General features: G+C 40.9%; 1 protein-coding gene across 1 annotated transcript; it reads left to right on the forward strand.

The window, feature by feature from the left end:
• Positions 1–24754: 24754 nt before the first annotated feature.
• On the forward strand, positions 24755–106040 carry LOC126251901 (putative sodium-coupled neutral amino acid transporter 10). Its single transcript, XM_049952625.1, has 13 exons — positions 24755–24884; positions 24967–25084; positions 26726–26899; positions 36929–37035; positions 50323–50444; positions 53060–53208; positions 53951–54087; positions 55080–55292; positions 73190–73355; positions 78701–79044; positions 94145–94447; positions 98955–99525; positions 104650–106040. The coding sequence occupies exons 1-13, from the start codon at positions 24798–24800 to the stop codon at positions 105441–105443; spliced, it is 3285 nt and encodes a 1094-aa protein (XP_049808582.1). The 5' UTR covers positions 24755–24797; the 3' UTR covers positions 105444–106040.
• The last annotated feature ends 38139 nt before the right edge of the window (positions 106041–144179 follow it).

Consider the following 144179-nt stretch of genomic DNA (forward strand, 5'->3'; position numbering starts at 1 on the left):
ATCCGCCAGGCCTCAATCTCCGCTAATTTCTAGTTGCCGCCACTCATACCTCACCTGTCTCTCAACAACTTCTTTGCCTCTACTCTTCCACCTCGACTGACATCTCTGCCCAAACTCTTTGTCTTTAAATATGTCTGCTTGTGTCTGTATGTGTGGATGGATATGTGTGTGTGTGCGAGTGTATACCTGTCCTTTTTTCCCCCTAAGGTAAGTCTTTCCGCTCCCGGGATTGGAATGACTCCTTACCCTCTCCCTTAAAACCCACATCCTTTCGTCTTTCCCTCTCCTTCCCTCTTTCCTGATGAGGCAACAGTTTGTTGCGAAAGCTTGAATTTTGTGTGTATATTTGTGTTTGTTTGTGTGTCTATCGACCTGCCAGTGCTTTTGTTTGGTAAGTCTCATCATCTTTCTTTATATATATATATATATATATATATATATATATATATATATATATATATATATATATATATATATATATAAAAGTGCATTTGAAAAAAAAATTACAGGATATTGTAGCTCATGTCCTCAAATCAGCATAGTTTAAAAAAGCATCGCCCTATTCTCACATGATATACTACAGACTATGAGTGAAGGGCAACAGACAGATATCAATATTTCTAGATTCACACATAGAATAAGTTCACATATATGTGAGTGGCGCAAAGACTTCTTAAACAATAGAACCCAGTATGTTGTTCTCAATGGCAAGTGTTCATCAGAGACAAGGGCATCATCAGAAGTGCCCCAGGGAAGTGCGATATGACTGCTGTTGTTCTGTATGTACATAAATGATTTGGCAGACAGGATGGGCAGCAATCTACGGTTGTTTGCTCATTATGTTGTGATGTATAGTAAGATGTCGAAGTTGAGTGACTGTAGGAACATACAAGACAACTTAAGACAAAATTTCCAGTTGTTATGATGAATATCAGCTAGCTCTAAATGTGGAAAAACCTGAGTTAATGTGGAAGAGTGTGTAGAACAAACTGTAATGTTCGGATATAGCATTACTACTGTCCTGCTTGACACAGTCAAGTCATTTAAATATCTGAGTGTAATGTTTCAAAGTGATATGAAATGGAACGAGCATGTGACTACTGTTGTAGGGAAGGCGAATGTTGGACTTCAGTTTATTGGAAAGAATTTTAGGAAAGAGTGGTTCACCTGTAAAGGAGACCACATATAGGAAGCTGGTGCGACCTATTCTTGAGTACTGCTCGAGTGTTTGAGATCCTTACCAGGTCAGATTGCAGGAAGACATTGAAGCAATTCAGAGGCGGGCTGCTATATTTGTTACTGATAGATTTGAACAACACGTAAGTGTTACAGAGATGCTTCAAGTACTCTGATGGGAATCCTGAAGGGAAGGCAATGTTTTTCTGGAAACACTATTGAGAAAATTTAGAGATTCCCGTTTTGAAACTGACTGCCAAACGATTCAACTGCCGACAACATACATTGTATGAAAGTGCCAAGAAGATAAGATATGAGAAATTATTTCCCTTGTTCTACCTGCAAGTGGAACAGGAAAGAAAATGACTAGTAGTGGTACAGGATACCATCTACCATGCACTGTATGGTGACTTGCAGAGTACATATGTAGATGTACATGGAGATGTAGATACACCTGTTGACTATTTTCCACATAATCACAATGCCGTTCAATGAATATAGTAAGCTGTGCCATAAGCTTTGTAACACCATAATCGATAGTGAGTAGTTTATACAGTGTAATTTATTATGTGAAGTGTAAAGTGTTTACTCTTTACTGCTTAATGTCTTTGCATTACTGTAAGGAAGTGGAGTTTAGCGAAATATGTTTTGTAGAATTATAACTGTGTGCTTAAATAATGGAATTTTATTAACTATGTTTGTTTATGTATGAAAATCTGCAATATAAAAACTGGTTCATACGTAGGGATTTTGTATTGTATAATATAAAAGACATAGTGATTCCCCTCTGCTACAGAAGAGGTGTGGCGCGAGCTAGAAGGTGGAATTGGCGCTCAATCTGGGTGGTAAGCGAGAGAGCACAGTAGGCAGTCAGTAGCCAGCAGCTGATCAGTCAAGAGCGCAGGTGCCGAGTGAGGCGTTCAGTATCTAATTTGAGATGGAATGACTTCGGGTGTAATTGTGGCTGTAAAATGGTGCTCTCACATTGGAAATGGCTCTACAAATAATATTCACATCACCAAGAAGAACTAAAGAGAGCATATTACTGCCAAAGGGGTGGTAAGCGAGAGAGTACAGTAGGCAGTCAGTAGCCAGCAGCTGATCAGTCAACAGCGCAGGTGCCGAGCGAGGCATTCAGTATCTAATTTGAGATGGAATGTCCTCGGGTGTAATTGTGACTGTAAAATGGTGCTCTCGCATTGGAAATGACTCTATAAAAATGATATTCACGTCACCCAGAAGAACTAAAGAGAGCATATTACTGCCAAAGTAGAGACCAGGTAGCCGTCACGTGCTTGCCACCACTTCATCAGATTCGAGAGGTTAGAACTGTATAACAGTATGAACCAGAGTGTTTGTGGGATTTAATTTGCAATAATAATTCAAATACTGCTGAACTTTGTGTTCGAACCATGAATTTACTCCTTTCATTATACTTAACAGGGTCCTCTCCTGAAAAATTACTAAACACCGAGTATCCTGTGTGTGAAAACTGATAATAATCTGTGTTATTTGCTTATGCCTAATTTTTGAATGCAAAAATATATAAATGTGGATAATCAGATTGTTGGTATCATTAAAATCACGAGAGACACTTACTGATGAATTTATAAAAATCTCCAAAGTGTTTTGATTTCCTTCTATCTTATAAATATCAAAGTTTTAATGTTCAATGGTATAAAAGCTGTCAGTGAAAATCACTTGCTTCCCAAGTGATGTTATAAAGCATTTCGTTTTGATGCTATTTGAAGCTGAACTTTTACTTGAAGTCATTTCTGAAGTTGTAGAGAGTCTTGTCTTTGCAAATAATGTTAAAACTTTGCAAGGTAAATGATCTTAAGTGGGGCAGTAATTCAGCTTTTATCACAATGCAAAATATTTCTATAAAGTGTGTATAGTTTGCTTATATAAAGAAGGGACAGTTTGTGGCACCCAATTTCATTCTTTTATATCAGGAGAAAGAAAACTGGCGTTCTACGGATAGGAGCGTGGAATGTCAGGTCCCTTAATCAGGCAGGTAGGTTAGAAAATTTGAAAAGGGAAATGGATAGGTTAAAGTTAGATATAGTGGGAATTAGTGAAGTTCGGTGACAGGAGGAACAAGACTTCTGGTCAGGTGACTACAGGGTTATAAACACAAAGTCAAATAGGGGTAATGCAGGAGTAGGTTTAATAATGAATAGGAAAATAGGAATGCGGGTAAGCTACTACAAACAGCTTAGTGAACGCATTATTGTGGCCAAGATAGATACGAAGCCCACACCTACTACAGTAGTACAAGTTTATATGCCAACTAGCTCTGCAGATGACGAAGAAATTGAAGAAATGTATGATGAAATAAAAGAAATTATTCAGATAGTGAAGGGAGACGAAAATTTAATAGTCATGGGTGACTGGAATTCGAGTGTAGGAAAAGGGAGAGAAGGAAACGTAGTAGGTGAATATGGATTGGGGCTAAGAAATGACAGACGAAGCCGCCTGGTAGAATTTTGCACAGAGCACAACTTAATCATAGCTAACACTTGGTTTAAGAATCATGATAGAATGTTGTATACATGGAAGAACCCTGGAGATACTAAAAGGTATCAGATAGATTATATAATGGTAAGACAGAGATTTAGGAACCAGGTTTTAAATTGTAAGACATTTCCAGGGGCAGATGTGGACTCTGACCACAATCTATTGGTTATGACCTGTAGATTAAAACTGAAGAAACTGTAAAAAGGTGGGAATTTAAGGAGATGGGACCTGGATAAACTGAAAGAACCAGAGGTTGTACAGAGTTTCAGGGAGAGCATAAGGGAACAATTGACAGGAATGGGGGAAAGAAATACAGTAGAAGAAGAATGGGTAGCTTTGAGGGATGAAGTAGTGAAGGCAGCAGAGGATCAAGTAGGTAAAAAGACGAGGGCTAGTAGAAATCCTTGGGTAACTGAAGAAATATTGAATTTAATTGATGAAAGGAGAAAATATAAAAATGCAGTAAATGAAGCAGGCAAAAAGGAATACAAACGTCTCAAAAATGAGATCGACAGGAAGTGCAAAATGGCTAAGCAGGGATGGCTAGAGGACAAATGTAAGGATGTAGAAGCTTATCTCACTAGGGGTAAGATAGATACTGCCTACAGGAAAATTAAAGAGACCTTTGGAGATAAGAGAACCACTTGTATGAACATCAAGAGCTCAGATGGAAACCCAGTTCTAAGCAAAGAAGGGAAAGCAGAAAGGTGGAAGGAGTATATAGAGGGTCTATACAAGGGTGATGTACTTGAGGACAATATTATGGAAATGGAAGAGGATGTAGATGAAGATGAAATGGGAGATACGATACTGCGTGAAGAGTTTGACAGAGCACTGAAAGACCTGAGTCGAAACAAGGCCCCCGGAGTAGACAACATTCCATCGGAACTACTGACGGCATTGGGAGAGCCAGTCCTGACAAAACTCTACCATCTGGTGAGCAAGATGTATGAAACAGGCAAAATACCCTCAGACTTCAAGAAGAATATAATAATTCCAATCCCAAAGAAAGCAGGTGTTGACAGATGTGAGAATTACCGAACAATCAGTTTAATAAGCCACAGCTGCAAAATACTAACACGAATTCTTTACAGACGAATGGAAAAACTGTTAGAAGCCGACCTCGGGGAAGATCAGTTTGGATTCCGTAGAAATACTGGAACACGTGAGGCAATACTGACCTTACGACTTATCTTAGAAGGAAGATTAAGGAAAGGCAAACCTACGTTTCTAGCATTTGTAGACTTAGAGAAAGCTTTTGACAATGTTGACTGAAATACTCTCTTTCAAATTCTAAAGGTGGCAGGGGTAAAATACAGGGAGCGAAAGGCTATTTACAATTTGTACAGAAACCAGATGGCCGTTATAAGAGTCGAGGGACATGAAAGGGAAGCAGTGGTTGGGAAGGGAGTAAAACAGGGTTGTAGCCTCTCCCCGATGTTATTCAATCTGTATATTGAGCAAGCAGTAAAGGAAACAAAAGAAAAATTCGGAGTAGGTATTAAAATCCATGGAGAAGAAATAAAAACTTTGAGGTTCGCCGATGACATTGTAATTCTGTCAGAGACAGCAAAGGACTTGGAAGAGCAGTTGAACGGAATGGACAGTGTCTTGAAAGGAAGATATAAGATGAACATCAACAAAAGCAAAACGAGGATAATGGAATGTAGTCGAATTAAATCGGGTGATGTTGAGGGTATTAGATTAGGAAATGAGACACTTAAAGTAGTAAAGGAGTTTTGCTATTTGGGGAGCAAAATAACTGATGATGGTCGAAGTAGAGAGGATATAAAATGTAGACTGGCAATGGCAAGGAAAGCGTTTCTGAAGAAGAGAAATTTGTTAACATCGAGTATAGATTTAAGTGCCAGGAAGTCATTTCTGGAAGTATTTGTATGGAGTGTAGCCATGTATGGAAGTGAAACATGGAAGGTAAATAGTTTGGACAAGAAGAGAATAGAAGCTTTCGAAATGTGGTGCTACAGAAGAATGCTGAAGATTAGATGGGTAGATCACATAACTAATGAGGAGGTACTGAATAGGATTGGGGAGAAGAGGAGTTTGTGGCACAACTTGACCAGAAGAAGGGATCGGTTGGTAGGACATGTTCTGAGGCATCAAGGGATCACCAATTTAGTATTGGAGGGCAGCGTGGAGGGTAAAAATCGTAGGGGGAGACCAAGAGATGAATACACTAAGCAGATTCAGAAGGATGTAGGTTGCAGTAGGTACTGGGAGATGAAGAAGCTTGCACAGGATAGAGTAGCATGGAGAGCTGCATCAAACCAGTCTCAGTACTGAAGACCACAACAACAACAACATATCAGGAAGAAAACAAACTGAATAGTTGTTTTCTAGCTAAAGAAATTAGAAGTGATTGTTTAAAAGAGTATATATGTGTTAGTCAAACTTTAATTCTTACCAGATGCCACTTAGTCTTGTGTATGCCCTAGGGAACAATTTATGTGCCAAATTAGTGAAAGGTACAAGTGAAATTGTGGTTAACAGGGATAACGTCACTTTTCCATTTCTGTGATTGCTTAACTATGCTGTTGATATCTACTGCTACCCACTGTGTAGTTCATCTGGTTATTGTAGGAGTTCATTGCACTTGATTAAGAAAGGATTCATGAATGTTACTTTTGCAAGCGTAAAGCTAGATTCATTAAAAATAATGTTTCCACATTATTATGCCTAATTAGACTGGCGACAGTTTTATATTTATTTACCGGAATTCTGTTACTGTAAAACTTACAAAATTTTAGTCTTTCTGTTGTCTACCAACTGCTACTATTATGAACTTCATGTTTGATTCCCTCTGTCTGTTAGGTAACACACAGTCAAACTTTTAAAATTCCTTCCAGAGGGTAATACATACTGTGCGTTTAAGTCATATTAAGGTAAATTGCAGTGGCAGTGTTATACTTGGCTTCCTTGTGACAAGCTTTTAAGTTCCATTGTTTGGAAACAGTGTAGCACACGCAAGTGAACGCCAGTAATAGTGTTATAGCTTCTTTATGCCCTCCTCAATGAACTTTCCTGGCAGCTGCTTCCTCCATTTTTGAACCTCCTTCAGCACCTGCTTGTTGGCTGAAAATTTAATTTCATTTGTATGCCTTCAGGAAGGTGAAAAGATGATAATCTGAAGGTGCAAAGTCATAGGAATATGGGGCTGGATCAAAACATCCCACCCAAATGATTCCAAGAGCAACTTGGTAGCTACGGCTGTGTGATGACAGTCGTTGTTGTCCACTAAGCACACTCCCCTCATCAGTATTCCCATCCTTTCGTTTTGAATGCTGCTTTTGAGTTTTTTTAAGGGTATCACATCATTACTGTGCATTGATGGCCTGCCCCTGAGGCAGAAACTCGACCAAACTGATGTCTTTTTGGTCACAAACCACTGTGGCCCTGATTTTTTTGCCCAAATCGGTGGCTTTGAATTTTTTAGCAGGTGGGGAACTGGTATGATGACTGTTTTATTGCCTCGGCTGTGTAATGAGCTGCCGACATTTCATCTCCAGTCACAACACAGCTCAGAAAATCCTCACTTTCCAATTCAAGTCGCTCAGGAAATGCACTGGCGCTACCGACTTGAGTTTTCTTGTGCTGCTCGGTCAGCTGTTTCGGAACCCATCTTGTGCATAGTTTCCAGTTAAACAGCATTTCTGTTAGTGTCTCATACAAAAGAGTTCTGGAGAATTGTGTAAACATCACAGAAATTTCACCCAATGTTAAACAACAATTTTCACAAACAGTTTCCTTTTTTTTTCGCATCAGTCAAAATGGAATGTCTTTCACTCCTCTCTTCATCATGAATATTTGTTCTACCTCCACTAAACTCAATACACCATTTAAACACACTCATTCTGTTTGTAGCACATTCAATGTAAACTTTTTTGATTCATGAAACAATGTTGGCAAGCATTACTCCTTACACAGGAAGGAAGTGGATCACAGCATGTGGCTCACACATCACAAGATTTCTCACTGACATCTTTCACACAACTGGACCCAACATGAGTTTACTTACTATTGCTCCTGTACTGTTTGCTCAGGTCATAGAAACCGCCTCTAACACTAGTGTCGCCAACAATAAAAACCACATCCCATTATGGTCACAGTATACTTACTTTCTTAACATGCCTCATATACTTAAATACACCAAATTTGATGCATTCAAAATCACAACCATATTTAACGTGCTGATCAGCATTGGTACAAACAAACTGGAAAATTCATGAAATGAATTAAATGCACTGCGATAAAATGAATGAAGATGAAATCAATGAAGACACAATATCCTGGTCTGGCATAAATGTTCATGTGTCACTACAAATTCATGCTGAAATTAAGTTTTCAGTTTCACAGGGGAGACTGGATGAGGTAATATTATATGAAAAAAGTTTTTCTACAATCTTTTAAGTATTGCAGTTATTTCATGAAGATACAGCACCATTTTGTACAACCGCAATGCACTAGTTTCTGACAGAGAGATTTGCAAATTACAGCTGTAGCTGTGATATCCTGCTGAGAACTCTAGTTTTAAGTTAGCTTGGGACAACATTTTTATGCTACAAGAAAAGCATTCTTTTGGCATTAAAAGTGTCTAACATGCTTCTAAACAAAACCAGCACCAGACATAACACATTTCTACATTATGAAACTGTTTTAGCTAGAGACCAAACAATGTCACGTGTGTTGGTAAGCACGTTAAAACTGAATATAGTCTAGAAACTCAATGGGAGTGGCTTCCGCCTAAAGCCAATCCTCATCAGATGATTGTACAGTTCTTCTGTTCTAAAAGATACAAATGGTGGTGAGGGCACAGTTCTTTTTTTTTTTTTTTTTGCAGTGAATGACAATGAACTTGGACTAAAATACTATTTCCATTGGAATAATTGAAGCAAACTGAGGAAAGTATTCATTGGAATTTTACAGTCACATTCCATTCATGCAAGATTTTGTGTTGCTATCACATTATATTATTTTCTGTACATTCTTATTCCTGTTTTCCTATTTTTTGTTACAGGCAAGCCAAGGGCCACCTGTAAGCTGCTAATATATCTTTATGCCTTCTCCTATATTCCTTTAATTCTGTTCACTTTTTTGTCTCCTCTCTTCTGCTGACCGTTTTCTTCGCTACCTTCCTGGAACTGTTTTATCTCAGAACTCTTCCACTTCTTAACTTTATTGCCATTTCTATTATAAAACACATAAAAGACTTGTAAGCTATTTGCTGCTGCCTTAACAATATTTTAGCACAAGTTGAATATTATTACAATAGCCTTCCTAAAAAGTAACTTTCAAATATTTTTGTTCTCGTCCACATTATCTAAAATTCTTCTTATTCTTGGCCTACCTGTGGTGAGTATTCTTCTAGCACTGTCTTGATGAATCTGTTTATTTTATTTATTTATTTGTCGTTCAACCATTTGGCACAACAATATAGCACACATTTAATACATAACAGAAATAGCATATGCATGAGAGGTTTGTTCAAAAAATTTCAGAACTTCGCACACATTTTCCTAGGCTTACCATTTATTCGTTGAACATGGTCTCCTTCGAAATACTCTCCTCCACAAATGACACACATCATGTGAAGCGGCATCTGCGGATTTTCTTTTATCTCGTTTATCGTTGCAAATCTTTGTCCTTTCAAAGGAACTTTCAACTTTAGAAATTAAAAAAAGTTCCATACAGGCCAGGTCTGGAGAGTACGGAGGATGAGGCACACAGTGATTTCGTTTTTTGTGCAATAGTCGTGCACCAATGTGTGGGTGCGTTATTGTGATGCAAGAGCCGTGAATTGTCTTGTCACATTTCAGGTTCTGGCACTGCAACACGACCCAATAGTACCAGCAATTACCAGTTTGTCCCTGTGGTATGAATTCATGATGAACAAATCCTTCAAAGCCAAAGAAAATTATCAGCATGGCTTTGACATTTGACCTGATGTGACAAGCTTTTCTTGGTCTTGGAAAACCTTTCCCAACCCATTGTGAATGCTGAACCTTGGTTTCACCACCATAACTGTAGACCCATGTCTCATCACCAGTTATGATTCTCTTAAGGAACATCTCGTTCTCATTTGCGGGATCCAAAAGCTCTTCACAGACTGCAAGGCAAAGGTCTTTCTCGTCTTGACTCACGAGCCATGGGATGAACCTGACAGTAACACGATGCATTCCAAGATGCTGTGTCAGGATTTCATGACATAACTCAACTGAAATGTTACATTCTCCTGCAATATCTCAGACAGTCCATCTTCAATTGGCACACGCAGTTCCATTGATGTTCCTGTTACGAGCATTGTCGGTACATGTTGAAGGGCATCCTGAAGAATAATCTTAGCTTTTGTCTGGCCATTTTTAAAGCATATGAACCATTCGTAACATCGAGTATGGTATAAGCACTCAACACTGTTGGCTTCCTGCATCATTTGGTGTGTGTCTGTACAGGTTTCCTCGAGTTTCATGCAAAATTTAATGCAGACACATTGCTCCTCTAACTCTGCAATCTCAAAATTCGCAAACTGTGTGATACAATATTCTACTCAAAACAGCACTGAACAGTAACTAAGAGGCATACAACAATGAAACTTATGGTAGTTACACATTAAACACAGGTGTGTGCAGGGATGCCAACCACATTTTGCTCCAACACACCATTGGCACAAAATTATGAATGTTCTGGAATGTTTCGAACAGACATCGTACATATACATATACAAAATAGGATATGATTAGGTGAAGGTAGGGTAGGATGTACTTAATTGCTTTGCTACAATGTTAGGTTCTTTTTTTCCTTCTAGTTTCACCATTCTACACTGACACAGCATTTAACTACTTACATATGTTGTAGATCATTTCCCTCTCTAACATCCCAAAGACCTCATCTTTTTGTCGAGCCCAGTTTTCACACATATGTGTTAGATCTGGTTGTATAAGTAACATAGGTGCACATTTGGGTTTGCTGGTAGGTATTTCTGCTTTTAAAGGTTTTTGGCAGGGTGTAATACATTTTATTTGCATTGTGGATTTAAATTTTAGTTCCATCTTTTACATTACTTACTGTGTTGAACAGACTTGCAGTAGTTTATTAACCCAATATACACTGAAGAGCCAAAGAAACTGGTACAGCTGCCTAATACTGTGTAGGGCCCCTGCGAGGATGCAGAAGTGCCACAACACAACATGGCATGGACTCTGCTAATGTCTGAAGTGCTGGAGGGAATTGACACCATGAATCCTGTAGGGCTGTCCATAAATCTGTAAGAGTACGAGGAGGTGGAGATCTCTTCTGAACAGCATGTTGGAAAGCAACCCAATATGCTCAATACTGTTCATGTCTGGGGATTTTGGTGGACAGTGGAACTGTTTGCACTCAGAAGAATGTTCCTGGAGACATTCTATAGCAATTCTGGATGTGTGGGGTGTCACACTGTCCTGCTGTAACTGGCCAGGTCTATCGGAATGCACAATGGACATGAATGGATGCAGGTGATCAGACAGCTTGCTTATGTAAGTGTCACCTATCAGAGTTGTATCTAGATGTATCAGGGGTCCCATATCACTCCAACTGCATGTGCCCCAAACCATTACAGAGTCTCCACCAGCTTGAGCAGTCCCCTGCTGACATGCAGGTTCCATGAATTCATGAGGTTGTCTTCACACCTGTACACGTCCATCTGCTTGATACAATTTGAAACAAGACTTGTACGATCAGGCAACGTATTTCCAGTCATCAACAGTTCAGTGTCAGTGTTGACAGGCCCAGGCAAGATGCAAAGCTTTGTGTCATGCAGTCATCAAGGGTACACGAGAGGGCCTTTGATTCTGAAAGCCCATATTGATGATGTTTCGTTGAATGGTTCGCACGCTGACACTTGTTGATGGTCCAGCACTGATATCTGCAGCAATTTGTGGAAGGGTTACACTTCTGTCACATTGAATAATTCTCTTCAGTCGTCATTGGTCCCATTCTTGCAGGGTCTTTTTCTGGCCACAGCGATGTCGGAGATGTGATGCTTTACTGGATTCCTGATATTCATGATACACTTGTAGAATGGTTGTACGGGAAAATCCCCACTTGATCACTACCTTGCAAATGGTGTGTCCCATCGCTCATGTGCCGACTATAACACCACGTTCAAACTCACTTAAATCTTGATAACCTGCCACTGCAGCAGCAGTAAGTGATCTAACAACTATGCCAGACACTTGTCTTATACAGGAGTTACCAACCACAGCGTCACATTCTGCCCGTTTACATATCTGTGTATTTGAGTATTCTTGCCTATACCAGTTTCTTTGGTGCTTCAGTGTAAGATATCTTTATTTTTATTTAGAACACTGTGAAGTTAAGATTTATTAATAGAATAGAAAAATGTAAGAATTTTTACAAGGGATTCAGATCCCAAATCATGACAATGTGAATAACACCAAGTGACTGTAACATGGGAGATACAATGTTTGTCAATGTTCTTTCTCATAAAATGGACAAAGGAAGAAACAGTAGGGCACTTAACTTGCTTATATATTCACCAGACATGAATTTTAATATCAGACAGGGATGTTTACCCTGTGAACTGTGCTTCACTCATTCCATGTTAACCAATGACAAGACTTGATTTATTAGTGACAAACTAAGCAAGCATGACAAACAGTGCACATCATGGCTACTGATTCCAGTTCAGATCACTCTGTGCCCTTGCTACTTTATTCATGAGTCATTCAATACTGACAGATTATTTGTGATCATGTCAAATTACATGTACAGTGTGGATGGAGGATCTCTCCTCCCCCTTACCCCCCCCCCCCAACTTAAACAAAATTTCGTCTCAAAGCTATCAGAGTTTTCCATCTTGTTTAAGTTCCAATTGATGACTCAGTGCCTCTAGTACAAAGGACATTCAAAAAGTTTTGCACAGTCTCTAATTTTTTTTATTTTTTGCAGCAGGAGAATGTGAACATACTTGGAACATTTAGCTATAAATTGGTATACAAAAGTATTTTCTTTTATTCACAGGTGAGCCACAATGGGCCATGAAGTGGATGTCAGGTTGCGACAATGGTCAATGATGGAGTTCCTCTTCAAGACTGGCGATGTTTTGATGGCATCATTACTCAGGATGAAACATGGTTGTTTTTGTCCAAACCTGAGAGCAAAACCCAATCCATGGAGTGGCGTCATCCAGGTTCCCCTCGGAAGAAGAAATGAAGACTTTCATGAACAGCAAGCCGAAAGGTGATGGCCTCCTCCTTCTAGGATCAGTGTGGTGTCATTTTCATTGACTTTTTGGAATCTGGCTCTACAATTAACCAGGACCATTACTGTTTGTCACTGGACAAGCTGCAACGTGCCATTAAGACCCACAGACCACAGATTCAGGGTCAGCTCATCAGACTACACCGTGACAATGCCAAACCCCATCCTCTCTACAGTCCGGACTTGGCTCCATCTGATTTTTACCTCTTTGGTCGTCTGAAGGCCCACCTGTGTGGTAAAACATTTGATTGTGAGAAAGACCTTATTTCCTGTGTCAAGCGATACTGTAAAAGTCAATACCCAGGATTTTACCAAAGTGCATTTACATCATGGAAAGAACTTTGGGCCAGATGCATCACAGCTGATGGAGGCTACATTGAGTGGGCTCAATGTATAGTTAAATGTTCTAAGTATGTTCACAAAAAATTTCATTCTCCTTCTGCAAAAAACAAAAAATTAGAGACGACTGTACAAAACTTTTTGAACACTCTTTGTATCATGTGAGTTGTAATTTTTACTCATAAACTATTTATACTGTGATACCTACAGGTTTCTGCAATAAGCATTAGGTGCAAGGATCGAGGTTTCAACTATGTACAAACTGGTAAAGGACTGTAACATGCAACAACGTGGGCAGTGTGGGTGTAAATCAACCTATAATGGCAGCAGAACTCCTTTTTAATTTCCTGTTTCTAGGATGGTGTTGGTGTTTACATGCAAGCTGTATGGATGTGGATGTACAAGCTATGCAAACGATGAGAAAATGAGTTATTTCAAGAATTAAATGTCATATTGCAATTTGTAAGTTAATGTGGTCTTTGGAGTGTCCCTCTAAATAACTTCCCAACATCAACAGTGTCATGGAAAGAGTCTAAAAAGACAATTCGTAATTTGTGTGCACCGCAATTACAGAGATCGTTAATATTTTCTTTGGCACAATAATATTGCTAATAATCAACTGACTATGATAAGGAAGAGAGTGATAGCTGCAAATGGAGAATGATTTGCCTTCTCAATCACAACTGTTAGATTAATTTCTGTAAACCTCGGATGTTAAGATACAGGTAAAAAATATGTACCAGTATTCATTACTGCAATAAATAAATTATTTAAAAATAAATCAAATTTATCTACGATGTTTGGAAACATATCTTGAATTTATGTTGTAAAAGCAGCCACCTAAAAAAAAATGGGGGTATGATGCATGCTACATAATACAATACGTGCATCAAGTAAGACTAAATGTGGTTTGATGTTTTCAAAATGTATCAGAGAATAGAAGTATGCCATGGATGATACATGAGGGTGGTTCAGTAAGTATCTGTATTAGGAATGAAGATGCAATTTCCTTCAACAACAAATTATTTTTCAACACACTCCCATTTTACAGATATATATTTTCCCAAACCCCGATCACTTTTAACCTCCAGAATGAGATTTTCACTCTGCAGCGGAGTGTGCGCTGATATGAAACTTCCTGGCAGATTAAAACTGTGTGCCCGACCGAGACTCGAACTCGGGACCTTTGCCTTTCGCGGGCAAGTGCTCTACCATCTGAGCTACCGAGATAGATAAGGATGCTTCGCAACTTTCAACAGAGTAATGAAACTAACAATACTCCATAGAAAACAACGAAGTACACCTACAGCTTCCCATAGTGCCCCAGAGAGCACCCCAGAGATGAGTGAGACAGAAGACATCCCAGAGTGCCCCAGTGGGCTAAAACACTAAGAAGAATCGCTTCTCGGCTTTTGGCAAGATCAATGTGTAGTAGTGTATAGATAAATATATGCAGTTGCCTCGAGTTACATTATATGCAGCAGCCTCGTAATATAAAAGAACTACATATACACGAAACAAGGAGTAGCTGCCTGCAAGTACTGATAAGATGCGCGCCATACATCACACTTCCTGCTCTTAATGAGAGACTCGCTGGGCGCGGCAGGAAGTAGCGCAGCGATAAACCGCAATGGCGGCGCCGGAAGTCGAGCAATTCTGCGGATCGCGCTTAGTTAGAACTATAGCGCGATCCGCCGAGCCCTAGCAGCAGCCAGGCGAAGCTCGTTCAAGGTCACCCGCCTTGCGTAGTTGCAGCGGCTAAGTGAAGACAGCCATGCTTCGGTAGCTCAGATGGTAGAGCACTTGCCCGCGAAAGGCAAAGGTCCCGAGCTCGAGTCTCGGTCGGGCACACAGTTTTAATCTGCCAGGAAGTTTCACTTTGAACCTCGTTCCCTTAAAGAAACAGGAAATTTCAAGGGCTTTAGAATAGACTTATGGTTTGACAACGACCACATTGTTAATGTTTGGAATCAGTCAAATTTCATGAGAATAAGGTCAGGGGAATAGGGGGTAGCAACAGCAGTTCGTAATGCAACACCTCCAAATGACTGTACTGGCATGAAATCGTGCTGAAGCAGCACTTCCTTCATCACCAAATGGCGCCATCACCAAATGGAGCCATTTAACTTCAGTTTCCTGTTGAAGCAGTACAGCACTTCCTGTGATCATTTACCTTAATAAGAGCCTCTGAGTATGAAGGCATTTGTATAGTAAATCTACAGGAAATAAATTATGGAGTCTGCCACACTTCTATTACTGTGCCTACCACTGGCATTAAGAAATATCCAGGCAAACCCACGTAATTAATACACAGAGGCATTTGCAAATGCTACCATTCTATGTATTACAAAACAGGATGAGGCCATCTACAGGGAAAAATGTCTGCAACAGAAAAACATGCAAAAAATTAGTGCAGATAAATATATGGTTGTGAATTTTGTAAAATGTACATATAAAAAGGTAAGAGATTGGAATGCACATTACAGAGACTGAATCAGAAGCAACATCATGATGGTGCTAGGGAAAGTAAGACAACTAAATTCAACAACAAAATTAGTAAACACATTAATGATTCATTGCTTAAAGTGAGAAACATTTAAAATTTCCCAAAAACTTTGGGATTTTTCACGCTAAAACTGTTTCCTATATCTTGAATTCACATGCACAGAGTTTACTGTCTCATGATCATTATTTGAATTTTAAAATAAATCCAAGCATAAAATAATAGCAGTAGCAATAATAATAATAACAATAACAGTAATCTAATTCAGAGTCTCGCATCTATAACTACACCCATACTCTGTAAACCACTGTGAAATGCACAATGGGCGGTACTTTCCACTGTCTCACTTAACAGTGCTTCTTCCCATTCCATTCACATGTGGAGAGCAGGAAGAATGACAACTTAAATGATGTCATTGTGCATGTTGCAAGTAGTCTAGTGCAGTTTTCACAGCCCTCACAGGTGTGATCCATAGTAGGTTACGATGTATTTCTAGATTCTTCATTTAATGGTGGTCCTTGAAACACTTTAAGTAGGCTTTGTGTCTACCAGTTCAAGTTTTTCAAAAATCTCCGTGACATTCTCACATGGGTCAAACAAACCTGTGACTGTATGTGTTGTTTTTCTTTTTATACATTCTACATCCCTTGATAGTCCTATTCGGCATGGGTCTTACATATGTGACCAGTACAGAATTTTCAAATGGCTTTAAAAATCATGATTTTATAACACACCAGTGAAGGTGAAATGCCATGAGTTCTAATAGTTTAATAACTTGTTTGTTAATGTGAAGCTAGAAACTAGCATGATTTTCAGCCAAAAAAGAATCTGACTACATACTGTATCAGTACAGTTTTTTTCTTTTCTCAAAATGTACTGACTGATAAAAATTGAAGTCCTGTCAGAAACAATTAAATCAGTGAAAACATATTTAAACTGAGAATGAAATGTTTCTGCAATTTCCCTTCATCTGTATTCTTCTTCTTCTTTTTTAAAACAGGAATTAATCATATCAAAATTAAGTGAGTCACAGATCATGAGGCCGCTTTGACCTTAGGAGGAGAATGGTAACCCTAGTTTTGGCTTTACACACACAGGGATATATATATAACTAAATCAGTGATCAAGCACTATCTTAATCAGGCAAGCTTGTGGAAACTCTTGATAAAGCGCCAACTCCAAAATAATTTACCAATGAAGATTTAGGACAATAATCTCTCCCTCTTCCTCCCTCCTTGTTCCATCACTCTCACTCTCTCTCTGTCCACACAGGCCTCCAAGGCCCAACGGAACCAACCGGCTGCTGTGTCATCCTCAGTCGATAGGCATTACTCGAATAAGATATGCTCTTCCGGCTGTTGTCAGTCTTTGTGACTAGAGCTGCTACTTCTCAATAAAGTAGTTCCTCATTTGGCCTCACATGGTCTGGGTGCACACCACTTAACAGCGCTTGACAGACCGCGGTGGCCACCCACAGAAAAGCAAGCTCGGCCTGACAGCACTTAACTTCGTGTGATCTGATGGGAACTGGGGTTACCACTGCGGCAAGGCCGTTGGCCAGGGCAACAATGGTAAACCTACATTGCGATGGCTGGACGGTGTGATTAGCTGTGCACCTTTCAGATACTAGTTCAATGTCTGAACCATGGCCTGCTTTAACTTGGCCAATATGCTGTGGAAGAACCTCTTAGCTACACAGGGATCACCAACTCAATTAGAGAAGTAAGGAAGATTACTGCTTAAAGTCAAGTTTTGTGAGGAGGACATTAGAGGTTGAGCACAAGTTCAGATTCGACAATGATGAGGCAATAAACCTTCCACAGCCATTTAGACAGATCCATCCCAGAATGTGTTGTAGGGCTTAGGTAAACCAGGGGAACTCTAAATCTGGATGGCTAGATAGGGATTTGACCACTGCTCTTCCCAAATGTGAACCCATTATGTCACCCAGTGCCCCACTTGGTAACATTCAATGAAATTGTGGTTGTGTACGTGATCAGCCAAAGGAGCAAAATAATTTGTTCAGCTGTTGGGAGTTCTGAATTCTGATTTTCATAATTCATCTACTAATTACAGTTGTACTTCTGTTTCCTATGATATGAGGTACAAATGTTTGAAACTGATACACATTAAAGCCCACAGACAGTGTGCCACAGCAGATCTGATGAATTCTCTGTTAAATTGCATTCAGCATTAATAAACCTGTTTGCGTTAAATTCTACATTTGCTCTCCATGTCCTAGCATTTATTCTGTCATACATGGTCAAAAGTTTTCGTGATTGGGAATATTTATTTAATTTAACTTTGTGGTTTGTCATCACAGCCTTCACTTAAACTAAGGACAGGAGGTCCTGTGCACCATCAGTCTGTGAATCATGTAAACTTTGTTTTGTGTTTTGTCATATTTTTAACTGGTTGTTTATTGTATTTTCTGTAGCAGTGATGTAGGACTAGCTCAACATTTGCCTAAACATGCATACAAAACTGCCTAGAAGCCACATTCCAGCCGGTCAGTGGTCAATACTAGCCGCCATCAATCCGCTGCACACGTTCTCATGCAGGATTGGTTCACCTCCCTGTCTGGCAAGCTGATGCTGCACATTAAACTACACAAACAGGTTTCTAAAGCTGCTAAGAAACTAGAGAGATTAAAACCAAGTTTTTAATGTGTGCGAGAGAACCAACAGAGAAGCTTCTAGCTGCTGGTAAGCAGGAACAAATAAAGCAGCAAAACACTGCATGGAATTAAAAGTATACCACACCATTATCAATAAATGTCATATGACTCACGTATCAAACTACAGGAGTATTCCATTGGCATCAGTTTATTGTAAAATTGTGATGCAAATTTTGTGCTTTAATATTAGTAAGCTTACTTTTTCAGCAGCATTTACAATAGCTCTCACAAGACCATTCCATTGATCCTCAACACCAATAATTCCTTGCAACATCACTCTATCTTTTGTGACATATGCTTCCAAAATAGGGCGAATTTATGCTTCCTTCCAACTTGTATAGTTTCGAACATTTCAGCTGCTTTGTCTTTAACTTCAACGGGAACTTCATTATTACTAATTTAGGGTTGCTATCAATGTCAACACCCAGTTAGCTTTTGCAATGTTGAACTTCATTTCTAAATCTTTATTTTATCAAAATGACATCTCGTATCTTTCCACATCCCCTGGCATCTTCCATGTACTTTCCTTCTCAAGAAATTCTCAAAAATCGGGTTTGCAATGACTAATGTGTATTCAGCAAAAAATTCTGTTAACCTTCCTCCCCTCTCATATCCCTATCAAGACATAGTTTTCTTCACAAAAATTACATCCATACAAAAACTAAATAAACAATAAAAAACTATAGATTCACCAAGGTTCTACAGTTTGATCATTAAACACGTTTCTGTTTGTGTAGGTGTTCATCAAGAAGTCATTTACTCGAATGGTCGGGTGCCTCTTGCCAAACTTCAATAGTGACACTACTAATAATAAATCACACCACATTGAACCATGCAAAGGGGGTGGGTGGTTAAATATTTTATTCATTTATTTATCCATCTGTAGACAATAAATATTGTATGGATGTTGTCCAAAAGTTCATGTAAATTTATGGGAAACAATTTGAGCAAAAGGAGCATACAATTTTTTATGTTAAGTAGTACAAAGAATAATACATACAAAATTGTACAAAAAAATGTACAAAGAATAATACTTAGTCTTACAAGGGTAATCCCAAAAGTAACGTCTCCTATTTTTTTTATAAGTACATAGACCTGTTTATTTCTACAATGGTTTACATCAGTTTACAGCTTGAACATTTAGCTATTTTTCGACATAATCACCATTTCTTTCAATGCATTTTTGTAGATGCTGTGGCAGTTTTTGTATGCCATGCTGTAGAGAAAGTCGTGAACCTTTTCTTTCACCTCGTTGTCAGAGCTGAATTGCTTTCTGGCCAAACGTTCTTTTAACTCAGGGAACAGGTGATAGTCACTGGGCGCCAAGTCAGGAGGACTATAGGGTGGGGAAGGGGGGGGGAGGGGGGGAGGTGATTATGTTCCACTGAAACTGTTGCAGGAGATCAACGGTTTGCCGAGCAATGTATGGGCGAGAAGCGTTGTCATGGAGAATGTGTACGCCCTTGCTCAACATTCCTCTTCTCTGGTTCTGAATTGTCTGTTTGAGATTTTTCAGAGTCTCACAGTACCTGTCAGCATTAATTGTGGTCCCAGTACCCTTGCGTTCAAAAACCGAATAACTGCGCGCAATTCGCACTTGGCGGTAACATCCAACGGGAGCTCCATTCTCAATAGCTGCCAAGCCAAGACTGAGCGCCTCAGCACGGCATGCACATATTTACATACAGCGCATGAAGTACTCTTCGTAACAGTGTGACCAACTGCCACACAAACACTGTCCCGTACTTATAAAAAAATAGGAGACCTTACTTTTGAGATTACCCTCATACAAGACACAGTAATACAACTTTTTATACATGTATACTAACAGTATTGTAACTGCATAGTCTGTTTGCCCTAAGGCTTTACTTTTGTCTTCCCTAAACAGGAAGCCCTTATATTCACTACAACATTTCAGTACAGATTTTACCACACTCAGCAGCTGTCCATAAGATATATAAAATTAAGAGAAACTTTGAGGGATGAAAGACAGTGTTTTCAGTTTTGCCTTAATATAAACATTATCAGAATTATTTATTGGTCTAAATAGTCATTTACTGAGTAAAAACACTGTTCAAGTAGAAGTTCTTTAAATTCTACTTTAAATTTGTTTTCATCTTCTAGCTTTATGATGTTGGCTGGCAGTAAGTTGTAGAGTTTTGTACCAATGTGGCTCACATGCCTTTGTTTGTGTGTGCTTTTTGTTCGCTGAGTATGGAGTGCTGTTCTATTTCGAGTATTGTAGTTATGCAAGTTGGCATTTGTCTGAAAATCAGCAAGGTGGGCCCTAACAAATGAAACACGTTTATGGTATTTTTAAAATGTTAAGCTTTTTGAATAAGGGTTTGCATTGTTTCTGTGGATGACTGTGTGTTATTATTTGTATAGCCCTCTTCTGTAACAGAAAGATTTGTTTTAGATGGCAAGTGGTGGAACCCCAAAATATTATTCTGTAGGTTGCAAGAGACTGAAGATAGCCAAAATCTGTCATCCTGGCATCCTCTGCAGTACAAACATTTGCAATAATTTTAAGAGCAGAACAGGCGGAGTTAAGTTTGTGCACAAGTTTCATTACATGGTCATTAAAATTAAGATTTTCATCTACATGAATCCCCAGAAATTTTGTTGATGCCACTCTGTCTATAGCCTTGTCAACCAACAACAGATTAAGATTTACATTTTGACATATTTTTTCCCAAACTGCATATAATTTGTTTTATTTGCATTTAATGTCAACAGGTTTGCACTGAACCAAGTGTGGACATTCATTATTACTTGATCAGTAGTTGTTTGCAGCATTTGCTTTGGTGCACCTCTTATCTGTGAACAGTATGGCCTTTGCTGCTCCATCTGAGGTGTGAAAGTCATTTACATAGACAAGGGACAAGGATCAATAGGGGACCTAGAATACTGCCTTGTGGCACTCCTATTCCACCTTTTTTTTATCTGATACTAAATTTATTTTGTGTTTGGAGTAATCTGGCATCAGTCCTACAATCTGTGTTCTGTTTTGTAGATATGCTTCAAACCACTTTTTCCCTGCCCCAAGAATACCTAATGCTTCCAGTTTTTCTAAAAGAATGCCATGATTGACAATGCTTTGGAGGGATTTAAATTTATTCCTACCATGCTCTTGTATTTTTCTAGATTTTTGATTATTTCTTCAGTGTAGCACATTAGTACTGTTTCTGTGGCCGATAGTTTTCTAACTTATGCTTGTTGCCGTTTTTGAATAATGGCTTCACTTTTGACATTTCCACCTTTCCAGAAACACTCCTTCACTAAATGATAAGATGGCTATGTATGCCACGGCCCTTGTGATTTGTGCAGCTGTCATTGTTATGATATAAACAGGCACCTCATCTACTCCTGCTGACATTTTAGGTTTCAAGCTTTTTATTACTTTGAACACTTCATGTTCATCCATTGGATCTATCCTCATGCTACGAGCAGCTTTTGGAAATTGAGTTTTTTTTTTTTTTTTTCAACCTTAATGAAGTTGTTGCATTTATGAAATAATTGTTGATGTAATTTGGCAAATCTTGTTTTCTAATATTGACATTTTCTGTGTTTCTGAGAATGATATCCTGGTCTTCACATCTCTTTCCTGTTTCAGTCTTCACAATACCCCATTGGCTTTTGGTTTGTTATAAGACTGTCTTATTAAGTTGTCATTACTTATAAATTTTGCCTTGGCAATTACTTTTCAATATACCCTCTTGTAATTCTTTACATTTTCTATGAACTGTGGATCTGTAGAAGTATTCAATTTTTAATTTACTTTAGAGTTCCACAAGAAGTTTTGATTCCAGCTGTGATCCAAGCACTTGGCTTTTTATTGTGACGTGATTCTTGACAGCTTCTTTGGAATGAACATTTAAAAATATCCCATGAAAATTGAAGAAAAAGTGTTATATGCATCATTCGTATTTGTTAGGGATAGCACTTCCCCCCAGGACTCACTAGTTAGGATATTTGTAAATTCTACACAGTTTTCAGAGGAAAATTTTCTTTTATACATGAAGTACACTTTTTTCCTTGCAGTGGCACTGAAGGAATTTTGAGGATAAGGGCATTATGGTCTGATAATCCCAAATCAGTATTTGTTACTTCTACTTCTGTGGATCGTACATTTGAAAATATATTACCGATAAGACTGCGTGTATTATAGGTTATTCTTGTGGGTTTGTATATGTGTGGAAACATTGAAACTACATAACAGATTTAGGAACTGATTTTAGCCTACTTTCATTCGTAAGATTTATGCTGAAATCCCCACAGACAACTACAGTGGCTCTTTTAAAATAAAGAATGTTAAGCAGTGTTTCTAATACATCAATGAATAAGGCTGTATCCCCATTAGGTAGACTGTATATTGCTAAGACTATGAGTTTTCCCTGTATGTCATACAACTGTATAGCTGCTGCTTCAAAATGATTTTCCACACTCAATGATTCAGCTTCACACACTCTTTTGTACCTGATACTTGATTTGATGAAGATACATACACCTCCGTTTTTGGCATTTTTTCTACAATACTGACTTGCTAATGTGTATGGATGAATGTTAATGATACTTAGTTCAAAACTTCTGCACCAATGCTCCATGATGTACATGGAATCAATGTTTCCACCGTTCATTGCTACCTCACATTCTAGTGATTTATTTCTAAAAAATGGTTCAAATGGCTCTGAGCACTATGGGACTTAACATCTATGGTCATCAGTCCCCTAGAACTTAGAACTACTTAAACCTAACTAACCTAAGGACATCACACAACACCCAGCCATCACGAGGCAGAGAAAATCCCTGACCCCGCCGGGAATCGAACCCGGGCGTGGGAAGCGAGAACGCTACCGCACGACCACGAGATGCGGGCAATTTATTTCTAAGGCACTGAATATTCAGGCTTAAAATATGCAGGTGACTAGGGTGAGAACTTGTTACAGTGTTTTTACTACCATGGTGGATGGCTTAACAAGGTAACAATTAATTTTCTCGAGCCTTTTACTGAATCTACCAGTAATCTAATCTGCATATACAGCAGACATTTCTCAGGTTGACATCAAAAAGATATTATAACAATTTGGTAGAGGTACACGCACCTAATGCGAAAACTACTGGTTGGTAAACGACAGCAAAATATAGCTTCCGTCAATACAGTAACAATAGTACTTTAATCCAACTTTAAACCTTCAAAAATTCTAAATCATCTCTGGTCACAGCAAAGTTCAAAACACTAAAAATGGCAAAAAAAAAAAAAAATCAATAAAATGTGTGTGCCCTGTTACATTTTGGTATAAGCACATATTCTGATTTGATGTGAATTTAATTGATCCCAGAAATCCCGTTGTGATAATTACAATTTGTATAAATATTGCAATACGCATACCACGGGGGGGGGGGGGGGGGGTGCAAATTACGTCAGTATAATCAAATAAATCAGCTAATAACTAGTTGATTCAAGAAAACATTTACTGATCAATATTCTACAAAGCGAATATGCGACAATATATACACGTTCGGTATATTACCTGAACTGTTGGTGTGTTTCCATTGTCAAGAGTGATGTACACATAACCTATAGATACATTGAATTTTCGCCGAATTTTATTGACTCAAATAATAAATAAAAAATTACGCGCAATAACAACGAAGTTGTCATTACTGACAGGATTTGTCAGTTAATATGTACGATAATGATAATATAAACCGTTTCACACCTACCGATTAAAGCTAAACCGGTACGTTTTTTGTTTATCGCTTTAAATTGTGCAAATGATTGCAACTCCCGGACATACTCACAGCTGCCAACGCTGTAGACACAATATGCACCAAATTCAAGCCACTCATCGGTTGAAACAAAATACGAATGGTAACTTGTTGCAGACAGCTTAATGAAATTGTCATGGCAACGGATGGGGTTAATGCGAGACGGGGTGGCGTGGAGCTCGGGTTAACAGTAGTAAGATGCCAGTTAACGTATATTTGTTTATGCATTTGTTGGTACTCCGACCACAACACAACGAAATGACAGAGTAGCAGAACGTGTTGTGACCTTCTTCGTATTGTATTGCTTGCAATTTGTGATGTGGCAACGTTTTTGTATACTTTTTTCCCAGTGCATTATGTGAAACCATAAGTGAGGCCGGCTGGTCATTGTAACTGTGATATTCCAAATAGAAGTTTGAATGAGAACTGTACACATAACCCCCAAGCTGTCAAAAATCGTGCTTGTGCGCATCTACGAGGAAGTTTATTGTTAAAGTTGTATTAAGTAGTTGTGGGATTCTCAAAAAGATATTAAAAATGACTTCCAGTATGGGCATAACGATGACGCTAGCCAACAGTATTATTGGCGTTAGTGTCCTAGCAATGCCTTTCTGTTTCAAACAGGTGAGACATTTAATCAGTTTGTGGAAAACTATTACCGCCCAAAATGAAAAATGAAATAAAATGGCAATTCTTTTCTTTGCAGTGCGGAATAATATTGTCAATAGTTATGCTTCTGCTAAGTAGTATGCTGTCACGTTACGCTTGTCACTACCTCCTTAAAGCAGCAATAATGGCCAGGAGGAGGAACTTCGAATTTTTAGGTAAGTATGCCTATATGTTCCACCCATACCTTAAATTAATATATCGTGTTGATTGCTAGTTGACTGCTAGTCTCGTGTCTCCTAAGTGAAACACAATAAATGTAATGTTCTCATCATAGACTGGATTGTAAACTGTAATCTTCATCCCTTTCTGTGACAGCGTTTATTCCTCAAGTCATTCCGTGTAAGCTTATCCGTTTGCTTATTTAAGGTTCATGAAACCTGAATTCATGCCTTCTAGAGCAGTGGATTGCCCCTGTCAGGAATGGTGGATGCCCCAGTGCTGTTCTGACTTGTACCATTATCTGATTGAACACAAAGCAATATCCTTTTGCTAGGAGCTGTCAGTGACATTGTTTGTTTTGTCTTTACTACAAGCTATAGATAAATTGAAAAATTGTTTCTCATGCAAAATGGAGGAGATAACTGGTGATATTGTAAGCCCCATCCCAGAAATGACGTACTGTTTATAAAAAATTACGAGTTGGGTTATTTGTTGATAAAGAGAGCTTACATCCGTTATGGGTAATAATGTCTAACAAAGTATCATGTGCCATAGACAAACAGGATTATGCTTAAAACCCCAGAATAAAATATTGGACTATATTACTAGAAGACTGAAATGAAAGAAAGCGTGTAAGCTGAATTTGATTATTCCAGGTTCATTGTAGAAAAAACAATTTTACTTTTTCCGAAAAATGTCACACACTTTGTTTTAAAACGACATCTCTGTCTTCCACATCAGTTTAATCCATTACTGGTAGTATGCAAATGTGTCAGTGTAGCTGCTATTTCAGATTAATTGATATGAAATTTGTCATGGTCACAATGTTCTATGCTCAACAACCTGCTTTAATATCATTTGTTACATGTATTTCAACAAAATCTTAAAATAATTCCAATAAAATCTCTCTCCTTTATGCAGTTGCAATACTTTAAACTTCACAATATATTAGTAGGGAATTAATCTTCACCAAAATGGAAATATTGTATGACACTTGCTACTCTAGTGATACGAGTATCATATATCTAACACTATATGCACAGTGCTGACTCTCCTCTTACAATGCTAATATGTGCTGAACTCCAAAGCTTGTGTTGTCATTCCACAAAACATCAATGTCCAAGACTCGCATCAGCTGAGCGGCTGCCATTGGAGAAAGAAAAGGTACATCAGCCTGCTACAGTTAAGTGTGAGTGTATGTGGTGTGCTTACAGTGTGATGGGACACATCCAGTAAGAAGTAAATTACCATGCAGACATCTGCTGTGTGATCCTATGTGGCACCTCTATATCTGTTTGATTGTTTCATCAGTTATTACACTTTATACATATGACAAACTCATGAAGGTCTTCTATCAAGTACACTGTTTTAGGTCATGTACAAATTAAATCAGCATACTTTTGCACTGTCTTTTTTTTAATAACCCCGTATATAAATGAACCTGAGTGAATATGACATGATATATGTTCTATTATCTGAGTTACTTTAATTTTTGCTTGGGGGAAAAAAGTCACTGATAGCTATGGTTTTATCAGTAAATAATAAACTAGTTTTACGTATGTTATGACATTATGTTTCTTCACTATTTTTTCAACGTCGCCAAAATATATCTGTTCTTTGACATGGACTTTTTTCAGCCTTCCACGCATATGGACCCACAGGAAAATTTTTGGTTGAGCTCTGCATTATAGGTTTTCTGATGGGCACATGTATTGCTTTCTTTGTGGTGGTTGGTGACTTGGGACCTGCAATTGTTGCAAAGACACTAGGAGTTGATGACTCATCCAGACTGAGGTCCTCTGTTCTTGTTGGTAAGTAATCACACCTCAAAAGACAAATTAACATTAATTACTTTGTGTCATAGCAGAGCTTACAGCCCACATATTCTGAACAATTCTGCATTATATACGAGAAAATTTCTTTTGTTTGTCTGTTCAGATGGCATAACTTTGCTTCAGTGTGATGATTTGCTTCACTTTACACACTTAACTATTCTACATCTACATAGTTACTCCGCAAGCCCCATATGGTGTGTGACAGCGGATACCCTGTACCACTACTTGTCATTTCCTTTCCTGTTCCACACACAAATAGAGCGGGAGAAAAATGACTGTCTGCATGCCTCTGTATGAGCCAAAATTTCTTGTTATCTTATCTTTGTGGTCTTTATGCGTGACGTATGTTGGCGGTACTAGATTTGTTCATCAGTCAGCTTCAAACATTGGTTTTCTAAATTTTATCAGTAATGTTTCTTGAAAACATCGCCTCCCCTCTAGGGATTCCCATTTGAATTCTCGAAGCATCTCTGTAACACTTAGATGTCATTTGAACCTATCAGTAACAAATCTAGCAGCCTGCCTTTGGATTGCTTTGATGTCTTCCTTCAGTCCCACTGGGTCCATTATGGACTATCAGTAACAAATCTAGCTTTGCGAACTAAAACTGTCAATTAAAGTGTGTGTGTGTGTGTGTGTGTGTGTGTGTGTGTGTGTGTGTGTGTCAGTCACAAAGTTTTTACTCTACTTCTATGCATCATGAGCACAATATTGTTTGACTGCTGTAGAGTGAGAACAACATATGATTTTCCACGTCAGAATGCAGCATATGGCTCTTCTTGCATTTGTGAGTTGTACCCTAACCTTTAGGTTTCCTCACAAGCTGGTGCAAATAATTGCTGACACATGCTACTAGAAACACCTATGTTAAAGATGCTTCCCACCTAGTGGTGGTGGTGGTTGTGGTTCAACCATAAAAATGTATTGGTTGTCATCGTCATTTTTAAGACAGGTTTCATGGTGATCACCACACCAAACTAGCATGTACATGAAACTTCTAAAGAAACAGAGACTACTGCATAATAGGTGTAAAACAAAGTCCACAGCTATAGATAGAAAGATGCCGAGTGAAACACATTTTGCTGTCAAGAGAGCGATGCGTGATGCCTTCAATGACTACTGTAGCACAATGTTGTCAAGTGACCTTTCACAGAACCCAAAGAAACTCTGGTCTTATATAAAGACTGTTAGCGGCACCAAAATTAGTTTCCAGTCCCTAATGAATGAGACAGAAACTGAAACTGAAGGTAGCAATGCAAAAGCTGAAATGTTTAACTCTGTTTCAATGTTCCTTTGCGAAGGAAAAGGCAGGAGAATGCCCCAATTTAATCCTCATACTGCTGAAAAGATGAATGAAATAAGTGTTAGTGTCAGCGGTGTTGAGAAACAGCTGAAATCATTAAAACAAAGTTCCGGGCCCCAATGTAATCCCTGTCAGATTCTTTACTGAATTTGCAGCTAAGTTAGCCCCTCTTCTAACTATAATCTATCGTAGATCCCTCAAACAAAAACCATGCCCAGTTCTTGGAAAAAGGCACAGATCACACCTGTCTACAAGAAGGGTGTGTGTGTGTGTGTGTGTGTATTGTATTGTATTGTGTAACAAACCGGAGACCTAGAAACGACAGAGAGGCTTCATCCTGCTGTAGCCCTCAGTGGTTCACAAGCCCCCAGTGAACCGCCGTGGGAATTTCTCATACAGACGAATGGTATCCCAAATGTTTGCGTGGTAGAGTAATAATGGTGTACGCATACATGGAGACAGTGTTTGCGTGGCAATCACCGACATAGTGTAGCTGAGATGGAATAAGGGGAACCAGGCTGCATTCGCCAAGGTAGATGGAAAACCACCTTAAAAACCATCCACAGGCTGGCCGACACACCGGACCTCGAACCTAATCCACTGGGCAGATTCGTGCCGGGTACCGGCATGCCTTCCCACTCAGGAAGCAGCATGTTAGACCGTGTGGCTAGCTGGGCAGGCTTACAAGTAGGGTAGTAGAAGTGATCCACAAAACATCGATTTGCTGTAGAATCTTAGAGCATATTATGAGCTCAAACATAATGAGGTATCTTGAACAGAATGACCTCAATGCCAACCAGCTGGGATTTTGAAAACATTGATCATCTGAAAGCAAACTCGCAGTTTTCTCACATGACGCACTGAAAGCTTTGGATCAACGTAATCAGATAGATGCTGTATTCTTGATTTCCGAAAAGCATTTAAAACAGTACCACACCTATACACATTGTCAAAAGTATGATCATATGAGATATCAAGTGAAATTTGTGACTAGATTGAGGACTTTTTGGTACGGAGGACACAACACGTTATCTGGAATGGAGAATCATCATCAGATGTAGAAGTAACCTCGGGTGTGCCCCAGGCAAGTGTGTTGGGACCCTTGCTGTTCATTTTGTTAATGACCTTGCAGACAATGCATGGTGCGTGATTCAGTTATTATTTATAATGAAGTAATATCTGAAAGAAGCCACATAAATATTCAGTCAGATCTTGATAAGATTTCAAAGTGGTGTAAAGATTGGCAACTTGCTTTAAATGTTCAGAAATATAACATTTTGCACTTCACAAAACAAAAAAAACCCTAGTGTCCTATGACTGTAATATCAATGAGTCACTGTTGAAATCGTCCAATTCATACAAATACATGGGTGTAACACTTTGTAGGGATATGAAATGGAATGATCACGTAGGTTCAGTTGTGAGTGAAGCAGGTGGTAGACTTCGGTTTATTGGTAGAACACAGGGGAATCGCAGTCAATATACAAAGGAGATTCTTACAAATTACGCATTCAACTGGTTCTAGAATATTGTTCGAGTGTGTGGGGTCCATATCAGATAGGACTAACAGGGGATATTGAATATGTAAAAAGAAGGGCGGCACGAATGGTCACAGACTGGTTTAATCCATGGGAGAGTGTCACAGAGATACTGGAGGAATTGAACTGGAAGACTCTTTAAGGCAGACATAAACTATCCCAAGAAAGTCTGTTAATGTTCAAAGTTTTAAGAACTGGTTTTAAATGATTACTGTAGGAATACATACAACCTCCTTCGTATTGCTCACATAGTGATCAGGAAGGTAAGAAAAGAATAATTACTGCACACACACACACACACAGGCATTCAAACAATCATTCTTCCCGTGCTCCCTATGTGAATGGAACAGGAAGAAATCCTAGTAACTGGTACAATGGGATGTATCTTCTGCCATGGCCCTCATGGTGGTTTGCAGAGTATAGGTGTAGATGTTTCCTAATATATGAGTATGTACAACATGTTTCAAAGTCTTTGCATGAAACATCAAGGAGTGATAGATCGTGTCATCGGGAACATGACAAAATATTTGCTGACGATTCCTGGTGAAACTGAGCAGCCCCTGTCTCACACACACACACACACACACACACACACACACACATTCTTTCTTCAAAATGCCATTCATTTCATTCAGTGGATCTCCAAGTTCGTTGCCGTCTCTGACAGAATTAAAAATTTCGTGCCAAACCTAAGTATTTATTTTTTCTCCATGAACTTGAACTTGTTTTTGAAATTTATTCTTTAATCCCTTTACTGCTTGCTCATTGTATATGTTAGATGACATGGGTTTGGGCTACATGTCTATCACTCCATACTCAAGCACTACCACTTTTTCATGTCCTTTGACTCGTGCAAATACAGTTTGATTTTTGTACAAATTGTAAATAATCTTTTTCTGCCTGTATTTTATCCTTGGTAATATTGTAACCCAAAGAGTGTATTCCAGTTAGGAATACCAAAATCTTTAACATAATCTACAAATGCTATAATTGTGGGTTCAACTTTTTCTCTGCCTATATTTCAATGTAGTCTAAGTGATATTGCTTCATATATTCTTACATTTCCCTGGAGCTGAAGCTGATCTTCCCTCGTTGTTCTTCTGTAGATAATTCAGTTTACCATTTTACACCCATGAATTACTAAACTAAAGGTTTGTTAACATACCTGCCTTTTTTGGTATTGGGGTTAAGACATTTTTCTTGTAATTGGAGGATACTTTGCGTTTCATTTCACATATAGCTTGCATACTGGGTGGAAGAGTTTTGCACTGTTTGATTGTCCAAAGGATAATAATAATTCTGAAGGAATAATGTCTTCTCCAGGTTCAACTTACACCATTTATTGTTTTGTGAAATTCTCCCATGCGTTTCATTTTCTCTTTCCATAATGTTATCATAAAGTGTCTTTCCTCTGTTTATCTGTCCTGTATATTCCCTCCATGCTTCAGCCTTATCTTGCTTGCTTTGTACTGGCTGCGCTAAATCTGGAACATGACTTCCATTGAGTCAAGCTTACCTCCTGCTTTGCAGAATGGTGCACTTGATGTATCAAATCTTATAGGAAATTCCAGCATATTGCTGGATCCAGAAGTGGAATGATTATAACATAGCAAACCTTGAAAACTATGATAAGCTGTGATTGGGACTGTATCAGCACTCCATTTGAGATTATGCACCTCCTTTATAAGCAACAGCTTTGATTCTGTAAGCAGTGGTAATGCAGAGCAGTTTCCTCCATTTGAAGTGCCTAGTAGGTGGCTGAGTGTTGTGACTCGCCGATCTTTCAAAGTGCCGCCGCGCAGTTACGCGCGTCCTCTACATGTGGCGCTGTCTGCCAGCCATGCAGCAGCAGCGCCACCTAAGCAGCCAGCCAGCCAGCGGCCGCTAGACTTGGACTCAGTTATGATTTGACTGTTAAAGTGTGCACACATCTTACTCTGTTTACGTGATCTGTGACTTTCATGTATTGTGTCTTCCTTGAAATATATTTGTGAAGACAGGTGAGCTGACTGTCTTTATGGAGGAAAAGGTGTCAACTAGGAGTTCGAGTTGCAGTCACATTGAAACACTTTGACTTGCAGTCGTATTGAAACAACATGGATTGTGGTCTGCAGGTGTTCTTTTACAGAATAATAATGCATGGCCGCATATGGCTGGTGCATCACTTTCAGACCTGGTGTTTGAGGGTCATATATACCCACCACACACACTTTATCTTTACCTTGAGCTGTTTCCAAATGTTTGGAACACTCTGAGAAACATTGGGTGATCAACATGTTGCCATGTTTTTCACCGAGAAAGTGCATTACATTTGTAAATTAAATGACATGTTCCGCATCATAGCCAGAGGTCAGAGTTGTGGTCCATGAAACTCACAAATAATTATGGTATGCTATTGTAATCCAAGTCACTGGGAAACTATTTCTGGGAGATAACTGTAGATTACCTACAGCTTGTCACTTTGTGAATTCTAGAGTGTTTGTAGTATCTTCATCATGCCTTGAAGCAGCCTTGATGGTGGTGAGATGAATCGAGGCAAGCGGTTGTTGAAAAGATGCAAGAAGACGAATTAGCAAGAAAACAAACCAGAAACAGAGTCCTGAAATGATACTACCAAACTAACAGCAGTGACTAATTTTACTATATGTTCTTAAACTCTACAGTTTATTTATTTAAAATGCTAGACATAATGTTTCGTCAAGTAGTTATCCATGTTGTTGATGGAAACTTATTTGGGCATTAATGTGTTAGTTAGTTACGAATTATTTAAGAATAAAGGAGGCTTTCGGAATGAACTTCCTGTTTTCAAACTTGTAGGAAAAGCGCACACACACACACACACACACACACACACACACACACACACACACACGTGTCTCCCTACATTGTGCTCAGTCAACTGCCAGCTCTTTCCTGGCCCACTGTGAGTGTAGCGGGGGTGCAGGCTGGGGTGGGGCAATGGATGGAGAGAGGCAGGAGGCAAGGAAGGGGTAGGGGGAGAAGTGTCTAGCAGCTCCAGGGAGAGTGGGGAGCTGTCTGTGGGCTAGCTTGGGCTGCAGGTAGAGGGGGCAGGTGGCAGACGGCTGGGCATGTGATTTCACAGACTAAGGTAGCAGCACACAGCTGACATGAATTGGGCAGGGATACTGGGGCAAAGGATGGTGCGCGTGCGCGCTCACACACACACACACACACACACACACACACACACACACACACACACTATTTGGGGGGGGGGCAGTGTTTTATCATAGGTTTAGGTCAGGGAGGTTATGGGAGTGAAGGCTGTGCTGTAAGGATAGGTCCCATCTGTGCAGCTCAGAAAAGCTGATGGTGGGCCAAGAAAAAGAGCTAGCAGTTGACTGAGCACAATGTGGGGAAACAAGTATGTGCATCTAAGTGTGTTTCATTCTGAAAGTTAGCAATGCTCTGTACTTTTTGTTTGTCTACATACCGACAATGCAACACTAGTGTCTTTCTGTGAGTCGTCTCTTTTATTTTTAAATAATTCATAATTCTCAACCAGAACTTTCTGTACATTATTATACCACCTAGTGGCTCACTTCCATCCAAATCTCATGTTGTCCATCCTTCATTACTGTCTCCTTTATTTAGGTGCCTTCTATTGTCTGTCCATTTCTTTCTCTTACATTTCTTCGCTCTTGTCATTATGACACACTCTGTAACTGCCACAATACAAGTGGTTACACATGGCTTTCGTTACACCCTGCAGTTACGGTTGTGTCCATTATGACAGCCACGCACACAACCCATTACGACAGCCACGCACACAACTCCACGTGCCATGTGACTCTCGATAACAGCATTACACAGTTCTAGCAACACAAAATCCTTCCCCTTCTCACATATTGCTCCCAGTCTGCCTGTCCTTGTTTTCTTTTTATGTCTTATATATTTATCTGCATCAGTTCAGAAAAGTTTCCCTACCCCTAGCCAAAACCATGTCCCATATCCTGTTCCTTAAATGCTGCCTGAATCATGCAATACCTTCCCCCCCCCCCCCCCCCCCCCCCCCCCGGTCAATTGCCTAACCATAAAAATCCCTAATTCTGGATTGCACCTCTCTTTCCATTATGACCTTCAGCTTTTCAGATTCCGCCAGCCCCATTTCCTCACAAACCTGATTCTACAAAAACACATCTCCATAGCACAGCCATCCCTGAACCACCTCCACTCCATCCGCAAAATATTGTTACCATGCAATCCCCACTACATATACTTCATCACCCAAATTGCAATCCTGACACTCCAACATCTACAAGAACATTCTAAACACCACCTCCACATGTTATTCACTCTGTTGAAATCCTACTCCCACCTTGGGACACCATCATCCAACCCCAGGTGTTCCTCCTCATCAACCCCTCACAGCACCGAGACCCTGCCTAGCTGACCTTTTCAACTTACCACATCCTCCAAAGCCATCTACCAACACTCCGCAAAATCCAGAACCCAAACAATCCCAGAACATTGTTGTTAACCTCTCCACCAAAATCTTCAGCCCCACGACAGTTTCATTTCCATCCAAAGGCCGCACATTTAGCCCTACTCGCAGATTTAACCAAGCTGGACTTAATGAAAGACCTACACCTCTTTGCCACCAACCCCTCCAACTAAAGCCAATCTAATCCTAACACTGAACTCTTCCTGTCCGAACTCTTACTACCATCCAACTGTGACCCTCCCATACTTCTTCAGAACCATCCCCTGCTCACCTTCCAGGAATTCTTGATTTCCAACCTGGCCATCCTTCCCCAGGTCTCTCCCCAACAACAACAACCTATCAGCAGAAGAAAGGACTGCCTTACACAACATAAAAATGGATCCTGACCTTATCATCCTCCCGGCAGACAAAGGTTCCACCACTGTTGTAATGAACTGAAGGGATTACCCGGCTGAGGGGTTGTTCGACACCTCCACCTACAAGCTCTGCCAAAGTGACCCCCTCCCAGGAGTCCAACATAACCTCCGATACCTGCTGAAATCGTTAGGTACTTCCCAGAGCCTGAATCTATCTCCCTACTCACCCCAACAACAGCCCACACACCCATTTTGTACATGCTCCCCAAAATCCACAAACCTAACGATCCTGGGTGCCCCATCGTGGCTGGTTACTGTGCCCGCATTGAAAGAATTTCGTCCCTTGTTGACCAACATCTGCAATCAATTGTCCAGACCTTGCCTCTGCCATTAAAGATACCAACCACCTGCACTGGCTCCCCAACATCGCCACACCCTTACCTTCTCGGTTCCTACACATCACTCTTCATGCAACCTCCTTATACACCAACATCCCTCACCTCTCCCAATGCCCTGCAGATTCCAAACGCACCACTTCATTCCTCATGTACCTAACCAACTACATCCTAACCCATAACTACTTCACCTCTGAAGCGAAGGTATACAAACAAGCTCGTGGCACAGCCATGGCCGCCCACATGGCACCCTCCTACGCCAACCTCTTCATGGGCCACGTGAAGAAAACATTCCTAGCTTCCCCAAACCCCTGGTCTGCTTCAGGTTTATTGATGACATCTTCATAATCTGGACCCAAGGCCAGAACATCTTATCCTGATTCCTCCACAATCTCAACACTTTCTCTCCCATTCATTTCACCTGGTCCTCGTCCACCTATCGTGCCACTTTCCTAGATGTCGATCTACTCTCACATGGCTCCATCCACATTTCGGTCCACATCAAACCCACCGATCACCAACAGTACCTGCACTTTGATAACTGCCACCACTTCAACCCCCTCCTGTACAGTCTGGCCACCTGTGGAAGACGCATCTGCAGTGATGAGAGCTCCCTCGGCCAGTATGCTGAAAGCCTCACAAAAGCCTTTGCAGACAGACAATACCCTCCAGATCTAATATACAAACACATCTCCCATGCCATATCCCCACACACCTGATCTTCACATCCATCCCAAGAACCAACCACAAAGAAGTGCCTCCCCCTTGTCACCCAATACAACCTGGGAGTGAAAATACTGAACCACATCCTTCATCAGGGCTTTGACTATCTATCACCATGCCCTGAAATGATAGACATCCTACCCAAGTTACTTCTAGCCCCTTGCAGAGTGGTGTTCTGCCACCCACACAATCCCCACAACATCCTAGTCCATCCCTTTGCCATTCCCACTCCCAGTCCCATGCCACAGCGATCATAGGCTTCTGGAAGACCCAGATGCAAGACCTGTCCAATCCACCCACCCAGTACCATCTACTCCAGTTATGTCACAACCTTATCCTGCCCCATCAGACCCCAGGCCACCTGTGAAAGCAGCCATGTTATATACCAGCTCTGCTGCAACTACTGGACATTGTTTTACATTGGTATGACAACCAACCAGCTGTCAACTAGAATGAATGGCCACTGCTAAACTGTTGCCAAAAACTAGGTGGATCATCTGGTGGCCCAACATGCAGTAGAGCACAACATGTGAGACTTCAATGGCTGCTTCAAAACCCATGCCATCTGGATCCTCCCGACCACCACCAGCTTTTCTGTTCTGCACAGATGGGAACTATCATCACACCATATCTTTCGCTGCCGCAACCTCCCTGGCCTAAACCTAAGGTAACTTGCTATCTACCCCCTCTACCTGCAACCCTAGCTAGCCCACAGACAGCTCCCCAATTCCCCCGAGCTGCTAGGTACTCCCCCCCCCCCTTACCCCATCCCTGCCTCTCTCCATCCCACACCCCACCCCACCCTGCACCCCCACCTCATGCCAGTACACTCCTCATGGGCCAGGAAAGAGCTGGCAGCTGACTGAGCTCAATGTAGGAAGACGTGTGTGTGTGTGTGTGTGTGTGTGTGTGTGTGTGTGTGTGTTTTCCCTACAAGCTTGAAAGAGGAAGTTCATTCCAAAACGTAGCAAAGCTCTGTACCTTTTGTTTGTGTACCTATCAACGACACAGTGCTTCTGCCTTTCAGTGAGTTGTCTCCTTTATTATTCAATAATTCATAATTCTCAACCAGAACTTTCCATACATTATTAGTTAGTTAGTAATATACAGTATGTTGGTGCATGTTATCATATTTATGATTCAGGTACTCCACTTTACAGTCAAGCATGCTGTCATCAGCTCAGTCTACTGAAAACAGTTTGTATCTTTATGCTTCTGTGCCCAGGTCTGGCTCTCTTTGTGGTGCTGCCTCTTGGACTGCTAAGAAACGTTGATAGTCTTTCAGCTATTTCCATGGCAACAATTGGGTTTTATGTATGTTTGGTTTTGAAGGTGAGTGACTTGCACAATAAGGTATGGTAATGTTAAGTAATGATCAAATCACATATGTTTTACCGTCTTGAAATTTCATCCAAGTAATTTATCTTAATGTGTTAACTGAATAGCCTTATTGAATATACAGTAAGGTACATCCTCATTTTACTATGCTTAATTCAGTTATCCATGTTGTTGTTGTGTTGGTGGCCTTCAGTCCAAACACTGGTTTGATGCAGTTCTCCATGCTACTCTATCCTGTGCAAGCCTCTTTGTCTCCGAGTAACTACTGCAACTTCCATCCTTCTGAATCTGCTTACTGTATTCATCTCTTGCTCTCCCTCTGCAGTTTTTACCCCCCTACACTTCCCTCCAATACCAAGTTGGTGATCCCTTGGTGCATCCTATCACCCATCTTTCAGTCCAGTTGTGCCATAAATTTCTTTTCTCCACAGCTCTCTTCAGTACCTCCTCATTCATTGCATGATCTACCGATCTAATCTTCAGCATTCTTCTGTAGCACCACACTTCAAAAACTTCTGTTCTCTTCTTGTCTAAACGCTTTATCGTCCATGTTTCAGGTTGCTACACTTCAGACAAATTCCTTCAGAAAAAACTTCCTAACAATTAAATCTATACTTGTTGTTAATAAATTTCTTTTCTAAGGAAACACCCATCTTGCCATTGTCAATCTACAGTTTATATTATCTCTACTTTTTGCAACACCAGTTATTGTGCTGCCCAAATAGCAAAACTCATATACTATGATGTTAAGTGTCTCGTTTCCTTGTCAGATGTCCTCAGCATCACCTGATTTAATTCAAATACATTCCATTGTCCTTGTTTTGCTTTTATTGGTGTTCATCTTATATCCTTCTTTCAAGACACTGCCCATTCTGTTCAGCTGCTCTTCCAAGTCCTTTGCTGTCTCTGACAGAATTACAGTGTTATCAGCAAACCTCAATGTTTTTATTTCTTCTCCCTGGATTTTAATCCCTACTCCAAAGTTTCTTTTATTACCTTCACTGCTTCCTCATTATACAAATTGAATAACAATGGGGATAGGCTTCAACCCTGTCTCAATCCCTCCTCAACTACTACTTCCCTTTTGTGTCCATCGACTTTTATAATAGCCATCTGATTTCTGTATAAATTGTAAATAAGCTTTCCTGTGTTTCGCACCTGCCACCTTCAGAATATGAAAGAAAGTATTCCTGTCAACATTGTCAAAAGACTTCTCTAAGTCTACAAATGCTAGAAACGTAGGTTTACCTTTCCTTAACCTATCTTCTACGATAAGTCATACGACAGTATTGCCTCGTGTGCTCCTACATTTCTACGGAATACAAACTGATCTTCCCTAAAGTCGGCTTCTACCAGTTTTTCTATTCGTCTGTAAAGAATTTGTGTTAGCATTTTTCAACCATTAGTTATGAAACTGATAATTCAGTAATTTTCACACTTGTCAGCACCTACTTTCTTTGGAATTATTACATTCTTCTTGAATTCTAAGGTTATTTCGCCCGTCTCATAAATCTTGTTCAACAGATGGAAGAGTTTTAGGCTATCAGTAGTTCTAATGGAATGTTGTCTACTCCTGGGGCTTTGTTTCGACTTAGGTCTTTCAGTGCTCTGTCAAATTCTTCATGCAATGTCATATCTCCTATTTCATCTTCATCTACAACCTCTTCCATTTGGATAATATTGCCCTCAAGTACCTTGCCCTTCTGTAGACTCTTTCCATGTTTCACCTTTCCCATCTTTGCTTAGGGCTGGTTTTCCATCTGAGCTCTTGATATTCATTCAGGTGATTATCTTTTCTCCAAAGGTCTCTTTAATTATACTATAGACAGCATCTGTCTTACCCCTTGTGATATATGATTCTACATCCTTACATTTTTCCTCTAGCCATTCCAGCTTAGCCATTTTGCACTTCCTGTCGAACTCATTTTTGAGACATTTGTACTCCTTTTCACCTGCTTCATTTACTACACTTTTATATTTTCTCTGTTCATCAATAAAATTCAATATCTTTTGTGTTGCCCAAGGATTTCCACTAGCCCTCGTCCTTTTACAGGGTGTATACGACCCGGGTCAACCGGGAGATCCGGGAAAAACCCGGGAATTTTTTCATCCAGGAGAAAACCGGGAAAAACCCGGGAATTTTTTAGAATTCCGGGAATTTTTCATTGTTTTAGTTTTTGGTTACATTTTTGTAACTTTGACTAGTAAGAACCAATACTCTAACAAAGAATATTACTGTATCTCGCTACTGCAGCAATAAAACATGAACGAGAGAAAAAGGAAAATAAAACTTAAGTTGCAAAGGAAATGCGCCATATACAGGAACAAAACACAGTGCTCATACAAGCGTCTGCCAACATCAAAATGTGTCAAGGCTTTAGGTAGACTATTGAATGTTTTATAACAACAAATTGCCTCCGATGAGCGTGACGTCACAACTGTTTACATTAGATTCCTTTGAGCGGTTGTGGGCGAGTTTATGCACACGTGCAGTTGAGTCGCGTATGAGTAGTACCTTCTCCCGCTTCTGGCTACAGAAGTGTGGCAGTTAGCTGTATAAGCAATAGCAGCAAGCAGCCAGATGCTATCCGGAAATATTTTACTGGTGCACCTAAGCTGGCAGATTCAGTTATGCGCAACAGCCCCGAAACTAAGGAGCGGTGGCAAACCGGGGTAACTATATGTCCCGGGCGGCAGTTTCAGGGGGGGGGCACCAAATTCATATTATTGAGGAGAAAGACCCCTTGTTTCACAAAGCGCCTAGCATCCAGCGCACGTTGGCCTATCGATTACTCATCTCATATGATTTTGAACGCATCCCTGTTAGTTTTTGAACTTTTTTGATCAAATTCTAAGTTGATTTCTGAAAGAATCGTAAATTAATTTTTGAATGCGTGCATAGTGTAGCCTACCTGATGTCTCTGCCAGGGGAATCCCTGTCGCATCTAGAAAAATACTTTCCTGCAGACAAAAGGGGGGCGGCTCTATACGAGCTGAGCGAAAAAAGCCGGAAGGGTGAATGACAGTCGCTGCTTATGTGGTTGACTGGGTTTGCAAATCATCAGCGTTGTTATAATTACTAGCAAATTCCATAGATTCAAGCTACCAAAGAGGAAATAAACGACTAACAGGAACAACAGGCAACTAAGATTATGTGTTGTCTTCTCCATGTATCCAAGAAAATGAAATTTTGACAGAAAATTTTTGGCCAGGCGGGTACACTACAGTCCCCGGTTAGCAGCTGCTAAAGTTCTATTCTGGGAGCAGCGCGGAAAACGCGTTGTACGAGCACTTAATAACGCCTAACCGGAGAACAAATGCGGGATAACTAAACCGGTGATTGTGGCAGGGTTAGTGAAGTTAACCAGGGAATAAATTTTGACACTGGCAGCAGTAGCTACAGAAATAGTGATGACAAGATTGTTTGTTAGACCGAGGAAGGAGAAGAAATGGAGACTGTCACACATTATGGAAGTATATTACGATTCCAAATTTATATAAAAAATTACGTACCGTAACACTACTTTTCGATACCATGCTTCAGAAGCTAGAGTGTATGAATGAAATGTGAAATTATTTCCTAACATAAAACTTTTTGCTTGTAGTAGGGCTAATGGGCTTTTGATATTGGTACTTCGTGAATTATATTCTGTCGTGTTATAAAAATGACCATTTGAGCCAAAACAGTCTCGTTTATTTGGTGTGTGTAACAACTGCTGCAATATTAGGCAGGCCTATTTTGTTTTATCTACCAGACAGTGACAAAATACACGTAATCAGATCGAGAAACCACACCAGTCTTGGGTACTATTTGTACTAACAGCTTTTCTGGTATTAGACAATGACATTTCGTTTTTTCATGTAGCAAAACGTTGACGAACTTTCATGGCATAATAGATTCTTTCCCAGAAAGGAAAGTACGGCATATATAGCTGTGGCAAGATTTGAGAGAAAAAAAAGCTAGGACTTAAGGATTGTAGAAATGTATACTGTCTTGCTTGTCTCTTGTCTTTACTCGTTTTATGTATCCTATATATAATTTTATGTCACACAGAACATTAGCTAATAGGCAGTAAAGACTGCAAATTTTCTGAAGAGTTCTTGTTCTCGCGGTTACAAATAATCCTATCCACTATTAATTGCGAGATTTTTTTTAAGCGGGGCAGGATGTCAAACCGGCCGACTGGGAGCAGGAGAGGCACCACAGGACATTTTAATTTCCACTGGCCTGAATATAGTGTGATGGCATCCATTATAAATCTTACACGTTTCAATTCCACAGAGCGAAATACAGAGAAGTGCGATGGAAGAATGCTGTGTGAAGAGGCGTGGTACTGCACTTCGGCACACTTAAGACCAAATAACATGTCTGACGTTGCCTCGATCATATGTTTTATGTATCAGACACTTCAGAAAGACGTGCACTACAATATGAAGATATTTTCGAAAAGTCGATTTTTTAAATTTTTGGCGTCCTCAAACGTTCGAGGGATGGGGAGCACCACTATCTAATATTGGCCCGGTTCGGAAATATCGTATATCCGGACCTGATGCACAGAGCAGTCTAAGTTGTAGTGGGGAGGTGGTAGCCTCCTCGTGACCCGGTTTACGTTAAGTGATTTTGCTGTTTCTTCTTCGTTTATTGCTCTCACGTCAAATGAAAACAAAACGGATTTCTGTGCTCGGGAGCTATCAAGTGAATTAAAATACATACTCATAATTACGGAAGGCTAATATAAGTTATTAGCTTCAGATTTTATTTTGTTTTTACCTTTCTGACAGTCAAGCGTTAATCGCCTTGCAGAACAATGAAGTTATCTTTGTCGGTTTGTTAAAGAAATTTGACTTTTATTAATCTTTTCTGCGGAGGCAGTCAATTTATTTGAAACGAAGTGTTTAATTCCACACTACTGCCTAGTTTCAACTGTTCGCAACATTTAAAGTTCACGTTTTCATCGTCTAGCACGTATGGCATTATGCCATAATAAAGACGGTTCTAGGCGCTAAAGTCTGGAACCGCGAGACCGCAATGGTCGCAGGTTCGAATCCTGCCTCGGGCATGGATGTGTGTGATATCCTTAGGTTAGTTAGGTTTAAGTAGTTCTAATTTCTAGGGGACTGATGACCTCAGAAGTTAAATCCCATAGTGCTCAGAGCCATTTGAACCATAATAAAGAACCAAACATGAGATAATGCGGTACTGTACATCTGAATCTGGACATACGAATGTGCACTTTAAGCCGAATTATGCATTTTAGTCGGGTTCACAAAATTCCCATGCTCTTGGAGTATCCTCTAATGTCTTGTTTCTTTTATGACATAATGTAAGATGTTTTAATGTTTTACACGTACGAACGTACGGACTTCCTGCGTCATCGTAGCTGCGCAACCACGGCAACGCCTTTCATCTGACGCAACTGCTGAAACAAATCTATTTCTAACAGGTCACGGGAAAATATTCCGAATGGTTGTTTGAAAAGTGTTACTTTCAAGTAAAGTAAATTTCCTTTTACACAAGATGAACTCTGTGCGCGAAAGTCTGATGAATTTCTTAAATCACAGAGCGTTTGACTCTAATTCAAATCTTTGAGAACGACCATTTAGAATATTTTCGAGCCCAGAAGATCAGACATTTATGTCGTTGTTAAAAAATTTACTGGCACATTTCTGTGATGTATCTTAAAGTGTAACACGCGCAAAAAAGATCAACATTACGTGTGAAAGCCTAGCTTCTCTTGCAGCTTATTAATCTTAGAGGCCAATATTGTAGGGTACGTGAAAGCTATTCTTTTAGCAACACTACGTGTATTAATTTAAACCGTTACCTTTCCCTATTTGTGTGTTCGCGCTACTTAACAGTGATTTTGCTATTGGCTGACTACATCACGTGTCCTATGCTCTGAATATTCGCTGTCATCGGCTGGCGAGATCGCTTGACATGAGCTACGACTGGCTTACAAAAGCGCATCGCAATCTCGATCTGAACCTTTCGGAAAGTAACATGCGGTGTTTGGTGGAATTCGAATTTATACTTTCGTAATACGAAATATGCAGTGTACATGTTGCTGCACATCAGACGTCTTTCCAAAACGTGTTTTTTGCTCCTGAGTTAAGTTTTCTAAAGTTCCGGGAAATTCTACGACGGTGTATAAAGCCACAACCATTGAAAGGATTGATAAGTTTTACAGTTCCGAGGAAAAGTATACTGTTACTTAACACGGAAAAAGAGTATTTACATCCGGGAGTTAGTGTATTTTTAACCGGGAAATCCGGGAAAAATCCGGGAATTTTTTTTACTCGTCCACGTATACACCCTGTTTTACCTACTTGATCCTATGCTGTCTTTACTGTTTCATCTCTCAAAGCTACCTGTTCTTCTTCTACTGTATTCCTTTTCCGTTTTCTTGTCAATTGTTCCCTAATGTTCCCTCGGAGACTCTCTACAACCTCTGGTTCTTTCAGTTTATCCAGGTTCCATCTCCTTAAATTCCTTCCTATCTTTTTGCAGTTTCTTCAGTTTTAATCTACAGTTCATAACCAATAAATTGAGGTCAGAGTCCACTTCTGCCCCTGGAAATGTCTTACAATTTAAAACCTGGTTCCTAAATCTCTGTCTTACCAGTATATAACCAGTCTGAAACCTTCTGGGGTCTCCAGGTCTCTTCCATGTATACAGCCTTCCTTCACGATTCTTAAACCAAGTGTTAGCTATGATGAGGTTATGCTCTGTGCAAAATTCTACTTTCATTCATTACCCCCAGTCCATATTCACCTACTACTTTTCCTTCTCTTCCTTTTCCTGCAATCGAATTCCAGTCCTCCATTACTGTTAAATTTTTGTGTGCCTTAACTGTCAGAATAATTTCTTTTATCTCACCATACATTTCTTCAGTCTCTTCATCATCTGCGGAGCTAATTGGAATATAAACTTGTACTACTGTGGTAGGCATCGGCTTTCTGTCTGTTTTGACTACAGTAATGCGTTCACCATTCTGTTTGTAGTAGCTTATCTGTGTTCCTATTTTTTTATTCATTATTAAACCTACTCCTGAATTACCCTTATTTGATTTTGTATTTATAACCCTGTATTCATCTGACTGGAAGTCTTGTTCCTCCTGCCACCAAACTTCACTAATTCCCACTATATCTAGCTTTCACTTATCCATTTCCCTTTTTAAATTTTCTAATCCACCTGCTTGATTAAGGGATCTGACATTCCACACTCCGATCTGTAGAACACCAGTTTGTTTCTCCTGATAATGATGCCCTGCTGAGTAGTCCCTGGCTGGAGATCCAATTGGGGGACTATTTTACCTTGGGAATATTTTACCCAAGAGGACACTATCATCATTTAACCTTACAGTAAAGCTGCATGCCCTCAGGAGAAATTACAGCTGTAGTTTCCCCTTGCTTTGAGCCATTTGCAGTACCAGCACAGCAGGGCTGTTTTGGTTGATGTTACAAGACCAGTTCAATAAGTCATACAGACCGTTGCCCCTGCAACTACTGAAAAAACTGCTACCTATCTTCAGGAACCACACGTTTGTCTGGCCTCTCAACAGATACCCCTCAGTTGTAGTTGCACCTACGGTATGGCTATCTATATCGCTGAGGCACGCAAGCTTCCCCACCAATGCCAAGGTTCATGGAGTGAGGTTGGGGGCAGTTATCCATAGAATGCTCTAATAAGATGGAGGCAGTAATCCTATGCTTTAACCAACCATGCTGTGTGCAGAGCAGCTTTATGTGTTGATAGGTGGAGAGGAAAGCAGGTTTGTATTGAAAATGACTTGGCATGTGATTTCAAGAAGACCCTTAAGTGCTGAGATGAGTCTTGGTGAGCTTTTGAATTACAGCACTGTTTACAATATTGCTGCAGAGGATTTCAGCTGTGTGAAGAAAAACCTTAATTGCTTGCCTTTTCAAAGCTGAACTTCTTGTTCTTGTTTTCTGCCGAGAATGGGGTGGAGAGAGGCAACTGTACAGGAAGTCTAGACCATTGTCCATTGCCTGTATTGTATGTCTTGTGGCAGTGTAAACTAATAGTGTGGCAAAATAGAACTATTACTTCCATTATACTGAAGCTCTTCTAGTGAATTGTTGTTGTTGTGGTCTTCAGTTCTGAGACTGGTTTGATACACAGCTCTCCATGCTACTCTATCCTGTGCAAGCTTCTTCATCTCCCAGTACTTACTGCAACCTACATCCTTCTGAATCTGTTTCGTGTATTCATCTCTTGGTCTCCCTCTACGATTTTTACCCTCCACGCTGCCCTCCAATACTAAGCTGGTGATCCCTTGATGCCTCAGAACATGTCCTACCAACCGATCCCTTCTTCTAGTTAAGTTGTGCCACAAACTTCTCTTCTCCCCAATCCTATTCAATACCTCCTCATTAGTTATGTAATCTACCCATCTAATCTCCAGCATTCTTCTGTAGCACCACATTTCGAAAGCTTCTATTCTCTTCTTGTCCAAACTAGTTATCGTCCATGTTTCACTTCCATACATGGCTACACTCCATACAAATACTTTCAGAAATGACTTCCTGACACTTAAATCAATACTGGATGTAAACAAATTCCTCTTCTTCAGAAATGCTTTCCTTGCCATTGCCAGTCTACATTTGATATCCTCTCTACTTCGACCATCATCAGTTATTTTGCTTCCCAAATAGCAAAAGTCCTTTACTACCTTAAGTGTCTCATTTCCTAATCTAATTCCCTCAGCATCAACAAAAGTAGCCTCCTATGTGTAATGGCAAATTTCTTAATTGGGTAGGCTAGCTAGAAGACTCAATAATAAGGGAAGTGGCTAAGTGGAAGTTAGGTATCGTGAGAATAGTGGTGGCATGGGGACAGGGCTTCTGGTGCGGGGGTAACACAGTAGCAGGTCTGATAATGAATTAGAAAAAAGGAGTGCGAATAAGCTACTCTGAACAGCATAGTGAACACTTTATTGTAGTCAAGATAGACATGAAGCCAACACCAACCACAGTAGTGCAAGTTTATATGCCAACCAGGTGTGTGGGTGATCAAGAAATTGAAAGAATGTGTGACGAGATGAAGGAAATTATACAGATAGTTAAGGGAGACGAAAATCTAATCATGATGGGGGACTGGAATTCGATAGTAGGAAAAGGAAGAGAAGGAAAAAATTTAGGTGAATATGGACAGGGGAAAGGAATGAAAGTGGAACCCATGGGTTAGAATTTTGCACAGAACATAATTTAATCATTGATAACACTGGGTTCAAGAATCATGTAAGAAGGTTGCACACGCGGAAGAGATCTAAAGACATTGGAAGGTTTTGGATTGATTTTACAGTGTTAAGGCAGAGATTTTGAAACCAGATTTTAAACTGTAAGACATTTCCAGGAACAGACGCAGACTCTGACCATAAATTATTGGTTTTGAAATATAAGTTAAAACTTAAGAAATTGCAGAAAGGTAGGAAATTAATGAAATCAGACCTGGATAAGTTAAAAGAACAGAGGTTATTGAGAGTTTCAGAGGGAGCACTAGGCAACATTTGACTGAAACAGAAGAAAATCTAGCAGAATATGAATGGGTAAAGTTGAGAAATGAAATATGAAGGCAGCAGTGGATCAAATGCGTAACAACACAAGACATAGTAGAAATCATCGCATAACATAGGAGATAATGAATGTATTTGATGAAAGGAGATAGTATGAAAATGTAGCAAGTGAAGCAGGTGAAGGGGAATACAGATGTCTAAAAAACGAGATCGATGAAAGAGCAAAAAGGCTAAACGGGAATCGCTAGAGGAGAATCCAAGGCTGTAAAAGTATTCATAACTAGAGTAAAGGTAGACAACGCCTATAGGAACACTTGAGAAGCCTGTGGAGAAAAGAGCAGCAGCTTAAGTAATATCAAGAGCTCAGATGGCAAACCAGTACTGAGCAAAGAAGGGAAACCTGAAATGTGGAAGGAATGTATAGAAGGGCAATATAAGGGAAATGAAGTTGAAGGCAGTATTATAGAATGGGAGAGGAAGTGGGTGAAGATGATATGGAAGATATGATACTGTGAACAGAATTTGAGAGAGCACTGAAAACTGTTGTCCCTTTGAGTTAAAAATGCCTGCAGGCTTCAGCACTGATGCCTCCCATCCTGTTTCTCAATGAATACTGTGGAGGAATTTGTTTCATATGCAATGGAGAGATCCATGTTTCCTCCTTCCCACAGAAAGTCTGCAGAGGATGAAAAGCCACCAACAGCAGCCCATGAAGGGCACCCAAAGTGTTATCTGCTAAGATGAATCACATTCCTGTCTGTATGTGAATGATCAGGGGCTCACATTCATTGTAAATCTCACCAAGCTACCTGGAGGGGGCTGCAAACAAAGAGTGGTGTCACACAGAAGTGAATGTGTTGACATGTACATTGAAACAGAACAGCTACAACATGATGCTTTGTAAAAAAGTTTTCTCATGCTTCCAGTATGAACTGTACAATGACTTGCTGAGGATTTATGTAGCCAGCTGCTGTGCTGTGCATGGAGGAAGGTACATCATACCAAGAGTAGCCACTCTCTGCTCTATCCTGTATGTAGTTTTAGCAAGGGAAAAATATCTATATACTGCATTCAGGTAATGATTACGTAGTAAGAAGGTTCCTTTGTGTGACATTTTATGCAAATAGAAAATTTGTTGCACTGTTTATCTTGTATCACTGTCACTGTTTTGTAAATTTACTCGTTTGGTTTGTGTGACAGTGTTTAAAAATTTCTGTTTAAGTTCTCTGAGCATCTCTGTTACACCTGTATATTGCTGATGTGTTTTGATCCTGAATTCGTTCATATGCTGTCATACCTGTTTGCTGCGGACTAGAAAGGCTAGAGTAGTGCTCTGTAATTTTCCTCACTAATGTCATGTATGAAGTTTTGTTTACAGATGTGGCTCGTTTTCCCAGGAGGCTTCCTTCAAATCTGTGTCTTCTGTTTGCTTTACCTACTACTGATTTTACATGTTCTTTCTGCTTCGTACCACTTCATTTAATCATTTCAAAATGTTTAAACAATATGATAGATTCCCGAAATTTACCACTAATTTAGCAGTTGGTTACTATCAAGTTTGTTCTATTGTTTATGGACCATAACTTGCATTTTTCCACATTAAAAACAGCTGCTGTTTAATATGAAGTAAAAAAGCTGTTTATGTTCTGTATAATCATCCAGTGATAACACTCTTCAGTAGAAAGCAGCATCATTACTGAAAAATCTGTGAGTACAACTGCCACTGTCTTATAAACCATGTATGTAGATTCAGTGCATTACTGGACTTTTTACACTTAAGTAGTGCTCACTTAGGTTGCTGTTGGAGATGATGCAGTGAGAAGATATAGGACTTGTATTTGATAGGATGGCAGTTAAAATCCCCATCCAGCCACTCTGATTTGGTATTCTCCAGTTTCCCTAGATTGCTTAAGGCAAATATCAAATGGTCCCGTTAAAAGTGCATGGTCAGTTTCCTTTTCTAATCCAAGCTTGTACTTGAACTCAAAAAACTCCATTGTCAACACGACGTTAAACTCCATCCTTGCTTTTTAATTCTATTTTTAGTTCCTTTGATTGTTGGCCATCTACACTGCCTGACAAAAAAGTAAAGGACCCAGAAGGGGAGGAGAAAACAAAAGGAATTTCACAGTTTAAGAGAGTATGTGACATTATTTCAGTGATTACAAAATCGGGTCAAATTAACAAAGAACTTGGCAGTATGAGCCCACTTACTAGTATGATGTTGCACCCCCTCTGGCCTGGATGCATCAACTGATTTGTTTGGGAAGCATCTCATAAAGCTGTTGTTTCCTCTTCGGAGGCAAGCTTGACCACAACTGTAACTGGATGTTGACATCCTGGATACTGACGCTGCAGCAGAGTTATGCACAAGCTGGTCCCACACATATTCTTTTGGGGACAGATATGGGGATTGTGCTGGCCATGGGATTACCTCAACATCATGCAGACAGTTCAAAAATGGCACCATGAAAGACAGCATATTAGGATGTCCATTACTTGCCATTGTACTTTCAGAGTTCCCTGTGTCACTACCCGCCATGAAGTTAAACCCAATGACTCCCCATACCATGACACCAGGAGTAAAATTGTTGTGTCCCTCCTAAATGTTGGAAGAGTGAGACATCTCCCCAGGTTGCTGCCACACCTGCTGACGATGGTCATCCAGGATAGTACAGAACTGCAATTAATTGAAAACAGTGTGACGCTATTAATAAGCAGTCTGTGCTTCCTGGTCACAGCACTGCTCCAAATGCAGCTGGCGTGTTGCAGTGTTAATGGCAGCCTATGCATCGGACAGTAATTTCTTAGTCTGACTGTTTCTTGTGTCCAACCAATGGTGCAGAATGACACAGAATGTATCAGGGAATCCAATAGCAGGTGCAGATGTGAAGTGGTTACGATGTGCTCGGTGCACAGTGTGGCAATCCTCCCTTGTGGTGGTCAGACGTGGTTGACTGGAACGTAGATGAGAAGTGTGCCTGCCCTCATGTTCCCATTAGCCACTGTTACATCCAAACACTTTCCAAATCTGAATATTGAATATTGCATGATTCAACAAGCCAGCCAAATGGAGACCCACAATGAGGCCTCTTTCAAACTTGTGTCAGTTGCTAAGAAGTGCTGTCTCACACGAGTATGTGGCATTTCCATGTCCTTCACAGTGATCACTGAATATCTGATGCTGTTCATGCCACTTATAAACCCCTCCAGGCCTGGTAACAACACTAAACACAAATAACGCTAATGAACTCTTGTGCTTGTCTGCCAGTCCTGGTGGACTGCAAATCATTTACTTACCGGCCGATGGTGCATATATGTATGAAGTTACAGTGACATCAGATAATGTCTTCTCGTTGCTTCACTTTCTCTGTCAGGCAGTGTAGCAGAAACTACTGTATTCAGTTAGTCTTAAGGTTTTTCAAGCTATTTATGTATCTACTGTCTTACTTTAGATGTTCACGTCTTTTTTATCAGCCAACAGTATGGTATTGTGTGAGATGCCTTTCGGAATTCCCTCAAGGACTGAATAAAGGTGTACACCTAAGTCTGTTGTTTGCTAGATAGGATATGTGAAAGAAGTTGTGTGAAATGAATCCTTGCTGAGTCTTTCAGAGAACCATATTTTCCTATTGGTCTGTCAAATTTGCCCTTCCATTATATTATGTATGCAATTACTGTAACTTATGCTCAGTGTTTACTACCTGTAGTTACCTATTACTTAGCCACTTAATTGTTACTATAGGTTGTTGTTGAAGCACTGCCTCACTTGTTGGCTGGAGACTGGATGGAGAAAGTCCATCTCTGGCGGCCATCTGGGATCATGCAGTGCATTCCTATATTCTCCATGGCACTGTCCTGCCAAACGTGAGTGAGTTGACTTTGTATCCATATTTAAAAATCTTGCTGTGTTCTGTTTCTTAGATCATTTGCAGTCAAACAGTTGCGCATATTGTGTTCTTATAAAAGCTTCAAAAATATTGCATGAAAAACTTGTAGAACTCTTGAAGTCCTGAATTAAATTTGATATTCCTCAATTAATATTATCTTTAGTGTTCTTTTGTTGAAAGGATGGAGTGGGGAGGTTGTGTACAGTTAAGTTTATACCTCAGCTCTGGAGCATCTTCTGGGATTCCTATCAATATAATGTGCCTACCATTGTAACAGCCACATCTGCAGTCTATTCTCACAAGGGAAACTCCCTGTTGCACCTCTATGGGATTTAGTGGCAAGAGAGCCCAGTGGACAGCCTGCCAAAAACTGAACTCAGATCAAGCATGGCAACAGGAAGAAGGTGTACTGGACTGTGAACAAAAAAGCAAAATAGAAACAGTGAACTGTCCAAGAACTACAAGTGCACTGTAGAGCAGCCTGAAACAGCAATGGCGTCTTGGTTAAGTGGTCACGGTGTTGGACTGCGAAGCGGCGAGCCATGTTCGAACCTTCCTCTTGCCAGTTCTTTCTTCTTTTTTCTCCACTGTTTGCTGTATTCAGATTTTTGGTTAGCTGTGTTCAGACCTCCCTCGTGCCATTTTTTTTATTTTTTAATTTTTTATATATATTCAGATTGGTGTCTGTGTCAAGGTGCAACATCAGTTTGCAACAGTGAGGTGTAAGGTAGGAACCTATAATGACAGTTGATTCTGCACAACTACCCTATCACAGCCGAAAGGAAGTGGATTTCAAATGGGAACCACAAACATTTGATGACGCTAGGCGACAAGCCAACCAAACCCTTCTCTGGAAAACGCATCTGGTGTGTCATACATGGCATTAGTGACAGTCCGTGTGTCGTATGATAGGAATCTCGTATCACTGCATCTAATTTGTATGACTGGTAAGTGAGTGAGATATGACTTCTTGCCCAATTTAGATGTTTGTATGAATGTGATCACGCCCACATAAGCTGGAACAAATGAATGCAACAGTTTCACAATCACACAGTTTCTGTGTCAAAACATATGTTTTTAACGTTTTTGAAGGTGCATTCCATTTTGGAAGTTTTGACTCTTGATTTCCTTTGTTGTAATGGAGTTCACACCCATGTATTTGTTTTTTTTTTTTCCCCCGTTTCTGTGACATGTCTAGGTGGTATCTCACCTGCTCTCCCTATTTATCACATTTACTTGTTATGGTAAACTATTCTTACCATATGGCTCATATATTAGTGTACAGTATAACACTGCCAAGACTACAGAAAGGGAACAAATGTTTCAGGGACCGGACAGACAGTTCGTAATGTTATGAGGAAAAAAAAATTAAAAAAATTAATGAATAAAAACCACGAGTGAGTTTTGAAAACAACTCGTCCAGTTTACAGTCCAACATCATAACCACTTAACCAAGACACAACTGATGTTCAATTTCTGTCGATATTGCACTTCTTAAGTGCACAGGGCCATCTTACCACTAAATATGAGGGGGTACAAATGGGGAGTTCCCCTTGTAAGTAAAACAGGCACCAGCTGAAATGGTTGAGGAAATAGGATCTACATTTACATCTCTGTTACATAGTTTTGCCTTATGATATGTGACAGAGACTACTTACTGTATCCTATCATTTACTTCCTCTCGTGTTATGTTCACAAATGGTCTGCATGAAGATTAACCGTCAGATAAAAATCCATGTGAACTCGGGCATCTCTGATTGCACCATCATGACCATTATGTGTCTGTAGGGGAAAGTAGCATGTTGCTTGATACTTTTTGGTGTGTACATTCTTCAGCTTTTAACAATAAATCTCTCCCTGATGCACAACACCAACCTCGTAGCATCAGTCACTAGAGTTTGATGAGCACCTTCTGCAGTGCTGAGACAGTGTAGCTGTATTTTTGTTAGTCTGTTAGCTCTAAAGGACGACACTGTCTGAAAACTTGGTGACAATTTAAATCATGGTTATGGGCGTGTCGACAGCTCGTTGCCTCAACCATATGATGAATGGTTACCATTACTCCTTCCTTTATTTTTATTCCTGTCTGATTAGTCGGCTAATTTTTAGTAATTACTTTCTAACTACTTTAACGACTCTTGCTTCATACCTTTATCTGACTTTTAAACAAGTTCTTACTCTGAACCAAAAGCTACTTCATGTTCCTGCTTTAAAGTCCAGTCTTTCATTCTTGTAGCATGGTTTGTGGGAGTTTGTTTTTAATGTTATATGTATTTCTTCCCAAGTTGTCCCCTTTCATGCAGTCAGGTATTGATTAAATAAGTGAAACAACAATAAAAATAGCAGACAAGGCAGTATTTGTATCATAATGCTGATGTGGAGATAGAATATAGGATGCACTTGTAGTGTTTCAAACTATCAATAAGTATGCTTAATTCCCCTACTTAACATAGATGAAACATTTTAAAAGCCTTAAATAACATTTTCACATGGTTTCTGCAAAATAACTTAAGTTTACCTCAGAGTTGTTTGTTTATTTTGTTATACATCACTCAACTACTCACTAAAGAAATATTTGCCTTTCACTTACAGGCAACTATTTGAAATTTATGAATCTCTTTATAATGCTTCACTGGACCGCATGAATGATGTTATAAAGGCTGCCATCAATATGTGCACCGGAGTCTACATTTGTGTTGGCTTCTTTGGATATGTTGCATTTTGTACCCAGAATTTTACAGGTGAGTTTGTGAGATTATTTTTTTTTATTTTTTTGACCATTTGTAAATTTGTGGTTCTGCTGAGTATTACAGACATTGTGAATGTTTATGATGTGGAAAGAGACAAAGCTACTCACCAAGTGGCAGCAGTTGGAAACTTACAGAAAGACATAAAGTTGCTATCTTTTGGAATCAGGAAACTATTATTTTAGCAGTAGAGAAGAAGGAGTTGGAGGGAGAAAGACTGGTGAGGCTTAAGGATATAAGAAATGTCACAGGATTAAGTCACCCATGACCCCGAGTCAGAGGAGGATTACCACAGAGGATAGGAGAGAAACATTTATTTATTGTTCCCCTTCAGCTTGTCCAGTAAGTTTAACTTGACCTACCAGCTCTTGGAAACTTTTTTTAACTTTTGCTATATACTTAAGCCTTACCAGTCTGTTTTCTTCTAACCATTTTCGTCTCTTTGGCCTGATAAAGGAGCTGCTGATCGCAAAAGCTGGAGTTTTATGCCTCTCTACATGTTTTAATCTGCTATCAGTTCATGAATAGGTTTTTCTCTATCCATATTATAAATATTTAGAACCAACAGACTGTTTACAAAGGAATTCTGTTTGTAATGTTTTCTACTCATGTGCGATTAATTTCAAAACCTTAAAACTTTTTAAAATGCCCATTTTAACTGAATGAAGGTCCTAGCTTTAATGTTATTTTTCATAAGTTATGTACATTTAAGAATTTTTTTATCCTTTTCTTACAGGTAACATACTTATGAGTTTTGCACCTACGACTTCAAGTGAGATTTTCAAATTGGGATTTGTCCTGTCAGTGGCTGTAAGCTTCCCACTTGTCATCTTTCCTTGCCGTGCCAGCCTCTACTCTTTACTGTTTCGCAGGGTTAGTATTTGTATAATTAATGTATGAAAATCAGATGTTTTTCAATACTGTGCAGTAACATTGCAGTAGCTTCTCGTAATCTGCAGTATGTTATAACCTTATAGCCTTCCTCCCTACCCCTCTTTTTTCCTCCCTCCCTCCCTTTCCGTCCCTCTCCTCCTCCCACCACTCTGTAGTCCTTTTTTCAAATTCTAAATATTGAATTGTTTTGAGAAACTTCCTGTGTAATGTATACCATCTATATGTTACTGAATGAAAGGGTATATTTAATGAAATCATCAGCACATTGTGAATATGTAATAAAAATCACACTGAAATTAATGTACATCTTATACAAGAATTGATAGTTTGCATATATATTTAGGAGGTATGGTGTAGAATATATCTATAAAATAGCCAACTATTGCTACTGATTGAAAATACACTTTAAAATGTGCCAGACATTGTCTTGTATTAGGATTTAAAGTATTGATACATGTTGAAGGAAATTTTTAAGATTTGCACAATGCATTCAGATATATGTTTTTCGTGATTTCTCTTAATCACCTCATAGGAATGTGGGATTGGTTCCCTTAAATGATTTATAGCTGATTTCCTTTCCTATCTTTATTCCACTTTGCTAGTGCTGTCATCTGTAAAAGCCATGATATCAATAGGAGTGTGAGCTCTTAACATTCCTCCCTTTGACATTCATATATCTGTTTGCAACTCACCACAGGTATACAACATTTCTTTAAATTTTTTGTTCTCATGTTTTGTAAAACATGTGTTCATTCCTCTTCTTTTCTTGTATGTGTTGTTTATTGTATTATGAAAGTTATGGAAACTATGGGGCAAGTGTATAGTTACTGTTACATCAATATTAATTGTTGATATTGGCTATTTTAAGTGTGGAGGAAACAAAGTAATGTTATTTTCACTTAATAATGCTCTTTCATGTTGTGTAATACTCTTGTAATTTCACTATTTTGTAGGCCATAGTATACCATGAGGGTGCTAGCAGTCATATTCCAGAAAATCGATTCAAATGGATCACAATTTTTCTAGTCGGTGCGTCACTTGGTGTTGGACTTCTTATCCCTAACATAGAACTTGTGTTGGGACTTGTTGGATCAACAATAGGTGTTCTCATCTGCGTGATCTTTCCTGCTGCTGCCTTCATCAGAGTTTCACCAAAGGCTTCCAGTGAAAGACTTGCAGCACAGGTATGTTAATACCAACAAAATTTGATTATGCACACAAAATGCTATTACTTACATATTACCACTTGTCTTCAGAATAATAATAATGACAGAAGTGAAGCTGTAAGGGTGGGTTGTGAGCCATGCCTGAATGGCTCAGATGTTAAAATGTTTGCCCATGAAAGCCAAAAAAATATTTCCATATAGCGCTTTACAGTATTCGGAAACCTGTAGTAACTTTCTTTCACTAAAAAGTTTCTTCTTTCTTTTTTTTTTTTCCTCATGTGATAATCATCACTGCTTTATGTCTTGTAATGATATAATGATGAATATGTCCATTATGCTATTTTCAAACAATATTATGAAAAGGAAAGTTGCCACTCACCATCTAGCGGAGATGCTGAGTCGCAGATAGGCACAACAAAAAGATTGTCATAAATAAAGCTTTCAGCCTATAAGGCCTTCATCAAAAATAGAAGACAGACAGACAGACAGACAGACAGACAGACACACACACACACACACACACACACACACACACACACACACACACACAGAAGTGCGTGTGTGCACGCACATGCACACACTCACGCATACGCAACCCACACTTTCGTAACTGCAGCCTCAGTCAACTGTAGCTGCACTGCCACTGTGTGCCAGTCTCTTGTGTGTGTGTGTGTGTGTGTGTGTGTGTGTGTGCGCGTGCGTGCACGTGTGTGTGGTCTATTTTTGACGAAGGCCTTCTCTACCCAGCAGTTCCTACCCCTGTAACCGACCCCGCTGCAAAACCTGCCCCATGCATCCCCCCACAACCACCTACTCCAGCCCCACTACTGGTAAAACATACACAATTCAAGGCAGGGCCACGTGTGAAACTACACATGTCATTTATCAACTGACATGCCTGCACTGCACAGCCTTTTACATCGGTATGACAACAACTAAACTGGCTGAGCGCACGAACGGACACAGACGAACTGTCCGCCTAGGAGATGTCCAATACCCAGTAGCGGACCATGCCCTCCAACATAATTCTAGGGACCTAGGAACCTGCTACACTGTATGTGCCATTTGGCTTCTCCCACCCAACACCAGTCCCTCTGAACTGCGGAGATGGGAACTTGCACTCCAACACATCCTTTCATCCCGCCATCCCCCTGGACTGAACCTACGTTAAACAACCTCACTCCCATTTACTCTTCAATCTTCTCCTCTTTCCCTTTTCTCTTTAGCCATTCACACATCTTTTCATCCTACATAGTTGTGTTTATCTTTATACTATATACCTCTGTACTTCTGTATGCATCCTCTTTGGTTTGAAGCTGGCACAGTACTTACAGTAGAATATCTTTGGCTTCCCTCTGACAACCATGCCTCCATCCTTGCTACCCTCCCTGTTTTCATTTCCCTGTTGCTTCATAACCTGGGTTGTGAGTAACTGAATCTACTTTCCCTTCTTCCCTTTCTTTCCCCTCTCACCTCCCTGATGAAGGAACATTTGTTCCGAAAGCTAGGAACGTAAATTTTCGGTTCTGTTTTTTGTATATCTATCGGCTGTACTGAGCTGAGGTAAGTACTGGCCAGCCCCTCTATCTCTTTGTTAGTATTTGTTTCACATCTTTATATGAGATTTTCCATTAATCATTGAGTACCATGTACCTGTGATATCAGTACTAAAGGTACCTGAAGTACTATCCTCATCTGTGGATCCTGTCTCTGCTGCAGGAAGTATAGAATCTGTCTTTATTCATCCATTTGACTGTGAGTACCATTTCAGTGGTAGGCCTAGGTGCCCTGAATAGGGTGGATTGGGAGTAGGGAGGATTCGGGGTATTATACTGATCTCCTTAACCAAGTTTGAGGTGCTCTCTTTAAGTGAAACTGAGACAGTGGGACTCACTTCACCTGTTCTGTCTGATGTCAAGAGGAGACAAACGCAAAAGGGTAAGGGTCTATTAATCATCGGCAGTTCGGACGAACAATGGTATCCCTTATGGAAATGGCAGCAAGAGACAGGAAAGGAAACTTAAGTGCACTCAGTGTGTATGCTTGGGGGCCTCATTCAACATGTTGAAAAGGCTGTTCTGGCAGCCATTGAGGGAACAGGGTGCAACCAGCTGCAGATTGTGGCACACATTGGAACAAATGATGCCTGCCGTCTGGTCTCTGAGGTCATTCTTGGGTCATTCCAGCAACTGGCGGAGAAGGTTGAGAAGCCCAACTTTCTGCATGGAGATTTAATGAAGCTCACAGTTTGCAGCATTACACCCAGAACTTGTCATGGCTTCTTGTTTCTGAGTCGAGGGGAAGGACTGAATCAGAGACTGCGAAGGTTCTGTGTCAATCTAGGCTGTGACTTCCTGGAGTTGCACCGTAGGGTTGAGAATGGTAGGGTCACCACAAATGGGTCAGGTGTGCAGTACACATCGGAGGCTGCTACTTAGGTAACTGACTGTGTGTGAGGTGCATACAAGGTTTTTTAGATTAGGGGACTCTGCATCCAATCCAGATAACAATAGTTGTAGGAAACACAGAAATATCAGTGTAAAATAGAAAGAAATGCTTCCAAGAGGTGAGAGTATTAAACCCTTATTGGTTAACTGCCAAAGCATTTGCAATGAAGTACCAGAGTTCAAAATGCTCCAGAAATGCAGTGAAGCTCACATAACCCAAAGCACAGGAAGCTTGTTGAAACCTGACATTGATAGCAGTGAGATTTTTGGGGAAAATTTAACTATATTGAAAGGATATGCTAATAGGAAACAGAGGTGGTGTATTTGTTTCAGTAGACGAGACACTCAAATCCGATGAGAAAGAAATTGAAGCTGCAAGTGAGATTGTTTGGGCAATACCCAGTATCAGGTGTGACATAAAATAATAACTGGAGCCTTCTATCGCCCATCAGACTCTTCTCCTGATGTGACCAAAAAGAAAACCTCAGTTCACTCCTTATAAGTTTCCCAATCATACTGTAATCATTGGTGGAGACTTAAATCATCCAGAAATCAATTGTGGAAATTGAAGTTCTATTAGCGGTGGGCAGTCAATATGTAAAGACTGTTAGTGGCACCAAAGTTGGTGTCTAATCCCTAGGAAATGGCAGGAACTGAAATTGAGGGTAGCAAAGCAAAAGCTGAAATGCTTAAACCTATTTTAAAATAATCCCTACTAGGGAAAATTTAGGAGAACTGTCCCAATTTAATCCTTGTACCACTGGAAACATGAGTGAAATAAGTGTTGGTGTAGTTGAAGCTCCAGCACCCCATGCAGGGTGTGTACGGGAACAAGGAAAAAAAATCCCCGATTTTTCCCGGATATCCCATTTAAAAAATATGCTTTTTCCCAGGTGAAAATACACTTTTTCTGTGATGAGTGACAGTAGGTTTTCCATAGATTTTCCCTCGGAATGGTAAAACTTATCAATCCTTTGAATGGTTAACATTTTATACACTCGTGTAGAACTTCCCGGAAAAAAAGAGAAAAGACAGGGGAGAGAAGTTTTGGAAAGACTTTTAATGAAAAAAAAAGAAGAGAAGTTTTGGAAAGACCTTTGATTTGCAGCAACATATATGCTGCATATTTTCGTATTACGAAAGCATAAATTCGAATTGCACCAAACACAGCGCGTTAGTTTTCGGAGCATTGAAACCATGATTGCGATGTCCTTTTGTAATTCAATCGTATCTCATGCCATGTGATCTCGCCAACCTATGACAGCAGATATTCAGAACATAGAACATGTGTTATAGTCAGCCAATAGCAAGATCACTGGTTATGTAGCATGAACACACAAAGAGGAAAAGTTAACGGTTTACATTAATATACGTAGTATAGCTACAAGAAAAGCTAAGCTTTCACATATAATATTGGTCTCTAAGATTAACAAGTTGCAATGGAAGCTAAGCTTTCACTTGTAATATTGATCTTTTTTTGTGTCTGGTCTTCTGGGCTCGAAATTCTTGTAAGTGGCTGGTCCTCAAAGTGTTCAGTTTTAAACGCTCTGTGATTTAGAAATTCATCCTACTTTCCCACACGTAACGTAATTCATATTTCGTGAAAAGAAATTTATTTTGAAAGTAATGCTTTTTGAACCACCATTCACAATACTATCTGGAGATGGTTAGAAATAGGTTTGATTTAGTAGTTGCCATAAAGCGCCAGAAAACGGGCATTATTGTACGTGTGCAGCTGTAGTGGTGTAGGAAACCCACATTTTCATATGTATAAAGCACTAAGAGAGCTTACATTACACCATAAAAGAAACAGGGCATCAGAGGATACTCCGTAGAGCATTGGAATTTCTTAAACCATACTAAAATGCATAATTCGACTTGAAGTGCACATCGGTTTTTTCCAGATTCACAATGAAGTAGGTCTCATCTGATATCAAGCTGTTCAGTGTGATTTTTTGGATGTAAATTTTCTTGGAGTACCAGTACTGTACGATCTCATTTTTGGTTCTTTATTATGGCATAATGCCATATATGGCATAATGCAACTCAGGCAACTCTGCGCATGCGCGAATCTGACAGCTAGGGCGCACGAGAAAAATTTTTCTCGTTTGCATCTGGCTGCTTGCTGCTACTGCCGATACAGCTAACAGCCACACTTCACGTAGTGGGAAGTGGGAGAAGGTACTGCTCATACACGAGTCAGTTGCGCATGTGCATGAGCCCGCTGGCAACTGACCAAACGAACCTAATGTGAACAGTTGTGATGTCACGCTCATAGCAAGCAGTTTATTGTCTTCACCCTACAGCCTTTGACATATTTTTGCTATTTGCAGACGCTTGTGCGTGCACGGTAATGGTGCATTTCCTTTGCTGATAAAGTTTTTTTTTTTTTTTTTTTTTTTTTTTTTCCTCTCGTTTATATTTTATTGGTGCATTATCATTCTCCAGTAGCAGGATATAGTAACATTCTTTGCTAGAGAATCAGTTCTTACCAGTCAAAATTACAAAAATTTAACTGAAAGCTAAAACAATGAAAAATTCTCGGAATTCCGAAAAATTCCTGGGTTTTTCCCGGTTTTCTCCCGAATGAAAAAAATTCCAGTTTTTTCCCGGATTTCCTGCTTGTCCTGGGTCGTATACACCCTGCAATGGAATCCCTGTCATATTCTACACTGAATTTGTGGCTGTGTTAGCCCCTATTCAAACTATAATCTGTCACAGATCCCTCGAACAAGAAACCTTGTCCAGTAGTTGGAAGAAAGCACAGATCACACTCATTTGCAAGAAGAGTAACAGAAGTGACCCACAAAACTACTGTCCAGTATCCTTGACATCGATTTGTTGTAGAATCTTAGAAAAAATTCTGAGCTTAAACATAATGAGGCATCTCGAACAGAATGACCTTCTCCATGACAACTAACATGAATTCCAAAAACATCTGTGTAAAATCCAGCTCACACTTTCCTCGCATTATGTACTGAAAGTTTTGGATCGAGGCAGTCATATAGATGCAGTAGCTATTTATTTTTGAAAAGCATTTGACTCAGTACCACACCTACGCTTATTGTTAAAAGTGTAAGGGGCATTCAGAAAGAAATGAGCCGGACTCTGGAATGTGCAAACCGATGACAGGAGGGTAATATCATGGCTTGTGTAATGAGGTGTGGTTCTGACTAGAGCGTGGAAGTTCACAGCTCGTCACCAGAGGGCACGTGTGCATGTCACGTGACTATACAGAGCTAGCAACAACGTGCATCAATCGTCCAACGCTGCCAGTTGCATTGCGAACAGTGGCACGGAGGCGTCAACAGAAGAGCAAAGAGGTGTTGTTCGTTTTCTGACACCGGAAGGAGTAGGAAGAACAGACATTCATTGACAAATGTTACAAGAGTACAGTGAACACTGCATGTCCCTTGCAAGGGTCAAGGCGTGGCACAAGTGCTTCAGGGAAGGATGGGTGTCATTAGTCGATGATGCACGGTCTGGAGCACCACACTTCCTTACCGATGACATTTGACCTCCATCTCTCAAAATTTTTCCGAAGAGCGAGCCGATTGGGGAAGGGCGCTTTACTTGGTGCATTGTGTCCATCTTGCGATCAGACCTTTCGCCAGCTTATTCATCGTTGCATTGCAGTCCTGCCCACTCTCCATCTCTTGGGCATGACTACGTTCCTGTGTGCAGATTACACCTTGCACTGTGCGGTGCCTCTTTCTGCACTGACGGCGACCATGGACCACATGTTACCTAACATCCAGCACGGTAGCCAGTCCGTTGTGGTGGGGCCGCCATGTACCCTGTTGGTTGTAGCCCCCTGACAACACAGGGATCGCTCTACTGATGCCTGCGCCGTTAACTCCCCACGTATGCCAAGGAGTAGATGCCTATCCTCCTGGGGTATCGGGACTCCCGGCAACGGCAATCCTGCCAAGTGGCTCTTGCTGCGGCTGGGTGGCGCCTGTGGTGAGGGCCCTTGGTCGGAGTAGGTGGCATCAGGGCGGATGACCTGCAATGAAGCGTGGTACATCGTCTCTCGCTGGTGGCCAGCCGCCAGCAGTCTCTAAGCGTTCTCGGGCTCAGTTTAATGCTCAGAAGTACGATCCAAAAACGTTCCCCTCCCTGGCCACACCGTGGGAGGAACGTAACTCTCAGGATGGCAGTAGCAGTTATTCGCCCCGATTCTTAGTTTCGGCCATATGTCTTCCCGCTGCACTTCCAGCCTCACATGTCGAGATTGCGGACGCCCACCACATCCCAATACTCCATGTGCCCCGCCTCCCATCTGTGTCAACTGCAGGGAGCACCATTCACCTTGCTTGCCAGACTGCAGAATCTTCCAGAAAGAGCGTAAAATCATGGAATATAAGATCCTGGAGCGACTGACCTATACTGAGGCCAAAAGGAAATACGACCGACTCCATCCTGTGAGAATGACATCTTCCTACGCCGCTGCTACAACACCTGTGCTAGCCCCATCAGTTTCTCGAATTCCGGCCGGATCGACGAGTAGTACAATTCCTCCTGCCCCCTCGCCAGTGGGGGGCTCTACCCACCGGGTTGCTCCTGCGCCACCTACCTCAGAAGCAACACCATCCCACCCATTGGGGACGTCTGTCCCTGCTTCTAAGCCAGAGAAGTGTCCAACTTCTTCGGCTTCTCACGCTCGCAAGTGTTCCCTTGGGTACCTCCCTTCCCAGGTTTCCACCAGCGGGAAGGCTGACGACCGACAGTGGCGTAAGTGCCCACAATCAGCTGGTCGTAGGACTTCGCAATCCTCCTCCGTCCCGGAGACTGAATCGGTGAAGCCCTCCCAGCCAATGAAACCCAAGGAGCAGTGTGAGAAGCCCAAGAAGAAGAGCTCTAAGTCCAATTAACTCGCAGTGGCAGCCACCCCACCGCAACCTTCCAGCTCTGTGTCTGAGGACGAGGTGGAGATTCTGGCGTCTGCTGAGGACCTCGATCTTGCCAGTCCCTCAGACAACATGGATAGCACTAGCACAGGTGCTCAATCGGAGGCAGCAGGTGGCCCAGTGGCGTAATCTGCCTTCCCAGTCCCGTCACGCCTTTCTCAGACATGGACAATATCATCCTCCAGTGGAACTGCAGCGGTTTCTTCCACCATCTAGCTGAGCTCCGACAACTTATCAGCCTTCACCCTATCTTCTGCATTGCTCTTCAGGAAACTTGGTTTCCAGCAATGCGAACCCCCGACCTCCGTGGCTATCGGGGTTATTATAAGAACCGGGCAGCTTATGAAAGGGTGACTGTTGGCTTCTGCATCTATGTCCTTGACTCTCTTCACAGCGAGTCTGTCCCTCTACACACACCTATAGAGGCTGTCGCAGTTCAGGTGTGGACGCCACAGGCTGTTACTGTCTGCAGTCTTTACCTTCCACCGGATGGTGATGTTGCGCAGCATGTCCTGGCTGCACTGATAGCCCAATTGCCGCCACCTTTCTTGTTACTGGGCGACTTCAACGCCCATAACCCTCTGTGGGGTGGGTCAGTGGCTACAGGTCGAGGCGCCACCATTGAGCATTTATTGGCACAGCTCGATCTTTCGATTTTAAATGATGGTGCCTTCACACACTTCAGTGTGGCGCATGGTACGTACTCCGCTATCGACCTTTCGATCTGCAGCCCTAGCCTCTTACCATCTGTCCAATGGAGAGTGTATGACGACCTGTGTGGTAGTGACCACTTTCCGATCTTTCTGTCACTGCCACAGCGTCACTCTTTTGGGCGTCCTAGCAGATGGGCTATGAATAAGGCTGACTGGGACCTGTTCTCCTCCACTGCCGCAGCTGAGCCCCTCTCTAATGATGATATTGATGCGGTAGTTCAATCAGTCACCACCAGCAACGTTACTGCCGCAGAATCCATTCCGTGTTCTTCTGGGTCCCCTCGGCGGCGGACTGTGGCTCGGTGGTCGCCTGAGATCGCTGAAGCAATTAAAGATCGCCGGCGGGTGCTCCAGCGTCACAAGCGACATCCCTCCATAGAACACCTTATCGCATTCAAACGGCTGCGTGCGCGAGCCCGCCTCCTTATCCGCCAACGCAAGCAGGAGTGCTGGGAGCGGTATGTGTCCACCATTGGCCTCCATGTCACTCCATCACAGGTCTGGGCCAAGATTAGACGCATCTATGGCTATCGGACCCCTGTCAGCGTCCCTGCGCTCTCACTGAATGGAGCAGTTTGTACTGCCTCCGACATCATTGCAAACCGCTTGGCAGAGCATTTTGCTCTGAGTTCCGCAAAGAGTGGATGGAACGTCGGAGCCTTTCGTTTCGCACCCACCATCCAGAATCGTACAATGTTCCATTCAGTGAGTGGGAATTTCGCAGTGCCCTAGCCGCTTGCCCTGATACCGCTCCTGGGCCAGATCGCATCCACTGTCAGATGCTGAAACGTCTTTCAGTGGACTGCCAGCGACGGCTCCTCGACCTTTACAACCGTCTCTGGGTCGAGGGTGAGTTTCCGTCGCAATGGCAGGAAAGTATTGTTATCCCCATTCTGAAACCTGGCAAGAACCCTATGGAGGTGGACAGCTACTGTCCCATTAGGCTCACCAACGTTCTTTGCAAGTTGCTTGAATGGATGGTGAGCCGGCACTTGAATTGGGTACTGGAGTCTCGGGGCCTTCTGGCTCCGTCCCAGGGTGGGTTCCGTAAAGGCTGCTCCGCCGCCGACAATCTGGTGAGCCTGGAGTCGGCCATCCGTACTGTCTTTGCCCGCCGTCAGCACCTGGACGCTGTCTTTTTCGACATGCGGAAGGCGTACGATACGACATGACGTCATCACATCATTTCTACGCTTCATGGATGGGGTCTTCGGGGCCCTCTGCTGATTTTTATCCGAAATTTTCTGTCGTATCGTACCTTCCGTGTGCAAGTCGCGGCCTCCCATAGTTCCTCCCGAGTTCAGGAGAACGGTGTGCCACAGGGATCTGTTTTAAGTGTCTGCCTGATTTTAATAGCCATTAACGGGCTCGTTGCGGCGGTGGGCACGTCTGTCTCAGCGTCCTTGTATGCTGACGACTTCTGCCTTTACTATAGCTCTATTGGCATTGCAGCTGCTGAACGTCAGCTACAGGGCGCTATCCGTAAGGCGCAGTCTTGGGCTGTAGCTCATGGGTTCCAGTTTTTGGCAGCCAAGACCTGCGTTATGCATTTCTGCCAGCGACGCACTGTCCACCCGGAGCTGCGGCTTTATCTTGACGGCGAACTTCTTGCAGTGGTGGAGTCACATAGGTTTTTGGGGGTGGTTTTTGATGCCCGGTTGACTTGGCTGCCTCATATTCGGCAGCTTAAACAGATGTGTTGGCGGCATCTAAATGCTTTGCGATGCTTGAGCCACGCCTGCTGGGGCGCCGACCGATCTACCCTGTTACGGCTCTACCAGGTGTTAATCCAGTCCCGTCAGGATTATGGGAGCCTGGCTTATGGCTCAGCATCCCCATCTGCGTTGCGGGTGCTGGACGCAATCCTCCACAGCGGGATACGCCTTGCCACTGGTGCTTTCCGGACCAGACCAGTGGACAGCATACTTGTGGAGGCGGGTGTCCCACCACTGCGGTTGCGGCGCCAACATTTACTGACCGCTTATGCTGCCCATGTTTTCAGCTTGCCCGGGCATCCTAACTATCGTCTACTATTCCCAAAGTCGCACGTCCATCTTCCAGAACGTCGGCCCAGGGCGGGATGTACGATCACGGTCCGCGTCCGAGAGCTTCTCTCCGGGCTTGGGGCTTTACCTCTTCCGCCTCCTTTCCGGGCACCTCTGCGTACATCTCCATGGTGTGTGCCGCGCCCTCGCCTTCAGCTGGAATTGGCACAGGGCCCGAAGGTCTCAGTCCCTCCGGAGGCCTTCCGCCGCCGCTTTCTTTCCATCCTCGCACCGTATCAGGGGTCTGGCATTGTTTACACTGACAGCTTGATGGTTACTGGTCGTGTCGGTTATGCGCTAACTCTAGGGGACCATTCCGAACAACGTTCATTGCCGGCTGGCTGCAGCGTTTACACTGCTGAGCTGGTCGCCATCTTTTGTACCCTAGAGTATATCCGCTCCTGCTCAGGTGAGTCCTTTGTGATCTGTAGCGATTCCCTGAGCGGCTTACGAGCTCTCGACCAGTGTTTCCCTCGTTCTCGTCCGGTTATGGCTATCCAGGAGCCCCTGCATACTCTTGCCTGTTGCGGCCACTCTGTGGTCTTTGTGTGGACCCCAGGCCATGTTGGGATACCCGGCAATGAAAATGTTGACCGCCTGGCGAAAGAAGCCACCAGTAAACCATCTCTGGACATTGGCCTCCCAGAGACTGATTTGCGAGCAGTCCTCCGCCGAAAAGTTTTAGCGCTTTGAGACGCTGAATGGCGCTATCGGACCACGCCCAATAAACTCTGTGCCATAAAGGAGACGACGACTGTGTGGCGGTCATCCATGCGAGCCAACTGCAGGTTCTCTGGTCAGCCAACCACCGTCATACTCTGTGTGATTTTATTTCGTTTTGTTTGTTCTTTGTCTGAGTTTTTCTTGTCCTGTGTCGTCTGTTGTCTCTCTTCTCCGTTTTTTACTCTGTGTGGGTGTTTTTAAGTTTTGGAACAAGGGACCGATGACCGTTGCAGTCTGGTCCCTTGAATCCCACAAACCAACCAACCAACTCATTACCCAGGACTGTCGAGTGACAGTGAAAACCATAGCCACTGTGGTTGGATTGAGCATCGGAAGTGTTCACACAATAATGAAGGAACGACTGCACATGTGCAAAGTGTGTGCCCAATGGGTGCCCCACAATCCTCAACCACACCAGGAAGCATATTGAACAGCCCACTGTCTTGCTCATATGCAGCGCTATGCTCAAGAAGGGCTAGCTGGAGATGAGTCATGGTGTCATCACTTCGAACCAGAATCAAAACGACAAAGTCTCCAGTGGAAGCATCCAGGGTCACCACCAACAACAAAAGCCAAGGCCATCCACACAACTGCAGGAAAGGTTATGCTGATGTTCTTCTTTGACCAAGTTGGCCCCCTTGTGATTCTCTTACTGCAGCTCAGGACAACAGTGAATGCCCAGTGTTACTTGCAAACCTAGACCACCCTTCACCAAGCGATCAAATCAAAACAACTGGGCAATCTCACCTGTGGGGTCATGCTGCTCCATGACTATGCAAAGCCTCGTACGGCCAACACAGTCGTGGCACTCCTGCAGAAATTCAAATTGGAGGTTCTCAGCCACCCTCAGTACAGTCCGGACCTCTCTCCCTGTGATTATGTCATTTTTAGTTCCCTTAAAAAGGCTTTGAGGGGTAAATGATTCACCTCGGATTACTACATCCAGCTGTACGTGCAGAACTGGTTAACATTGCAGCCCAGGGAATTTTATGAGACAACCATTCACCACCTTGTGTCACAGTGGGACAATTGTCTCAACAGCCAGTGTCAATACTTCTAACATACAGGTACTGGTTTCTGTAATTATGCCTCTGGCTCGTTTCTTTTTGAACGGCCCTTATACAATCATATTGTGTATCAAGTGAAATTTGTGACTGGATTGACAGGTGTGTATGCTCCGGAAAATCTGGGAGAAAACCTAGGAACCTTTTCATTCAGGACAATTTTTCATTGTTTCAGTTAAATTTTTTTAATGTTGACTGGTAAAAACTGATATTTTAACAAAGAATTTTATACAAGCCCACTACTGCAGAATAATATTGTCACAATAAAACATAAACAAAAGAAAAACACCAAAATAAAACTTAAATTGCAAAGAAAGTGTGTCATTTACAACAACAAAACACAGTGCACACTCAAGCATCTGCCTACAGCCAAATGTGTCAGAGGCTTTACGATGAAAACTATGCAGTGCTTCGTAACAACAAACTGTTTTCGATGAGTGTGATGTCACAGCTGTTTACATTAGTTTCGTTTGATCAGTTGCCAGTGGGCTCACAGAAAGCGCAGAGCTGAAGTCACGTGTGAGCAGTGCCTTGTCCCTCTTCTGGCTACTTGAAATGTGGCTGTTAACTACAGAGGACTAAAATATGTTGTTAGTTTGGGCACTCAACCTAATCATCGTGCAGAACAATGAAGTTAGTTTTGTTGGCTTGCTGAAGAAACGTGGTTTTTATTAATCTTTTCTGCACAGACAGTCAATTTATTTGAAATGAAGTGTTTCATTCCACCTACTGGCATGTTTCAACTGTTGGTAGAATTTCAAGTGCACATTTTCATCTTGTGGCATACTGCCATAATAGGAAACTAAGCCTGAGATAATACAGTACTGGTATTCCAAGAAAACGTTTTGTTTTAAATATATTGACAGAATTTTACAAATCTACCTTTCATGAAACACAATGTTTTTTGATCACAAGACATAATTCAAAACTTGTCTGCTATCTCCTGTAGGCTTGACGTTATTTCTGAATTTGTGTTGTTTAGTCTTAAATTTACAGAGTGTCATTCTTCGTTAAATTATAGACTGGCTGCACACTGTGTTGTATCATTGTAACTCCCCACAAGGCTTTATATTTACCCTGGATTAGAATATAAACTGCCAGTTATACAGTTTCTTGGCTTCACAGAAACCTTGTTGATTTTTTATACCATTTGAAAAAGTCGTGAAAAACTTGCATTTGTTAATGCCCTTAGTTCTGGCATATACGAACAACAGTTTTATTTTTTTTTTTTTTTGCAAGAAATTTGTATTCGTGCTTACTAGCTTTTTGCAGTGCTGTGTGGATGTAAACCTGATAGGAAATGTTAGAAAACAGTACTGCAGAGCATGAATGAAAAAAGATTTATATTAAAGCCACCACAAGGGAAAATATTAAGGTACCTTGAGGTGTATAGTCTAGTTTCGAAATGAATATTATTCAAGGACTGCTTTCTTATTTTGCATTCTTTATCCATACAGGATATGATAAAATAATTGCCCTAAGTGCACTAACTCTGTAAATCCCCTCCAAACAACATGCTGCAGTGCTGCACATGGTCACGTGATGCCCCACTACACACAAAGTTCCAAACGAAAATGCGACGAAAGGCATATGAACAGAGAAAACACCAAGCACGGGCTTCCTGTATTACCATAGTTATGCTTGCACAGTAACGCCTGTTTTCTGTCACTCTGATAACTGTTCAAATGGACTTGTTTCTAACAGTATTGCAAATGATGGTTTGAGAAGTGTTACTTTCAAAGTAAATTTCCTTTTACACAAGGTGAGTTACATTATGTGTGAGAAGGTCCGATGATTTTCTTAAATAACAGATTGTTTGCTTCACATTCAAAACTTAACGCTTTGAGGCTCAGCCACTTAGAAAAATTTTGGGCCCAGAAGACCAGCCATTTCTGTCATTATGTAAAATTTTACTAGCATATTTATGTTTGATATATCCTAAAGGGTAACATATGTAAAGAGGACCAATATTATTTGTGAAATTTTAGCTTTGCTTGTAGCCATACTATTTGCATATTAATTTAAACCATTAACTTTTCCTATTTGTTTGTTCACACTACTTAACAGTGATATCTGCTGTCATTGGCTGGGGAGACCTCATGACACGAGCTACGATTAATTGTCAATATCAGTGAAATTCTGCAATAGCCGTGTAACTGAGATGTTGTTTTATTTTATTTTGACAACTACCAGTTTCGGCATTCCACTATGCGATCTTCAGGCCCCATATGCATCTCTCAAAATAAACGATAGTGTTGTACAGTGCCATATGTCACTGGATGTTGAGAATTCAGTTTCACAAGTGCTTCATTCGAAGACTTGCTATCAAGCCTTCATAATCTTGGATGCCAGTGGATTCAAATGATGTTTTGTGGAGTATTATTTTTGCAAAAGGTATTCTGAAAGGGAAAAATCCAGTGGGTCTAAAAAAAAAAACCTTCTTGTAGGGCTGTCAACTTGACTTATTTCAGGTGCTCAGTTAGGCTAAATGGGGTAATGCAGCATTGTGTGTGAAGTCCACATACATATTGTCTTGTCTGCTGCCAATAGGCTGAATTCAGTGTTTCTGCTATACGCATGTAATTCTCAACATTAATTTTCTAACATGGAATATACAGATCTAGGAAAGGAACATCGCAAATACCAAACCACACACTCGGACACTATGAGGCTTATTTTTCTCAATTGTAAATACACTATTTGTCTATTAATGACAATTATAAACAGTTGGCAGTCTAAAGAGTCTGGAAGACACCCCTATCTGACCATAACATTATAGTCTCCTCCTAGCATTGATTCAGTGACATCCGTTCTATGTCACAGTCCCTTGATGACAGTTCTCTGTGATAACTAATTCGTCTTGTTCACTGTCCGGTGTGCAGAACAGTAAGTGAAATGTCTGACCTGGTAGTCTAGTGATGAGGTGCTTGTCTGCAAACCGAGAGGTCATGAGATTGAATCCTGATCAGACAACATATTTTTTGGTCTGTGTTTTAACGTAACCTTCACTTCTCCATGATGTGAAGAGTCTCCAGAAATGACTTATGGTTCGAATTCCATGTTGAACCGTAGATCCTCTTTTCCTGGTTGGATAACCGGAATAGATTAAGGACATGCAAGTCACCGAAGTGGCGTCCAATAGAAAGATTTGCTCCAGGCCATAGAGCCACACCAAATCATTATTATTAGTGTCCACACAGGGGCCTAGGTTTGATTCCCGGCAGGGGACTGGGTGTTGTGTGTCCTTCATCACCATTTCATCGTCATTGACCTGCAAGTTGCCGAAGTGGCGTCAACTAAAAAAAAGGACTTGCAATACGGCGGCTGAACTCCCCCGCATGGGGCCTCCCGGTCAACAATGCCATGGGGCCTCCCGGTCAACAATGCCATACGCTCATTTCATTTCATTATTATTAGTTGTTGTAGTAGTGAAACCTTCAGAACAACTGGTGTTGCCTATGGGGTGTAGTGATCATCCATAACTGCATCTTGATATAGGTCAAGATTGAGCAGCTTTAGGCTGATTTAACTACCAAAGCAGAGTGTAATGAATGAGAAGGAGAAAGTTTTCTCATCTACTGTTGATGACAAAGTTAGGAAAGACTTAAGAATGAAAATGTTGGGTAACAAAAGCAATTTCGTAATTAATCAGAAGGGAGTTGCTATCTATTCCCTTGCCTGCCTTGATTCCTGAATGCATATTGTTGAGTGCTCTGTTCTGCCTTGCATATACTCTTCTCTGGTTGATTGCTCATAGAATGCACAAGTCACAGTTCAGCTAAGAACTGCAATCTGTGTATTGTTCTTGCAACTGATTTACAGTTCTGTGACTTCTCTGGAAACAAGTGTCATGGGGTTAACTTTTCCACTTATTCTAATCAGATGGTGATGTTATCTATGATGTTTGCACCTATGTACTCAGCCTTGTAATTCTAAATAATATTTAGAGGCAAGTGGGAATCACCACTTCCTCTTGTGGATAGATGGATATCAAGCAATATCAAGCACTATGGACTGAACTTAATCTGTTGTTACTTGTTAGCAATCAAAATTTCATTTTGCGATGGTGGCAATGGCTTCTGATGATGACTGTTGTTCACTGCTGACGACTAGCTGTTGCTACTGCTCTTGTTCTGGTATCCTTATTGGCACTATGCATGAAAGCACTTATTTTATATTCCATTTCCCACTCCCTATTTGAAATCAAACTCAGTTGCCATTTGAAGGCAGTCTCACTTTCACATGTGTTCCTGAATCTTAGAGAAGCTTCTAGGAGCATCGATAAGAGCTCGCAAGATGAAGGATGATACACAGCTGCCAGACTCTCTTCTGTAACGAACTCTTATTCGCACAGCTGGCACTTTTTCCAGCCCATTGTGCCAAAACGTGAAATTGTACGTACTTTTGCATGTTGTCACAGACCTGTCAGCTGCTTAGCCTGTTTGTGTAGCAACATTGAGTGAAGCCTAAGGTATTTATACTGCTACTTAGCATTCATTATATTTGCTGCCCAACATTCACCACAGGAACTTCCTTAGGTGTATAACAAACAAAACACAAGCAGTAGCGTTTATGCTTTTTGTGAGGCCCTCAATTTGGACATTTCTCTGTTTGTATTGAGCAACTGACCACATTTGATTCTTGTGTAGTTTCTCGCTTGTTTTTGCATGTAGTGTCACGTGTCTCCCATTTGTCCTTTCTCTTATAGCTGTACTGTTACTGGTGACTACTAAAGCTGCATCACAGCTGTAATTTAACTTATGTTTGTAATGCCACCATGTTTATGTGTCATTCATAAAACAGAAAAAGAAAATCTAAATATATAAAACAGCAATGCTTGAACTACAGTACAAGCAGCCTTTGAGTTTATGTTATGACATAATCATATTCATAAATGGAGGTATCAATTTTGAATTACTGAGTATAAGAGAAAAGAATCTGCATGCCAATTTCAGGGAGACTAACTATGGTTTCCAAATAGAATATGCCATTATTACTTAGCTATATTAAAAACTGAAATGCATGATATTGATGTTCCACAATAGCTATTTGTATTTTATTGTGAGGTATATTTCAGCTTTCTTGGGCATTATCAGACAACTTAAGACTGACTAGACAGTCCACACATCAACGAGAGCCTGTAGTTGCACGATGACTATTATTTGCAGAGGTATAGGATGATTTGAAGATTATTTATTCATAAGAGGAACACAAAATTGTGATACTTCAATGTTGTATGGTTAGAAAAGAAGAAATAGTATGTAATGATGTACTGAATGTTTTAGACTGTAAACACATGGGTATAACTCCTTAATCCCACTGTTTGACTGACCTAAACATATTGTGCTACACAATATAATCAGATATTAGTTAAAGTTTTTTATATTAAATTGTATTTAAAGATTAAATGTACATTAATATAAAAATGAAAAAAGTGCATAAAGTGAACACTGATTCACAATACTATGGTATATGGACAAAAATATAGAGGCTGGTGAATGTGATTAACAGGAATAAAGGATGGAGACAAAGGGGAGGAAGGTGGGAATGCAGTGTGATGTATGGGAAACAATTAAATAATTTACAACAAGCATGTAATCTTATTGTGAGAACAGTGGTAACTGGCTACTGTTACTTTGAATGAATGGCATTTTTCTCATATTAAAAGTGGTGGTCTCCTTAAATAAAAGCAAAAATATCATTACTGGAAATTCTGGTTATCAATAAACACCAGTCATAGGGTTTTGACTGAATCCTTAATGATCAAATGTGGTTCTGTAATTCACCTTTTCTATAACAGCAGCTAGTTAGCATTGCTCTCACCATTTCCACGAATAAGGTCGCTCGAGTAGTTGTAAAAATTTTAACAGAATCCTAAAACTGTGCCTACTTGAACAATTTCAACTTTTGTTGGATTTCATATTGTAAAGGGAAATGCAGATTACTTGATGATGGTACATGTTTGACTGATTTGCCTTTTACAGATTTTAATTGTGAATGCTGTGGTTTTCAGGCAGTACTGTTTACAGGGGTGCTTATTCTCTTCCTTGGTACCTATGCTACATTGTATTCAGCATCAGAGGCAGCTTCGACCAAGTTGGATGTGCCACTGGAGTCAGGGAAACTTCTTCACGAAGGACAATCTGGAGTTATCAAAAATAAGCTTCTTGACAAAAATAGTGAGTTTATTTCTGTGTTTTGATTATTTTAATGCTAATTTACATGACTTATTTATATTTTTAATCTTTCCTGAAACTCACTAAGATTTTTACTAATAAGGGCTGCTGCTAACCTTGTTGCTGCTGCCCCCCCCTCCCCCCCCCCCCCCCCCAATTATTAAATTGACGAGTTTTTGATGTCCCTGAATGTGTCCTATCGACTGATCCCTTCCTTTTGTCAAGTTTCTTCTGGAACTGGGACCTGCATGTTGTCTTTGGTTATATCAGTTACGCAGTGCAGGTTGAAAGTGGTTACAGGTCTGTGGAAATAAGTACTCTACTTTGTTAGAAACTTGTATTACGATCAGAAACATCAATTTTTCACATATCTTTTCAAGAATTAGGTTTGCTCTCCACTAGCAATTTCTAGTTGTGTAATTTTTCAGTCATAATAATGTAAGTCTTTGTTTCCAATGCAAGTGCACACACTTGTAGCTAAGCAATCTTAGTGATTAAAAAGTTACAACATGTCCTGTTTTAGCTGCAATGTGACTATCACTTTGCTGAATGAGTCGCATGATCAGGCACAGACAATCACCCACTTGTGATAATTTAGTCGTGTCTTGAAGCTGGCTTGTACTGTTTTTTTCATCATCTTTCCTGATTTTTCCGCTATTTTTGCTTTTTTAAAATGTCTGACAAGGAATCTACTGGATGTGATGAACATATATTAACAGTGACTGCTACGGAGTTACTTATTAAAACTAAGAAGAGACCAGATCTTTACAACAAACAATTAAAAGAATTTAATGATACTAATTTCAAGAATGAACTGTGGGCTGAAGGTTGTGCGCAAATGATTCAAAACAGAAATGAACTGACAACAAAAGATAAGAAAACTAAAGGTAAGTTTAAATGAATAAACAAATTTGTTGTTATAAAAAATATTGTAACCCAAAATAAAGAAGACATGTATAGTTACAATAATTCATATGTTGCTATTAAGAGCATTGTTATTTTATATTTGTTATCTAATGAATGAATTCATGTCCCACTGGTTAGAGGCTGTTGTAGTGCCAAGCCGTAGGTGAAATGAAGTAATTTGCAAAATAGTCTCTCACGTCAGTACCTGAAAAGTCAGCCCGTAACCAAGACAAGAGACTCCTTCCAGCAGACACTCCCATCTTTTCTTCTGACAAAGTTATGAACTACACAACATGATTTTGCAGTGTCATCTGCTAACTTTGTTTGGATGGTGAAAGGTGCGCCAGTTATTGGCCAAAATGTCAAAAGTACATTCCAGCAGCCTTTGAGCATGACTTATTTTGTGGTTGCACACACATTGTTTCATGAATGAGTTTCTTTTAGAGTAGGTCTGCCCTTTCAACAATCTTTGATTTTTTGTTGGATGAACCCAATAATGATGTTTGTGTTGTTTACTTCTCACTCGAAGCAAAAGAGTGATCACACAAGAAGTTTCAATGATGTCTGTTGGGAAATTCATTTAATTTAATGACTTATTTATCACTGTGGGTTTAGCTTCCAGATTTTCTGCAACAGATTTTTTTTTGTCACCACTACTAGAAATCGCTGGTTGAGGCAGAGTCTTAGGCTGTGTCCTACGCGAGCAACAGAAGTGAGCAACTTCTGGATACGTGACACTCCAAAACAAGCAGCAGCATCGGGTGAAAAGCTTGGGCGTACTGCGTGCTAGCGACCGTGTCACGCTACAAGATGGCTGCTTAGAGCGAACCAGCTGTTTCTATAAATCGGCGTCCCTAACCTGTAGAATACTGTAGCTGGAGAGCAAGGCTACAGAATTAGGTTTACTTAAGAAAATAAAGTGAAAAGGAATGCTGTGTATGAAATTTACCAAGGGAAGAATCTCCATGGAGAATTTCATCATGAACTACAAAGATCACCAGACAAATTCTTCGAATACACGTGAATGAGCAGAGGAGCATTCGACTATCTCATCAATACATTAAATACAAATGTTTTTTTACATGAACACGAACTTTTCAGATGTTGCTGTCCATTACTGTGTAGCAAACGCATCAGAAGATCAGTACGAATTACAAAATGATGTAGACTAGATATCTGCATGGTGTGAAAACTGGCAATTGATACTGACCAATCAAAAGTGTGAGGTCCTCCATATGAGTAATAAAAAGAATCTATTAAATTTTGGTTACACAATAAATAATACAAATTTAAAGGTAGTCGATTCAACAAAATATCCAGGGATTATAGTTATGAATAATTCAGTTGCAACCATCAAATAGAAAATGTTGTGGGGAAAAGTGAACCAAAGACTTTTTTTTTATTTGCAGTGCACTTAGAAGTTGCAACAGATCTACTAAAGAGACTGCTTGCCCTTCCTCTGCTAGTGTATTGCTGCATGGTATGGGATCCTTGCTGTATACAACTGACCAAGAACACTGGAAAAGTTCAAAGAAGGCAGCCTGTTTTCTATTATTCTGAAGTAGGGAAGAGAATGTCACAGATGTGATATGTCAGTTGAGGTGACAATTATTAAAACAAAGGCATTTTTCACTACAATGAGATCATATTCACAAAATGAAAATCACCAACTTTACCTTGAGAATTAGATAAAAATCGAGTGCTGATATTTTTATTTTATATTATATTTTTTCACAATTTGTGATAAATATTTGAAGCTGTAATAGAAGATAATTTTACTTTACTGTGTAAAGAAGTCTTACTACTTTTCGAGCTTCCATCACACCCAATCTTTCTCTTTTGACTGTGCAGTATATGTGGCACAAAAGTGGTAAGTCTGATTGCACTTGGGGGTGGGGGTGGGGGGGGGGGTGGGGTGGGGAGGATGGCATGAGAGTAGAATAACAAGATTTCCAGTATGAAGAAATAGCAATCCAGTTGCATTAAAAAAAACTGCTTTTAATGTTTCTTCACATTAACATTTTTCAAAAACAGCTACTGAAAAGATGGACACACATCTAAATGACAAGACTTGGTCTTTACGGTGGGTGGAAATGAGTGAGGCAAAATGCTGATGTAATCGGCACTCGGCACTACCAACAGAAACTGCAACATTTAGCTTAAGTACACAATTTTGATGCTACAACAGCTAGGTCACTGGCAATGACAGAAATGTAAAAACAAGGAAGTCGACATGAAGTGTTCCGGACAATTTCGATATGTGACAAAACCTAACGACAGGCCCATCTTTTACTGTGCCACATACATGTAGTTACCATTGTTAGCTAAGTGGTTATTGCCAAGTGTGGACATGCATTGTTTTCCTTTCAATTCTTGCTCTGAGAGGGAGACACAGGCTGCTAGCTTGTTGATGTACAGAATATCTGATTATAAATCAGTAATTAAATATACAGCTCTAAAACCAGCAGTATATTTAGATGTGCAGGTGATATTTCTGTAGGCAGTTAGGTTGATATTTTTTATGTCAGTATATTGATGTATTGATACCTTTTTCGATACATCGGTTGACGATAATAATATTTTTTTACATATTGATTTATCGGATTCCTGATATTTTTAAAAATACCGACAGTCCTACAATGTGAATGGGAAAAGATTTTGTTGTAGGGAGAAATGCCCATTGTAATAAAATAAGAGAAATTGGAATTTGCACAGAAAGATTCAGATGTTCATTTTCTCCGCGTATTGTTTGAGAGTGGAATGATCGAGAAATAGTCTGAAAGTGGTTCTGTAAACGTTCTGCCAGCCACTTAGATATAAATTGCGGAACAATGATAAAGATGTAGGTTTAATGATGTGCCATTATCAGTGAGAAAGGCTGTGTGCATGCTACAGAATGAGGCTTTAATGCAGTAAAATAATGCCCCTTTGCAGGTAGCTGACAACATGCATCTGCCCCAGTGAGTGATCTGATGGCCCTCAACGTGGGACTCTTGTTGGGACGAGAGTGTTTCAAGGGCTTGTCCAGCCATCCAGATATTGGCTATCCATGGTTTCTATAAACTGAATATAGCAAATGCCAGGATGGTTCCTTTGAAAGATACACTACTGGTTGCCCTCCACATCATTCCCCAGTCTAGTGTTTTGCCCAGTCTGTAAATGACATCCTCATTGATGGGACACCAGTCTTCCATTCTCATTGTTACTGACTATATACTAATAGGTAATAGAAGAGGAAAGGGGGAGGGGGCGGTGGAGGGAGATATAGGCAGATTTCATTTCATTGTAAACTGTACTTATGTCTCTAATACAGAAGAGTTCTGCACAAATTTTGTGTCTCTGGCATATTTTCTCCAACATTTTACACATTATCCCTCTCATCCCGTCTCATAGCTGTAGAGGAATAAATGTTCTATTCTGTAAGCTTGAAATTTTGTAAATTTCAGTGTCATATTGTCTGCTCTACTCCAGAAAATTGTTTCATTAATTTGCAAGCCAGCTCATGTTTGGAAAGAATACAAGAAATAATGAAGTATGTGTTATACATATCACAGATTTGGAAGTAATGTGCAAAATAATTGATGATGTGTAATACATTTCAATTTAAGGGCCTGTATTGTGTATATAAAAGAGGGCCCTTGGTCACCAGCAAAGACAGAAAGACAGACAGACAGGCAGGCAGCCAGTTAAAGTCAACAGATGGGGATGTTCTGGGAGGTCCCACAAGCCCCCTTGTACTTAAGGGACAGGCCGGATGGGCACCCTTGATGTGTTTTTGTCTCCCAGTCAATTTAATAGTACAAGGGAAGTGCCATTCGAAGAGCTCGTGCAATTACTTTGTGGTCTGTATTACCTACACCAAAATCCTCTGTCTGCAATGTAGGATTGCTACTTACAGTAAAAAAGACATGTCAGGTTGCAGACAGGCACAATTATAGGACAGATTGAACCAGAAATGTAATACTTAGTCACAAACTTTCCTTCCAAGCATACTCTAATAGCCAGTAAATAAGACAAGATCATAGCATTATGTGTGACCATCAATCATTAACACTGTCTTCTGACATTGCATTGAGAGAGAGAGAGAGAGAGAGAGAGAGAGAGAGAGAGAGAAACAGCATAAATTTCAATGCTGAGCTTGGTAACTAAGAAAGAAAAGTAACCGCTACTCGCAATATGAAATCCATCACCACAAAGTTAACTTGCAGTGGAGCACTAACAAATTGATCAATACTTAATATAGAATAAATTTCAATGCTGAGCTTGGTAACTAAGAATGAAAACTAACCGCTACTCGCAATATGAAATCCATCACCACAAAGTTAACTTGCAGTGGAGCACTAACAAATTGATCAATACTTAATATAGATTCCTGTATAGGGTTAACAAAATTGTGTACTATTGGCTGTTACATATTTGTTATTTTCAATGACTCTGACCAGTTGCAGGTGAGGTGGCAGACACACTGGCAAAGGCACAGGCTGCTGTGGATCCGGCTGCTGCTGTCAACAATAAGAAACCTCCCGAGGAGCTGGTGGTTCCAGATGCGAAGCAGCCGGCTGTCGAGGCGGGACCTCCGGCAGCTGAAGTGCGCCGGGAGCCGCCAGTGCCCGGAGCCCGCCAGGAGCCTCCGGTGCCCGTCGAGCCACCTGCTGCACCAGCAGAGGTGCCGGTTGCCGCACCTCTGAAGGCAGTGACAGCTGGAGCGCCAAAAGAGGAAGCCGCGCCAGTGGCAGCTGTCCACATGGATGTGGCACCAGCAGCAGCAGTTGAGGAACCGCCAAAGGTATTGCGTGCTGGTGGATAAGCCAAATGCCTTAAATTTACACTGAGTGAGGTTATGCAGTGGTAAAACACTGAGTTTACATTTCAGAGAACAAAATTTTAAATGTGATTCTTCAGTTTCTCCCTGCATATTTGCTGATCGAACAGTCCACTGGTGTACTGGCAATTCACAGGGTCCGACAGGCACAATATTTTGGGGATCAGACTGTCACCATTGTTAGGTGCACTGAGCTCCTGCGGGCACCGACCGACTTATATCTCCCCCCCCCCCCCCCCCCCCCTCGCGAACCGTTCTCACTGCAGTCCGTGCCCACAGTTGTGTGTCAGCAGTCGCAGACACAGTAGTGTTGGTGTCTGTGGTAGCTTTGATGCAGGTGCTCTGTCAGCCATAGTCGCCAGATCATTTTGTTTGTCGGCAGACTTCTTAATTAAACTCATTGCTGGATCCCAAACCTTGCTAAGATTATAGCCACAATTTCAGTTGATGAGATCAACCCTGGTTGGAATTTCTGTGGCCTCTCTAATGACGTTGTCCAAGTATTTGGAAGTCTGGACAGGATATACGTAAGTCATGTGTGCCTCTGGTGTTCTCAACAAAGATCTTCGATGGTGTGCACTGTTTCTCCAATGTGTCTTTTCACATTGACGAATAACCTGATATAGGTCTGCCTTGCACAAACTGAGGTAATCTTTGATGCCTCCCAATAATGCTCTTGTTTTATTGGGCAGGCAAAAGACATTAGTTATCCAGTAAGGTTTTCCATGGTTTCCCTAAATTGCATTAGGCTAATGCCAGATTGGTTCCTGTGAGAAGGACATGGCTAATTTTCATTATTCCTTATTAGTATGCATGTTTGTTTGCAGTTAGCACTTAAATGCTTGGCAGAGGACCTACAAAGTCGCTTTTAAACTGTATCTTTACCGTTCCACTTTTGAATAATGTGTAGGAATAAGAACAACTCAAATCATTCTGTGTGAATACTGGTCTGTCTTATTTTATCATGATGATCATTTCCCCATCTGTAAATGGAAGGAAACAAAGTATTTTGATACTTGGAGGAGAAACTTGTGGCTTGGAATTTCATGCAATTGTTTCACCACAGTGAAAACTAGCTGTCTTCGATAGCCTTTTTGACGTTGCCTGTGGCTATTCAGTAGATTTAATGTATGCCGTATCTAATGTTCCTGGTACCTACCACAGTTATTGCATGTACTTCTCAACACTTTCTGCTGAAACTGCCATGTTACCCTATTCTTGCCACTTACTGTGTGACATCGGTTTCGTTGTTCTGGGACATGTTGTTCTCAAATGACTTTCATGTATGTCTTTGACTGATAAGCAGGTTTTCTACAATACACAATATATTACTTTTTTGTACACAATATCTTTATTCTGCATTGCATCCTGTACTGATCCATGATAAATCACAAAATACCCAGAATCGTCATCATCATTGCACTGCTAGAAAGCCATATAAGATCCTACACTGGACTTGAACGCGTATTAAAGACCGAACTGTCTGAAGTTAAACATTTCAGTTATTTGATCCAACTCTGAAGTAGGCCATCCTTCAAGTCTGTTGTGTCTAATGCTTATGGAGGTCCCAGCACAACTGACTCGAAGATCAATACTGCTATAATTTTGATTTGATAATTGCTATATCTTTGTAAACTTTTGTGACTAATCTCTTTTAAAATGTGATATCCACTTATTACTGCAAAGTGGTTTTATTACAGACTAGCTGTTACGCGCAGCTGTGCTTGCATTCAGTAGTTTTGTTGTGATGAGTGATGGTGATGAAGTAAACATTGGCTTTGCACTGGGCGACTTTTGTGCAAGTGTTTTCTTCATCCCACTCATACATAACCTACCTCATTTAAAGATGTTAATAATACTTTTAAAAAAGACTGGAAGGTTGTTATAGAAATGGAAAAATTTGGAAAAAGTAGAAGTTGTTATAGAAACAACTCAGTGCGGAACAACTACTCAGTTTAACAGACTTTCGTAAGACTCTATGAAAAACAACTATTCTTAATCATCTTATTGAGGATTACTTTAAAAAAAAAATCAGTAAAAACATTCATTGCAAAAAGAATCATGAAAATAAATAAATAAATAGTTAAACAACTTTTTAACTCATGACTATACTATCAAAATTAAATTAAATACAAAAAAAATTACATAATGTATATTATATACTGCAAAATGGACACCTGATTCAAGGAATCAAGTTGGACACTAAAATAAAATGTTGACTTTCTAAAATTATTAAATTGCAGTAAACTGAAGAAGGAAGAAAATAGATAACCTGTGGTTTGGTGATGTGCTAATTTTACAACACATTGCTCAAAAGAATTAGGCGAACATGACATTAGGCACCTGTCATACTCCATTGAGCAGTCAATTGTTTGTTTGTCTTTTTTTACAATTATCACAGTACTAAAAACCACAGAATAAATTTCGAATTGATACCTTTACTTGTTCCTGAATAAAAGGAGCAGTAAAGGGGGCAGGCAGATGGGTTTTTAAAGTGATCCTGTAAGGGTGCACATTTTGTGCACCCATTCTGAAATCCAAATAACACACCAAATAGAAATCAAATTGATACCTCTACCTGAAACTTCCTGGCAGATTAAAACTGTGTGCCTGACCGAGACTCGAACTCGGGAGGTCCCGAGTTCGAGTCTCGGTCGGGCACACAGTTTTAATCTGCCAGAAAGTTTCATATCAGCGCACACTCCACTGCAGAGTGAAAATCTCATTCTGGATACCTCTACCTGTTCCTGAGTAAAAGGGGCAGTAAAGGGGGCAGGCAGATGGATTTTTAAAGTGATCCTGTAAGGGTTTTGTTTTTACCAGTTGTGGTATGGATCCATAAAAATGGAATTTAATGGTGGCGATGTTTTTAGTAATATTGCAGGAATATTTTTGAACAACAGGAAAAATAACCACAGTGTTCTTTGAGCTCTACACAAAAAAATCCAAAATGCGACATTTTGCTGACAGATTGTGGCAACTGGAATTGTGCACCGTGATTTTATTCACTTTGTCTCCATAGTGCCACCTACGATCAATTGCAATGGTATGGGTGGGACATTTTGTGCATCCATTCTGAAATCCAAATAACACACCAAATATATTGCATCTTTTCTTATGTTGAGGAAGGATATTGGTGGAAAACTTTTGTGTATGAGGTAAGTGTAGTGGACTGACAAGGCAGCCAGTCCACAGTGACGGGTAGCCGAGAGGGCACACGTACACACACGCCAACTGGCGCGAAGTCTGGAACAGGATTCATAATGAATGTGATAAAGAAAAGAACGTAGCTACTAGAACACTTAACTTTTATATCGTCCTTTGGTATACAGCATTCTTGATGATACAAGTGAGACTATCTTGAGATACATGCAATGGTACAAATGGCGCCTTGCTAGGTCGTAGCCATTAACTTAGCTGAAGGCTATTCTAACTGTCTCTCGGCAAATGAGAGAAAGGCTTCGTCAGGGTAGTCGCTAGCAACGTCGTCGTACAACTGGGGGGAGTGCTAGTACGTCTCTCGAGACCTGCCTTGTGGTGGCGCTAGGTCTGCGATCCTGACAGTGGCGACACGCGGGTCCGACATGTACTAATGGACCGCGGCCGATTTAAGCTACCACCTAGCAAGTGTGGTGTCTGGCGGTGACACCACATTCCTCCCCCGCAAATCGGCGAACGGTCGTGTGATAAGGCTTCCGCCCGCCGTGGGGAGGACCCCATGTTGACGTATGCGATGAGGTGGGGAGCCTAACAACAGGCGAGGCTGTGCCACCCGCACCCTGCCATTCGGTCCGAGGGGAGCTAGGAAACGCCTGAAAACCTAGTCCAGGGTGCACGTCAACATGCGGTGTATGCGCCCGTAATGAGACAGAAGGGGCCGAAGGGTCGACCTCCATTGTGTCGGGATATCCGACGCGCGATGACGCCATGTGGTCCGGAGCGGGCAAGAGGTCCATGGCGGAGGACAGCTGGTCACGGGAAGCGGACGGCGGCGCGTGACCCAGGGAGGCACTTGGCGGCTTCAGCGAAGCGTCCACTGCGGGCGGCGCCGGCGGGAGAACAGGCGGCGGTGGCAGCGGTGCGTCGCCATGGGGCAATAGGGAAGGCAGCGTCGGTAACACCTGGGGATGAGGTGAGCCAGTAGATGGGTCCCCAGGGCGCTGACCGGACGGCACCGTCGCTGAAAGCAGACGGGGAGCGGCAGAACCCGGGCGACGACAGAGGCGCAGCTGATTGAGATGCCGACGCACCTCACCAGAGGCCCCCAAAACCAAATACATCGCGCGGCCGAGGCAGCGAAGAATGCGCCCTGCGAGCCAACGCCGTGAACCTCGATAGGTGCGATAAAAGACAGCGTCGCCAGGAGCAAAAGCAGGAGTCTGCCGCTGCACAGGAACCTGATGCGGTGGATGCAGCAAAGACATCAAGGTTCGATGAGGACGACCGTGGAGCAACTCCGCCGGCGAGCAACCATCGCGGGGCTGAGAGCGATACGAGGACAAAAAGAGCAACAATGCGTCCTCCCGAGAATGCGACTCTTTCAACTTCAACATCTGTGACTTGAAAGTCCGGACCAATCGTTCAGCGGCACCGTTGGACTGAGGCGAAAACGGCGCGGATGTCAGATGTTGAATACCATTGGCCTTGCCGAATGACTGAAATTCTGCGGACATGAATTGTGGGCCATTGTCGGAAACAATAGTCTGTGGTAGACCTTCAATGCAAAAGATAGCGGACAACGCTTGGATGGTGGCAGATGACGTCGTGGAAGACATCCGGACAACAAATGGAAAATTACTGAATGAATCGACAACAACCAACCATCGAGCATTCCAGAATGGACCAGCAAAATTGATATGTAAGCGTTGCCAAGGGGAAGTGGCTTTTGGCCATGCAAAGAATTTCCGCGGTGGGGCGGATTGTTGTTCGGCACACGCCATGCAAGAAGAGCACATATTCGTAATCGCAGCATCGATTCCGGACCAAGTACAGTGCTGACGAGCAAGTTGTTTCGTGCGCACTATACCCCAATGTCCTTGGTGAAGAAGCCGTAAGACAGAGGACTGTAACGAACGTGGGACCACGACTCTGGACTGATCATTATCAGAACGCAACAACAAAACACCACGTCGTACAAAAAGTCTCTCCTTGTGAGCAAAAAATCGGTGAACCAACGGATCCTCGATCCGTGACTTTGACAAGGGCCATTGCGTAGCAACCAGACGCAAAACGGTAGCAAGGACAGGGTCAGCAGCTGTGGCTGTAGCGACATGACGAAAATCAATCGGAAACGATTCGACCACATCATCGGTTTCCGAATCAATGAACATGCAAGCAAGTTCGGAAGAATCGAATGCTTTATCCTCAGCAACAGGCAAACGGGACAACGCATCAGCGTTTCCGTGCTTAGCAGTGGACCGATACAAGATATCGTAGCGGTGCTGCGAGAGAAAAAGAGACCAGCGAATGAATTTCTGCGCTGTACGTGGAGGTACAGGCTTGTGTGGATGAAAAAGCGATGTCAAAGGCTTGTGGTCTGTGATGATGGTAAAGTGACGACCATACAAGAAATCGTGAAACTTCATAACACCAAATACGAGAGCCAAAGCTTCTTTCTCTATTTGTGAATAATTCCGTTGCGCTGACGAGAGCAATTTGGACGCAAAGGCAATAGGGCGATCATGCGAACCATCTTTGTGTGCAAGCACAGCACCGATCCCGAAATCCGATGCATCTACCATCAACAAAAGGGGTTTCCGGGGATCGAATGGCGTAAGGCAAGTATTAGAAAGCAACGCCGATTTCAACTGGCGAAAGGCGCGTTAGCATTCCGTCGTCCAGACGAACGGAACACCTTTACGGCGTAAGCGATGAAGCGGAGCTGAAATGGAAGAGGCATGGGGAACATATTTATGGTAGTAATTAATTTTTCCCAACACACTCTGTAGCTGCTTCACATTCTGTGGCGAAGGCAAGTCCTGTATGGCACGGAGGTGCTCTGGACTCGGATGTATGCCTTGGGCATTGATTACATGTCCCAGATATGGTAAGTCACGAGCAAAAAACACACATTTGTCCTTCCTCAAGCGAAGACCATTTTGCCGCAATACCTGAAATAATGTGCGGAGGTTGGCTAAATGTTCTGCAGCCGTCTTTCCGGAGATCACAATACCGTCCAGATAGTTTGCAGCAGTAGGGACCGACGCACAAACAGTTTGTAAATATTGCTGAAACAATGCAGGGGCGGATGCACACCCGAATGGCAGTCTTTTGAATTGGTACAATCCAAGATGTGTGTTAACCACCAATACGCGCTGGGATTCTTCGTCCACCGGTATTTGCAAGTACGCATCTGCTAGGTCCAACTTTGAAAAATACGTTCCCGGGCACAGTTTGTCAAAAAGATCTTCCGGGCGGGGCAAAGGAAAAGTAGCAGTCACAAGTTGTGGATTCACAGTTGCCTTGAAGTCCACGCAAAGTCTCAATTTTCCGGAAGGTTTTTGCAAAATTACTAAGGGTGAGGCCCAGAGAGAAGCCTGCACACGGTCAATGACACCTTGTGATTCTAAATCGTGTAATGTTCTGGCGACCTCATCACGCAATGCGTGGGGAACATTGCGCGCTCTGAAAAATTTCGGTTGCGCGTTCACTTTGAGTTCCAAATGTGCTTCATACACTCCTGGAAATTGAAATAAGAACACCGTGAATTCATTGTCCCAGGAAGGGGAAACTTTATTGACACATTCCTGGGGTCAGATACATCACATGATCACACTGACAGAACCACAAGCACATAGACACAGGCAACAGAGCATGCACAATGTCGGCACTAGTACAGTGTATATCCACCTTTCGCAGCAATGCAGGCTGCTATTCTCCCATGGAGACGATCGTAGAGATGCTGGATGTAGTCCTGTGGAACGGCTTGCCATGCCATTTCCACCTGGCGCCTCAGTTGGACCAGCGTTCGTGCTGGACGTGCAGACCGCGTGAGACGACGCTTCATCCAGTCCCAAACATGCTCAATGGGGGACAGATCCGGAGATCTTGCTGGCCAGGGTAGTTGACTTACACCTTCTAGAGCACGTTGGGTGGCACGGGATACATGCGGACGTGCATTGTCCTGTTGGAACAGCAAGTTCCCTTGCCGGTCTAGGAATGGTAGAACGATGGGTTCGATGACGGTTTGGATGTACCGTGCACTATTCAGTGTCCCCTCAACGATCACCAGTGGTGTACGGCCAGTGTAGGAGATCGCTCCGCACACCATGATGCCGGGTGTTGGCCCTGTGTGCCTCGGTCGTATGCAGTCCTGATTGTGGCGCTCACCTGCACGGCGCCAAACACGCATACGACCATCATTGGCACCAAGGCAGAAGCGACTCTCATCGCTGAAGACGACACGTCTCCATTCGTCCCTCCATTCACGCCTGTCGCGACACCACTGGAGGCGGGCTGCACGATGTTGGGGCGTGAGCGGAAGACGGCCTAACGGTGTGCGGGACCGTAGCCCAGCTTCATGGAGACGGCTGCGAATGGTCCTCGCCGATACCCATGGAGCAACAGTGTCCCTAATTTGCTGGGAAGTGGCGGTGCGGTCCCCTACGGCACTGCGTAGGATCCTACGGTCTTGGCGTGCATCCGTGCGTCGCTGCGGTCCGGTCCCAGGTCGACGGGCACGTCCACCTTCCGCCGACCACTGGCGACAACATCGATGTACTGTGGAGACCTCACGCCCCACGTGTTGAGCAATTCGGCGGTACGTCCACCCGGCCTCCCGCATGCCCACTATACGCCCTCGCTCAAAGTCCGTCAACTGCACATACGGTTCACGTCCACGCTGTCGCGGCATGCTACCAGTGTTAAAGACTGCGATGGAGCTCCGTATGCCACGGCAAACTGGCTGACACTGACGGCGGCGGTGCACAAATGCTGCGCAGCTAGCGCCATTCGACGGCCAACACCGCGGTTCCTGGTGTGTCCGCTGTGCCGTGCGTGTGATCATTGCTTGTACAGCCCTCTCGCAGTGTCCGGAGCAAGTATGGTGGGTCTGACACACCGGTGTCAATGTGTTCTTTTTTCCATTTCCAGGAGTGTAGTTCTTAGCGCAACCAAGGCCCGGTGCAAAAATGTCTGCAAATTCTTCACATAGACTAGAAACACTGGCTGAAGGCACAGTCTGGTTCACTGATAGGACCTGATTTACGATAGACAAGTTAAACAACTGAAATAAATCTAAACCAAACAAGTTCACTGCCGAAGAAGAACGAAGAATGTAAAAAGACACAAGTTTTGTTTGTCCCTTGTATGTTGCAAGAAGGCTGCACTGTCCTAACACAGGGATAATCTGTCCTGAATAACTCGTGAGCTGAACATTTGCGGCACGCAACGGAGGTGCGCCCAGTTGTTTGTACGTGGCGTGATTGAGCAATGAAACTGCAGCTCCGGTATCGAGCTGGAACGGTATCACTTGTCTGGCAAAGTCCAAATCTACAAAAAGTTTATTGTCCTGCTGACGACAAGAGCGACCGTTTTGTGCAACGTGAACAGACACTGGTACAGAATCACGTGCGACGTGACGGGATTTGCGTCGACGGCGACGCACACTTTTTGTGGGACGAACACAGTCACTGTTAGCGAGAGGAACACTGGGCGGAGTGGCACTAACTACATGAATGTCCATGGGCGAAGGTTCCCGAGCCTGTGTGTCCTTGATTCGATTCCGGCGCGAAGCAAAGGGCCTGGAATGGTTGTGATTGTCTGATCTGAGCTTTTTCTGGCAAACACTTTGAACATGTCCTTTCTTATGTCAGTAAAAGCAAATAGCTTGGCGTGACGGGCAATTCTCACGCGAATGTCTAGTTGCACACCGCGGGCATGACTTTAGCACTGCATGTGCTTGCTTACGCGGCACACGTGTTTGCGAGCTAGGCCGCAGCTGCGCGGACGTGCGCGAGGGCAGGTTAGCGTTCCGTGCAGCGCGCCCGGCGGGTCGGTTAATGTGACACACTGCTGGCGAAGTTGCAAATGAGTCCTGAGCAAAGTCAAGTGTGTCTTGCCTATCCAATATGTCTATCACTTGTTGAAGGGAGGGATTGACGAGTTTCAAAATCTGTTCCCGTATGCGAACATCAGAAACGTTCTGTGCAATTGCATCACGCACCATAGTATCGGAATACGGGAGTCCACAGTCACATTCAAATGCACACTCCCTAGTAAGTCCTTGCAAAGTTGCAACCCACTCCCGATTAGTCTGACCGGCCGTACGTTTGGTACGAAAGAACGTATACCTTTTTGCAACGACATTTACTGTTTCCTTGAAATAGGCATCTAAAGCAGACAAAATTTCTTCGTATGACAGAGTTGCTACGTCGCGCCGGGGAAACAATTTCACTATCACACAGTAGGTGGACACACCTACACATGAAAGCAAAAACGGCTGCCGCTCATTACCTTGAATTCTGTAGGCGGCGAGATGAAATCCAAATTGTCGCGACCACTCCGGCCATGTCTCGTTGGCCGCCTCGTAGGGCCTAAATTGAGGTGCAACAGCATGGTGTGGCTGCGGTAGCGATGAAGTGGCGGCGGCCGCATCGTTTTGCAGCGCACGTTGACCTTGGACGAGCTGTCCAAGGGCATCCAATAACGCCTGCGTCTGCTGATTCTGCAAGCGATAAAATTCGGACAGTACATCTGGAGAATGTGGCGAAGCCATGACACAAGCAAATTAATACAATACGAACGCTAAAGTCCCTTTTGAGACTCGTTGCCAATGTAGTGGACTGACAAGGCAGCCAGTCCACAGTGACGGGTAGCCGAGAGGGCACACGTACACACACGCCAACTGGCGCGAAGTCTGGAACAGGATTCATAATGAATGTGATAAAGAAAAGAACGTAGCTACTAGAACACTTAACTTTTATATCGTCCTTTGGTATACAGCATTCTTGATGATACAAGTGAGACTATCTTGAGATACATGCAATGGTACAAATGGCGCCTTGCTAGGTCGTAGCCATTAACTTAGCTGAAGGCTATTCTAACTGTCTCTCGGCAAATGAGAGAAAGGCTTCATCAGGGTAGTCGCTAGCAACGTCGTCGTACAACTGGGGGGAGTGCTAGTACGACTCTCGAGACCTGCCTTGTGGTGGCGCTAGGTCTGCGATCCTGACAGTGGCGACATGCGGGTCCGACATGTACTAATGGACCGCGGCCGATTTAAGCTACCACCTAGCAAGTGTGGTGTCTGGCGGTGACACCACAGTAAGATTGTAAAATTGGTTGGGAAGTCAAGTAGGACACATTTAAGATGTTGGCATAAAAAAGGAGGTACTAATTCTTACAGGATGTATGGACATCTGTGCTGATTGAGTGCTTTTTAAGTTGACAACGTAAATGAAATAGATGCGGAACTATGATCCATCAGAAATATTTTCTGTGCTTTTTTATCTTTACTTTCCAGGTAAGCTTGATATTTATGGCCATTGTCTTTTTTCCTTTTCATCATACATATAGGATGGGTAGGAGAAACATTCCTTATTGTTCAAATATAATATTTATCACATACTGCATGAGTCAGTCACATTATGTAACTATCTGTGTGTAATGTTGCGAAATGATGTAGGGTAGAATGCAGGAAATGTAAATTGTGGACTTCAGTTTGTTTGAATAGTTCGAGGAAAGTGTATGAAGAAGATCATGTACAGTAGGCTGTTCCAAAGCTGCCCACCAGAGGGCCAAGTGACCCTATTGTGCACATTCTGCACATGTTTGAGCCACTTGGCCACCCCTGCCAGGCTAGTACAGTCACATAGGCTATGGCTCGGCTGTTTGACTGCCCATCCACCAACTGTTTGCATAGCTTTGCCGACTGCCACCCATGGGTGAGATCTTGAGCTGGAACTACGTGATGTACAGAATGCTTGTGTGACCCATTCTTGAGTAGGCCTGCTGCTAGTGTGTCTGTGTTCCCACCAGGTTGAATTGAAGGAAGACCTTGAAACAGTTCAGGTAAGTGCTGCTGGATATTTTACTGGTCGATTCAATCTGTGTGAGACTATTATGGAAATACTCTGTGAGCTTAGATGGGAAATGTTGGAGAGAAGAAAATGATCTTTTGTGGACTGGTGTTGGGAAAATTGAAAGAGCTAACATTGCGATGGACTGTAGAATGATTCTGCTGCCACAGAATAAGGTGGATTATGGTTTTGTACAGATGTATATGAGAAATTGTTTATCCATTGCTGCAGCCACAAGTGGCTAACAACTAGCATTGATACAAAGTATCCTCTGCCATGCACTGTACAGTGGCTTGCGAAGTATTATGTAGTCGAAGATATATTCCTCCATCAGATACTCATTGTATGCATTCATGATGAAAATTACCCAGAATCATAATTCAGTTCAGGTACAGTGTATCTGTTGATGACGCAATGGTTCAGCCTTTCGGGGAGTCATCTCCTTTGTTCCTAAATAATTCATAATTCTTAACCAGAAATTTACATGCTTTATTATACAGGCACATTTGTTTTTGATATATCTTAAAGGGTAACACATGCTAAAAAAAAAGACCAATATTATATGTAAAAGCTTAGCTTTTCTTGTAGCTATACTGTTTGTATATTAATTTAAACCATTAACTTTTCCTATTTGTGTGTTCGTGCTACTTAACAGTGATGTTGCTATTGGCTGACTGCACCATCCTATATTCTGAATATGTGCTGTCATTGGCTGGGAAGATCACATGACTTGAGCTACAATTGGCTGACAAAAGTGCATCACACAGTGCAATTTCGATTTCAGTGCTTCTGAAGCTACCATGCTGTATTTGGTGGAATTCCTATGTATACTTTCATGATACAAAAATATGTGGTGTACATGTTGCTGCACATCAATGATCTTTCCAAAATGCATTGGGTTTTGCTGGGTTTGCATTGGGTTTTGATGGGTTTAATCTCCTCAAGTGTCAAGAAGTTCTGTGCCGGTGTATCAAACCTTTAGCATTGATAAGTATTACAGCTACAAGGGAAAGTACATTGTCACTTAACATGGAAAAAAATGTACTTTCACACAGCATATAGTGTATTTTTAACCCGGAAGAATCAGAGAATGTTTTTCTCTTCTCCACATGTGCACTCTGTTATAATATGAAACACAACTATGTTAACATCACAGAAAAAGACAAGAATATACAAAATTTTAAGTAGTGAGAAGGCTGTGTGAAGACAAGGAGAGGAAAAGGAGGTGAGGCTGCTTATATGTCAGACTCTTTTTATGCTACATTTGTGGAGCTTAAGTTCTGTGTATTACAGTGCACAAATGCTTCAGCGATGAAAGTGTCAAGTAACAGATAATATGACTGGTTTAATACATGTGTGCTGGCAAAATGGAAGAATAAAGACATATGTTCATAACTGTGACACAGCACTGTACCAACAGTGGAATCTTTTTTAATTTGAGTTGGCCAAACTGAACATAGTTAGACAGGCAACTGTTTCACTCTCATTTCTGTCCCAATTGTAGGAAAAGGATAAGATTGCTAGCCACAATAGAGGCACTGTGAAAAAGAGTATTACACTGTATAGCTTTTGGCCAATGCTTTCCTGAGCAAAGAAAACACACACACACACACACACACACACACACACACACACATTCACATGAGCAAGCACATCTCATGTGTCCAAGAAAGCTATAATGTGTGTGTAACAGTCTTTTCGTTGTGCCTGTCTGGAACTCAGTGGGTCATCCTTATGGTGACTAGCAATCTTCCCTTTTCCTGATATAGCTGATATTCCAACCTGGAGTTTCCATTGTGTAATCTTAAATGATATGCTCAGTTACTTTGTGTTTGTTATTTTGTTTTGGACCACAGATAGCTTCTCTAATGACAACAAAAAATCAGAAGTTTCAGGAAGAAACTGATGAAATAATCTAAAAAGGAGAATGTTACTTCCTCAGAATGTGTACCAAAGTAAGAATCATACACTTCCAGTATTTTCTGATTGCTACCGCCATTTTATTGGGCTCAACAGAGTGTGCTTATTAGTCAGATTCTCAAGATAAGTTCATTGACTTACAGATTTGCCCCTCCAAAGACCAAAACTACTATGTGCCACCACCATGTGAATGATGTATTCTCTTCAGTACTATATGATGATGTGTTGTGACTTTCAAAATGCTCAACATCTTGGACAGTTTCCAGCCTCTAGCCATGTCTGTTTGGAACATAGGCCTTTCCATCGTCTTCTGTCTTGCCGCCATCTCTCCATCTTCACCTTAGTCCAGTCCTTTCTTTTCTTCTAGACGCTTTCCTCCACTCCTTTTGGTCATCTGTCTCTCAGTCTTCCTTTTGACCTCTTTCCTTCCAGTTTCATCCTGTGTATCCTCCTCCATTTGCTTAACATGTCCATACCATATCAGCCTTGATTTCTCTATCTCCTCCTGTAATGGTTCCACCTTCATTAACTCTCTGATCCTCTCATTTCTTAACCTGTCTATCTTTGTCAATCCAATACTGTTCCTCAAGAATTTCATGTCACTAGCTTGTACTTTGCTTTTCTTTCTCCCTTTCATAACCCAGGTTTCAGGTGCATATGTCAGGATTGTGACATAGTATGACCGGTATATAACCTTTTTACTGATTTGGGGTACATCCTTGCTCCATATCAGGCTTCTGACGCTCTTTCGAAATGCTTCTGCTTTTCTCACCTGCTCGTTTATTTCTCTGTCATTTTTTCCATCCTCCTGTATCAGGCTTCCTAAGTACTCGAAACTCTCCACTCTCCTCAAACGTTCCCCACCAATTGTTATTCCAGTTGTTCCTCTCTCCTTCATTCTTGTTGTATCCAATATTCTTGTACTGTTCATTCCTATACGCCCAACTGCTCTTGTACTTCCTCCTCCTTATTCCCCCAAATCATCAGATCATCTGCAAACACCATAGCTTTCATCTTCCTGTCACCAGTTACTTGTGCTACTGCACTCGTTATATCATCCATCACTACAATGAAGAGTAATGGTGAAATTGCACTTCCCTGCTGCAACCATTCTTCTGTTCAATCTAAGCTGATCTCTGGCCTCCCACTTTCACACAGCTCACACTTCCATAGTACATTTCCTTATCCTCCAAATAATCTATTTTGCTACTCCTCTGTTCTCCAGGGCTCTCCACACTTTGATCCTACGTACACTATCATATGCTTTTTCGATGTCGAGGAAGGTCACATTAGTAGATCTATTCCATATTCATAGGGCTGTTCGTGCAGTTGTCTTACAGCAAAAATTAGATCCACCTTGGACCTTCCTGTTCTGAAGCCATGTTGCACTTCTCTCATCCCTCCTAATTTTGTCCGAATTGGTGATTCCAAAATTTTCTCAAAAATCTTTGCACAATGACTCATCAATGTTATCCCCCGATTGTTCTTGCAATCTTTTCTATTTCCCTTCTTGAAGATCAGGACAATTATTCCCTTCTTCCAGTCTCATGGGATCATCTTCTCTCTCCACACAATTTTCATTACTTGATATAGCCATTGTATCCCCACCTTTCCTGCTGCCCTCACCATCTCTACACTTAGCTCATCCAGACTTTCAAAATACTAAATAATTTTAAGCGATTTGTGGTAAGCAAGAAAATTAATTATTTTCATATTTTTTATAAATATTTAATACCCTATCATGAAGAAAGTGTGTTTTTGTTCATGTAGTTTGATTTTACTTCTTTGGCTCCTGAATAGGATCATTTCAGCTAGTTTCCACCATGATTCATATTTATTATAAAAATGCTCAGATAACAACTAAAGGATGTACAATTACTCACATATCTGTGTACTATCGAAACTAAAAGTAGGTTATTGATGTATTAATTTCTGTGACAAATTTATTGGAAATAGACCTAGTGCAAAATTTATTTGCACGGACTTATGCCCATTTCTCAATAGTGGCCTTCATTTAAAAATTAACATAAAGTCTAGGTAGTAAAGTCTTGGCATTTCTTAGCTCTGAGTAGCTGGTAATTGAATCTCATTGTAAATCATTTTTGTTAACAAATTTCAATTTATAGGCAGAAGCAGTAGCGGTAGCTGGAGACCCAGGAGAGGGGCAGGTGCAGGCAGAAGCTGCAGTCAAGGTGCAGGATAAACATGAGGAAAGTCCACAACGGCAGCGAGTGGCAGAGGACGCCATCCGCAAGGAGGACAGTGAGCTGGCGGAGGCGCAGAGGCAGGCTGACTCGGAGAAGGAGCGGAAGGAGGCGGAGCTGCTGGAGACATTGGCTCGCCACAAGCAGGAACAAGAGCAGCTGCTGCGTGAGCAGAAGCACATCCTGCACGAGATGAAGCAGCAGCATGAGAAGCTGCAAGCCGCGGTGCGTACCAGTGGTGTCTGCTGTGTGTGGGGCATGCCAACCAAGTAGCAACACTGGTGTCAGATGCGTGATTTATTGCCAGCAAAGTAACAATTAACTCTTTTTCCCCTTCAACATATTCTCTTTCCTATCTGTACACTATTGCATGTGAAGTGTGATGAGAAAGTAAGGGGAATTTTTGTTTCTTTTAAATAATCTTTATTTATGCATCACGTCAGTTTTGTCCCCTTCAAAATAAACCCCTCAGTTATAATACACTTGTGCCAGTACTTTTTCTAATCTTGGAAGCACTTCTTTCAATGAGTTGTTTTGACACAATTTTAGTAGTTTTCTTCTGACTGCTTCATGCAAACGGCACATAACTTTCAGGTACTATTACTTATTGGCTGTATGACCATAAGGCAGGGACTCATGATGCACTATCCCTTTATAATTGAAGAAAACAGTGGGAAGAACCTGCACATGTGATCCAACTTGTCAATTTTTTATTTTTTCAGTCTTGGCTCTTCAGCAGTTTTCATTGGGATGAATGGGCCTTGGTTTCAATGTCATACCTGTATAACCATGTTTTGTAACCTCTTATAACCTTCTAAAGGAGTTCTTGATTTTGTCATCTTCATTTAGCAATTCCTGAATGATGTCTATTCCATGTCGTTTTTGGTCAAAATTAAACATTTTCAGATCAAACTTTGATGCTATATGTTTCATGCAAAAAAATTGCTTGGCATGAACCAGAGGATATGCTGACATAGTCAGAAACCTCTCTGATGTTCATTCAGTCATTTTCCAGAGCTATTTTCTTTACTTTTTCCACATTGTCATCAGTAATTGATGTGCTAGGGTGTTCAGGGTGGTCGTTGTCTTCAGTGTCATTGTAACCCTCTTTAAAACATTAATACCACTCATAAACTCTTGTCTTACTCATAGTAGATTTGCCAAAAGCCACAGTCTATTTCGAATGCTATTCTGGACTTTATTCCATTTTTCAAGCAAAATTTAATACAAATTCTTTGGTCCATCTTTTTCGAAAGTAAAAATTTGCTCAGCAGTTGAAAACATGTATAACCCTTTCTGCTGTTAACAATAAACTAAATATTCAAAACAGCTGAAAATGCAAACTTAAATCAGGAACGTGTGTACCATCATAAACAAAAAAATGAAAATCAGTTGTATAAAGCCTGCAAAATTAAAAATTACCTCTACTTTTTGATCACACCTCGTATGCAGAATGAAATTTTCACTCTGCAGCAGAGTGTGCGCTGATATGAAACTTCCTGGAGGATTAAAACTGTGTGCCGGACCGAGACTCGAACTCGGGACCTTTGCCTTTCGCGTGCAAGCCTGAGCTACCCAAGCACGACTCACGACCCGTCCTCACAGCTTTATTTCCGCCAGTACCTCGTCTCCTACTTTCCAAACGTAACAGAAGCTCACCTGCGAACCTTGCAGAATTAGCACTCCTGGAAGAAAGGATATTGTGGAGACATGGCTTAGCCACAGCCTGGGGGATGTTTCCAGAAATGTTCGCAGGAAAGCTTCTGTGAAGTTTGGAAAGTAGGAGACGAGGTACTGGTGGAAGTAAAGCTGTGAGGACAGGGCGCGAGTCGTGCTTGGGTAGCTCAGGTGGTAGAGCACTTACCTGCGAAAGGCAAAGGTCCCGAGTTCGAGTCTCAGTCTGGCACACAGTTTTAATCTGCCAGGAAGTTTCATATCAGAGCACACTCCACTGCAGAGTGAAACTCTCATTCTGTTTCTACCGTTAAAAAGCACCTTCATTAACATTAAAAAAAATTGTTAGTTGTTATTTCTTAATTGCTCAAGGAATTTGAGGTTACAATGTGCTGCTTGACTTTTAAGTCAGCCAAGATGACAATGCTACAGTGCGATGCAGTTCTGGTGGTATCAAGGTGAACTGCATTCCAATTCCAACTTCATTCTATGAGTGTAACTTTATTGGCACATCTCATATTGATGTCACAAACCTTAGGTGCTACATTGGAGGTATTAATCAGAATTAACCTAAAGGCATCCAGAACAAACTTTTAACCCAGCTCTGAGTGCACAGTTTTGAATTTTCCTGGTAGAGTCAATTGCAGGATAAAGATTCGTTCTAGAAGTAACCCCTTAGGCTGTAGCTAAACTGTTTCTCTGTGCTCTCATTTCTTCCAGTAGTGCTAGTTCCATTAGTTATACAGAAGAATTTCTGAAAAGCTTGGGAAATAGGAGAGAGAAATAGGCATATTTAAAGTTTGAGTGTGGGATATTATGCTGCTGATAGATAGCTCAGCATTATTTGAAAAAGACAAGGTATGGGTGTGAATCCAAGAGCTGCGCACTGTTTTAATCTGCCAGGAAATTTCAATCTAAAGCTGATTATGTAATCATCATTCGGTGAGTTTGAAAGAAGAATTTTATTTATTCATTTGATCACAAGCAATATCAGTTAACAGGTTGAAATTGTGTGTTGAGTCACTCATTGATTGTACAAGATTCATAATATGATGATGCCTGAAATCTGTGTTCTGGTATTGTTGCACTGTATTTCAGTCCCACTTTTGATCCCTACAGGGATGCGAAAATGATGGAGATGGCGATAAGTGAACACGGAGTTTCTTTGCAGAGAAGGTGCTAGACCCCACAAATAAAGTTGTGGTAGAACTAAATGAGAAAAAAAGTCATGTTGAAATATTCTCTGTCCTTGGCAATGACTGATTGTTTGGATCACAAAATTCTACTTGTCAGACTAAAGTTTTACAGCATAAATGATATGCTCATGCATGAATTGCGTCTTACCTTGATATTGAAAACCACCTTGATAGATAGTATCTGTATCACAGGAATGTAATTATTATTCTAAGAATGGTGGTGTGTAGCATTTAGTGTCTCTCAAGTATCAGTATTGGGTCCAGTCTTGTTCTTAACTTACAAATGATCTTCCAGTGACTTTAAATGACAGTTCAAAAACTGTAAAGTTTTCTGATGACACAGGCATACTAATCAAGGTCCCAAACTCGCCTCACCAGACACATCTCAGGGGATAGCTGAATAAGCTTATAATTGCATCACAGGAAACACTAGTCTAAATCTCACAAAGACGAGCAATTTCAAAGAAGCAAAAACGTTGTGCGAGCTTGGGAAGTAAATGTTAATGATCATAGACTAAATGAGCCACTGTGCCTACAAATACCTGCGATCCAGCTGGAGAAGAAGTTAAAATAGAATCAACACAAATAAACTAATCAAGAAGTTCATTTCAGCCTGTTTTGCTGTTAGAAGTTGACCCAAATATGAAGGTATAGGCTCCCTGTTGCCTGATGAAATTATCTTTTGGGGCAGTGTATCTAAAACAAAGTGCCAATTCAGTAGAAGCAAATATTAAGAATGTTTTGTAAATTAGCTAATTGAAAATCATGCAGAAACTTCTTTAAAGATGTTGTGTTTCCTAAACATTGCTTGTTGATGGATTTTTTTTTATTGATAATAAAACCAGACTTGTGACTGTTTAATTTTCTGAGTGGACTTCTCTACTCTAGTGCAAAGGTACTAATTAGGTTCCTGTCTAACACACAACAAGAAATTATTAACCCCTACTGATTCAGAAGGAAATAAAAAAAAACTTACCTCATTAGGAACTCCTTTTACAAATTATATTATCAGCTAAATGCAAAGATTTATATTAGCTACATGGCAAATAGCAGTGTTTGCTGTAAAGCTGTATGGAAAGTAGAAGTTCACTGTAAACAAGCCTCACCTGTTACAGGCATAGCTACCAATGTTCTTTAAAGAAATCACCTGTGCAGTCAACTACATATTAAGCTACCAGCGAGAGATAAAACAGTCACTTTCTACTAGAAATAAGGACGCAGCAGATTTTTTTCAGACTAGTGAATCTCCAATTTAGATGGGTGCAGTTATTATAAACACTACTATAAATCAGTATAGTGGTAATTTGTGTGGACCAGTGGTAAAGTGCCAAAATACAGATCCAAAGCTAGGACAGTGTCATACATTTATACAGGGTGTTAAAAGAAAGTATTCCACATTTTGTGACTTGGTAGTATGGACCAGAACAAGACAAAAATGTTCAGTAAACATGGGCTCTAAAAGAGCTATGAGCATTTGTTTATCTTTGTTGCTGTGAAACACACCTCTTTTGCAGCAAGCTGTTTGCTTTCTATTTTTTGATAGGTGGTAGTATGAACCAAAACAAGGGGAAAAAAGACCAGTAAACATAAACATGAGCTCTAAAGTGCTTCCTGTAAGAGCTGTGTGTACTGGTTTCATAGTAGTAAAGATGAACATAGCTCTTAAGGTATGTGTGTTAGAACCTTCTCTCTCTCTCTGCTTTTTAAAGACTTTGTGTTTGTGCCTATTGGAAATACTGAAATATTGCCTCCTGAAGGTAAATACTAGTCAACGATTATGTCTGATAATTTTGTAGTTTTCTCAAAAGAATTTACTTTTGATGTAGTTTATGGCTAACGTCTGATTGTACTTTCTCTTGCAGGGTGAAGGTAACTCTCCAAAAGATCAAACTAAGAATATTACTGAAAAACTAAGTAAAAAGAGTAAGCCATCCGCAGATGAAACAATTAAGGAATCTAATGCTCAGTCAAATATGGTGAAACCTGTAGATGTTGGTATGAAACGTACTTTGCATGAAGTAGAATTAAACAATAAAGCTGCACAATCCATAGCAAACTCACTGCCAGCAGAATCAGTGAAAAGCCCAAATCAGCAGGCTCTCTATGTTGTTAAGGCCTCGCAAGCCAGTGCTATAAATGCACCAAAACAGGTAGCAGCAGAAAGTGGAATTGCACAGGCAGGAGCTGTCAATCAAAACACAGCAAATCAAAAAAGTCTAGAGACTAAATCGAAAGTAGTTGTGGCAAAGGCACAGGGTGAAGGACAGAAACAGGGAAGCGCTGGAGCAGCAAAACGTAACGAGGAGAAGTCACCCCAGATTCCAAGCGCGCATCCAGGGGGAGTGCAGGTGCCGTCTTTGGCAGACATTGTGTACAGCAGGAAGGCGGTGCGACCTGTGCCTGCCGATAGCGTCGTCCAGAAGAATGCAGCAGGTGAGCAGGTTATAGCTGTCAGCTAATAACTAAACCCACTTACTAGTTCACACATAAGGTTCGAGTGTTCCAGTTCCATGGCTCTTAACCATGAGGAAATTTTGCATTCTTAATTTTTTAATATATTCTTAAGTTTCTGCTTAAAAAAAAAAGAAAGAAAAAAAATGCTAGAAATATTTCAGCTTTTGGATAGAGCACTTCTGAAGAAGGACTGCCTGAAACTTCAGATACTCCTCTAAATTAAATAACTGCGTGGTGCAGGTGAGAGATAAATTGTACATAGCACCTCTGAATGCATTTGTGCCATGCATTACCAATGTTTGCCAGTCAACTGAGTGCAGGGCACTCCCAGTGAAAAGTGACAGTACTTTCCTCATCGTAGTGGCACCAGGCAGCCTTCATTTTATGACGCTTCTCCCACGTGCGTTGGAATATTGTAAAATTGTTAGGTTGTAGTTTTTTCCCTTATGGCGTGTTGCCACGTTGTGCAGATAAGCTATTTGTAGTGGGACCGTAAGATTAAGTTGTTTGTACAGCTCCTTTTAAATTGTTCAATCTCCCCCTATCTGTAACTTCTGGAATCCACTTTTGCTCTCTTTTTGTGAGGGCTATAATGCTAGCACATGCAGTTTCATGAGGTTGTGGTGCGGGGAGATGGGGAAAAAAAGGAGAGGAGCAGGGAAAGACGGGTGGGTGCGTATTGGCAGAGGGCGGCAATCGGCAAACGAAGAGGGTGGCGAGGAGAAGATAGGACAGAGGGGATGGAAGTCACTGCCACACACACACACACACACACCATACACCATACATCAGTACCCTTCCCCGTCCCAACTCCTCCAGATTGTTGCTTACATCACACGTAATATTTGCATTCTGGCTCAAGCTTCCAGAGTTGGCAGTCATGTGTATGTGAGGTGTGGTTGCTTCTATGTATGAATGGTTTCTCTTTTGGCTGTTGCCAAAAGTTGTGCGAGTGTTTTTAAATTGTGCCATTCTGCAACTTAACATGTCTTGTTTATGGTAAGTAGCAATCTGTCTTTCTACACTGATATTTTTTGGATATTTTATGCAGTGTGAATGACATTAGGCTGACAGAAGAGTTCTTCAAGTATCTCGGGGAGAAAATAAATTAACAAGAACCTGAAAAATATTTAGAAATAACACAACATAAAAACATTAGACCCAGAAACAAATATTTTCAGAAGGAAAGTATTAAATTTGGAAAGATTCCAAGGGGGACTCAGTAAGAGAGCTTGCCTCAAAATGCGAAAACGTGAAATTACGTAATACTCACTATTTCACAACAAATTGTATCCAGATGAACTATTTTATCAGATATAGTTTGAAATGGCTTTATTTTCTGCATGTAAATATCGGAAATTTAACCAGTTTCCAGTTCTGGTATTGTACATCATGTGGCGAAGCCCGATTTGGGAAGATAATGTGCATTATACACAGTTTGTAAAAAAAAAGGGGTGTACAAATGCAACATCATCTTAATGCACTCAGTGATCTGGTGCAATGCTTCTGCCATGCCGGTTGAATGGTCTATTTAAGATACAGACTGCATAATGCAACATAGTATGCGGCTTACAAAAAACATGTATGTTTGTCTTTAGCTAAAACTCAAAAGATGTTACAATGGGAACACTTTTAATGTGGCAAAATATGTGGTGGGTGTTTTGAACTGCGGTTGGATCGAATACCAGTAAAGTTTGGGCTCGAACTACATTGTTCAACAATAATCTGCTAACCTCAACAAGCAGGTGTGCAGCAGCTGTTCCCGAATGCTTTTATGTTGGGCATTGCATGCTGTTTTCTGTTCTTATTTTGAAATAAGTTAGGCGGTTAATCCCAATCCATCACAAATTTACAACCATTACAACACCAGAAGAGATCGTCAATCCTTGTGACTTGTTTCCCGCACTGCTTGTCTCCCGCGTGTCAGTCAAAATTCAAGTTTGCTTACACTCTCAGCCATCTGCCACTATAGCTTATAGTGCCCACTCTCTGCAGCATAGTGATTGGAAAACAGAATCTGTAACATTTTTTCACTGTGCCTAAGTTCTTCCCATAACATTAAAATAGAGTTACCATGCAGTCAGTTCCTGTCTGTAGCATGGTCAAGCACGGGTCACATGTCTATGAATGACAACGAAATGTTGAAATTAATAATTTGCAGATTTTGCCAATCATTGAATTCAGCGGGATATAACAAATATTGTTCAGAAACACCTTAAATCAGAGATGCATTCAATTTGCTGGCAGGAAAATGGTGCTGCTTTTTAAAAGAACAATCATTTTTGAAAGCTTAAACACAGCCAGATGAAAAAACAAAGGCAATTTGGGACAAAAAGATGTTGAAGTTGTTGCAAAGCAAACATTTCAGGCAACAAGTTCCCACTCAGCACTTTTTAAACTGCTAATTTCAAAGAACTAAGCCTTTGTCTTCACTCATTTAGTAGCATGACAACCTTTCAAATTTGTGTGTCTAATCATTTAGAAACAAATAAATAGCTGTGAATTTTGACGAAAAAAGACACTCCTTCCCCCACTTTTGTACGATCAGTGAACAAAAAGCAGCATTTCAATTTCAGCAGGTATTTAGGATATTTAGGGTATGTACTTTAGAGTAACTAGCTATGTATTGTGGAGCAATAAAAGCTCGCTTTGGGTAATGTGCTATGTCAAATGACATGTACGTCATTTTGCAAATAATTTCTTAGAAGAAAATTAGTAACCTGCTTGCCATGAGTTCTAGAAAATACGAATTGGTAAGCTTGAGCTTACTTTACCTGTATTTCAGTGTGTAGGATGATGATTATAATGGTATGTGCTTGTTAAAACCGTGTCCAGTGCAGCACAGATGTGATTTCTACCCACACAGCAATGTTTCTGTCCACAGCGCTAGCAATTTTTCTGTCCACAGTGCCACATTGTGTGAAGTGTATTCCACATGTAAATACTGTAACTCTTTGAAGATGAACTAGTAAGGATTAAGACCGGTAACAGAAAACTGGCAATGTGATACAAAAGGAAGAATTTGTAGACTGACTGAAGTTTTTGTTTCATTTGATAATGTTTTATATTTAATAGTCACATGGTAAAGATTAATGAAAAAGAGTCTACCATGTCAGTCAGTATTTACTAATTATGTCATCACCTGCATGTTTCGGAAACATGCTGCCATCCCCAAACGCCTTATTATTGATCTGTTTCACATTTATAGTGCCTTATCAAATTCTTCATGTGTCATTTTGCTTAGGCTACATTCCCAAATTCATGGCATACTACTGTAACATCTTCATCAGCCTTACTCATATTCTGGATGAGTAGCTTGATTTCTGGCAATTGTTAAAGATATTGGGAATGCACGTTTGAACCTAGTTTAACTGTTTCCACACTACTAATGTTAATGGTTTGGTCTCCACCCATTGATAACATCTTTCTAATCTGGACGCATAGTGAAACCTCACTTTGAGCATTTTTATGTGGATTGCAACTGTGGTTGAAAGCACACTTGCTTCCACATACTGAGGCAGTGTGTGTTTCCAGCATTAGTTCGGTCCTGTCTGAATTGATGAACATACTTACTTCCTGCAAAACAGTATTGTATTGTATTTTTGGGGGTGCACATCGTACATCTACATAGCACTATCGTTGACGTTTTGTATTTGCTTAACTGATACCCTGTGAATGATACCAGTTGGAAATAGGAGATAATAAGCACAGAGGTGACAAAAGTTGTGGGATACCTCCTAATATCTTGTTGAATCTGCTTTTGCCTGACATAGCGCAGCATCTCAATGTAGCAGAAATATTGAGCTATGTTGCCTCAATAGCCATCCACAATTGTGAAAGTGTTGCCATTGCAGCATAATGTGCACGAACTAACCTCTCAATTAATTACGATAAATGTTTGCTGGGATTCATGTTTCACAATCTTGGTGGCCTTACCATTCACTCAAATTGTCCAGAACATTCTTCAAACAAGTGATGAATAGTTGTGATCTGGGGACATGGCACATTGTCATCCATAATTACATGATGTCGATGAATGGCTGCAAATGGTTTGTAAGTAGCCAAACGTCCAGAGGACCCAGTCCGTTCCATGTAAACACAGCCCACTCCATTGTGGAGCCACCACCAGATTGCACAGTGCCTTGTTGACTCTATAGCTTCATGGGTTCTGCGCCACACTCGAACCCTTCCCTCAGCTCTTACCAACTGAAATCAGGACTCATCTGACCAGGCCACAGTTTTTCAGTCATCTAGGGTATTGGTATGGTCACGAGCCCAGCACAGGCATTGCAGGTGATGTCATGCTGTTAGCAAAGGCACACATGTTGGTTGTCTGCTGCCATAGCCCATTAATGCCAGATTCCACAGCACTGTCCTAATGGATATGTTCGTCTTACATCCCACGTTGATTTTTGTGATTATTTCATGCAATGTGGCTTGTCTGTTAGTGCTTATAACTGTACGTAACACTGATATTCTCGGTCGTTAGGTGAAGGCTGCTAGTCACTGTATTGTCCGTGGTGAGAGTTAATGCCCGAAATTTGGTATTCTTGGCACACTCCTTACACTTTGTTTGTATCTCCTCGAATTCCTTAATGATTTCTGAAATGGAATGCCCCATGCACTGCCCTTTTATACCTTGTGTATGGGTTACTACCGCTATGTCTATAGTGCATATTACTATCCAATTACTTCTATTACCTAAATGTATGATGCAGATGAAGTGGTTTTTATAAGTCTCTCTCAATATTGTGTTGTCATTTTATGACGTATGAGAAATGATGCCTTGCCTTCCACTTTACTCGTGTAAAACTTAACACTCAAAAGAAAATTTGCCATATTTGATATAAAGCAGAACATTTGAACAACTCTTAACCTTCATGATATTTATGCTATTTAAATGCATTACCGTTGCTCCACCCCCCCCCCCCCCCTCGTCCCTGGTTCCTTTCTAAGTAGTAAGACAATAACTAATTTGCTGTTTCATTATATTTGTATTAATACAGCTGTTTTTTTATGTTGTGTATTACTAGTTCTCTTTTGTTAAAGAGACTCTTAACTTTCAGATGTATTGTATTGTGTGGCATTAAATTTGTGTTGCAGAAGTTTCATCAGGCACTGTACTTTTGGATCGCTTGAAGGGCAATGTTAAATCAGGCAAAAAGGACAGTACAGGAAAACAGACACAAGAAGAAGCTGGCTCACCACAAGAACAAGTAGCAGAGGCACACGCTAGGGAGAAACGGGAGACGGAGGCAGCCGCTGAAGAAGGGAACTGCGACATTGCAGAGAAAGCAGCCAGCTTTCATCTTCAACAGTCAGGCGGCACAGTGTTGGCAGAAGCCAGTGTAAAGCAACCAGAAAACAATGGATCTTCAATGTATCTGCCTCACATCGCTCCCAACAAAAGGGACAATTCTTCCACATTACTTAGTGCGACAGAAAACAGTGCAAAGCCTGTAGTGGTGGAGGATATCTCTGTTCCGAAAGATCCGTCCAGAGAATCTGTTGTAAAAGATAACAAGATTTTGAGTATAAAGTCACCAGAAATGGAAGAGGAAGTAGTAAGGAAGGTAGCAGATAACTCTAGTAATCTTGTATTGTCAAGTGATATGGTAACAAGAGATTTTAATCTGAGATCTGTCTCAGAGTTGGGAATCAGTAGTGTAACTGGGGCTCCCCAACACGTGAGGAGCTACACAGATGTTGCGGTAGATGCAGAGAAGGCCACAGGTGCTCCTTTTGAGATAAAGGCCCCACAGCACCTGTCACCTCCCGATGTCAGTCTTCCTCCGTCAATTGTCGACTCGGATGACCGTCTATCAGCTGCCGGTGTTAAGCCACTGTCCCGCGATCTGAAGTCTGCTAAAGATGATGAGGCAGAAGACAACACATAAAGGACAATGTTTGCTTGTGTGTTCGCGAGTTCGGAGGAAAAAGCAAAATTTGTGTATGTAAATGTGGCACTGCAACTTCCCTGTGTTGATTAAATTGGCCACGTGATTTCATGACCGAGAATACGTTGATGCGATTTTCAGACTACTCTATCCTGTCGAAAAATTGTCCAAATAATGACATATCGCACCTGTCGTGTGTGGCCTGTAGGTCCATAAAGACTTTTGTCATTCCAAGCAATGGTGTATGCAATTATTGTTGCAGTTACTGTATAGCAGGTATTTATGATGGTGTAATTAGTTGTATCCCCCTCCCCCCAAATGTGTAAATGTGGGCACTTATTTCAGTATCTCTGTTGATAAAAGAAAATCTAGTCAATTACCCTAGCCTGCTGCAATGTACTCATTTTGTATAAGAGGATCTCCATTGAGTATTGAAACACCTGTGGCTGAAACCCATTATGTACTTAGGTATTGTGATGTAATGCACAATTAAAACTGGCCTTTGACCATTTGCCAAGACCGAAACATTTCAGCTGTGAAAACATATGTGCAACCTTGTGACAGTTTATGGGCTTAGTATAATTAGTTATTGGTTTTTGGTATTTTCTGTAATATACACCTATTTTTTTTATTTTTAAAAACATAGTAATATGTCGCATTCATTGAATTATCGCGTTACATTACAAAATGTCCATCAAAATTTATAAGAACATAGTATAACATATCAGGTCAGTAGCCTAGACCAGTATGTATATTTTTATAATTGAATTGAAATTGCAGTCCTTTTGGTGTTGTCATAGAGTTTTGATGCATAAATTCTGTACCAAACAACATTTATAAGATGGCAGAACTCCCAGTACATAAAGTTTTGGTTATTAATTAAAAGGTGACTTGATAGCTCCTTAGGAAGAGATGTTTATACATGTAACAATCTGTGTTTTTAGCTATGTATTTTTGAGACAAATTCTTTCTATGTGTAGTGCTCGCATATTTCTGTTTGTGCAGTGATTAACTGTTTGAAGCAGTTCCATTGCTGCTATAAAATGAAATACTTGAAACCTGTCATTGAAAACCAGCCAGAAGTCACAAAAATAATTCAAAAGCTGATGAGTAACTTTAGGTAATGTTGACTCTTTGTGTGGATGCAGAAATGTTGTAACTCATTGTAGAAATGCCTGAAAAGTTTCGCTTGGAATGATTATCCTGTAGCCTCCCTGCAGTTTCAATTTGAGTCATCCAAACAGTGGTGCTTTCAACAGCATAGCTGACCTGTGACAACAGTGTACAACAGACCTTTCTTTGTGTACCTTAAACTCCTTGGTACTGTACTCATGTTTCAGAGATGCAAGTCTATCAAGAAAATGTGCCGCGCCTGATAGTGTAATAATGACTTTGTGGAGTGTTCCTTTAAGTAATAACTGCTTACCCACCACTGGTGGCCGTATGGAATTTACTAACAGAAATACTGTTTTTATGACTCATGATCAGGTCTTAAATCTGTAGACTGAATCACCCACAAAATTTAAGGTTGTCATTCAGCTCTCTATATTACACTTCTAAGCTTTTCTTATCTACCTCTTTTCTTTACAATTTATTTATCTTACCATAGTTCTGTCATTAGAGCTCATCTCTTGCTCTTGTTATAAAAGTTCCTTTCTTTTGGTTTTTAAAATTCTTGCTAGTGATGTATTGTCACTCACATTTTGTGTTTTCTTTTTAAATTTTTTATTGTTTTTTCTGATTTTAAATTAATTTTGCCAGATTTGGTAAATAGAAATATTTATAATGCTATCCTTTTTCATTTTCATGTGTGATCTATACTTTCTGGATGTTTCCGTTTTTGTTAAACATGGTGGTCAATTTTTTGAAGAAATCCTAGCTTACTACTTGACCAATAAGCCAGTGACTACTTGAATAATAAGCCATGACATATTAAATTGGATTTTGATTGTGATAAATTATGAAATATTGGCATTAGTAATGAAGTCTTATATTTGAGGAATTAATGAAAGTAACAGTGTTAATGTCTGTTTTTAGAATAATTTTATACTTGTTAGCAAATTTTCCATTCTTGTCTCTCCTTTTTCCTTTGTGTACTGCTTCTTCCTCTTTTTTTATCTATCTTTGGACTGGTTTGATGTAGCCCAACATGATTTCCTCTCCCGTGTCAGTTTCTCCATCTCAAAATAGCACTTACAAGCCACATTCTCAATTATTTGTTGTGTGTATTCCAATCTCTGCCTTTTCCTACAATTTTTGGCCTCTGCTACTACCTTCAGTTCCATGGAAATTATTTCCTGGTGTCTTAATACGTGTCGTATCATTCTATCTATTCTGTTGGTGTTTTCTGCATGTTGCTTTTCCCTCAATTCCATGGAAAACCTACCTCGTTTCTGATCACTCCACCCTCAACATCTCAAATGCTTAGATTCTCTTCTCTTCCAGTTTACTGACATTCCATGATTCACATCCATACAGTGGTGTGTTTCTGACGTACTTTCTCGAATATTTCTGTTTCAAATTAAGGCCATTGTTTTGTACCAGTAGATGTATTTTGGCAAGGAATGCTCTCTTTGCCTGTGCTAGTTAGCTTCTTATGTCCTCATTGCTTCATCCATCATGTATTACTTGCTCCTAAGACATCAGAATTCTTTTACTTTTTCTATTCGTGACCCAAATTTTTGATTGAAAGTTTGTTGCGAATCTAATTTGTGCTTCTTCTTAGTACTTTCATCCATCTTAATTTCAGTACATATTCTGTACTTAGAAGACTATTCATCCCTTTCAGTAGGTAGTGTAATTATCCCTTACTACCTCACTTTAAGTACTGCACTCTAGGGATTATTATTCGTGTCAAAATGTGTGTGATTTCCCCCCCTTCAATATGCAAAAGTTTCTCAAACTGTCAGTATAGAATTATTTAGGAAATTATACTGTGATGATATGTTGTTTTGTTAATAGCTGTACCAGTAGATGAAGTTACTGAGAATATATAGCTTGCTTGTTGATGGCTAATTACATTGTGGTGGTTTTGGGCCACTCACTAAGTGTATCTGTTCAGTGCATCCCCCCCCTCTCTCCCCCCCTCCCTCATAAGGCACTCTGAATTATACAGCAGAGGCTGTTTGTTGCATATTTCTTTTGTATTGCTGGATTATTTTTAGGTGTGTATATATAATCATCATTATATAGATTTTTAACATTTGAGTACCTTATCATCTGTGCTATTTAGCTGTCGCTTTGCTGTCATATATTCTCTACTTCTTTTTAATGCAGCTTCATTTGAACAGCCCAGTAAATTAACTGCAGTGCTCCCCACCATTATCAAAACTATATGTTGTTTTATGGTGCTAATGGCTAACTGTGTAGATTATGTTATTTACTACTCATAATTAACTCAAACTGTGAAATAAATGGACTGCTCAGACACAGTGTATTAGTCAGCCTCTTAGCTTTTTGCTGCACAAGTTCTGATGGTTATGAGACATACTGGGAATAAGTCAGCTTTTAGTGGCTGTTGCTGTGGCAAGGTTGTTTATTTGAGTCATATTTCAGCATAGGCCTTCATAGCTCAATGCAGTGGGAGAGATGTTTATTCTAACCATGTTGCAGTATTATCAGACTTCAATAATAACATGGTAGTGCGTGAAAGGTTTATATGAAGATGCATAAAGAAAAAAAGATAGATGACTGGTGTTTGTTGTCACCCAGTGTAATTACTTTATAGGCTGTTATAGGTCATGATAACATTTCTGAGGAACTTACTGAATTCTAAATGGATCTCCTTCACATGTGGAAGCCCCTCTTTTCAGGTTTTAGGTTGCGCACTTTACCCACAGTTAAAATTTCTAATCTAATTTGCATGATGTGCTAGCAGAGGAATGCAAATTGTCTTTTCACCTGACTTGATTTTCCATTTTTAGGGAGAAACATTCATGCCCCTGTTCTTTAGCATCTTGTATAAATAAATAGTACTTTGTTAAAGTCAGTGAGGTAAGTGCTGCATCTCATGTCTCTCCTGATGAGGTATTTGGAACAAATTTCTACACATCACATTATACAGTTTTTCATGTTTTTTATCTGCCTGTTCCTTGTGAGGAAGGAACTATTTTGGAAATTTAGAAATCCTTTCTCTCTATAGTCATCTGCTTGCCTGTAAGCCCTGTCCTGGTTGATTATGCTTCAGCAGTCCTCAAGGAAGTTAATTCCCTTCTGTAACAGTATGTTGATAAAATTTGATTTTATTTACTTCACTGAATCTGCATGAACCCAAATCTACAAATCAGTATTTCATTTTTTAACAATAATATTATAAAATTGCAGACAGTATCATCAAATTAACTTCTACTGTTACACAGTAATCAAACGGAAGTAAACAAATCTAAAACACCTTACCCAACATGTGAAAATTATAACAAAACTTCCTGTGGTACATTAAAACAAACTAACCTATAAGTAGAGAATCTGAGTATTGGTTTCTACCATTCACTTTGCCTGTTACATGAATGTCCTGACACACAGTCTCATATGCTGGTAGGGGCAAGTCTGTTTGGTTAAAGATCTACAGTTATTGTTAGTAAGTGTGAGCCATTACCAGCAGTATGTTTCACCATAAGCTGAGAAATTCCTGCATGGTATCTGGTATTACGAATTAGTGTTGCATCAAATCCTAAAACAATGTGTCTGTGAAGCATAGACTTAGTCCCATAGATTATCTACTAGTGGCATTAATGATTCATTCCACATTGGTACTTTGCTATTTAGCTGACGTGATTAATATGAGTTGGCATTGATAATGCAGATGACACTTGACAATGTGACTGGTGCTGTATAGAGCATCAACTTCTAAGACTCATGGGTATACCATTGCCCCTCACATCACTCTCAATGCTGCTTTTGTTTTCAACATCACTAGTACTAATCATAAGCATTATGAGTGGTGGATCATGTTTATCCTTAGAGAAAGATTCAAAAGGTCCTTTGAATTAGTGTCTTTGTTATCTATGAAACATATGGCTCTAGCTAATTTATACTAAGTGAACATTCTGGTATTAATTTATGTCTAAAATAAGGATAAAGTTGACATTCAGTAAGGTCAGGGATATCTTAAAACCACAAACATAATTATGTTCTTCATTCTTGGTACCGGATCCCATGGGCAAAACATGGCGTATTGATTGAATTGTAATTCTTATCCTATCATAGCTTGAGTTAATACTACACTAATAAAATGGGAGACTCTTCTGTCTCAGTGGAGAATGATTCAGCAAAAGATGGACTGTTTAACATATTTCCAACGTTAACTTCTCACATCACTCTGCGACATTACTCTCCTGCCCTTCCTTCTCATTGTTTCAAAGCAGTGTGACATTGTCTTTTGCAAAATATCCTCTTGCATTACCAATAGCATCAATGTTGTTGACTTTAAATAGATCACCAAAGACACTCACATGAGATATCTGCTTACATTCTGTAGTGGTTCAGCCATAATTAAATAGTTAAGAGTTAATAGACACAGCAACATTCAAATGATCTCACTACCATGTTACCCTTAGCTCTCTGTAATGATGAACATCTTAATAATCAGTGGACAGTCTGAGTATTAACATCACAAATTCATCTTTTTTTGTCTAGGTCTGTTTACCGTCAACTGTATAATTTTAAACTGACTCGTTTCTGTATGTCTTTTCATGGTATCACTCTCCGCTATATTTGTCTCTATCTGCATATTTTCTTACTACTTTCCTCTCTTCTATGTATATTTTCCCCATGTTTTCCCCATTCCTTGTCATTTAATTTTTTGTTTTGTTTTAATTATAGTTGCAGCTATTTACCAGCTTAACCATCTTTTACATTGTATCCATTTTTTCCCTTTTTCCATATTATCTTATTGAAAGAAAGGGATAGTTGCAGAATTTAAAATTTTACTTTATGTTTTTAAGTGTAAACTAGCTTTTAGTGACTCAAAAAGTAATTTTCTTGACTTTGTTTCTACTCAGTTGTACAAACTGTTTCTTTTGTTTGCAATTTCATTTACAGTTGTTCAGAAATGGAAACTAACTGTGATTCCAAACCTTTGCACAATTTTTCTTGTGTCTGATAATGTTGACACATGTCTAGATTTTAGTGAGAAGTATGAAATAATGTGAACAAGGTGTTAAAAGGAAGAATGATATCATGTACCTTAGCACAGATTGTGCTATATTAAAATACTGACAATATCAGTAACTGTCGGTGAGAGTTTTAAAGTATTGTTACAAATACAATCAAACATTCCATCACGTGAAAAGGTTCTTTGCTGCAAAGTAGTTTTAAGACTGATTGTTGCTATATATAGTGGACTATTAAGACTGCCACGAAAGTATTTCCTGTATGAGTTTTGAGGACTGACTTACGAAATTAGTTTTTCAAATATATAAGTTATTTATGGAAGATGGTAATGTGGGAAAAATGTGACTAGATTATTTTTTCTGTGTTATCAGTGCCGCCGTTAATTTCACAAGAAACTGGCAGTAATATTATGCAAATTTTAAAATATGCAGATTATATTGAGAGAATATAAATATTTTGTCGTTTTACGAGGAAATCACTATTTTTCTTTTGTATATAGATCAAAGGTTTAAGGAACAACATTTTTAATGATGGGTAATGAGAATCCAACTAAAAAACTTCGTTTTTGGAATCAGAATGCAGATTTTTTAATAACAGATTTGTAATGCTGAAGAAGCTCTAAAGATGTTAATTTAGATTTGTAAGATACTTTTTTCAATGTTATGTAGAGTATAAATGGATTATTGTATATGTGTGACAATGATTTAAACTGCGAGAAAAATGAGAGACTGCTTTTTTAAAACGTAAAATTGCCTACTATGTATCATTAAATATATTGTGTAATTGTAATGTTATGTGCGTATTTTCGCATTTCTCTCGGTTCATGATCTCTTCAGTGAGTAACTTAGCTGCTGGATGTTAGAAGTTTGACTTAGAAAAATTGTGTGCTTTTGATGTTGTTTTCTGTTAGATGTACACATACTTTATCTGTGCCAAAGACTTCTTAAATAAAATGATAGTATTGCGAAAATAAACGTTGTCATCTTTTACTGCCATACCCTGTGTACACATGAAGTAGTCTTGATACAATTTAGAATGAGAACATGAAACTATTGAAGATAGTTAGCTTCAGTTAAATAAATGTTATTCAGTCAACATAGCTTCTTGAGAGAGCGCACTACAGCTACATTGTCCAGAGACTGTAGTCCAACTAAGGTTATTAGGGGTTGTGTGAGGTAGAGTGAGAGAGGAGAAAGGTGGAGAGGAAGATGGGGAGATGGAAGGAAGGGTGGATGACGGGTGGGAGGTAGAGGCTTAGTCTGTTGCAGAAGTTACCTGCTAGATGTGAAGCTTCGCACATGTCAGGTATCTTGCTGAAAGCAAACTATGATCTTGTTGGGAGAGGGGAGGGGGGGGGGGAGGTAGAGCAAGTTGGTGGTTGCAACAATGGTACCAACAGCCTCACTGTTATGGTCTTGATCTCCACTGTCACATGGAGAATTGATGGCACCTTTAATAAGTCAGGTGTGCACTGCATACAGGAAGTGGATACTAGCATAGTGGGATACATGTGGTGCACACATCTCCTTGGAATCAGTGTGTCCCTTTGGAATTGATAAACTACCTGCCAAAATCGAAGATAAATGAGGCCGATTATTCTCAAAGAATGTTTTTCCTTGCAGACTGGAAATAGAGAAGATATCAGTAAACTGCAGAAGGATCCATGGCAAATTACAGAATTAATATCACTTACTAGGTAATAATGTCCAGGTAGTATTAGGAACAAAATGTACAGTGAAACTGGAAACAGCAACGAAATCCTAAATTCAGATTGGAATATTTATGTAAGGATAGTTTAGACATCAGTTGTGGTGGCCTATTTATTGCAGTAAAGAATTCAATAAATTCTAGTGAGTCTATTAGAGATTCTGAGTGTGAAATAAGCTGTGTGAAACTAAGCATTTTACAGACCACTGTAGTGACAGAGCGCTTCAGAGAGTATTTGCAGAATTTCATGTTTAATGATCATGCTATTGTAATGGAGGGAGACTTTATCTTGCAAGTCATGTGACATTATTCTGAATGTCTTACCCGAAAATTACTATGAGTCGACAGATAACTTGTGAGAACAATGACTCAGTCCTCCTAGTAACAGCAAAACCTGTACTTATTGAATCAGTTAACGTCGAGAAGGATATCAGTGAACATAGGCTATGGGAGCATCTATGACTGGAGATATGATAAGGACTGTTAAAAAGATAGTAAAATGTTTTTGCTTAGCAACAGTGACTGGATACAAATTTCTTAGTACTCAACAGTCATTATTCAGTGTTGAAGATGATGATGTGGAAGTATGTTCTGAGGAAGGGACAGGAAAGACCCTCTTCAGTTTAATAGCCATGTCAGAAAACTGGTACGTAAACTAACACATATTTAAGAGAAATCAAAACCTACCTGACAAACAAATGCTGAACAAAACAAAAATGAGTGTAAAGAGTGAGCATTGAGGGAAGCATTCAATGAGTTTGAAATTAAAATTTTTCCAATCAATCTAAAGACCCTAGAGGTTTTTTATCTTATGTAAAATCAGTAAGCAGTTTGAAATTATGTATTCAGTCACTTAGTGACCATACTGGCATTGAAACTGAAGATGACAGAGAGAGAGTTGTAATACTGAATTTGGTCTTCCAAAATTGTTTCATTACGAAAGTCCTTAATATGATCCCCGAATTCAATCATCCTACGAACACCAAAATGGCAGATATTGAGATAAATGATCATGAAATAGAAAAACAACTACTATCACTTAGCAGTGGAAAGGCATCTGGACCAGACAAGATACCAGTAAGATCTTTCAGATGTTACACGAAGGAACTTTCTCCACTTCTACCAGAGGTTTATCGTAGGTCAGTAGAGCAACAAAGGGTACCTAGCGACTGAAAAAACACAGGTTATTCCCATTTTCAAGTTGGGTTGTAGGGTAGATGCACATAACTGTAGGGCTATATCACTGATGTCTGTCTGTTGCAGAATTAGGGAACATTTTTCATGCTAATCTAATATGACGTTTTTGGAGAAAGCAGTTCTCATCTGTAAAAATCTGTGTTGTCTCCACACGTAGAGATCTTGTAAAATTTAACTTGCTCTTTTCATCCTTGAGGTCCACAGTGCTATAGGCACTGCTGCTCAGGTTGATGACATGTCCCTTGACTTCGGGAAGGTATCTGACACATTCTGGCACTGCATTTTAATGGGGAAAAAAGCAGTTTACTGAGTATTGGACCAGATCTGTGATTGGTTTCAAGACTTTCTTGCAGATAATATAATGAAGTATCTCAAACAGAATGACCTCCTCCACACCAACCAGCATGGGTTCCAAAAACACTTATAATGCAAATCCCTACTCACACTTTTCTCACATGACTTACTGAAAGCTTTGGATCAAGGCAATTAGATTGATTCAGTATTTATTGATTTTTGAAAAGCGTTTGACTTAGTACCTCATCTACACTTATTGTCAAAAGTATGATCACATGGGGTAACAATCGAAATTTGTAACTGGTTTGAGGAATTTTTGGTAGGGACATAGCATATCTTGGATGGAGAGTCATCATCAAAAGTAGAAGTAACTTCAAGTGTGTATCTGGAAGTGTATGGAGACCCTTGCTATTCATGTTTTATGTTACTGACCTTGCAGACAATAGGTGAAGGCGATATTGCAGTGCCGGCATTATTCTGATGACGATCTGCTGTGGCGATCACAGCCATTACTAAACACATCAGATGAATTCGCAACTGCAAATAATGACTACCATCAGCTGTAGAATGGAGTGAAGACAATGAAAATTTGTGTCGGACTGGGACTCAAACCCAGATTTCCCATTTACCATTTGGCTATCCGTGCACGACTCATGGCCAGACCCAAACTCCGATATGTCATCACCATACGTCTAAGATCTGTACTTGCAGATTCATTATGTGCATTCCCGTTCAGATCAGACATTTTGCTTGAAAGATGCATGCCTGGTATCGGCAGATAAATATGATATTGCAGTGCTGGCGTTATTCTGACGACGATGCACTGTTGTGTCCACAACTATTACTAAACACATAAGATGAATTCGCAATTGTGAATATTGCATTTATCTGCCGATACTGGGTATGCGACTTTCAAGCACAACGTCTGATCTGTACAGGAATACACATAATGGACGTGCGAATATCGTAGATGTATGGTTGACGACATATGGAAGTTTGGGTCTGGCTGTGAGTCGTGCTCGAATAGCCAAATGGTTAGGTGACGCTTGCGATAAGCAGGAAATCTGGGTTCAAGTCCTGGTCTGGCACAAATTTTCATTGTCGTCATTCCATTCTACAGCTGATGGTAGTCATTATTCGCAACTGCAAATTCATCTGATGTGTTTAGTAATGGCTGTGGTCACCGCAGTCACCGTCATCAGAATAACGCCGGTGCTGCAATATCGTATTTATCTGCTGATACCGGGCATGCAACTTTCAAGCACGTCTAATCTGTATGGGGATTCACATAATGGGTGTGTGAGTACAGATCGTAGACATATGGTTGACGACATATGGAAGTTTGAGTGTGGCCATGAGTCGTGCACGGATAGCCAAATGGTTGCCAGCACGGTAACTCAGCATGTTCGGTCAGAGACCTAGTTGGTCTCTGTAATAAAAAAACAGAGTGAAAGGATCAACAATGAACTTCAGTGGATATTATGCGATCTGCTACGACCAAGTACAATGAACAACATGAAAAAGAAAAAAAAGAAGAAGAAGAAATGGTAAGGCACTCACCATAAGCGGGAAATTCGGGTTCGATCCTATACTCAGAGATCATCGTCATATTTAATTTTATCTCTGTTTCTCGAGATTATACAGCTTCAGTGTTTAGAAAAACACTTCATCTACTTACAGAAATCACACACACAAGTGTCAGTCTCACAACCAGTGCACTGGTTGTGCACTCATTGTGGGCCCACATTTCACAGAGCATATGCTGCACCCACAGTTCGCCACCAGAGTACTCTGTATATATCGCATCACAAAAGAGGCAAGCAGTGTCATCACAGGCACCAAATGCAGCTTCAGGACTGGACTCGCCCCTATCTATCTGTCTGAATGACATGACTCCTCATTAGAATCTTTGGGGGGACAGCAGTAATTTTCTCTTGTAGGACTCTGACAATCTCTCTCTCTCTCTCTCTCTCTCTCTCTCTCTCTTTTTCTTTTTTTTTTTTTTTTTTGAGACATCCTTTCTCTTACACTCTCCTTCCTACATTCTTTCACGTCATTTTGTTTCCTCTTCTGTGTTTCTTCTTTGAATTTCTTCTTGCATTCTTTCTCTGCTCTCTTGTGTTCTGCAGTAACTAACAGTGGTTTATGTAGAGATGATGTTATTAAGGCAGCTTTTACAGACTCAGGGCCTTTGTTTGTCATTTTTTGTTTGGGTGTTGGAATGGACTGAATGTCTGCTGGTGAACAGATACTTTACGTTTCACTGATGTAGAGTGTCCAGAGGGACCAATTTCTTCTAAATCCCTAGCACACGACAAAATATTCTGGTTGGAATTATATCAGGTGCTGACAGTGGAATTTGTGGATTTCATATCATCAGAAGAATCGATAGTAATTCTGTCATTTGGAGAAAGCAGCCGTGTTGCTCCCAGAGGAAACAAAACTGACTTCACCAAAAACCAGTCAGTTGCAGGGTTAAATTCTTGTCACTCTGAAGCCACCGGCAGCAATTGTTCCAGTCTGACACATTAGGTAAGCCTTGCAAACAGTTCTGAAATGTCATGTCACCCAAATGGCTTCTCATTATGGCGCATACATCGTCGAATATTTTCACTGTAGTGGTGTTTCAATGAGCCCATAAATATCTTGTCTAATAGTTGCATTTTATTGGTTGTATGAGGGGAAGGCTTATGATGGTAATGTGATTATCCCATGTGAGATCAACAACCTCAATATTTTGTGTGTGTGTGTTTTATGGCCATCAAGAATGAGGAGGACAGGACCTTTTGCTGTGGGCTTGGACTTCTTAATAAAGTATTTGAATGAGTCTGTAAATAGAGTTCCTTGAATTCATTCAAACGGACAGCATCTTCCAATGGCACCAGGTGGAGCCCCTTTAATTAAAATCTCAACCATGTTCTTCCTCAGAAAAATCACCAGTGGCGGGATAAATGTTCCTCAGCACTCATAAAACACACAACAGTAATGAGACTTCCTCTTTCAGCAGCACTTAAAGCACCAACCTGCCGTCTGCCTCTAAGGCCAATCACTTGAGGAACCTTGCTGTGCATGATGGATTGCCTGCTTCATCCACATTGAACATACAACCAGGTGGATACTTGTGTTTATCAAGGTCAGCATCTAGAATGTTAAAAAATGTGTTTATGACTTCCTTAGTGAAACCATTAGCACGAGAAAGTGAAGTTGCTGGAGGTTTTAAGGTAGACAGAACATCTTTATGGCAATTCATAAAATTGTTAAACAAAACCAGTCCTGCAACTTCACTATTAAATGGATGAGAGATTCCATTCTTCTCACATAACTGGAAAGCTAAATGCTGCACCTCATCTCTTGTGATGCCATAGAATTTAGATTCTATTATAATTAAATATTTAACAAGTTCATCTTCCACATCAGCAGACAAAATTGGCTTCCTTTCAATTTTTCAACCAACTGCTTCTTTGAAAGGCAAGTCAAGATGAAAGAGCCTTTGTAGGGTTACTCTAGGCACAGAAAACGACTTTGCTCCCTTTTTTAGGCCCAGTCTTTTCTGTGATGGTGCCTGTAAAGCTGTTACTATGTCTTGTTTATCCCATGTTTCTAATATTTTTCTCCCACACATTAACTCATTACGGGGAATCGGCAACACAAATTGAACAGAAGCTCTGTGTAATTAGAGTTGGGACCCCTTCTGTTTTGAGGGCTCTTATTGCCAGTACAGAAGGGGCTCATAATACCAACATCGCAATGTTTGTGTAGAGTAACTCATCGTCTAAGTTTAAGCATAAATTACAATATTAATACTGGAACATAATATTTGACACATGTGCAATAGAAGGAAAATATCATAATGAGTACTTTCATAGGTATAACTATAGTAATATTGCTACAAATACCTACCTCACAAAGTTTTTGTTGGTGGTGAAAAGACGATAACCTCACTGTTTGCTGGCAAAACTATCTACTGCGTTAGGGCACTCTACAGGCAAAACTATGAACTAGTGCTAGTAACTTATGCATTCACCAACAGAACGTACCACATTGTTTATTAGATATTTAGGGGGCGGGGGGCAGATTAACTGGAGGGGCCCACAATACCACCCTTATCTCTATTAACAGCAACCTCAAAATTTTTGCAGATGACACATTTATCTATAGTGAAGTACTGTCTGAAAGATGCTGCTTAAATATTCAGTCAGATCCTGATAATATTTCAAAGTCATACAAAGACTGGCAACTTGCTTTAAATGTTCAGAAATGTGAAAACATACACTGTGTAAAAAAAAAAAAAAAAAAAAAAAAAACATATAGTATCGTATGACTGTAATATCAGTGAGTCGCAGTTGGAATCGGGCAACTACCACAAATATGTGAGTACCACACTTCGTACAGATATCAAATAGAAAGATCACACAGTCTCAGTAGTGGGTAAAGCATGTGGTAGATTTCAGTTTATTGGTAGAATACCAGGAAAATGCAATCAGTCTACAAAGGAGATTGCTTGCAAATCGCTCATGCACCCCATTCTGGAATACTGCTCAAGTTTGTGGACCTGTACCAGGTGGGACTAACAGGGTATATTGAATGTATACAGAGGAGGACAGCATGAATGGTTACAGGTTTGTTTAATCCATGGGAGATTGTCATAGAGATACTGAAGGAACTGAACTGGAAAACTCTTGAAGATAGACAGACTATCCCAAGTAAGCCTACTTACAAGATTTCAAGAACCACCTTTAAATGATGAATCGAGAAATATAATGCAATCTCCAATTATTGCCCACATGAGGGATTGTGTGTACAAGGTTAGATTAACTGAATCACATACAGAGGCATTTAAACAATCATTATTCCACACTTAGTACATGAACAGAATGGGGAAAAACCTAATAACTGGGTAGAATGGGACATATCCTCTGCCATGCACTTTACCGTGATCTCTAGAGCGTAGCTGTAGATGCAGATAGAACTCAACACACCACTCTTAATGGAACAAAATCAACAGATGTAATTTTAGGAGTACCCAAAAGATGTGTGATAGTACTGTTACTGTTTATGATACATACATATATAAATGATATAGTAGATAATACTGGACACTCCATAAGGCTTTTCACAGATGATGCAGTAGTTCATAAGAAGACTGCATCGGTTTACATAGAGACCTGCAGAGGATTGATAAATGGTGCAGGGACCGGCAGTTGATGCAGAACTTCCATAAATGTAACACATTGTGCCTATGTAGGAAAAAGAATCCACTGCTGATGACAAATTGCTGGAAACAATAACTACAATAAGATATGAAGGAGTTACCATCCATAGTGACCTTAAGTTGAATGACCACATAAAATGGATAGCAGGAAAATCAGATGACAAGCTGATATTAATAGAAAGATCCTGAAGGAAAGTGCTGTACATTGCACTTGTTCAACTGATTCTTGAGTTTTGTTCATAATTCTGGAATCCTTACCAGATAGGACAGATACAAGAGATAGAGAAGATTCAATGAAGAGCATTGCATTTTGTCATGGGATCATTTAGTCAATATGAGAACATTACAGAAATACTCAATAAACCCCAGTGTCAGATGCTATGAGAAAGGCATTATGCATCACGGAGAGGTTTACTGCTGAAATTCTGAGAGAGTACGTTTCAGGAAGACAACATATTACTCTCTCCCACATATGTCTGATAAAATGATCGCAATGAAAAATGTGAAATTTACAACTAATACAGAGGATTATTGACAATCATTCTTCCCAAGCACCATTCTTGTATGGAGTAAGTAAGGGGGAATCAGTTTGTGGTACCAGAAGTTCCTTCTGCCATACACTGTCAGGTGCCTTGTAGAATGTTGATATAGATGCACTGAAATTAAATTGAGTTAAGTGTCCACTCAGTGTTGGGTCCTTTGTGAGGAGGTGCTGTCAAACTTCGCGCAGCCCCCGAAGAACAGTTCAAAACAAATGCCGAGGAAAGCTGACATCCAAAATTTTGTTTTTGCACAACAATGCCCGACGTCACACGGCAAACCGCACTAAAGAACTCCTTAATTGATTCAAATGGGAAATTTTCCCTCATCCGCCCTACAGCCCCGATCTTGCACCAAGCGACTTAAACTTGTTTCTCTAGATGAATAACTGGCTTGCAACGCAGCGCTTTGATGACAACGCGGAACTCCAGGTGGGCGTGACTCACTGGCTGAAGTCTCAAGTGGCAGAATTTTATGACTAAAGGCGCGTGCCCACTAGCAAGTAACAGAACTGAACGAATTGAAATCAAAGGACTTTGCTCAGATTACAAACTTTCTGAGAATGTCTTTTGCAAGTTTTGAACACCTCTTGACAATTGTAGAATCAAATATTCAAAAACAGGATACAAATATGCGGTAAGCTATATCACCAAGATCTCGTCTTTTAGTTACTCTTCGATTTTTAGCCATAGGTAAGAGAATAAAACACGTAAATGTCAAATAAATATTTATTGTCAATAGTCGTACATTTATATTTATTTCACTAAATTCCTTTTTTTTATTTTTAGGGGATTGTTTTCACTATTTGATCTACCTTTTCCGAGTATCCGTTTGCACAATCTCTCGAGTTGTTACTGTTGGAATTGTGTGAACAATATATTTCGTGTGTGACGGAGCAAAGTGCACTGTGTAAAATAGACCTCTTTGACCTCTTTGGCATTGCCTAACGCTCTTTGTGTGCGCTGATTCTTGTGTTGTGATCGCTGTAATCTTATTTTGTTCTTGAATGTGCAAATATAGTTATTAGTAAGATGTCTCTTTTCTCCTTAATACTTATTCAGCTGTGCAAACCCAATAGGTTATGGGCCCAGCGTGCATTTGGAATAAGTATATCAACTAAATAGTAAGGAGAAAGTATTGGAAAAGTTTCAATTTACGTGAAGTGCGAGTGATCCTTACAAGACGATTGCAATTTTTTTCCGCATTATTTTTCGGTGTTCTTTACGGCAATAAAAAGCAAGTTACCGTTAAGAATGAGTGCGGCACAAATTCCACAGATTGAAAGACTTATAGGTCGCGAAAACTATGCAACCGGGAAGTTCGCAGTAGAAGCGTATTTACGTTTAGACGACCTATGGGACGTGGTAGATGGGACAATGAAATCCACAGATCAGAATTATTCAAGTAAGGATAGGAAAGCAAAATCAAAATTGATATTACTGATTGATTCGGTGAATTATGTTCACGTTGAAAAAGCTGCTACAGCGAAAGAAGTCTGGGACAATTTACGAAGTGCATTCGAGGATGGTGGTCTTACGAGAAAAGTAGGATTATTACGCGAGTTAATTACCACTCGTCTGGACAAATGTAAGAGTGTAGACGAATACGTTAACAAAATATTAACCACGTCGAACCGACTGAGAAACATCGGATTCGAGATCGCTGAAGAATGGATAGGAACATTGCTTTTGGCAGGACTGCCCGAAAGGTATGCACCTATGATTATGGGACTTGAAAGCTCGGGTATACCAATCACAGGCGACAGTGTTAAGGTGAAAATCCTGCAGGACGTAAAGAGTGCTCCAAGCTGTTGTACATTGGAGAAGGAAGGTGCGTCTGCTCTCTACTCAAAAAACAAAAAGAAGAAACCGGTGAGGTGCTATAAATGTCAGAAGATGGGACATATTGCGTCTCAGTGCAAAGAAAAAGTAAGCCCAGGATCAGACACTCAGCGAAGGAGGTATGTTACTGATAGCCCAGAGAGAAGGACCAATAACAAAGGTAAAGCACTCTCATGTTTTTATTCTTTTGGTGGGATGAGCAACCGTGATATGGAATGGATTTTAGACTCAGGTGCATCTGTGCATATTGTTAAAGATAAATCACTTCTTTATGACATCAAAGATAAGACTCATATGGGAATATCTACTGTTGATGGCAACAAACTCCAGTGTCACCTGGCTGGGAAACTAGATCTACATGTAAGTGTAAATGGTGAATCAGATATGGTTACAGCACACAATGTTCATTATGTGAAAAATGTGGCAACTAACCTGCTGTCTGTAGGGGAAATTGTCAAGAAAGGAAATACAGTCACCTTTGACATGCAGGGTGCAAGAGTAATCAGTGAAAGTGGTGAAGTTATAGCTACAGCAAGTAGCGAAAGGGGTATTTTTAAGTTGGATATCATTGACAGTAAACATAAAAATGTTAGTGATTCAGTATATTCAGCAGAAGGTTTTTTATGGCACCGGAGGCTTGGACATCTAAATAGAAAGAGTATGTCTATAATAAAGGATATGGTAAAGGGAATACAGAATTTTAGTGTGTCCAAGGATCCTTGTGAGACATGTATAAAGAGAAAACAAGCAAGGTTACCCTTCAAGACTAGTAAATCCACAGAAGTCTTACAGTTAATCCACACAGATGTATGTGGTCCGATGGAGTGTGAATCCATAGGTGGGAATAATTATTTTCTTACGTTTATTGATGATTACTCACGATATATTCATGTTTATTTTCTTAGTTCTAAAGACCAAGTGAGTGATATCTTTGAGGAATATTGCAATATGGTTGAAAGATGGACAGGAAAGAAGATCAAGATCATCAGGTCTGATAATGGGAGAGAATATATTAACCAGAAATTGAAGAAACTTCTGACAGAAAAGGGAATCAGGCATCAAACTACCATAAGGTACAGCCCATCTCAAAATGGGGTTGCTGAGAGGGCTAATAGGACCATTGTTGAGAAAGCAAGGAGCATGATGACTGACGCTGAATTATCCAAAGATTTTTGGGCAGAGGCAGTGTCAACAGCTGTATATTTAAACAATAGATCACCTACAAAAGCATTAAAGAGTAGAACCCTTTATGAAATATGGGTAGGAAAGAAACCTGATCTAAGCAATATAAGGGTTTTTGGGTGTGATGCAATGGCACATATTCCAAAACAGCTAAGAGGAAAGTGGGATCCGAAAGCTAAAAAGTATATTTTTGTAGGCTATTGTGAAAATTCAAAGGGCTACCGATTAATGGATCCATTGACTAAAAAGATTGTCACAAGTAGAGATGTAATATTCTTTGAAAATAGAAAGGACTCAGAAGAGAGCAAAACCACTAAGTCAACTGCACCTAGTTCAGAAGGTGAAACCTTGTGTGAGGAAATAGGAAGTGAAGAAGAGGAAGACGACAGCCAAGGACAAATGGAATGGTTCAAATGGCTCTGAGCACTATGGGACTCAACTGCTGAGGTCATTAGTCCCCTAGAACTTAGAACTAGTTAAACCTAACTAACCTAAGGACATCACAAACATCCATGCCCGAGGCAGGATTCGAACCTGCGACCGTAGCGGTCCTGCGGTTCCGGACTGCAGCGCCTTTAACCGCACGGCCACTTCGGCCGGCTAAGGACAAATGGAAGCAATTTATGATGACAATGGGTTAGAAGATGAAAAACACGAAGAAACCAATGTAAGGCGTTCTTCTCGTGTACCAAAACCGAAGGAATATCCGGATTTTGAGATGTATACAGCACAGTCTTTTAATGATGAGCCAAGAACAGCAGAAGAAGCAATGAGTGGCCCAAACTCTCAAGAATGGAAAGAAGCGATGAAGAGAGAATTAGAATCTTTATATCAAAACGAAACCTTTGAATGGGTAGATATGCCAGGAGATAAGAAACCACTGCAGGCAAGATGGGTATTCAATTTGAAGAACCCTGAAAGCTCATCACCAAAATACAAAGCAAAACTTGTGGTAAAAGGATATTCACAAAAACAAGGGGTAGATTACGAAGAAACTTTTTCACCTGTAGTCAAGTATGCATCATTGAGATATCTTTTAGCCTTGGCAGTAAAACGAAATTTAATAATTCATCATATGGATGTTAAAACGGCATATTTAAATGGGAAATTGGAGGAGGAGATATATGTCATTCCACCAAGGGAAGCCATAAAAACCAGGTCAGAAAGTAAAAAGATTTGGCGTTTGAGAAAAAGTATTTATGGACTTAAACAAAGTGGACGTTGCTGGAATCGATGTCTACATGAAACTCTAATAAATATGAATATGAAGCAATCCAAGGCAGATCCCAGCATTTACTATAAAGGGAGTAAAGGGAGAAAAGAAGAAATAACAAATAATGGCGAAAGTGAAGGCCAAATGAGAATTTTCAAGAAACAGCTGCAAACCAAGTTTAAGGTGCATGATTTGGGAGAAGTTAAACGTTATTTAGGTATGCAAATTACTAAGGATGAAGAAAGACAAGAATTGAGCATAAGTCAATCATCATACACGGAAAAAATATTAAAGAAATTTGGCATGAGTGATTGCAAACCCATAAGTACTCCAATGGAAGTAGGAGTGAAGTTAAGTGTAAATGAGACTGATGTGGAATGTGACAAGAATGTCCCTTATTTAGAAGCAGTAGGGAGTCTGTTATATTTGTCTCAAACATCACGACCCGACATTGCTTTTGCCACCAATGCAGTGAGCAGATATTGCAGAGACCCAAAGGAAAAGCACTGGAAAGCTGTAAAGAGGATATTCTGATACCTAAGAGGAACCTCAAACTATGAGCTAAAATACCATAGAGATGGTAATGCAAAACTAGAGGGATATAGCGATGCGGACTGGGGGAGTGAATTGGGAGACAGATACTCCACCACTGGCTGCTATTTTAAATTAATGGGGGCCTCACATCATGGTCCTGTCAAAAGCAAAAAACTGTTGCATTGAGCACCGTAGAGGCCGAGTATATGGCACTATCCTACACCACACAGGAAGCATTATGGCTACGAACATTAATAAGTGAAATAGAACCCAATTTAATTGAGGAACCTACAACCATCTTCTGTGACAATAAGCGAGCCATAAACCGAGCTAAAAATGATGTTACTAGTGCTAGGACAAAGCATATTGATATACGGCACCATTTCATTCGGGACCACGTAGAACGACAGAACATTGCCGTGGACTATCTGCGTACAGAAGACATGTTAGCTGACCTTCTGACCAAACCCTTGGAAAGGGAGAAGTTTGAGAAGATTGTGGGACTATTTGGTTTATCTTGTGGAAGCAACACACAAAATATAAGTTCAAGGAGGGGTGTTGGAATTGTGTGAACAATATATTTCGTGTGTGACGGAGCAAAGTGCACTGTGTAAAATAGACCTCTTTGGCATTACCTAACACTCTTTGTGTGCGCTGATTCTTGTGTTGTGATCGCTGTAATCTTGTTTTGTTCTTGAATGTGCAAATATAGTTATTAGTAAGATGTCTCTTTTCTCCTTAATACTTATTCAGCTGTGCAAACCCAATAGTTACGGACTGCTGTGTGCCTCTACATGAATGTTTGAAAAGAGAATATTTGAAGGTCAGTATTTCGATATTTCATAACTCACACAAACAATTCGCTTAATCAGAAAATTTACGAAACAGTTACCTTGTGGATGATGAACTTGGGCTGTATCAGAAATAGTAATTACTTTCTCTGATGATCTGCAGATGAAACTGGTTTCACCTGTCATCCAAGAATAAGTTATAGTTTCATCTTCCTCAGATGCTTCGACTATTTCCTTTTGTATTATCCTCCTTAATTTTTTTCGACTTGACAATTGTGTTAAAAACCTTAATTCCGATGCCACATAGTCTGCAAATATCTGATGTTCATCAACAGGTTTGTGCATCGCTTCTATTTCCTTGTTTAGAAAAGTATCTGAATTTACCTCGGTATTTTTTTTTCTTTTCAAAATTCTTCTTTCCTGTGCTTTTTCCTGGACTGTATCTGTCTCACATTCATTATCTTCTCTGGTGTCTTCTGATCCCTAAAGTAAACATTGTAAGGTAATATGTATCTTGAAAGGGATAAATTTCAGGTATAATATTGTTTTCTATTATGTTAGGTACCTTCAACGGAAGAAGAATGGTTACAAATCGCTTCTGGTTTTGAGAATTGATGGGATTTTCCAAACTGTATTGGCGCTATGGTTGGAAAACATAGAGTTATGCAGGCTCCCAGGAAAGAAGGCAGTGTTTACTTTAATTATTTATTGTACTGATTGGACCTGACTACAGAGTTATATACTTCGATTTGGGCAGTAATGGTAGAATATCTGATGGTGGAGTTTTTAATAATTGTAGACTGTCAGAATGTTCTGAGTCTAATTCTTTGAATGTACCAGTTCTTCGAAATTTACCTGGTAGAACTGTGCAGACACCTTACGTCATTGTTTCTGATGACGCATTTGCTCTAAAAAATTTTATTATGAAGTCCTACCCTTCTAGAGGCCAACCAGAGCCAAATCGTGTGTTTAACTATCGGCTCTCTAGAGAAAGAAATGTGTTGAAAACATTTTTGGGCTTATATGCACATGTTTTAGAGTATTACGAACGCAAATTCTTCTAAACACAGAGAAATCGCGGCAAAATGTCAAAGCGATTTGTGCTCTTCACAACTTTTCACTCACAGAAGAGAGTAGAAATTCCGTTTATGCCCCACCTGGCACATTTGATTCTCAAGCTTCACAGACGCAAAGAGAATGGCGCAAAGATATAGGGACCGAAACGAATATACCGCTGGAACCAAAAACATACATAATTGGCCACAGATGGCCAAGGAAGTCGGAAATGAATTCACAAACTACTTTGTTTCACCAGAAGGGGAAGTAGCCTGGCAATACAGATGCCTTTACATTTCAATTGATTTCTGAAGAGAGTGTAAACACAAATACAATTGTAATAAAAGTAATAAATACTATATGCAGAATATGAAATTTGTTTCACTTACCATATTATCTTCGGTTTCTTTTGGTGTGTATGAACGAAACATAAATTTCATGAAATCAAAGAATTCCCTTTTACTTTTATATAAGTCGTCTGAACTTTGTCCAATTTTTCTTTTCTTCGATTTATTTAGTTATTGATTATACTGCAACGCAAATTGTGGATTTTTCTCCGAATTTCTGGCTCTGTAGTGTCGATTCTGACGCAATAATTTCCAATGCATCTTGTTTTTTTAAAACGATTTTTAAAGTCCATGTGTGTTGTGTGTCTCAAAAAAAAAAAAAAAATGGTTCAAATGGCTCTGAGCACTATGGGACTCAACTGCTGTGGTCATAAGTCCCCTAGAACTTAGAACTACTTAAACCTATCTAACCTAAGGACATCACACACATCCATGCCCGAGGCAGGATTCGAACCTGCGACCGTAGCGGTCGTGCAGTTCCAGACTGTAGCGCCTTTAACCGCTCGGCTACTCCGGCCGGCTTTGTGTGTCTCACAACACGGGAAAACACTCCACTTGCTGAATAAGCCATTATATTTTTTCACTCGTCCACACGAACTTCAAGACTGACATTTCGCCGGCCGGGGTGGCCGCGCGCTTCTAGGCATACAGTCTGGAACTACACGACCGCTACGGTCGCAGGTTTGAATCCTGCCTCGGGCATGAATGTGTGTGATGTCCTTGGGTAGTTAGGTTTAAGTAGTTCTAAGTTCTAGGGGACTGATGACCTCAGAAGTTAAGTCCCATAGTTCTCAGAGCCAATTGGACCATTTGAACTGACATTTCGTGCTGTATACAGTTCTGCAAGTTCCGGATAAACTTCCCGCAACTGGCAAGTCCAGCAAGTAACTGCAGCAAGCTACAGAGAACCGTTTACAGTAGCTTGCGGAAGCTACTTCTCCAAGTTGACGAAACTTACGGAAGTCAACTTGCTGTGGGTGTTTCCACACGCAAAGAACTTGCAGAAGTAGCTTCTGCAAGCGACTTGCGGAAGTTTACTTGCTAGTGGACACGCGCCTTAAGATATTTCAAACCTTTTCCATCGTTATGATAAGTGCCTCAATGAGTTTGGTGACTATGTGGAAAAGAAATTGAAGTAGTTATTAAAACCTTATAAAGTTAGTGGAGAAGACTTTATTATAGCGGAAAGTTTGAATCGATCTTTACCAAAGTTAAAAAAAGATCTCAAATTAAAGTTTGAATGCAGAAAAACGTCCAGGAGAATGGAAGGTGGTCTTGATACGTCGACTACATAAGAAAGACAGCAAACAAGATTTCAACAATAACAGGAATTTCATTGCAACCAGTGGCGTAAACGTATTTTCCAAGATTATACTAAACAGACCGTAAACAACACTGGAGAGTAATTTAGATGAATGTCAAGGACGTCTTAGGCAGGACAGATCATGTTCCCAACAAATATTTAATCTGAACTCATTTATTTGGCAAAGATTATTGAATTCAAAATCTCAGTATTTATCTCTGAAATTGCGTGTCGCTTATTGTGCAACGGTAGCATATGAGAGGTTTTTAAAGAGCCAGTATCCTGGCACCACTGTGGGCAAGTGGTGTGAAGCACACTCAGGTAATTCACGGAACCGGGTCGATTCCTGGAATTATTAACATTTTTTCCATTTCATTTCATTTCTAGAATATTAAACTATTGATTTTAAAATTTAAATATATTTAAACAGTTCAATTTATATACATAAAATAAATACATTCAATTTAGTTACTATTACTGCCACTGTGAGTCTAAAGGCTATAGGGCACCACATTGTACCTCACTAGTGTAATTTTGCATGAGCCCCCCACTGGGACGCTCTGTTGTGAAACTGAGGATAAAAATTGCACTGGCACGAGGATGTAAACTGACGCACCTTACTTAATTGTACGTAAGCAGAAACAGCAATGTTAGATCACATTTAATTCCGTTTATAAGGCATCAACGATTTAAAAAGCAAATTAGTTGGTAATTTCCAAGAATGATTGCCCATCGAAGTTGCGGTGTCCAAACGATACTTATAGAACGTGCGATCGTAAATCGATCATGCGACTCTGGTGGCAGATGTTGTGATCAATTATTTGTGATCGTCATTTTTATCTATTTCCTGTCGTTGCCTTACTTGCTCTAAATTACATACCTCCGCGAATTATTTGTGAGTTGCTAGGGAATCCCAGACGATTTATCTCGTTAGTGAGTGGGATGCCTGCTGTTCTTGAGGATTCTTCGACGGATTCTCTCACATGGAAAAATCTAATTCCATGTTTATCCAGCGTAGAAAAGTGTTCGACTTTTTGTCGGAAATATGGATTACTACCGGATGAGGAAAGAAGGGACTGTGTAGACTGTGGTGGTGCGAAGTGTGTCAAACTCCGTAAGAACAGTTTCGATGCTGAAATACCGTTTACAATTTCATTTCGGACAGTGTGGGAAACGAACGAGTATCAGGAAGAATACATGGCTCTTCCACACTATCCATCCAGACCACTGTAATGGACTTTCACATGATGACAACACCAACGACGAGTAAGGTAAGTTGTCTCCTTTTCAATTACAAGTATTTATGTAAGGCTCTTCTTTTGTCGTTGCTGTAGCGACCACCCTGAACTAACTCATAACGCCTGCCACCAGAGTCGCATGATCGATTAACGATCGCACGTTCGATATGTAACGTTTGGACATCGCAACCTCGATAGGCAATCATTCTTGCAAATTATCAATTAGTTTTCTGATTAATATATAGCTTACTGTTTGAAATTCGTCCGCAGCTGTTAGAAATTGTCATAAAAATGTATTCATACATATGATATGTGCATGGAAAATACGTGTTTCAAGACACTGTGTAGTGACACACCCCACCTGTCGAAGAAAGTCGTTGACAGAGATCACGTGGCACAGAAACGACGTAGGACAATGCATAATTTGTAGCCTTGCGATTTTGCTGTAATTACAAGATTTACGAAACTCATTTCTGTCGAACACAAACCGCCTCAGACAAACTTCGCTGAACAGCATGGACGAGTGGGTTGCAAAATCAAATCACTGTTGAATATATTTGGAGTGTCGGAGAGCTCCATATTTATTAGCTATACATGCATGTGACAATTTACGTTACGCATCCGCAGAAATGTGCAATCGATTTGATGCTTGTGCTTTTAGTGCAACAGATCAGCGGAGCTCAGATGTTTGTTGCTGACTTACCTTCTCATTCCTACTGTTGCTCCATGCTGTTACTGCATTCCATGGTTTTCCTAAGGGTTTGCTGGCTAGTGATTGACACATTCACATTAATCCCAGCACGAGCTCACCCGTCGCTTCGCCTCAGACTGATGCTAAGCAACGTCGTGGGCGCTGCCACCTTGGGCGCCGCGATGTGTTGTTGTTTGCTCTAAGAGGATACGCGGAAAATAAAAACCGCACAATTAAGGAAACTCTCCGGCGATAATAGCAGGGGCGTAACTAGGCTGCGACGACGAGGGCAAAAACCTTGAGGGAAAGATGCCTCTGGGAAAAGAAAGGAAAAAATGAAAAATTAAAATGAGTAGGAAAAGTGGAAAACTTGGTAAAAGTGACAAGTCAAGAGAAGTGTTTCACTAAGATAAAATAATTAAAGATCGTTTTGGAGATCATTATGACGTAAAGATATGCAAACCGTTTACCACCTTTCGTCAAGTGAAAGATCAGTTTGCGTTCTGTTAACTGAATCTATAGAACTTAGGGCACTAAATGAGCATTTATGGGATTGGTGCACAAGTTCGAAACTTTTTTTTTATAAGTTTAACAAACACAACAGATACACATAACACAGATTTTAGTCGTCAATGATATAATCTCCTTCACTATTTGCAACAATCTGCCAACACAGCGGTAACTCTTCGATTTCGCGACGGCAGAAATCACGCGGTTTTTAGGCGAAGAACTCGTCGAGCCGTGTTCGGAGCGCATTTTCATCCGGAAAGGAAGCTCTTGAACTTCCTTTTCATTCTTGAACATCCTTTCCGGCCGAAAATGCGCTCCGAATATGGCTAGAAGAGTTCTTCGCCTTTCTTGAAGGCTGTTCAATAGGGAGCGGAAAAAGTGAAAAACTGAGGGCGCAAGATCACGTGAAAAGGTGGGTGCGGAATGACTTCCCAACCCAACCCCTTTATAGTGTTTTTTTTTTGTCAGTTTAGCAGAATACGGGCAGGCGTTATCGTGGAGTAGCATCACTTTACGCAGTCTTCCTGGTCGTTGTTCTTGGATTGCATCTGCAAGACGTCTCAGGTGTCAACAGCAAGTGTCAGCAGTGATGGTTATACCTCAGGAAAGTACACTACTGGCCATTAAAATTGCTACACCAAAAAGAAATGCAGATGATAAACGGGTATTCATTGGACAAATATATTATGTTAGAACTGATTTGCGACTACATTTTCACGCAATTTGGGTCCATAGATCAAGAACAACCACCTCTGGTCGTAATAACGACCTTTGATACGCCTGGGCATTGAGTCATACAGAGCTTGGATGGCGTGTACAGGTACAGCTGCCCATGCAGCTTCAACACGATACCACAGTTCATCAAGAGTTGTGACTGCCGTATTGTGACGAGCCAGTTGCTTGGCCACCATTGACCACACGTTTTCAATTGGTGATAGATCTGGAGAATAAGCTGGCCAGGGGAGCAGTCGAACATTTTCTGTATTCAGAAAGGCCCGTAAAGGATCTGCAACATGCTGTCGTGCATTATCCTGCTGAAATGTAGGGTTTCTCAGGGATCGAATGAAGGGTAGAGCCACGGGCCGTAACACATCTGTGAAATGTAACGTCCACTGTTCAAAGTGCCGTCAATGCGAACAAGAGGTGACCGAGACGTGTAACCAACGGCACCCCATACCATTAAGCCGGGTGATACGCCAGTATGGCGATGACGAATACGCGCTTCCGATGTGCGTTCACCGCGATGTCGCCAAACACGGATGCGACCATCATGATGCTGTAAACAGAACCTGGATTCATCCGAAAAAATGACGTTTTGCCATTCGTGCACCCACGTTCGTCGTTGAGTACACCATCGCAGGCGCTCCTGTCTGTGATTCAGCGTCAAGGGTGACCGTAGCCACGGTCTCCGAGCTGATAGTCCATGCTGCTGCAAACGTCGTCGAACTGTTCGTGCAGATGGTTGTTGTCTTGCAAACGTCCTCATCTCTTGACTCAGGTATCGAGACGTGGGTGCACGATCCGTTACAGCCACGCGGATAAGATGCCTGTCATCTCGACTGCTAGTGATACGAGGCCGTTGGGATCCAGCATGGCGTTCCGTAGGCTATTACCCTCCTGACCCACCGATTCCATATTCTGCTAACAGTCATTGGATCTCGACCAACGCGAGCAGCAATGTCGCCATACGATAAACCGCAATCGCGATAGGCTACAATCTGACCTTTATCAAAGTCGGAAACAGTGATGGTACGCGTTTCTCCTCCTTACACGAGGCATCATAACAACGTTTTAGCAGGCAACGCCGGTCAACTGCTGTCTGTGTATGAGAAATCGGTTGGAAACTTTCCTCATGCCAGCACGTTGTAGGTGTCGCCACGGGTGCCAACCTTGTGTGAATGCTCTGAAAAACTAATCATTTGCATATCACAGCATCTTCTTCCTGTCGGTTAAATTTCGCGTCTGTAGCATGTCATCTTCGTGGTGTAGCATTTTTAATGGCCAGTAACGTATTTCGTAGTACACCACATCGTCGCTGTTCCTCCAGGTGCATAAGATTATCTTTTGTGGATGGTCACAGGTCTTTGCATAAGGAATTTCTGCTTTGTTTGGGCTCAACCATTCCTTTCTTTTCCTTATGTTAGCATAAAGACACCATTCCTTGTTACCAGTAACGATGCAGGATAGGAATGGTCGATGTTGTTCACGGGCCAATTGGTAACGAGCGAGCAGAGATGCTGAGGTTTGTGATTTTGGCTTAGAGGATGCGGTACCCATACGCCGGATTTTTGAACCTTCTCCAATTGAATGCAAATGTTCATAATGGTGTGATGTTCACAGTTCATCATATTTTCCTGTTCTCTAGTACGCTGACATGGATCATTGTTAATTAATGCGTTTAAACCATCTTCATCGAACTACAAAAGTCTTCCTGAACGTGGAGAGCCACTAATGTCAAAACGATCCTCCTTTAAACGAGAAACCCTAAGGTATTATCCCTATACACAGCACAAATGTTTGTGGCTGCCTCCGCTGCTATCAAACAGAAGAATATGTTGGAAATGTTCCGATTTCTACACTTGGCACTCCATTTTCTACTAACCGCATCTCTACTTGTAGTATCACGTCGAGAGAATATGACATTTCATTGTATTCTCTGTCTTACGACGCTTGTGCTAAAGTGGAAAAGTGTCAACGCGGTGGACATGGCTTTTTGTATTTTCTTAAAAGCTGGTAGTGTCTACATGTTTGCCCGCATCTCGTGGTCGTGCGGTAGCGTTCTCGCTTCCCACGCCCGGGTTCCCGGGTTCGATTCCCGGCGGGGTCAGGGATTTTCTCTGCCTCGTGATGGCTGGGTGTTGTGTGCTGTCCTTAGGTTAGTTAGGTTTAAGTAGTTCTAAGTTCTAGGGGACTTATGACCACAGCAGTTGAGTCCCATAGTGCTCAGAGCCATTTGAACCATTTGTCTACATGTTTACTTCGCATATGTTTTAAAAAGTAATGCCTAATAGTTTTCTTTAAGTTCTATGTGGGCAGTTTAAGAAAGCTAAACATTGGTTTAAATGTTAAAAACTACGACGGTAATATTGACACTCAAAGATACAGTGATTTGGAGTGGCAGCAGCGATGCTGGAAAGAGTTATACATTGTATCTCTAGCTTTGTTAGCCTACTGGTATGTTATTTCTAATTTTTGTTTTGTTTTGTGTTGTTTTCGTAGCTAGGGTAGAGAGAAGTATATATTGTTGTATGAAAGGGATCGTCCGCCACTGCAATCAGAACTATGACTTTAATGTATGGTGTCTATATAGAAAAGGTGGAAGGATTAAAAACCATTGTAATTCGAAAGAGTTCATCTTGATCAATAAACGGCGAATACAATCATCGTCAAAGACAACAAAACAGGAAAAGGTAATTCATTCTTTTAAAAACCCGACACTTCACATTGGACATTACACATGTTTAAGTTTTACCAGCAAGATTTACATCCAGTAGCGAAAATAATTTCAAGAGCCTGCATCGAATTTATAACGACACAGATCAAAACCAACGACGAGCGACATTGCCATCTTTTTCAAAAGTAACATTCAATAGCCCGGACGTGGATTTATTCTCGATACAACGGTTAAGGATCTGCTGTCATTTTCATTCCCCTCCCCGTTCTCAGTTGGGTAGAGATCCAGCGACCTTACTGACCGGCGTACGGTTTTGGCAGTCACGAAGAGAAGAAGTAGAAACTCTCGCCGTGGGTGGGCGGGCATGATCTTGCTGAAGTGTGAACCCAGGAAGGCGTAGAATATGTCGACGTACCGCTGTGCTGTAAGGATTTCGCGGATGACAGTCAAAGGGGTCCTACTGTTGAAAGTAATGGCATCCCGGACCATCACTCCTTCCCGTTGGAGCTTATGGAGGGTGACAATGAGGTTGGTAACCTACTGCTGTCTGGTACGTCTGAAGACACATCTTCGCTGGGCATTGGGGCTCAGTTCGAAGTGGGAATCATCCTTGAAGACAATTCCACTCCAGTGAATGAGCCAAATGTGCCCAACACCACTGCAAACTGGCTCGTTCATGTACAGAAGTCAATGGTAGTCGGCGCCATGACCTCAGCCATTTTCTGTGAGGCGCCTGTTAATGATCCTCACAGTCAGTGAAGCACCAGCTGCACGTCGTATCGATGATAATGATGAATGCAGGGTTCTGAGAGACACTCTAACGGTTGTTCGGACCTCATGTTCTGTCGTCTCTCAAGGTTGAGTGCTTCCTTCTTGACGCTGTGTTAGGCAGTGGTTCATCCATTTTCGTGCCGACATCGTCGGATAATGGCATCGCTCCTGCTGAGATCTCGAGCGCTTCGCCGATTGCTTCAACTGGCTTCTTTGAGCCCAACTACACGACCTCTCTCAAAGTCTGACATCCGCGTATATTGTTCACGCGCCTGTCTGCGAGGCATAGTTATTGTCCAACCGAGCGCTGAGGGAAGAAATTTGCAAAGACTTTATGCCCTGGTACCGACATGTCCCTGTTTACTATCCCTGCCAGGTGCATGGTGAAACTGTACTTCTGTGTGTAACACGCCCGGGGGTACAAATGGCGGGGGACTCTTTAACTGGAATCTCTTTTTATCGTTTTGTGACGGTGCGCCCTATCAAATGGCTCTGAGCACTATGGGACTCAACTTCTGAGGTCATTAGTCCCCTAGAACTTAGAACTAGTTAAACCTAACTAACCTAAGGACATCACAAACATCCATGCCCGAGGCAGGATTCGAACCTGCGACCGTAGTGGTCTTGCGGTTCCAGACTGCAGCGCCTTTAACCGCACGGCCACTTCGGCCTGCGCCCTATCCACACCAAGTACCTGATAATCCCACGGCGGTCGTATTGTTCTGCTGCACACTGCTGCTGACTTGCCTGAAATTATGTATCTAAATATGCAAGCAGGTTAGGGGAGCCAGTCAACATTAAACAGAACACTGCCCTTCATCAGGTATGAACAACTATATTCTGGCCGGCCGCGGTGGTCTCGCGATTCTAGGCGCGCAGTCCGGAACCGTGCGACTGTTACGGTCGCAGGTTCGAATCCTGCCTCGGGCATGGATGTGTGTGATGTCTTTAGGTTAGTTAGGTTTAAGTAGTTCTAAGTTCTAGGGGACTGACGACCACAGCTGTTAAGTCCCATAGTGCTCAGAGCCATTTGAACCAACTATATTCTGAGACAATAAGAACAATAGCAGGTTGCATTGTTTACACTCTAAGTCACAAGTGTTTATGCCAAGTTCTAGGTAATTATCTGTCCACAATATCACTTGGACGTGCGTACACGTAACCGAACGCGGCGCGGCTGATTGTTAATGATGCGGAAGCCGATAATTTTTTAAGAATGATTGCCTATCGAAATCGCCGGGATCCAAACAATGCATATCGAACGTACGATCGTAAATCGATCATGCGACTCCGGTGGCGGGTGTTGTGATAAATTATTTGTGATCGTCATTTTTATCTGTTTTCCGTCGTTCCCTTAGTTGTTATAAATTACATACCTCCGCTAATTGTTTGTGATTTGCTAGGGAAACCAGGCGATATATATCGTTAGTGAGTGGGATGTCTCGTGTTCTTGACGTTTCTTCGGCGGATTCTCTCACATGATAAAATCTAATTCCATGTTTGTCCAGCGTAGAAAATTGTTCGACTTTTTGTCGCAAATATGGATTACTACCGGATGAGGAAAGAAGGGACTGTATAGACTGTGGTGGTGCGAATTGTGTAAAACTACGTAAGAACAGTTTCGATGTTGAAATGCCGTTACGATTTCATTGCGGACAGTGCGGAAAACGAACGAGTATCAGGAAGAATACGTGGTTTGACTCATCCAAATTATCCATCCAGACCACCATAATGGACTTTCACATGACGACAACACCGACGACGAGTGAGGTAAGTTGTCTCCTTTGCAATTACAAGTATTTTTGTAACGCTCTTCTTTTGTCGTTACTGCAATGACCACTGTAAACATAAAACACCCGCCACCGGAGTCGCATGATCGATTTACTATCGAAGGTTCGATATGTATCGTTTGGATCCCCGCGATTTCAATAGGCAGTCATTCTTGGAAATTACCCGGAAGCCGAATGACCGAACGGAAGTTCTTACACTCGCTACGCATACACAAGTCCTCCTTGACACTAGTTGTAATATAACACTGCTCATGAAGTTAATTTACAGTTTACAGTTCTCAATTGTACGAGAGTGCACGTAACCATCGCGACGCGGCTGATTGTTGATGATGCGGAACGCGATGACCAATCGCACGTTCTCACGCGCGCAATAAGACACTGACACTTGATTGCTCTCTTATGTGGTAACCAATTTTTACTAATTCACATTAGTTCATTCCGGGAGACCGAACACGGCGCGGATGACTGATGCTGTACAGTGCGACAAGCAACGAGAGGATACACAAATACGTTATCGGTGGCACTGATCATTTTTAATTACATCATTACGCACTTTCCCCTGAATCACTTCCATCTTTCATCACTTTACTGTAATAGCACTTGTAGCAACACTTCAACTTCGATACTAACAACGCCTCTAACATGCAGAGCTACCCACAACACAACATACCAGTTCCGTGTCCTGCGCTCGACTCTGCAAACGCGCTGCCCGCAAAGATACTCCGCAATCAAGCCAGCGATATGACAGTCGCTTACAGGTGTCACACATTCGTCCATCTGCCGCCAAAGTTTACAATTTTGTGTTTTCCGTCGGTACCTGTATGGATATGAATTTGTGACCAATTTGCATAAGTCCACCGTGGTGCGTCGTTTTTTTTTTTTCTCTTAGAATGTACAAAGGGGGAGCAGAGATGACAGGGCAATCACTCTAGCTACGGTATGAGCCGCAAAAGGAAATTTTCTGCTGTAAGCGGCTTCGACGAGGCGCAGATTGTTATGTCCTGGCGCCTGGACAAGAGCATCTCGCAAATGATGAAGCTGTTGGACTGTTCGCGTGCTGCTGATGTGTGCATCTATGGGCAGTGGTGAGCGATGGTGAAGCCACGAGTAGACAAGATGTTGGACGTCAACTCCTCATAACAGTACGTAAATGATGGTGGCTTGTCTGGTCTGTACAGAAGGACAGGCAGTAATCGATGCCAGCTCTGACGATAGGGTACAGTGCTGCTGCAGGCACACCGTCCAGTGCATATTGTTGAAAACAGTCCCTGGCAGGATTCGACCTGTATGTGGCATCATCCAAAGATCACAGTAGCACACGAGAATCAGCAACGCGAATCACTAACACAGACGTTAGCGAAGGCTTGCTGCAATCCTCAGCAATCAATGTAGGCACTCCAGAATACGACGCCTCCCCTTCATCACAGCAGCGCCCTCGCGCTGGAGGTCAATATCGAGCTGAACATGGAAGCGCTCTGCCCCTGTTTGTGACCTCCTCTAAAGGGGTGCAAGTCACAGTGTAGTACTAACGAGTTGTTAAAGTTTCTGATGAACTTTACTTTAGAAAATGGTGAACATAGTACCTTGGGAATACAGTTTGTTAATATGTGCATCACGTGATGCTTCCATATTAAACGGCAGTTGTAAATTATCGAGGAATCCTGTGGCAAAGAATAGTGTCAAAGTTAAGGAAATTTTTTATTGATTTGTGTAAGTGAAGTGATATTTCATGTGTTCTACTTTGATGAGGCTTCTCCCAGAGCAATCAAAAACCCACCGTTACGGCCAGATGAAAGTACACTATGTAATCAAAAGTATCCGGACACCCCCAAAAACATACTTTTTCATATTAGGTGCATTGTGCTGCCATCTACTGCCAGGTACTCCATATCAGCGACGTCGGTAGCCATTAGACATCGTGAAAGAGCACAACGGGGCGCTCCGCGAAACTCACGGACTTTGAACGTGGTCAAGTGGTTGGGTGTAACTAATATCATACGTCTGTACGCGAGATTTACACGCTCCTGAACATCCCTAGGTCCACTGTTTCCGATGTGATAGTGAAGTGGAAACGTGAAGGGTCATTCACAGCACAAAAAGTACAGACCAACCTCGTCTGACAGACACCGTCGACAGTTGAAGAGAGTCGTAATGCGTAATAGGCAGGCATCTATCCAGACCATCACTCAGGAATTCCAAACTGCATCAGGATCCACTGCAAGTACTATGACAGTTAGGCAGGAGGTAAGAAAACTTGGATTTCATGGTCGAGCGGCTGCTCATAAGCCACACATGACGCCGGTAAATGCCAAACGACGCCTCGCTTGGTGTAAGGAGCGTAAACATTGGACGACTTAACAGTGGAAAAACGTTGCGTGGAGAAACGAATCACCGTACACAATGTGGCGATCCAAGAGTATTTATGGAAATAGCGTGACCTGTGCGTAGACCTGCATGCTACATACGAGTACCTCCAGAAACCTCCCAGTGACTACGCAGAATCGCTACTATATTGCATTCTGAAGTGGACCAACACGCTGTTGACGAGGCGGCTACAATGCTTCGTCTCTTCAGTATTTGTTAAATTCGTGCACGTGTGTCTAAACTTACAACAATGCGGAGTATTTCCGTTCCCATCTGAGTACACATAAAAAGTGAGCAAATTTTGTGCCCTGTCAGAAATTCCAATAATAGTACCTAAAGAGAAACTTAAATAGAAACCATCGATAAAACTAGTGAAAAACAGTCTAGATCGCAATGGTTATTTTATTTGGAATGACTGGTTTGGCCGAGCGGTTCTAGGCGCTACAGTCTGGAACTGCGCCAGCGCTACGGTCGCAGGTTCGAATCCTGCCTCGGGCATGGATGTGTGTGATGTCCTTAGGTTAGTTAGGTTTAAGTTGTTCTAAGTTCTAGGGGACTGATGACCTCAGAAGTTAAGTCCCATAATGCTCAGAGCCGTTTCAACCATTTTGACTGGTTTGTGCCTAGTCTTGGGTCATCTTAAGAATAGCACTGTGAAAGACAGAAATCGTGCTAGTCCCGTAAGGAAGTCAACGACTTAAAACAAGTAATTTATACACATGAAAATCGAAGAGTCGTTATCCATCAACTGAAGTTGACGATGTCCAGAACAGTCAGTAGACCTGAGTCGCTGAAACCGCTGCTGTTGGCTGGGCAGCATTACGTCATGAAGGCGTGTTTGTGCCGCATGACGTCAACGTCAGCAACGAGGAACGATTAACATGAATTACGTATCATTTGAAGATACAGTTTATGTAAAAGTGAATAATTATAAAAATTTAATGCCTATAGGACAGAACAGATTGTTAAAAATAGTGAATAACTGTAATAAGATAACTTAAAAAATTGTTTCTATTATTTCTTTTAGTACATCTGGCGGAAAATATCATATTTAACCAATATAATATATCCATAGCAACGGCTGTTTAATCATTAGAATGTGTGTACAGAATAAACAAATGGATTTACGTAAAATAATTATCATCTATAAAAATTATATCGTAATTATATTGTGTTCTGAATAATATGAAATTTAGTAGCACACTGGCACATGCTTCTGTCCTGATCTTGCTATCTACGGACGCCGTTGCCATTTACGCCTCGTGCTAATATTGCCATCAAATAATTTTTAAATAATCTTATTACAGTTACTCACTATTTTAGCAGTCTGTTCTGTTATTGTTGTGGTCTTCAGTCCAAAGACTGGTTTGATGCAGCTCTCCACGCTACTCTTAACTGTGAAAGTCTCTTCATCTCTAAATAACCATTGTAACCTACATCCTTCTGAATCTGCTTAGTCTGCTGGTCTCCTTCTATGATTTTTACCCTCCACGCCACCCTCCAGTACTAAATTAGTGATCCCTTGATGCCTCAGAACATGTCCTTCCAAACGATCCCTTCTTCTAGACCAGTTGTGCCACAAATTCCTCTTCTACCCAATTCTATTCAGTATCTCCTCATTAGTTACGTGATCTACCCATATAACCTTCAGCATTCTTCTGTAGCACCACATTTCGAAAACTTCTATTCTCTTCTTGTCTAAACTGTTTATCGTCCATGTTTCACTTCAATACACGGCTACAGTCCATACAAATACTCTGAGAAAAGACTTCCTGACATTTAAGTCTATACTCGATGTTAACAAATTTCTCTTCTTCAGAAACGATTTCCTTGCCATCGCCAGTCTACATTTTATATCCTCTCTAATTCGACCATCCTTAGTTATTTTGCTTCCCAAATAGAAAAACTCATCTACTATGAGTACTTTAAACATCTCATTTCCTGATCTAATTCCCGCAGCATGGCCTGATTTAATTCTATTACATTCCATTATCCTCGTTTTGCTTTTGTTGATGTTCATCTTATAGCCTCCTTTCAAGACACTGTCCATTCCGTTCAACTGTTCTTCCAAGTCCTTTGCTGCCTCCGACAGTATTACAATGTCATCGACGAACCTCAAGGTTTTTATTTCTTCTCCCTAGACTTTAATTCCTATTCCAAAGTTTTCTTTGTTTTGCTTTACTGCTTGTTCAGTGTGCAAATTGAATAACACCGGGAATAAGCTACAACCCTGTCTCACTCCCTTCTCAACCACTGCTTCCCTTTCGTGCCCCTCGACCCTTATAACTGCCTTCTGGTTCCTGTACAAATTATAAATAATCTTTCGTTCCCTCATTTTACCCCTGCCACCTTCAGAATTTGAAAGGGAGTGTTCCAGTCAACAATGTCAAAAGCGTTATCTAAGTCTGCAAATGCTGTAAAAGTAGGTTTGCCTTCCCTTAACCTGTCTTCTAAGATACGTCGTAGGGTCAGTATAGCCCCGCGTGTTCCTACATTTCTACGGAATCCAAATTGATCTTCCCTGAGGTCGGCTTCTACTAGTTTTTGCATTCGTGTGTAAAGACTTTGTGTTAGTAACCGGCCAATGCCACTGCGATCTAGATTGTTTTTCACTAATTTTACCTTGCTTACAAGGTCGCTGTTCTCCGAAAATGTTATGAAACATTAAGAAACCTTGACTTTAGTGTTAAGTCAGTTAACACAAACAGAAAATAATACAGTCACGTTGTATAAAGTTTCCCTAAGGGGATAGCCGTCCGGTGTGGCCGTGCGGTTAAAGGCGCTTCAGTCTGGAACCGCGTGACCGCTACGGTCGCAGGTTCGAATCCTGCCTCGGGCATGGATGTGTGTGATGTCCTTAGGTTAGTTAGGTTTAATTAGTTCTAAGTTCTAGGCGACTGATGACCTCAGAAGTTAAGTCGCATAGTGCTCAGAGCCATTTGAACCCTAAGGGGATAAAGCAATTACTCTGATTCTGCCACTTCTTACCGGACGCAGGTGTGCTGCAACACCTTTAAAGAGGGTGCCGCAGGACAAGACGACGTGATATTCTTCGAAAGGAAAGGACCTTTTCGATAAGAAAAAGTGTAGCGACTACTCGCGAAGGCTTGAGAACTAATAAAATGGAAGACTGATTCATTTTCCACCTCTGAGCCAATAAAATATTTTACGATAGGATCGAAGATATCGCTATCACAAAAAGAATACGACTTTTGCCTTTTACAGGTGTTTTATTAGAATAATTGCAGGCAGGTTGGATCATAAATAAGACGGAGGAAATATAATTCTGCTGGTTGAAAGAGGTGTAGTAAGAACGAGATGGAAGAGATATAAACCGAGCAGAAGTTAAAGAGAGAAATACTGTTGTGGAGCTGATATATAGTGTTCGAGTATAAAAGGGTGCAAATTATGGGAGCTCTGCTGGAAAGGTGAGACAAATGCACGTATTCATAGATCACAGATGCTTCTGTAACCATGTTAATAGTGACAATGATACTAATAATGGCAGAAATGGAAATGGTACTATATGGAATGATAATTAATGAAAGTGTAGCGTCGGAAGGAACCGTAGACATCGAGGTCACCAGAGAAGGAGCACAAGCTCGGATTGTGTCAAGGACGCGGAAGGAAGTCGGTCGTGCTCTTTCAAAGGATTAAAGTCGGAATGCAAATTCATCTTCCGGAGACTTTATCACAATATTGAATAAGTACTGCATATTTACTGATTTGATTTTTAGAACAAAATCAAAAAAAGGCGTGATACTGAAGACAACACAATCAAAACATTTTTGGCAGCAGAACTCAATTTATTTTTGTGTTCAAAGTTTAGATGACTCTCTCTGTGACGTGTTGTTTTGTAAATGTGACATGGCATGAGGTTCTCGTGTAGTGAGTAATACATATATCTGTAATTAGCTTCTTCAGTCTTTTGAAAAGGACCACTATCTTGACGTACATTGTCAGTCTGTTCACACACTAGTTTATACTCCACAACGCATTTCAGGTTTGCAAATGAATGAAGTGTATATTGCTTTAGACACGAGTAAACCAGCATATACATCGAAAAAACTCGAAGATAATGATAAAAATTGGTACGCTATTTGATCAAAAGTATCCGAACACCTGGCTGAAAATGACTTACAAATTCGTGGCGCCCTCCATCGGTAATGCTGGAATTCAGTATGGTGTTGGCTCACCCTTAGCCTTGATGACAGCTTCCACTCTCGCAGGCATACTTTGAATCAGGTGCTGAAAGGTTTCTTGGGAAATGGCAGCCCATTCTTCACGGAGTGCTGCACTGAGGAGAGGTATCAATGAGGTTGGTGAGGCCTGGCACGAAGTCGGCGCTCCAAGGCATCCCAAAGGTGTTCTATAGAATTCAGGTCAGGACTCTGTGCAGGCCAGTCCATTACAGGGTGTTATTCTCGTGTAGCCACTCCGCCACAGGCCATGCATTATGAACAGGTGCTCGACCGTGTTGAAAGATGCAATCGCCATCCCCGAATTACTCTTCAACAGTTGGTAGCAAGAAGGTGCTTAAAACATCAATGTAGGCCTGTGCTGTGATAGTGAAAAGCAACAAGGGGTGCAAGCCCCCTCCATCATGAAAAACACGACAAGACCATAACACCACCGCCTCCGAATTTTACT

Source organism: Schistocerca nitens, chromosome 4 (assembly GCF_023898315.1).
Source record: "Schistocerca nitens isolate TAMUIC-IGC-003100 chromosome 4, iqSchNite1.1, whole genome shotgun sequence".
In the NCBI taxonomy this organism is placed as follows: Eukaryota; Metazoa; Arthropoda; class Insecta; order Orthoptera; family Acrididae; genus Schistocerca; species Schistocerca nitens.

Bases quoted from the DNA above. Each gene is read 5' to 3' on its own strand.
- LOC126251901 (XM_049952625.1), top strand. From the start codon at position 24,798: ATGACTTCCAGTATGGGCATAACGATGACGCTAGCCAACAGTATTATT. The intron at 50,445-53,059 runs GTGAGTGAGTTG...TTTCACTTACAG, and splicing joins ATGGCACTGTCCTGCCAAAC to GCAACTATTTGAAATTTATG. The intron at 94,448-98,954 runs GTGCGTACCAGT...TTTCTCTTGCAG, and splicing joins ATGAGAAGCTGCAAGCCGCG to GGTGAAGGTAACTCTCCAAA.